At 40.6% G+C, this 132,768-nt stretch overlaps 4 protein-coding genes and 1 long non-coding RNA gene across 15 annotated transcripts; 3 read left to right on the top strand and 2 right to left on the bottom strand.

Moving 5' to 3' along the window:
• Nucleotides 1–15,273: 15,273 nt before the first annotated feature.
• Nucleotides 15,274–31,645, bottom strand: LOC124270812 (ankyrin repeat domain-containing protein 10-like). 10 transcript variants are annotated; one of them, XM_046705863.1, is made up of 7 exons: nucleotides 31,313–31,645; nucleotides 28,346–28,498; nucleotides 23,548–23,639; nucleotides 22,126–22,517; nucleotides 20,325–20,441; nucleotides 16,987–17,120; nucleotides 15,274–15,943 (listed from the first exon to the last, which is right to left on the bottom strand). In XM_046705863.1, the coding sequence occupies exons 1-7, from the start codon at nucleotides 31,511–31,513 to the stop codon at nucleotides 15,905–15,907; spliced, it is 1,128 nt and encodes a 375-aa protein (XP_046561819.1). In that variant the 5' UTR covers nucleotides 31,514–31,645; the 3' UTR covers nucleotides 15,274–15,904. The 10 variants fall into 10 exon arrangements, with proteins under 10 accessions (XP_046561819.1, XP_046561817.1, XP_046561816.1 ...); XM_046705861.1 differs by lacking the exon at nucleotides 28,346–28,498 and adding an exon at nucleotides 28,144–28,302 and having other exon boundaries at nucleotides 16,937–17,120; XM_046705860.1 differs by lacking the exon at nucleotides 28,346–28,498 and adding an exon at nucleotides 28,144–28,302.
• Nucleotides 31,646–31,929: 284 nt separating this feature from the next.
• Nucleotides 31,930–75,489, top strand: LOC124270790 (sorting nexin-25-like). The gene is given in 27 exon segments (XM_046705830.1): nucleotides 31,930–32,024; nucleotides 32,735–32,989; nucleotides 34,752–34,912; nucleotides 35,514–35,645; nucleotides 36,859–37,043; nucleotides 38,110–38,302; nucleotides 38,455–38,528; nucleotides 40,502–40,516; nucleotides 42,993–43,069; nucleotides 44,194–44,316; nucleotides 44,831–44,922; nucleotides 45,907–45,946; nucleotides 46,376–46,495; nucleotides 47,643–47,723; nucleotides 47,725–47,797; nucleotides 48,977–49,146; nucleotides 50,752–50,892; nucleotides 51,724–51,858; nucleotides 51,860–51,886; nucleotides 70,584–70,697; nucleotides 71,485–71,500; nucleotides 71,503–71,614; nucleotides 72,108–72,172; nucleotides 72,850–72,925; nucleotides 73,385–73,569; nucleotides 74,137–74,234; nucleotides 74,838–75,489. Coding segments are annotated over 26 exon segments (2,934 nt in total). The 5' UTR covers nucleotides 31,930–32,024; nucleotides 32,735–32,767; the 3' UTR covers nucleotides 75,045–75,489.
• Nucleotides 75,490–78,967: 3,478 nt separating this feature from the next.
• On the top strand, nucleotides 78,968–100,226 carry LOC124270811. The gene is made up of 3 exons (XR_006896877.1): nucleotides 78,968–78,980; nucleotides 82,685–82,688; nucleotides 100,112–100,226. It is a non-coding gene; the product is annotated as an uncharacterized LOC124270811 (long non-coding RNA).
• LOC124270809 (zinc finger protein 271-like) lies at nucleotides 90,781–94,525 on the bottom strand. 2 transcript variants are annotated; one of them, XM_046705857.1, is made up of 3 exons: nucleotides 94,095–94,525; nucleotides 93,758–93,811; nucleotides 90,781–93,703 (listed from the first exon to the last, which is right to left on the bottom strand). In XM_046705857.1, the coding sequence occupies exons 1-3, from the start codon at nucleotides 94,422–94,424 to the stop codon at nucleotides 90,908–90,910; spliced, it is 3,180 nt and encodes a 1,059-aa protein (XP_046561813.1). In that variant the 5' UTR covers nucleotides 94,425–94,525; the 3' UTR covers nucleotides 90,781–90,907. The 2 variants fall into 2 exon arrangements, with proteins under 2 accessions (XP_046561813.1, XP_046561812.1); XM_046705856.1 differs by having other exon boundaries at nucleotides 90,781–93,811.
• Nucleotides 100,227–101,459: 1,233 nt separating the features above from the next.
• LOC124270810 (nucleoside diphosphate kinase A-like) lies at nucleotides 101,460–108,191 on the top strand. Its single transcript, XM_046705858.1, is given in 5 exon segments — nucleotides 101,460–101,525; nucleotides 101,528–101,664; nucleotides 105,174–105,275; nucleotides 106,610–106,722; nucleotides 107,841–108,191. Coding segments are annotated over 5 exon segments (504 nt in total). The 5' UTR covers nucleotides 101,460–101,491; the 3' UTR covers nucleotides 107,959–108,191.
• The last annotated feature ends 24,577 nt before the right edge of the window (nucleotides 108,192–132,768 follow it).

Genomic DNA, 132,768 nt, shown 5'->3' with positions numbered 1-132,768 from the left:
TTGATCCTATGTGCATAGGGAATCGAACTCGGGTCTTCGGCGTGCGAGCGTACACTTTAACCACCAAATTACCTCGCCGCCCCATACGTGGACAGAATCACTATAGCTTGGTGCGAGCTATCTTGTGAGGTGTTACCAGAACATCAAATGATGGTTTTCTGCCCCTCAGTATGATCTGACGGCTGTTCCCGGTTAGTACACATATGTGCAATATTTAATCACTGATAAATGTTTGAAAACACGGCATAGCGTCTTCACCGACCTTCTGGTCAGATACCTGTTTGTAAACACGGCATAACGTCTTCACTGACCCACTGTTCGGATGCCTGTTTGTAACCACGACAATAAGGTCTTCACCGACCCACTGTTCAGATACCTGTTTGTAAACACGCCATAACGTCTTCACCGACCCACTGTTCAGATGCCTGTTTGTAAACACGGCATAACCTTTTCACTGACCCACCGTTCAGATGCCTGTTTGTAAACACGCCATAACGTCTTCACTGACCCACTGTTCAGATGCCTATTTGTAAACATGGCATAGCGTCTTCACCGATCTCCTGTTCAGATACCTGTTTGTAAACATGGCATAACGTCTTCACTGGCCTTCTGTTCAGATGCCTGTTTGTAAACACAACATAACGTCTCCACTGTCCTATTCAGATAGCTGTTTGTAATAGCGACATAACATCTTCACCGACCTACTATTCAGAAACATGTTTGTTAACACAGTCGTAATGTCTTCACTGCCCTACTGTTCAGATGCCTGTTTGTAAACACGGCTATAACGTCTTCACTGACGTACTGTTAAGATACCTGTTTGCAAACACAACATTACGTCTTCACCGACTGCGACCCACTGTTCAGATACCCGTTTTATCACCAGCCCACTGTTCAGATGCCTGTTTGTAACCACGACAATAAGGTCTCCACCGACTCACTGGTCAGACTCCTGTTTTTAAACACGACATAAAGTCTTCAGTGACCAACTGTTCAGATCCCTATTTGTAACCACGGCTATAACGTCTTCACCGGCCCGCTGTTCAGATGCCTGTCTGTAATCACGACTACGTCTTCAGCGACTGCGACCCACTGTTCAGATACCTGTTTCATCACCAGCCCACTGTTCAGATACCTGTTTGTAAACACGGCTATAACGTCTTCACCGACCCACTGTTCAGATGCCTGTTTGTAACCACGACAATAAGGTCTTCACTGACCCACTGTTCAGATGCCTGTTTGTAACCACCACAATAAGGTCTTCACCGACCTACTGTTCAGATACCTGTTTGTAACCACGGTATAACGTCTTCACCGACCTACTGTTCAGACACCTGTTTGTAACCACCACAATAAGGTCTTCACCGACCCACTGTTCAGATGCCTGTTTGTAACCACCACAATAAGGTCTTCACCGACCTACTGTTCAGATACCTGTTTGTAACCACGGTATAACGTCTTCACCGACCTACTGTTCAGACACCTGTTTGTAACCACCACAATAAGGTCTTCACCGACCTACTGTTCAGATGCCTGTTTGTAACCACCACAATAAGGTCTTCACCGACCTACTGTTCAGATGCCTGTTTGTAACCACCACAATAAGGTCTTCACCGACCTACTGTTCAGACACCTGTTTGTAACCAATACAATAAGGTCTTCACCGACCTACTGTTCAGACACCTGTTTGTAACCACCACAATAACGTCTTCACCGACCTACTGTTCAGATGCCTGTTTGTAACCACCACAATAAGGTCTTCACCGACCCACTGTTCAGATGCCTGTTTGTAACCACCACAATAAGGTCTTCACCGACCCACTGTTCAGATGCCTGTTTGTAACCACGGCTATAACGTCTTCACCGACTCACTGGTCAGATGCCTGTTTGTAACCACGACAATAAGGTCTTCACCGACCCACTGGTCAGATGCCTGTTTGTAACCACGGTATAACGTCTTCACCGACCTACTGTTCAGACACCTGTTTGTAACCACCACAATAAGGTCTTCACCGACCTACTGTTCAGATGCCTGTTTGTAACCACCACAATAAGGTCTTTACCGACCTACTGTTCAGATGCCTGTTTGTAACCACCACAATAAGGTCTTCACCGACCTACTGTTCAGATGCCTGTTTGTAACCACTACAATAAGGTCTTCACCGACCTACTGTTCAGACACCTGTTTGTAACCACCACAATAACGTCTTCACCGACCTACTGTTCAGATGCCTGTTTGTAACCACCACAATAAGGTCTTCACCGACCCACTGTTCAGATGCCTGTTTGTAACCACCACAATAAGGTCTTCACCGACCCACTGTTCAGATGCCTGTTTGTAACCACGGCTATAACGTCTTCACCGACTCACTGGTCAGATGCCTGTTTGTAACCACGACAATAAGGTCTTCACCGACCCACTGGTCAGATGCCTGTTTGTAACCACCACAATAAGGTCTTCACCGACCTACTGTTCAGATACCTGTTTGTAACCACGGTATAACGTCTTCACCGACCTACTGTTCAGACACCTGTTTGTAACCACCACAATAAGGTCTTCACCGACCTACTGTTCAGATGCCTGTTTGTAACCACCACAATAAGGTCTTCACCGACCTACTGTTCAGATGCCTGTTTGTAACCACCACAATAAGGTCTTCACCGACCTACTGTTCAGACACCTGTTTGTAACCAATACAATAAGGTCTTCACCGACCTACTGTTCAGACACCTGTTTGTAACCACCACAATAACGTCTTCACCGACCTACTGTTCAGATGCCTGTTTGTAACCACCACAATAAGGTCTTCACCGACCCACTGTTCAGATGCCTGTTGGTAACCACCACAATAAGGTCTTCACCGACCCACTGTTCAGATGCCTGTTTGTAACCACGGCTATAAGGTCTTCACCGACCCACTGGTCAGATGCCTGTTTGTAACCACGACAATAAGGTCTTCACCGACCCACTGTTCAGATGCCTGTTTGTAACCACGACAATAAGGTATTCACCGACCCACTGGTCAGATGCCTGTTTGTAAACACGCCATAACGTCTTCACCGACCCACTTCAGATACCTGTTTGTAACCACGGCTATAACGTCTTCACCGACCCACTGTTCAGATGCCTGTTTGTAACCACCACAATAAGGTCTTCACCGACCTACTGTTCAGATGCCTGTTTGTAACCACCACAATAAGGTCTTCACCGACCACTGTTCAGATGCCTGTTTGTAACCACGGCATAACGTCTTCACCGACCTACTGTTCAGATGCCTGTTTGTAACCACCACAATAAGGTCTTCACCGACCTACTGTTCAGATGCCTGTTTGTAACCATGACAATAAGGTCTTCACCGATCCACTGTTCAGATGCCTGTTTGTAGCCACGGCTATAACGTCTTCACCGACCCACTGGTCAGATGCCTGTTTGTAACCACCACAATAAGGTCTTCACCGGCCCACTGTTCAGATGCATGTTTGTAACCACGTCAATAAGGTCTTCACCGACCCACTGTTCAGATGCCTGTTTGTAACCACCACAATAAGGTCTTCACTGACCCACTGTTCAGATGCCTGTTTATAACCACGGCTGTAATGTCTTCACCGACCTACTGTTCAGATACCTGTTTGTAACCACGGTATAACGTCTTCACCGACCTACTGTTCAGACACCTGTTTGTAACCACGACAATAAGGTCTTCACCGACCCACTGTTCAGATGCCTGTTTGTAACCACCACAATAAGGTCTTCACCGACCTACTGTTCAGACACCGATCATACCTGTTTGTAACCACGGTATAACGTCTTCACCGACCTACTGTTCAGACACCTGTTTGTAACCACCACAATAAGGTCTTCACCGACCTACTGTTCAGATGCCTGTTTGTAACCACCACAATAAGGTCTTTACCGACCTACTGTTCAGATGCCTGTTTGTAACCACCACAATAAGGTCTTCACCGACCTACTGTTCAGATGCCTGTTTGTAACCACCACAATAAGGTCTTCACTGACCCACTGTTCAGACACCTGTTTGTAAACACGGCATAACGTCTTCACCGACCTACTGTTCAGATGCCTGTTTGTAACCACCACAATAAGGTCTTCACCGACCCACTGTTCAGATGCCTGTTTGTAACCACCACAATAAGGTCTTCACCGACCCACTGTTCAGATGCCTGTTTGTAACCACGGCTATAACGTCTTCACCGACCCACTGGTCAGATGCCTGTTTGTAACCACGACAATAAGGTCTTCACCGACCCACTGTTCAGATGCCTGTTTGTAACCACGACAATAAGGTATTCACCGACCCACTGGTCAGATGCCTGTTTGTAAACACGCCATAACGTCTTCACCGACCCACTTCAGATACCTGTTTGTAACCAGGGCTATAACGTCTTCACCGACCCACTGTTCAGATGCCTGTTTGTAACCACCACACTAAGGTCTTCACCGACCTACTGTTCAGATGCCTGTTTGTAACCACCACAATAAGGTCTTCACCGACCCACTGTTCAGATGCCTGTTTGTAACCACGGCAATAACGTCTTCACCGACCTACTGTTCAGATGCCTGTTTGTAACCACCACAATAAGGTCTTCACCGACCCACTGTTCAGATGCCTGTTTGTAACCACGACAATAAGGTCTTCACCGACCCACTGTTCAGATGCCTGTTTGTAACCACGGCTATAACGTCTTCACCGACCCACTGGTCAGATGCCTGTTTGTAACCACGACAATAAGGTCTTCACCGGCCCACTGTTCAGATGCATGTTTGTAACCACGTCAATAAGGTCTTCACCGACCCACTGTTCAGATGCCTGTTTGTAACCACGACAATAAGGTCTTCACTGACCCACTGTTCAGATGCCTGTTTATAACCACGGCTGTAATGTCTTCACCGACCTACTGTTCAGATACCTGTTTGTAAACACGGCATAACGTCTTCACCGACCCACTATTCAGATACCTGTTTGTAACCACGGCTATAACGTCTTCACCGACCTACTGTTCAGATACTGGCTTGTAAATACGACCATAGCATGTTCGTAAAGCCACTGTTCCGGAAACTGTTCGCTAAAGAAACGCCGACCTACGGTTATCCTAACTTATATTGCATAGAATAGATAGGAGTTTATGGATCATCTCCTGTAATTGTGCTGGGCCTCAGGCTCAAACCACAGTAACTGCTTTAGTCTGTCATACAGACCCTGAAACAAATATATCCAAGAAAGCCCATGCAAGTCTAGAATATGTGGCAAGTCTAAATTACTGTAGTTTAAAGTCTGTGGGCTCCTTTTCAGTATATTTTTGTGAGTATATTTTAGGAACTGTTTTTTCCTGTAAAATATGTTCATTTCAGAGACTAGATGTTAGTCTATAACTGCTTATACATACCAAACCGAGCAAAATACAATATGTATATCTCGAAGTTGCTTTTTGATAAATGATACAAAAGTAGAGATCGTATTATTGAAAGAAGATCTGAGTGAAAAGTGGATCTAAATAAGCTGCATTTATACGATTGTTTGTGACAAATGACAGCACGAACTCCCCGGAAATAGGTGACGGTGTGTGGTCTTGTGCGTAGAGCGCATGTCTCAGATCAGGATAAAGTAAGCAACGTTGGTCACGGAGAGTCATTGGATGGGTGACCTTGTTTGGCAGCGTGCCTCTTGAGAGTACTTCTATACTACTCTATACTTCTTTTTCTGATTAAGGATGTTTAATAATTAACTTAAAACTGAAGTCAAAACACCCTTTTCTATCTTTCAGAATACCGATACAAATATATGTGTATATTTTATTCAAGGACAATTGCTCTTCCTAAAGCCTAAACCTAGTACAATGGAATCTGTCAACTCTGTGTAATTCGGTTTTCTCCATAATCCGGACTACTCTCTGAGTCCCGGCAAAATTGTTCTTAATTTATCATTAAAGCTTGCTTTATAATCCGGACTCTCTCAATTACGGAGTACGGAATTGCTATGAGAACAATGCTTTGTAATCCGGACTTAGCCGACTAAAATAACAGTCCGTTGAATAAACATCTCCGTTACTTTGTTCCATACATAAAAACTATCCAGCAATACACTAAAGTGCTGTCACATAACCTTACATATAATCATAATTATCTTACATTTATAGAGCAAAACCTGCAATTGAAATGATGCAATGCTAGAATGTATTTCCCTTAATAAAATAATAGCTTTACAATCCGGACAAATGAGTCGGTCCCAGGCCAGTCCGTAATAGACTGATACCACTGTGAATAGTGGATTTGCTAGTCTGTCTCACAGTCCCAGAACCCCATTATTTCAATTCAGCCCATCCCTTTCTGTAATGCCAAAGCCTTAAATGAAGCAAGTCTAGATTTCCCTATGTTCTGAATCTCCCATGTCCCTGGGTCTCCTAAACATAACTATTTGTTTCTATCAAAATTATATACTCAGAGACAAAGCGTTAGTCTATGGAATTGCGACCTCCCACAGCTGGTACTCAGTAAGTTCAGACTGACTGACTGACTGAGTTTGGTTTTACGCCGCTTTTAGCAATATTCCAGCAACATCACGGCGGGGGACACCAGAAATGGGCTTCACACATTGTGCCCATGTGGGGATTCGAACCCGGGTCTTCGGCGTGACGAGCCAACGCTTTAACCATTAGGCTACCCCACCGCCAAGTAAGTTCAGACAAAGGAGAGAGGGTCCTAGTAGTGTAAGCGGGGGTCACCCATATCAGCTGTAAACACAAGTCGTCAGAACAGGATTAACTGATAAAAACAAGCCAGAATGTCGCTGGTTAAATATGGGCAGACCCAAGAGCTGAGGCAATCTGAACTTGACCATTTATTTTAGACTTGAGTTGTACTCTTTTTATAAGTTATTGTCAAAGGCCTTGACGACAGACTAAGCGAGTGCTTACATTCGCCTATTATATTTGGTATTGTGATCTGAAACAGATGGATCTTAATGTCTGGAATACCAGTGACGATCTGGGTTAGAATTGATCTTCAGCTGACCATTCTTGCCGTAAGAGGGGTCGTGGTGGACGAGCTGTCTTAGGCGCCAGGCTGGTGATCCAGCGAGCTTAAAATGCGGGGATCGAGCCCACCTGTGACCGGGTGTAAAAAACATTGAAGTCAACTTTGTGTGCAGTCTAAGTGAACTTAGGCTCAGTATTATTCGTTACACTGCTATACTGACGCGACCTTCTATAAGGTTTTGTTAGACTCAGTATAGCAGTGTAACGAATAATACTGAGCCTAAGTTTACTTAGACTGCTTTGTGTGCGGCTCTTTCAGTGTTGTCACAACATCTAGTGTACAGTACACAACCCTGTGTACTAAAAAGAACCCACGAATCCGTTGATAAATGACCACATGGTGGTACCTTGAAAATGTGTAAACACCTACTTGCGGGTACAGCAACGTGCAGTTAACTTGGACAAAGTTCTCTGACTATGTGTCCCAGTCCACCCAGTTGTGAATATGGGCACCTCGTAAGGATTGGAAATCCGCATTAACTTGGTGTGCCTAATTGCTGCTAGTCTGTCTCACAGTCCCTGAACCACATTATTTTCCCTAATGCCAAGCTTTCTTTGCAGTGCTAAAGCCCTAAATAAAGCAAGTCTAGATTTCCTCAAGGTTTCCTGAATCACTGGTCTCCCTGGGGCTCCTTTTCAATTTAAATTAGCTTGTTTGTCACTATCAAAATTATATATATTCAGAGACTAATGCATTAGTCTAAATTGCTGCAAGAGATGTATGATGCCCAGGGAGTTGAGATTGAAAATACGATGCGCCGTTGAGATTGACATCCAATGATCGAGGGAAAACAAAGCGCCTTTGAGCAGCTGTACTGGCTATTGGCGCTATACAAACATTAGTGTGAAAGTATGTAACTAGCGGGATCGTGCATGTGGTCAGGTTTGCCGACTTCATTGATGCATCGTGTCCGAATGCATAGGCCCATGCTCTTGATCTCAATCACTGTATTGTTTGGTCCAGATTCGATTATTGACCAACCGCTGCCATATAGAATAGCGTTGAGTGTGACGTTCAACAACAAACATGTAACATCTGGAGAAAGTACTGACAATGAATCATTACGAATGCTTGTTGAAGGCTAAACAAAGGCCTCACCGCATTGTGGAAACAATACCTTCTTTACATATAATACCCATCTGAATTTATAATACCACGGAAATACATCATTATTACACGGAAATAGTTGATTAAAGATTGCACTTTCCTGGTGGGTAAACAAGTGTATTTACCTGTATACCGTACACTAAATCCCCTTAAAGTTTCATTATTCAAACTGGCAGCACACGCCTGAAGACCCCTTAAACCTACTGTGGGCTTAAATTTACTGAAAGTCATGAGTGGGCGAAGCTCATGTGACCATGGACTTTCCACATTAGTCGGATTCGCCGTATAACGTAAATACTGTGAGTTGGAACTGTATTTCTTAAGTCCGATAATCGTTGTTTGCCACACTACGCCAACTTCAGGGCTGATTAAAAGTAAGTGAAAGTTTCATGATCTGACTCAAATCTCGAATTTCAATTAAAATCGAGGAGTGTTTTAGAATTATAGAAAACACATTAAAAGCTGTTTATAACGTACAAGTCGTCCACAAATCTTTAAGCAGGCATCACTTAGAAGTATAGTACCGCTCACGTTACTAAGAGATAGCCAGACACCTACAATGCCATAGACAGTGGCAGGTTTGTACATCTGGAGTAAGCCTGCCCGAACACAACATAGGAGAGACACGGATATGCCAGATATTGACAGGTATAGGTGTTAGTGTAGCAATATCACCATATGGAGAAAGGGCTATTGTAAAATGTATATCGACAGTCGTGACTATCATTGGATGCTTAAAGTACATAAGAATGCAAATTTGACATTTAGTGACAAAGTAGTTTTCTCGTTCGTTCCCCGAAGCGATACCATGTCGTTTTTCTACCACCAGAAAAAAGTTTGAGGAAAGTGTAGCCTTTGGACTGCTTTCATCAGAATGGGGTTTTTTGTCCCTAAAATCGTCTTTTCTGCGGTCATATAATGTCACGCTAGGAATACTCATCACACACCTTTGTTCAAGAGAACTCACACTCTCACTCTTGCTACAAAATTGTCGTCTCTCATGCTGCACGTGTATGTACTTCAGCCACTTGCACCACAAAAATACAGTTGTTTCCTTTCAGTCCGCTTTATACAACTACAACAGCTTTTAGTTTCACTGCAGATCGATTGATGTATTTCACATTTGTTGGCATCACACAACTAAGATATAATACTTACATGCAATGAATTCCCTCCCTTCGTCAAGCAATCAAACGTATTTGTGCGACAGTAAAATTAGTATAGCCAAATAACTTGGTTAACTTTCGGAAAGCACGTTACTATTTTTCATGTCCAAAATAATGGTCTTGCCCAGTGGCTTGAACACATACTGATGGGGTGGAAATAACCCATTGCCCGACGTCCGAGTCCAGTGTTTTTTTCCTGTCGGGCAAGCAAATTTGTATATCACACTGTACCGGTGTCCAGTTGACTTTCCAATGTTAATTATGTTGTTTATTTAAAAAATCAGCAAGAAAACGGTATAGTGGGAAAATTATCAGGGGAAGTGACTTTACATGTGCCACTGTACCCGGTACACTATCAATTTTTAAAGTTATTTCCACCCCTGATACTCATGGAAACGAATAAGGGAACAAGTACTTGTTCCTTTATTCTTTTCCAGGTTTAATTACAAGGTATGTATTGCACTGTGGGTGAAATTCTGGAAATAAAGGAACACTTGTACTTTCATGTGTTCCCTTATTCGTCTCCATGAGTATACTAACATGATGGAGATAAAGTGGAATGGTAAAACAGAAAACCTTACAGATTTTATGAATTTCCTGTTGAATACATTGACATGTACCACCATGATGAAACTAGGACCCAAAAGGTTCCCACAAACCATGGGTCGCAAAAACTTTAAGCAGATCCTGGCACTAATGGGTGACAACTCTGTATAGCAAAGGTTTCTTCACCTCCCCTTTACAACCTGTAGTTTCACACTGAACATATTGCTAGTAAGATTGTTTTACACCAAACACATTCAACATCAGCATTTTCCTCTCCTTACCTTAAATCTATACATTGAATGGGATCATTTTCTCCGATGGTAACTTCCTGTATGAAGTTGCATGAGGAGATTATTGAGCAGCCTTCAGCAGCTGTCTAAATGACGGACGTGTGAATGCTTGAACTCTAAAAGGATTCCACCTAATTTAGTTACCAATTTGATTGGATGGTACTTCCAAATGCACATAGATGCCATGGTGGTCAGAAAATAGCCTCGTGCAGCTGGTATATTTTAAAATTAGAGTGAGTGAGTGAGTTTAGTTTTACGCCGCACTCAGCAATATTCCAGCTATATGACGGTCTGTATATAATCGAGTCTGGACCTGACAAGCCAGTGATCAACAGCATGAACATCGATCTGCGCAATTGGGAACCGATGACATGTGGCAACCAAGTCAGCGAGCCAGACCACCCGATCCCTTTAGTCACCTCTTACAACAAGCATAGTCGCCTTTTAAAATTAGAAAAAATTGAAAATTGTTTTTGAGAAACAGATGTCAGATATGCCAGTCTTTGTCAGAATTACAATGTACAATACTCGTGTCTATTGTAAATTTGCATTTAAAAATCACTTTGTATTTGCAGTGTCTGGTGAAACTCTTGCTGTGAAAGTCAAACATACCTTGGTAAAGAACAACAAATAGTCAAGGAGAGAAAACTGATTTTAATTAATTGCAAAAATGTACAATCATATACTGGCAAGTGGGACCATACTAGTGTCTTTGTAGCACAAGCTAGTAGAAAATGAAACAATGACCAACATAGGGCAGATTGATACACAATATCATACAGCTCAATAGATCTGAGAGTAATATATTACTTATTTCACTCAATTTTAATTTCCCTGATCAAGTACTCCGCACCACAACATAAAACCTAAGACAACCACGAACAAGCACACATGGTAGATAACTAAAACAATGGTGCATATTTTGTACCTAAAAACTGAAATGAAAAGTGCTAAAACAAAACCTTAAATACTGAATCTAAAAGAGCATTTGATATGTACTAGCAGACAACAAACATGATAAAACAATTGAACACGTCTACACACAAGCATGAGATTACTATCTCCTACCATTTTGGGGGTTGGGGGAGAGAGGATGGTATGCAGTGCATTCCTGTTTCCTGTCTCAGATTATCTCAAATCTGATGATTCATTTGGGGACATGTTTCAGTATACAGGGACTCACATGCATCTTATAGGATAAACAAGATCTTTTTTAAAAATAATATCACAATCTTCAAGAAAATAGAATTATACAGACCAAAATGACAAACTGTTCAAGACACTTGTGGTCATAAACAAAAGAAATTTGTTTCAACATGACACTGAAAAAGTTTCATAATATGCAGGGACCACCACCTATTGATAATCATATTTTTAAGATAACAGGTTCTGAGGTAAATGAGAGTATACTAAAACAACTACTCTTATAAAACATCATCTGGTAACCAAATCTAACAATAAGGAAAGAAATTGTAACATTTTGACACTGCAAAATCAAAGAACAATTATTCAAAACAAGGGTTTGTTTTCCTAATACTTACTAGTATTCACAGAACCAAAAAATGTTTCAATAAGTTCAAATGCACAAATGTTTGAAAGAACTCCTGAAACTTATCACTACGAAAGGCAACAGTTAAACATGTATGAAAGCACAAAACTGTTGATGGCAAATTGTTAAAACATCATGCTCTTTAACAAGCATGAAGTCGTAGCACTGTCAATCCAAATATGATGTAATATATGAGACAGAGGTGCTATAATCATAGCAAAATTATTCTAATGTGAATGGAAAGAACAATACATAACAACAGAAGGGTCATCCTTGATACATCATATCATATCTCCATTCAACATACTGTTTACCCACAAAATCTTTCATTTCCTCAAATAAATGACAAGACCAGAAGTAATCAGCACCAGCTCATAATAAAACTCACATACATTGTATATTGGTCATTTTTTAACTCAAGTTTGTGAGGGGTTTGTCATGTAACTTTCTAAACCTAATCAATGTTTTTAACCAAAGAGTATTTACATATTTCCTCACAGCTTGTGAAAAAAAGACATCATATAATAAAAAAAAGTTACCTTCATCAAGATCCTGCTAAAACAATGAACACTTAATAGAGATCTGTAAACACATTTACAATTTTTAAACAATTTTTAAAAAGAAATCTGATTATACCTCAAGGCTGATGCAATATCAGATGTAGGTGGTTTATGAAACAAGTATTGAACAAAATGCATCTTAGTATTTGGCAAGTAAGGGTGTTGGTTCAAACCCCGGATGGGACTCAACTCACAATCTGTACTTTACTGAGAAAGTGTAATCTCAAATATAACATGTTACATTTGACCACTTTCTAAATGCCATTGTGTATTCATAAAAATTGTTGATGACCACCTGGTAAGTCAATGGACAGAATTATGGTGTAAGTACATCAATATCTGCTTATGTCTACTGTTCCAGTGATGAAGTTAAGGACTTGGGGGTATCACTGAGGTTTACTCTTATAAGAATCAATGGACCCTTAAATATTACTTTCTTAACATTTGGGATATGAATAGGCCCCTTTCAGTCCTTCATTGCTTACTACAACACACCCTGTTTACCATACAAACATTTCAAGCAGTTGTTCAAATGCATAACCTATTCCAACAAACCCTGATGATTTTGCAATATGCATGCAGTGTTCACGAATAGTGTCTGACCCTCTGACAAATCCGGCAGATTTGCCAACGGTCAGATAGAAGTCTACAACCCACCAGCCCCAGTGTCTGACTGTATATTTCACAATGACTAAGTTGTTATATCTGACATGTGACACTTGTTTGCTGTTTATATATCTTGTGTTTGTTAATAATTTCAGTGCCAGTTATAAGAAATGTTAAATCTGAAATGTATGTGTAATATTATTCTATGGGTCCTGTGAATTTTCAGTGGGTCAGACAGACATCTGAAACTTGCAGGACCTAATGTCCTGTTACCTTGAAACACAATTCGTGAACACTGTATGCATGCACAACAGAACCAAAGACTGTTGACTGTAAACGTATGCATATTCTGAAAAGTCTTACTGTGATCATTTATCTGTGTTAGCTGAGACTTAACATTGATTACTGCCAAAGACAAGACATGGTAAAATTAATTTTCAAGCATGAAAAAACATAATAAACAGTACATATCAAATTCAACAACATATAAAAAATAGAGCACTTCAATATTACATTAACTTACATACAACAAATACATAACACAATCAATTAGATCTCTTTTGAAAAATTCAAAATAATTCCAGAAAAATTCAACACGGCTACCTTATATGGTCATACAACATCAACAGCAATGCCAGTGTTATGCAAAAAATATATGTATATTTTGGGCAATGTAATGGTCAGTATGGTTGGGCAAGTACACTAACAAAAAACAATTTATATGTGACATGAAACAAATAAAAATATCAAATGCATGGGTTTGCTCCCCTTATCCATTAAATGCATGTCCGTGAAAATATTGCTTCAATGTGGCACAGGCATTCTTTCTATTTCTTCCTCTGAAAAGCTACACTGACATGTTCTAAAAGGTAAACACCACGCCACACAAAGTGATACCATGCCCTCAGAATAGTTGTGTAACATATATTGTCAGTTCTGTTTTGGCAATTACAAACAATCTTAACACATGGCACAACAAGTCACATTGAGTTTCGTGAAACACTAACTCTCCCAAAACACATATCAGTGAAAACTATAATTCGAGGTTCACTATGATATGCATGTTATTGTTTGCATAATATGTTCAAATGAAAGAATCACCTTCCAGTTTCAGGGTTACAAGGAGACCTCACATCTAAAGCCTTATAACAACACAAATAATCTATCACAACGTTTATCAATGTAATATTATGTCACCTTGCTGGACATACATAAAATCATATGTCAGCTCATTGTAGTTTTATCAACAATTACAGAATAAACACACACCAACTAGTGAATAACCATAAAGTAATATACCAAACAAAACTAACCCTACTTCTGGTATCTATTAACATAAAAGCTAGAAACCTAACTGCAAGGCATCATTCTCCGAGACTCCTTCTACGTATATGAGGAATCTCATATAAGACACAATCTCCAAGTTGTCTATTGTCATGTCCGCCGAGGATGAGGACTTACTACTAAAGAAACTCAGTGTTTGCCATGACGCAGAAAACCTGCGTATTTGAAGCACAAATAATCTCAAATACTAGCGCTGTGACGATATATCGTAGTATCGATAATCGTGATACTTTATCTGACGATAAATATATTGATACTTTTTTTCGTATCGTGATACGTATCGTTGACCTTAAAATTATTAATTTTCACCAGAAATTGGCGGTTATGTCACAATTTACAGTTACTTCCTATCAAAATATACATTTTGAAAGAAAATAACTAAAGATAGCATATCGTGATATGCACCGAATCGAATCGTATCGTTCCAAGATATCGCAATACGTATCGTATCGTGATATTTCTGTATCGTCACACCTCTATCAAATACGCAGTGAATTTTGAAGCTTCCATCATTGTTGACACAATGCTACTGGGCCCTTAGTTCAGATAACCGAAACTTCGTTTTCCGTTTTAGTTTGCCAGTTAACCGCTCAGTGCTGATAGATACCTGACCTGCCTTACCTTGTTTTTTGTCGTTATAAAACAATCACAGTTGATGTCTTGATGAAAGTTCCAAACTGAAGTTAACTCCCAAAAATATGTCCATGACTCCCTCTCATGACACAAGGGAGTCATGATGACTCCTCAATTTATATGCCTAGGGCAAACACTGGCAACTTCAGACAATTGACACTTGCACCTGTGGATCTGCATTATCTATGCAGTTGATATTAGCCACGGTGAAATGTTTGCCAGTGGGACAGTCAATGTGAGTGAGTGAGTTTAGCTTTACGCCGCACTCAGCAATATTCCAGCTATATGGCGGATATATTTCTGTAAATAATCAAGTCTGGACCAGAAAATCCAGTGATCAACAGCATGATCATCGATCTGCGCAATTGGGAACCGATGACATGTGTCAATCAAGTCAGCGAGCCTGACCACCTGATACCGTTAGTCACCTCTTACGACAAGCATGGGTAATGAAGATCAATATTCTAACCCGGACCTTGACAGTCAATGTGATGCTCAACAAATACACATACACAGTAAACTCAACCAGTCACTTTTGTAATTGAAATGGACTCTGATCATGGCATACTGATCACATCAACTTTTCCTCAAGTTTGCTCAGCAGTATCGTCCTCTCCTCAGTGACAATAAGGTAAACGGCACTACTTTTTATATTTGTGCTTAATTTCAAATTGAACAGGTTAAGCAGTGAGACCAGCTGCAAAAGTTAACACTTCTACAAGTAAGAATAAATTAACATGAATCTAAACATGTTTATAATATCAAACAGCAAAACTTTATGCTAATCCAATGACAGGGATGACACTGAACAATAAGTTCTCCTTGGATCTGTAACATAGCTGGCTGTCAAATCCAGAGAACACTGTCTTCTAAAATGACCGCACGGAAGCAAATATTTGTGGAGACCTTGCGTTGTGTTATAAAATAAATATTTAATATTGACTTGCTAATGAGTTGACTAGGAGACTGTCATAACCTTCCTGCATCACCACAGTATTGTGGTGTTCAATCATGCTGCTGGGGACTGGCATACATGGACGATTCAGCTATCACATAAGCTTGCTTGGGTGGCTGGCTTGGGTGGGAATCTGGAAACAATTAGACTTGTATTAATATTTGGAAACTACCTTCATTAAAATCACATTGAAAGAAATATTACTTTAGATAAGAATCTAAGTTCTATATCAAGTGGACATCTTACCATGTACAAAGTAACTGGGATATATCTATTCAGTAGTTCAGGTTTTGATTTACTGTATATAAATAGATATTGTTCTTGCTTCTTTACATTTGTTTTCATGTCATATATTCAACCTATCTATGGTTTAGTGAACGGAGTGAATATGAGTGTGAATGAGTGTATGTGTCAATTTTAATGTTCTATTCAATATTCCATACCCATAGCTTTAATGTCAACCTAACTATTGATATCACCATGCATCAAAATAGCTCCTGAAACTAATAACCTTGCTTATGTTTTCTGAAATTGTCTATGTATCAGAAGGCCAGGCAATACCCTGAGTCTTTGATCTTATCTGTAAGAGTGAGTGAGTTTAGTTTTAAGTCAGCCAAGTCAGCGAGTCTGACCAACCAATCCCGTTAGTCGCCTCTTACGACAAGCATGGGTTACTGAAGATCAATATTCTGACCCGGACCTTCACCGGTATTATCTGCTATGATAAATCTACAAATTCAAACTTTTGTGACAAGCATGAGATACTGGGGACCCATACCATCAAGAAATTGCCAAAGGGATCATACCACGTAGATTTCATATTAGATAAACACTTCTTGTGTTACAAATTTATGGGGTATCCTTGATCAAATTATGGTCCTTGTCTTGTCTTAATCATCCAGGGATCCCCTACAGACAGGGAACCACTGGCTTTCATACTAAATTTCAAACAAATATGAGTAAAATACATTAAGGTCCTATATATATATATATAGTGATGGATTCAAGAAACTGTTATACATTCCATACAAACTTGACTGATGTAGGTATTTTTTTGCACAAACTAAACAACATCAAGTACTAATAACAATAATGCAGACAGGCAATTAAACAAGATTTGCCATACTTTTAGACAAAAGCTCATATCATATGAGAGTGCAGGGCTAAACATTTAACTGGAATGTCTTGATTCTGGCTGATCACATGACAGGTAGAGGATCCACTCGAAGGCATGGGATTGGTAGGGTGGGAAGGTTCATCCGGATCCATGGAGCAAGGGGGGATAACTGTTGCTTCTGTGTGGAAAAAATCTAGGAGTAAGCCAAAGAAATCCTGAGGGTGCCATGAAGGTCATCATGGCAGAAGATGGGTAACAAGAAATAATTCATCACATATGGCAGATTTCATGCATCATGTGAATACTGACTAGAAAAATCCCTCTATTTGTCAGAAAGTATTCAGTGTGGGGGTTTGAAAGTGTCTATTTATGGGAAACTAAAAACCATGTTTCCCTCTTCAAAGGAGCACTATAAATTAGCCAAACGACTCTATAACCTACCTGGCCCACAGCAACAATCACACAAAAGAAACACTCTCTTAGTCAAACTCATTTTTGATAACATTTCAGACTTTGTTGAGACTACAAGTTCAGATTACGGTAGTCGTCATTACTATGCATAAGTGAACCAATAAACAGACAAATAGACTTTTTCATCCAGTTAAGATGGGAAACATTTCACACACAGCACATTATGCTTCTGGATATATATAAATATGAATACATTTTAAAATGATTTACCAAGCACACTGTCAGACAGAATTTTATCTGTCAATTCTGATACAAGGTTATTGATATGTCAATCAGAACTTTGAGTCTTCAAACATGTGCGGACAATATATCAATGTAAATCACATCTTAAATCACATTTCAAAAAGATTTCGGGGGCAGAACCAATGAAGGCAATAACTCATACAGACCCTTTGAGTCAAATGCGCTACGATTGCAAATATCCTAGTGTTAAAACTTCATGAAACCACTTTCATATCATTTATCAGAATTGTGCACACTCTAAAACTTGAATGTAAGACATTTGGGTACTGATAAGGACTTCTTGATTGTTGTGCTCTTTTTCAAAGACTACTTGAATGCATAATAAACCACCACCATAAGCAGCTAGACAAAAGGCGTGAGTGTACATATATATACAGTATGTACATGCGTACTGCTGACATTCAGGATAGGCTTTACACTATATGTTACATGCAGAGTGAGTGAGTGGGATTTTCATGACACTTTGAGTATTACTCCAGCAGTATCAAGTCTGGGACAGAAGTGATGGAGTTTATAGGGGGGTCCTGTTTTGCCGGACGCTTTTGTTATAGATAAAGATTCACTGATGTGCAATAATCCCTTAAACAATAGGGTATTAACTTATAGTCTGTTTCGGCCTAAGAAAGTACACACTGTTTATATTTCACCAATTCAACATTTTTGGTACATTTTATCTTTATGATAAAATTCATAAATACATATTTTGTACATTTTCAGAAAACGAGAAAATGGTAACTGAAGACATAAATAAATATGCATAAATATTTTCTGAACTGAACTTGATCTTGATGGTGGTTGTGTATGTTCCTGGAACTGCTGAGAACAACACTGACGGTGTTGGCCGTTGCAGGACAACCTGTCTTACCACATTTCCAATAAACTCGTCCCTTTTGTGCTCTTAACCCTAAACTTGTGATCTAGATAGATTAAGTGTTTACATACCTCCCCTCGAATTTGGAATGAACTGAATGTTAACTTGAGCATTTGCCATTTTGCAATAAAACATGTCTACATTCTTAATATGCAGGCACAACTTCAGAAATAATCATTGGAATATAATTTGAGTTCACTCAAATTAGTTACTAGAAATCGAGTTCACTCAAAACAAATTGATGCCTTGTAATTAATGAGTTCGAACTCAGTCTGCCAAACGCTCATGTCCCCCAAATGACTATGGGTGACAAATACTCACTGAAAACAGACTATAGCCGGCAAACTAGCAGCCCGTTACTCTTAATTCGTTATCATCACATCAGCTGTCCGGCAAAGTGGGGTATGACCATTTTATATACTGTACAAGGGCCTTCAGTGAATACACGTTATATTATAGTGATAGAGCTACAGATAACTTTTTGGATGAATGAGTTATGTACTCTCTTATGTTCATCTCAATTGGGTATCCTAATTTTCCTTTAAGTAACCACACAAATTGTACTCGCCTCACTCAAACTGAATTGGGTATTTGCCATTTTCCATTGACCGTAAAAATGTAATAAAGTTTAAATGTTAGTGTTTATGATTTACGTTTGATCTGTAATATGAGAAACGATCAGAAAGACTGCAAGTTGTCAAGTTCATGTCCTGAAATAGAACCTCTCAATATACTTCAGCTATTTTATCTATCCACCAGTACATAAGCTAAGATTTGACATTTTTGTGTGTACACAAGAAAGATCACATTTATTGGGTATTTGCAAAAATTCATGCGTACTTGTATGCAATGGACTTAATAGGAATTGAGTTTTCACATAAATATTTGCGTAATTTACGCAGATACGGCAGCTTATCTGTACCTCTGATTGAACATGTTATATTTGGGATTACACTTTATTAGAAAAGTACAGATTCTAGTACTTTGGGGGTGGGGGTTTGAGTCATATTAAGGATACAAACAGAATATGTTTTAACCATTAGATTACCTGACCTACGCAATGTAACACCAATCAAACCAACTTGTGGGAAATTAGACCTTGAGTCTTGTCATCACTCCTTAACACTATACTGATGTGTGTAGAGAGTAGTGTTGGGAATTGGTTAAAATCCCATAATTGATGATTGGTTCATTACCACCGATCAACCATCGAAAATAATTGGTTAGCATCATTTATGAAATTTGTTAATGCACAAAAATAAGGAAAAAACATGTAGTTATTTTGGGGGTTTTTTGTGTGCAAAATTTCACATCTTTAAAGGATGACTAGTATGTTAGGAACATAAATTTCTTGGTGTCTTTAAGATAAATTAAATCATGACTTGGAACGCTTGTAGTGCTTATGAAATGTAACAGACAAAACCAACCTTGTGAAAAATATTGTTGATGAAAACAAGTGTTCCTGAATTGTTTGTTTTTGATTATGAGAAAACATTATCGATTGCTTGGTCGTTTAGTCACTGTGACCAATCTTTGATTATTTCAATTAATCGGATCACCACTAGTAGAGAGTCATTCATTTTTTAATGAAATTAATAAAATGTCTTGCATGTAAGTCCTGTGAACCACTTTACCAACATGTAGCCCTGCACAAAGCAAATATTTACACCATACACATTTCAAGATAAGAAAACATTATAATAATGATGTAATAATAACAAGTTACTATGGTAACAAGTGTTACAGCTAAACCAGCTCACCTCACAAGAAAGAGACAGACAAGTCAGCAGAAGAAAAGTGTAGACTGTGTACCTGGCGAATGACTGTCTGACGTAGTGCTTGGATTGGCGGAGATGGCCAGAATAGCATTGTATGAACTCAGTATATTGTTATTGTGAGACGTGGCCTCAACACGGTGTGAAGGCTGCTCTGTGAAAAAGAAGGAGTCACCTGTGACCATTCTAGTATCACAGTGAAACAATTTGGGGACACAATTCACTGTTATTAGGAAGCATAACATCTCAACTGACAGTTTGTGCAAGAAATGGAAAGCGAAAGCAGTAAGTCGTGATATTAGTGAAGGGAAGTGGCAACTAACAGCATCAGCATTTCAGTGCTAGATATACTGTGAGTGAACATGATTCTGCCCGAGGCTCAGCTACTGCTGGAAATTGAAGGAGATTATGACGGCTTTTTGATACTGTTCATTCAAACAATCTACTATGATGATGTTAATGAGTTAAGGTCTCAAGGCCCCACAACCTGTCTCTTGTCCCTAAGTCAGATGTTATTTGCAAAAATGTGCTAGTGCAATGTGCAATGTGCAAAAAGGAAAGTCTACATTTTAAAAACAACCCTCGCATTTTCTGGTTGAATTATTTTGAAAAAGCATGATTTATAATATTCAGGTTAAAGAAAACAAGATATGGAGTATGTATAAATATAAATTTGTTCACTGACTGCACACTATGCACAAGAATTCTGACATGGTCTGAAAATGACTCCTGTGTGTCTGGACTTACTTCCTTTAGTGTATGAAGTTAATTGTGACTGTATTGGGAGGAAAGCCTTAGGTGATGTAGGAATGAAAACATTATCACTTTTGTGAATACCACAAGCACAGGTCTGGTGCAGATATAACCAACCAGGGCGAATCTTCAATATAAATCCATTATCATTAGGGCATCAGATTATGTTTAAGTCCTATAAAAAGTACCTTAATTTTCAAGTTAACTCTTCATTCCTGCAACTACTCAACACCCAAATACTGATATCAAACACACATTGCCTGTCAAAATATTCATGGAACATGCACAGATGCAGCTACTAGCAAACACACAGAGAATGTTAGTAAGGTCATACTCTCATGATATGGGTGTCAGTATTCTTTCTTACAGTGTTTCAGACTGATGGACTCATTATAGATTAACACACTGATTACCTGTGAAAACGACGGGCCAGTCAAGCAGGTATCACAAATGGAGGTAAAAAGATCCTTATAGCTAAGGCTCGATTTAAAACATGTTAACCTACTTGCACCAGGTGCAACCTAAGATAAAAACCTAGTTGCACCAGACAAATTCCATTTGCACTGCTTTTATTGCAATATGTAATGAAATAGATATGCTGTTGAATTATTTAGATGTTTTATTCAGAAGTTTACTCACTCAAAAATTCAAGTTAGGATAATAACTAGGTTGCACTTTGTAATATTGGGTTGCACCAATGCAAGTAACAAAGTACAAAATCGAGCCCTGTTAAAGGATAGGTCTTTAATAGTGTTAAGAATACAAAAAACCCTGGTTGGGACAGACTGTCTTTACTTTAAGACCAGTGAAAATTTAAAGGCTACAGTTAATTTCTCTGCAACTCAAGTAACTTTACACAAACAACGTGTCCAGAATAAGCTTTGGGCTAGTTAGCAAAAACAATTATGTCTATCCTGTCAGACAATCTGAAACACTGCATTTACAAACCCAACCAGAATATATAAACTACAATACCTAAGTCTACATGTTTGAAAATTTTCCTGAACAAACTCTTTGTTGGTGAATCCCTAAAAAATATGTTGACCAATTTGCTACTTTAATTTTCTAGCATCACAGATACCAACCATCACACCGCCTTCTTTTGAAGACCTCTTCTTCCAAATCATCTCTTCCTCGTTTCATGCCAGAGAAACCATTCTCACCCACATCAACGCCATTGGTAACTTGGTAACAATTCACATGTGTCTTGTGCATAGATTCTTCAGAATGAGTGTCCATATCTATGTCTCCATTTCCATGATGATCCCCATCAAGACGGTCCTTCTCAACATTTTCATCGTTCATGTGATGAGATAACATTTCAGTGTTATTATTATTGCAGATGTGAGTCTGGACGATGTTGGCTGCCATGGACTGCTGTTGAAACTGCAGTGATTTCTCCAGACTGATAGCACACTCTGAATAACCTCCTAAAGAGGCTACCTGCGAGGCAGTATGACCACTGTGATTCCTCAATCTGAAAAATAAACTGTACGTGTTCAGAAAATTGTAGATGTAATCTATGCAGGAATTCAGTGGCTGCAAAATACCCACATGCATACAAATTGTGAATTAATGCAAACATTTTACATTGTCAGTCCTGAGGTAACAAAAATTATAATAATATGGCTGTTGGAAATATAACTGATCCACAGACTGCATGTGACATACGACTGATATACCTTATGTCAATTTATACAACGTAAGACCCATTCAAGGTGTGTATCTCAGCCTTAAGAAGTTTTTGTCACATAGACCGACCCATGAGGCTTGTGTAGAAATAGTCACTAGTTTTGTCACAATGAGTTTGTAGTGGGTCTTTCAAGAATGACTTGATCTTGTAAACTGGTAAAGCTTGCAGCATTACAGCCTTCAAATACTCCGAGTCAGTAAGGGATCACCATGATTCAGTTTCTACTTGTCATCAGCACAATTTAGCACCCTCAGGCCACATAACTAGCGTGCATTCTGAGTGTACGACCCATTGATTTAATTGCAAAACGTACAAAATGCAATTTGAAATTGTTTTCCGATTGAATTACATGATCCTCACTTTCCACTCAAATCTGTTAAAATAAAAATTATTACCTAAAAGTTTTCAGAGCTATGAAATGTCTCAAAAATCACTAGTTATCAATGAGTGATCACAAGTCTTTAAGTCTAGTTCAAGAAACACATAGCTGTCTTGCACTGAACTTAATGTAGGAGTGATAAATATTTACGGGACTCCTGCCAGACAGTGAGTGAGTTTAGTTGTAAGCCTCACTCAGCAATATTCCAGCTATATGGCGGCGGTCTGTAAATAATCGAGTCTGGACCAGACAATCCAGTGATCAACAGCATGAGCATCGATATAAGCAACTGGGATACGATGACATGTGTCAACCAAGTCAGCTAGCCTGACCACCCGATCACGTTAGTCGCCTCTTACGACAAGCATGGGTTACTGAAGATCAATTCTAACCCGGATCTTCACGGGTATGCTGCCAGACAGAATGAGTACATACCCTATAGCAGCTCCCTGTGCCACCAGTAAACTGACACATTCCATACTGCCTGCTCTAGCTGCTTTATGTAGCGGTGTCTCCCCACAGTAATCCTGAAGAAACATTATCAATTGAAACTTTGTTACCTTCCACCATTTGAAAACAAAAGTTAATGACTATTTGGGACATTTAATGCAAAATACCTTTTGAAAACATCCAATACTAAAGCTGATCAAAATTACATGTATATTCCATGTTAATTTGCCATGCATTGCTTGCTTGCTTATCTAGACTGAACATAAAAGATATGTATTAGAGAAAGCTCTCAATAGAAATATATATGTCAGGGTAGAGATTGTGATCTGGTAGAATCTCCGATTCTAGACAGTAGAGAATGCAATCGGAGATTCTACCAGTACCATTTCCAATTCAAATGGCAGAAACTCTGATTGATCTGTGGCAAACAACAAAGATGACAACAATTGTACAAATTTATGGAGTGATGGAGAAGTGTAATAATACTTTGGGAGCAGGGCCTGACGAAGATTATTATAAAAATTACATTCTAAGCAGAAGTGATATTCAGAACTCAATAATGGGTACAATGCAAAAAGGGCATAATCTTTCGATCCGTGCTAGGCCGATCTTTCGTCTTTCCTCGATTAGCAGTTGATGATTAGAGCATCGGAACTTACAGAGTGAAATACGGTAAACTGGTACACTAATTAGCAATTAATAATCCTCACATTTAATTTCACTTTTAACAGATTTATATAATGGAAGTTTGGAATAACTTGATATACTATCAATAGCAATACACCTTTCCTTAAAACTTGAAATAAAACTGTTAATACAACCTACATCTTGATTAACCCATACATAGCCGAATACCTTAGTTTTTTCTATATTTACCTTTAGCTGCCATTTATCACAATAATTACTTTACTTATCGAATGTTTTTTGTAATCCTATAACTGTACTATACACTGCCATGTCGTCAGCAACCAATAACATAAATAACACAGATGGTGATTATCAAGACCAGTGGTGATTTCAAGCTCTGTCATAATGGATACATGAAAACAAAATGCTATACCAAGAACTTTGTCAGATGGGACCTGAAAAATAAAGAATGAAATGTATTTTACACAACTTCTTGTTTATTCACTCTTCTTGTTCATTTATTCTTATATTTGAGTGAAATAACAAAAAAAAAACCCAGGAAGGTGGAGAAATGACCGGCCAGATATATATTTGGGTTAGAGTTATATTTATTTACAATAACAATCACAAATGAAAACAAAGTAACAATGTTTTATTTTCACTTTGTTTGTAAGAATCAAGTTGGACAAACTGTGCACTTTTCAGTGGAAGATGTCATTCTACAATATACGAAAATAAACTTTGTTTTTCTAAATATTCACTTAGATTGCAATCTTTACTAGTAGGATCAGATTTGAGCTTCTACTGGTAGAGATTGCGATTGTATAGGTTTTTCTATTTAATCAGAGACTTCCGCAATCTCTACTGGTAGAATCTCGCAATCGCAATCTCTACCCTGACATATACATAATCTGAATGCATATAAACATATAGAGTCATAGTTATTTTCCTATATACTGAAGTACAAAGCAGATGTTTTAAAAGGCTATCAATTGTTATCCTCTTGCAAGTTCATGTAGTTCAGTTGAGCCCAGCTATTGGTGAGTTAATGTGTCGTAGATGTACTGCCACGATTAATGGTATTGAGCATTGTTGAGAAGCTGACTACTGCAATGTATAGAAAGCAAATCATTATCATGATTATTGCATGTTGCCTGACAGAGGATAGTGATTACCACTATGAGTACCAGCATCCACTGTATTTGCCTTAAAGTTGGGTCCATTTGGTCCAAAACTGAAATGTGGGACCACATTAACAAGTGTAGAAGTGAGCACAACTCACATACCCCCGCTTCCCACTTTGGGACATGGAAATGACTGATATTGATATATATAATGTGACAAGGATCAGCAGCTCACTAGACTTTCTCCTTGACTCTACTAAACTTTATATACATGTTAGATAATAGTTTTGCCATGTACTGATTACAGTAATAATTTATGGAAACATTATTTTTTGTGTATTTTCTGTGGAAACCTGACATACAATTGAACTTGACTGTCTCATGTTGCACACAATGAAGTGGATGTAGATGACGATTGTTATTTTTTAGTACATGGCATATCTGTGGGTCATGATTAACTTTCGTATTAAGTGTGGTGAACCTAGCATGTATAGTTTCCATGATATGCTGTGGCCAGGTAACCATCAAACACATTTTGCACCAAGTCATGTTTCTGTGGAAACAACAACAAAACAAATTCTGAAAAAACTTTAAAATAGCAAAATGCACATCAATGGGTAATGATTAACATATGTGTGAAGTTTGGTGAACCTAGCATGTAAACTTTAAGAGATATGCTCCGGACAAAACCATCAAACACATTTGGCACTAAGTCATGTTTCCATGGAAACAGCAAAAAAAACCCCAAAATTCTGAAAAAACTTTAAAATAGCAAAAGGCACATCAATGGGTAATGATTAACATAGCATGTAAACTTTAAGAGATATGCTACGGACAAAGTTTTGGGACGGAAGGACAGAATGAACGCTAGTGGGAGTATAAATATACTGAAGACAACAAAATTTCTTGCCACAAATGGCAGGGATCTAATGGATATGAATTGCTATATCCTATACTCATAAAATGTGTATGCATACTTGGGAAATAATTTTAAAATATTTGTTTCTTAATTTGTTACCAATTCACAATTTCAAAATTCTTTACTAATATATTAAATAATTAGAACAAATGCTTCATGATCTTGCACTAAAATCTTTTACATTTTACATATTTAATAGTATAAAAGGAGAAAGTAAAAATCAAGCAAGGAATACTTGAGTGCCAGTCATTAGACAATCATTGTCAGGTCACTATGCAATATCTGAAGAACATACAAATATCCCCTCTGTCGGCAGGGGTGTTGGGGTAGCCTAGTGGTTAAAGCGTTTGCTCATCACACCGAAGACCAAGGTTCAATTCCCTTCATAGGTACAATGGTTGAAGCCCATTTCTGGTGTTCCCTCAGTGATATTGCTGGAATATTGCTAAAAGCGGCGTAAAACCATACTTGCTCACTCACTCACCCTCTGTCAACAAAGCCCATTTCTGGTGTGCCTCGCAGTGATATTGCGGAAATATTGCTAAAAGAGGCGTAAAAACCATACTCACTAACTCACAAGCCCATTTTTGATGAATCACTGTAAAGCCATGACTGTTCAATGTCTGATTTTGGACAAAAACTAATTTAAACCCCATGCAATTCCAGTTATTACAGAAGATTTGAAGCCAACCTCACCAACAACAATCCGATAAAATGGCTGAGAGCCAACCAAATAAGTGTTTGCCAGTGATATGGCAATGTCCCCCGCCACTAAAGAATGGAATATCTATATTTACTACTTTTTATTTTTTTGGTCACATACAAGATGCCTGAAATGACTGGTGTCTGCCATAATCACCCAATGTAGGCTGTCAACATAATTGAAAACATTGGATACAACAGTGCGTCAGATATCACTTTAACAAGAGTTTGACAAGTGTTCAAAGTGTCGTGGTGACCTTGAAGATAAGGTCAAGGTCACCAAAGTCGACTGGTGTCTGGGTAATACCCGTATGTAGACTGTCACCAAATTTGAAGACATTGGGTACAACAGTTCATGAGATATCACGTTAACAAGCATCGGGATGTATGGACGGGCGCCGCTGAATACATAGTACCCCGTTCCGCCGGGGGACAACAACCGTCACTGGTACTGCAATCTGTATATTACTTTTACAATAAATCGGTCAGTGCTTTTGTTCAGGAAATTCCAGTCTCACACAATATGATATAGCTTGCTCCATAACATACAAGTATCATATATACAAACTGCTCATTTCTAATGTCAAAATGTGCAGCGTGTTGACAAAGGTTTATGTGTATGAGATGTGATACTTACAATATGAGATTCTAATGTTTGCAGCCTTACATAGGTGAAAAACCTGGCAGCATAGCTGAAATTGCTATGCCCTAAAATAGAACTGCTGAGTCACTTTTGCTGACCATGCCTGCATTGCCAAAATGTTTATGAAAATATCTATTCCATACAATATGAACAGATTACTTCAAACCAGTTATATGACATGGATTCAATTCAAAGGATATTACAGTTCACTAGCACCAAATAGGCTTTATGAACAGATTTTACTCTTAAACACTGACCCTTCATGGATACATGTACTAATATGATAGCATATCTATTAGTCTGGCTCACTGTGCTAAATTTCAGAAGGCAAGGCTTGTCTACAGCTAGCCTATCTCACAGTCCATGAACCATATTATTTTCCCTACTGCCTTGCCCTCCCTGCAATGCTAAAGCCCCAGCTGAAGAAAGTCTTTGATTTCCTCAGGTTCTGAATTTCCAATCTCACAGGGGCGCCTTTTCAATTCAAATGGGTTTATTTGAAAGTATCAAAATTATTTTTATTCAGAGACTAAACATCAGTCTAGTCTACAGCATGCACTATTTACCTGAATACAGGGGTCAGTCCCAGCTTGAAGTACCCACTGCAAGCAGTGGGGGTGCCCTGACATTGCAGCCAGATGAGCTGGAGTTACCTGGGATCGATTCGATCTCACAACTGGGGAGCCATCTTTCGACATTGACACAAGCTTTCTCAGGATATCAAGCTACAAACCAAAGTTAACATTTCAGTTACTATTTGTGATTTACCTGTCTGTTGACGGAAGCACCACAATGTAACAACCATTTTAGGCAGTATATATTGTCATCTAAAGCAGCAATGTGGACAGGGGTTTGGTTGAAGCGAAGAGTAGCGGCATCGCAGCTGGCACCATGCTGGAGTAACTGCATAAGGCACGTCAACTAAAATCACAATGCACACACAACACTTAACTACAAGAAATGAACAGTACTACATACATTAACACAGAGACAGAAAACTTGGACCTTTTCTTCTACATGTTCTCTGCAAAACCTAAACTACATATAAACAAACAGAAATTTTGCAAAGCAAGTCTAAAATTACTTGTTTTATAAAATGAAAAAATAGGTTGCCATTAAAGTACTATGTGCATGTCTAACAGTCTGTAGTGATTTAGCAATATCCACAAATATCCAGATCACCCATTTACAGTGACTTTGGTGGCAAGAAGTAACACAAAGACACATTCCAGATGAGTTATTGATTATTAATGAGGGCAAAGTTATAAACTTTAACCAGCATGATCAGATCAAAAGGTTAAAAAGTATAAGATAAAACCAATGTCTCAAATAGATACCAAACTGAAACTGCTGTGTTATCCAAAAACATTTTCATCTGACATTTTCAAATGTATTACCCCAATATATATTTTGGAATCTTTTTCAATTGATTTTAGAGTTTAACATATTATCTATCTTAATAAAAAGTTATCTGCTGAGACAGAAACATATATAACTATACCAGGGTTTTGGACTAAATAAAAATGTTAAGACTATTTGTTATGAAGAGTCAATATCATGGCAATATATAAGAGTGAGTGAGTATGGTTTTATGCCGCTTTTAGCAATATTCCAGCAATATCATGGCAGGGGACACCAGAAATGGGCTTCAGCAATATATAAGAAAAAGACCTGGTAAATGCTTGAGGTTATGGAAAGCTTGTTTTGCCTAAAACACAAATGGAAAGAAGGATTTGGAAAACCACAACTGTGATCACAGCAAATATGTTGAAGGAAAATCATGAAAAAAGAAAAAGGTAAATTAGAATGAAAGGATATAGTGTGTCAAGTCCTGGACTAGTCAAGTATCGATGGACTAGTACCATTCACCCCAAATCTACTTATTTTACTAGACGCATGTTGAGAATAAGCTGTAGACAAGTTTCATATCACCAATGGTGTATGTTGCTCGTCAGGAAGGTTTTAAATAGTGATCTTTCTTCTCTCACCTTACTCTTCAGAAATTCACACAATGCATGTTATCATGCTTGTCATTACCATTGAAAGAAAAATCAGTTAGGCTGGATCGATTAGCAGTTACAGTGATTTGAAGAAACTCAATATGATCAATTTCAGTAGAATAAGTACTATACTATATGCTTTTGTACAATTAGCCAAGCTTACTAACCTAATGTCTGCATATCTATGCAGTTTATTTACTAAAAAGAAAATATATTGCCCAGGTATTTCCTGGGATACATTTTTGTATATAAAATATAAAGTGGTTATATATAATAAATATACTCATACAACACCTATATATATCTGCCTGCTTATCTCAAATTTGAGATGAGCCTTGGACTGGATCCCAAACTGGAGGGTTTTTGCAGAATTTTTTACCTTTTACATAAAGCATGTCTAAGTTGACATTTGTAAGTATTATCAGTTGTTTATCTCATACCTCTAGTAATAGTATCAAATACATCCATAGTCTCCCATATTATATGAATATTAGGAAACAATTGTGCGGAAATAACATTTTTGAGTGGTTTAACCATGTTTATGTGCTATTCATTATGCTTTCATATGAGGCAACCATGTAACAGTTCTAATATATTGCAAGGGATATTTGGAAATAGAGAAAACATGTATCGATGATAATAACAAATGAAACATTTGGCATAATTGGGCACCATAATTGCACATATAAATTGAAACTCCACATTCCATGTATCTCTCAATGTCATCTGTGATGACAATTAATAAATACCTATTGTCAAAACAAAGTTGGATGATTGATGTTCAACAGGTGTGTATCAATAAATCTTGACAGTTGACAGCAACACATGATGACCAAAGCCTACAGCATTGTTCAACATGTAACATGTTTGGAACAGCACAGATTGTCACAGCCTGAATGTGACAATACAAGAAACAATATCATAAACAATAAACATGGAAAGGTAACCAAACATAACCACGTTCTAAAAAATCTAACAAATAGGGTTCACTGTGCGTGACTTCAACATTTGTTCTACCACTGAAACCTGAATCCATTTCTTTCATGCCTGTAAAGTTGGATAATAAAAGTTGATGCAGTAACCATGTCAGCCAGACAGATAGGTTTTGGCTAGGTGACTATAGCTTTTTGCACCAGCTGGACTGATACACAGATTCTGAGGCATGCGTCCGTCTTTCGAAAATTCAACTCAAAATTGTGTCAAATCTAAAATTCTGTTAAACGAAATATATCAGGTAAAAATACACTTTGCACTTACCAGAGGTTTAACTGACCTTAGTGTTAAATGTAAGAGTAGTAGTATGGCAATTAAATGAAATAAATTAAAAACCTTGGAGAGATTTAAAAGGCTTATCATGGCTTGTACATCTACAAGACAATGCTAGCCGACATCATAACTCTCTCAAGTTGGCTAAATCAAAATTATTCCACCCATGTCTTAAATATACAAGGGTATATGTGTTTTAACACTACCATTGCATTGAGACGTACGCACTAACATTGAGTTGCCAGTTACAATTCACATGTATACATGAAAGTTGCCTCTTCACGTAGACATACTGTTCGACAGCCTCATTTTCTTTCCGGGTTGTATTATTTTCCACTGTTCTAAAAATAGACCGAACGGCCTTGTCAACAATATGCCTACACACTTATCAGCAAAATGTTTTGCCCGGGGTTGAATATAGCCTTCAGTTAAAACTGACAAAAAGTTTGACAATAGCTGAAGTTATTACTTTTCCAAAGTGTGCTGCCCAGTGAACAGGTGTCCATCCGTAAAACCCGTCCTCTTCGTACAGATCAAACCGCCCTGTTTTCAACAAAGACACAGTTCTTTCCATATCGCCATCACGAATAGCAGTGTGCAGTGGATATTGACTTTCCAGCAAAGCCTCGTTCGGCTTGCTCAACCAACTGCTGTCATTTGATTCATCCATGGTTATGAACTGTAACTTCACTGCCCCTAATTTAAATCATGTCCTTATTCCAGCCCGTGAGATTAATTTTGAATGAGTTATCACCCGCCAAACAATCATCAGGGCAGACGACGGGTCATGCTGTGATCCGGGCACCTGTCGGCACAATGAACATATTTTCCTGACTGTATATTCTGAGCTGGTTATTCGTTAATCGCTGTGTACAAGACTTAACTATGCTCCCATAGTACATAAATCTTATAATACATTTGATATTAAAGGCATAATCTGATATACGGAAATTATAAGATGTATGTACATATCAGCCCGCGGACACCCATGTATAATCACATAAATAACTAGTTGTACGTAGGTAGTATACATTAATGTGCGAGAAAGCGCGAGGTTTAAAAACAAGGAAGTGACCTTTGATTTGACCCTTTGTAATAAACATACACACAGTTTCCATCATGTGAAGAGTGTTGACGTTACGTGTGGTGTCACTCGAGTTACGCCTCTCTGTGCAGGCGAGGTAAAGCTACATGTATATGCGCTTCACACATACACTGGTGTTCCATTACGATTTATGTATACAGTACGTATATATTAGATCCAAAGTCAATCTGCACCTGACTTCACCTCGGGCACCTGTCAGATTTGGCTTGGCATAAACAGCGCCTCCATCTGGGAAAAATGTTCGTGACTTGATACTTTTGTAAGACTGTTTTGAATGAATTAATCACAATGAAGATTCCGTAGGCTCAGATGAAAGATGAATGCTTACACGATTGCAAAAGAACTTTCTAGCTGCAGTTTGATCACGCCTGTCATGGCACATATTATTACTACAGTTCTTTTGTATCCACATAAGAATGACGAATTGCAAATTGACAAAATCGTAAATCACAACAGGGGCAGAGAACAGACTTCGGAAAGATTTCCGCCCGTAACACCCATATTTTCTTTAATCACCCTATGCCTAAGAATATAGGACTTTGTTGTTGTTTTTTTATATAAAAAGCCTAGCCTATGCCTACATGCCTACATGCCTGCCTATGCCTATGCCTATGCCTAACCCTATACCCAACCCTAAAACCTAACCCCAAACCTAACCCTAACCCTAAACCCTCGAAATAATCCTAATGAATAGAATACATTTCAAGCAGGGGTTACGGGCGAATTCTTACCCTGACTTCCAGAAATTATAAATCTATAAAATAATTATAATCATTGGTGTTTCAGATACTTAGGATATGAGTGAGATCTAGAGACAGTATGGATTACAAATTGCTGGGTGCTCTAGGAGCTGTGTTTCTGTCCATTCTGTATATTTACAACTGGCTGTCACCATTCCTCTACGTTGGCATCCATGTTGCTGCTGCTGGTGCTGCCTTCTACTACTCCATACAATGGCATCTTGTACAGGGAAAGCTTTACAAGCCCGTCACAACACCCAGACAGGTCAACCTGGCTTCCATTCTGCTACAGAAGATGATGGTATGTGCTTGATGGTCTATCCTTCATCAGTGTTCAAAATTAAGTGTCGATATTAACTGTTACTGTTTTGTTGGAATCATTGTGATTATTTGTAACATATTTGCCAATAGGATCTTTGCTTCAGTCTTGATGTTGTAATTGAGATGGTAATGAGGGTAAATGCTACCGATAGGTTCATTTGCCATGCTTCCTCTGTAAATAAGTCCATCATTGGATGAAATTAATGAATGCCCATGATAACAGTTTCCTACTGTTTAGTTATGGAAGTGGTTTATTATGACCAATTGACCATTGCCTGCAGAAATACCTTTGTATGACTAAAGATTCAAATACAGTAAGAGCAGATCCCTTAGACCCCATGATCTCCTTGAAATAAATATGTTGAATACAAACTTTTTATTACAAATTAATGGTCAAACAAAGTAAATATATATACACAAAATAAAGTCATAAGTGATTTTATCGTTATCTAAAAAGCATCGAACACCTTCCTTAGTCCCACAACCAGCTCATATGCATATTGAAACCCCTGCTTCATTGAGATCTTTGCTGTGATGTCATAGAGGAGGGGAGTCTGCCATTTTCTCTTGTTTGCAGTGCATTTATCAACATGACAATTAGGTTTTTTCTGTTATTGTGTGGCAAAAAGCTGTTTGAGGGAGTGCCAACTATAATGAGGCATTAATTTTTTATAAATTGTAATGTGACAGGTAGAATTGAGTATAATATTGTCATTTGGTTTTCATTTATTTGTTGTAAAATCTGTTCACAAACCTGAACACTCAAAGAAATTATTTCTATGTAATCATTCGTAATGTATGTAACACCACTGAACATCCCTTGTCGGTGAAGGGGACCTATCCTAGAATAGTCACTATCTCATGGAGTAGTGACCACAGCATCTATCCAGAGAGCTAAAGCTTGATGGTTGACCCAGACTGTGTCATACCAAAAGATGTTAAAATTAGTGCTGGAATTGGCATACAACCTGCGATACGATACATCACGATACTAAAATTTTAGTCAAGAAAAGTATTTAGATCTGAATCCCCACACTTGTATGCATTTTGATATAAGGGTGGCAATCGATAATATCATGATACTAAAATCTTTAATTCTAACACGAACTATAAAAACACCTTAGGATCAATACAAAACCATTTTAAATTATTTTGTCAAATTCTGCCAGCGTTTTTCAATGTTCATTCGGAAACGAGAAAATTAAGTTTATACACGAATGTTGTGAATGTAAATAACATGCGAGCGCTATGTCTTACAAAGTTCTTGACGCAAGAATTTCCGAGAAAACGTTTACTTATGAAGGGAAAATAAGTAAGCAAATATTTTAATCATCAAACCAAAGTAAGTCTTTTTTTCTTGACAGATATCGCGATTCGACAATATTCAAAGTTAAACATTGATGTATCGTGGCTCATTTGAAGTTTCGTATCGGGATATACGACAATGTAAAATTTTGTATCGATTCACTGTATCGGTGGCCCATGGATCGATGTATCGATGTGTATCGATGAATCGTCACACCACTAGTTAAAATACATGATGTTACCTACAAGGAGATAAGCCAACACTGGCGAGTGGCAGTTCAGTATCCACGTTAAACCAGCCATCTTGGTTGGCAAACACTGTTAGTCTGGTATAGTACATGGCGCCAGATGTGAAGACTGTTGCTGTAAGATTGAAATAATCCTGAACATGATGGTAAACACCATTTTAACTCCTCTGTGCCTTTGTCTTTAACCAGGAGAAGCAGGCTAAAGTGGAAGAGGCGTCGAGGAAAGTGGTCATCAGCCGGAGTCTGGACAATGCCATCCAAGACATCATGGACCTCGCTATCAATGACTTCATCCTTTCCTGGTACACCAAGCTTGGACAGAACCAGCAGAGATTTGTAAACTCTGTACAGTAAGTTAAACGTTTGTGACATAAAACAGTTCTTTATTGAGACGAAGACATGACAATAGCGAGCCTATGTGTGGGTGAGTTGAGAGAGAGAGAGAGAGTGTGTGATTAATTGTATGGGTGGGTGAGTTGAGAGAAAGTGGGTGGGTGAGTTGAGAGAAAGTGGATGGGTGAGTTGAATGAGAGTGTGTGTGTGTGTGAGTGAGTGAAAGGTGAATGAGTGAGTGGGAGGGAGGGAGCCAATGATCTAAGACTCTAGGCAATCTAAAGAAACTATTTAGTTTCTTATGAAACTAAGATTATGTTGTCGTGTTTTTGTCTCCATTTGATAACCATATTTGTGGGATATTATCATTGTCATATAAAAAACCTGAATTAATAATCTGATCCTAATCGGGCCGGGGGTAGCCTCTTGGTTCAGGTGTCCACTTGTCACGCCGAAGACCCGGGTTCGATTCCCCACATGGGCTCAATGTGTGAATATTTGTATGTTAGCCTTGAGAAAATATAAGAAATAATTGTATAAGAAGCAATTTAGTTGATATAAGTCTGTTCTCGAGGTATAACAGTATACATGAAGTTTTCTGGAATGTTATTTCACCAGATGTGACATGTGGCTAATGGTGGAGGAGCTTGGATCCCGCCTCTCCCGGGTCGACTTTGTGAAGGTCATCACACAGGAGGTCATTGACCTGCTCCACAATCACTACAGGGACATTAGATTAGCATGCAGAAAGTAAGATCACTGTCATAATCATCATGTGTCCGATGTCCAGTAAAATGTTTGTGCAATCTTATTTAATAATATGTGTTTACTCCAAAAAGGCTTGTTTATGTTCAAGTCAATGATAGGGGTGACATTGATTGGAAAATTTAGTTTAAATGTATTAACCCAAGCATATCATGATTTATTGATGTATCAATTTATTGTAAGATGAATTTTTCTGTGCATGTATGGATTAAAAACACCCCATGTAGACATGCAGTTGTTAGTTTAATGCTGAGGGATGAGTGAAAGGCTTGTTTCTTGTGTTGTTGTTTCTTGTAGGAAATGGAAGTACATTTCCTTTGAAATATAATTATGATTATCATGGCATGTAACAAGCTGCAAGTCCCCTCCATCTACAGTGAAACCTGTCTAAACCGGCACCCCCATGGGACCGAAATTAAAATACAGTTTAGACAGGGTGCCGGATTAGACACTGACGATGATTTTCCAACATGGCTGCCATTTACACTTGTCAATGCTTAGAGCATTTGATTCACCGCGCAATCACTACTTCCTGATTATCTAGCGTGCCAAGAGGATTAATTAGTGTATTGGATTATGGGTCTTGATTGGACTGCTCAAACCCATGCCGGTTTAGACAGTGTTAATTACAGTTAAAATTGCTTGTTGGGTCCGGAAAGTCGTGCTGGAATACGGAATAGACAGGTGCCGGATTAGACAATGTTTTAATCATCATAATGTCGTTGTAAAATGGCGGGACCAAAATTTTATGCCGGTTTTGACAGTGTGCCGGATGAGAGAGGGCCGTTGTTGGCAGGTTTCACTGTAGTTACATATTTGAGATGTTTTGAACATGACAGGGTGGTCTCCAATGTCACATGTGCAGGACCTATTTTTACTCTGATCATTATGTCAGTGTGTATTTAAATTGAAAGTCCTGAAACATGGCATCTTCAAGCGATGGTTAACTGTGTAGATGCACCCCTTGGCTTGCCAGAAACGTATGACTGTGGGTTCGAATCCCGGTTTACTCTGAATATGTTTCTGAGCAAATACTTGTTTTCATGGGTTTCTCCAAAGTGGAACACAAGGAGACCTGCATCACTTTGGTCTTTGTCTAACATTCAGAGATATGACTGGGATACTTTTAGAATGAAATTCCTGAAATGGTTCAAGCAATATGGCAACTCTAAGTTGTGGAATTGTTTTACTGTTCCAGGGATGTTGTTGACAAGACAGAGAAAGCGCCGACATTTGTACTGCACCCTTGGTTACGAGATGAGGAGTCTGAGAGGAACTACTTACGGAAGTTGTGTGATGTCCTGCTGATCTGTCTCCTGCCGCCATGTTATAACCGCTGCCACAGTATCAGGCATCTACTGAGGGAAATAGTCACTGCTACCGGTAATGTTGCCATGGTTACATCTCTATAATATAACATGGGTAGCCAGTTGTCTAAGGCATCATGATTTATAATGGAGTTGCTTCCCTTGCCTTGCCAGAAACCTGTGATTGTGGGTTCAAATCCCGGTTTGCTCTGAACATGTTTCTGAGCACCATACTTATGCTCATGGGTTTCTCCGAAGTGGAAAAAACTGAGAGCTGCATCACTTTGGCCTTTCGTTCAACATTGTTTTTTGTTTGTTATTTAACGCTGCACTCAGTAATATGCCAGCTATGTGGCGGAGGTCTGTAAATAATCGAGTCTGGACCAGACAATCAGTGATCAACATCATGATCATCGATCTATACAACTGGGCTACGATGACATGAGACCAAAGGCAGCACTCAGCACGCAGCATTTTCTACTTCCGTTTAATAGTTTAATAGGTGACACCCTGTGATATGACTGGAATAACTTTGTGATAAACTTGGAATACTTTTGTGATATGACTGGAATACTTTTGTGGTTTGACTGGAATACTTTTGTGGTATGACTGGAATACTTTTGTGGAATACTTTTGTGGTATGACTGGAATACTTTTGTGGAATACTTTTGTGGTATGACTGGAATACATTTGTGATGTAACTGGAATACTTTCAAAAGTGGCATTGAACTCAGCTCAACTCAGCGATGCTCTGCACTCACTCACACTCGTTCACTCAGCTCAACTCGGCGACGCTCTGTACTTCACTCACTCAGGTCAACCACTCGGTGACACTCTGCATTCACTCACTCACTCAACCACTCACTCAGCTCACTCGCTCAACTCACTCACTCATTCAGCTTAACTTGGCGAAGCTCTGCACTCACTCACTCACTCACTCACTGTATATCGTAATGTGATCGTAAGACGGGACAGGGGCTACAGATGAGTGGATAAAGTCCCGACTGCCCTCTCCATGCTACTACAGCTGCTGCGACAGAATCAAACATTTATTGAAGGTGATAGTCATCACTGACAAAAAATGCATTTTCATGACGATATCTGATGCCAAGTCCTGTATTGAGCTCCCTGCTTCATTTCAGCGCTGAAGCCAATGGTGGACTTGATATGTGATCCAGACTACATCAACCTGAAACTACTGAGCTACCTGGAGTACCGAGAGAAGCTGTCCGAGGACACGCGCCGCACGCCGCAATACACCTACGCCGCGACATACGAGGATTTCGTGAAGAAGATAGAGATGTGTGTAGACATTGAACACCTGAAACAAATGAGGTGGGTGGAGATACCAGTGTTCAATTAAAACAAGAATTTAAAGTATTTTAACCATTAAAATTTTCTGAACTGCTGCTAATTTGAAGATCTCACAAATGCTTTGCAAGAATCATTTTGAGAATCTTTCAGAAACATGTTTGCTTCTGTTGCAGATACAACATAATTTCTGAGATAATGCATTCCACTACTATCAACAATTTGAAGAAAGCTCAAGGAATCAAGACAGGTGGGTTTAATAAGTAATAGCTGAGATATAATGAACACAAAATGTATATGTAGGAAACCTCTTTATGTGATTGAGGTACAGAAGATGAATATATCTCGTGTGTTCTACTTTTGATGCATTTTCATAGAATATTTACCAAAGACATGTACATGCATCACTAATGTAGGTATGCATACATTTTATGTAATAAGTTTGAGAAATGATCCTCAGCAAATCTTAAAGTATTTGTTAAACAGTGTTTAATATTATGTATATTGCCTCTACTAAAGTGTTACTTGTATGTGAGCCAAACCATTGTGGTAGGGGTAGCCTAGTGGTTAAAGCATTCGCTCGTCACGCCTAAGGCCCGAGTTCGACTCCCCACATGGGTACAGTGTGTGAAGCCCATGTCTGGTGTCCCCCCCGTAATATTGCTGAATATTGCTAAAAGCGGCGTAAAACCCAACTCACTCACAAAGTTACGTCTTTATTCATGGGCTGCTTTTAAATTATGTTGAGGATGTTGTTTTGTTAGTACATTTGTATTTCACACAAAGATGTATTGCTACTCAAAGTGATGTGAAATATGTTGAATTCTTTCGAATATAATTTTTCAGTTTTGTTTGTAGTTACTTCTTCAAAATTTATCTATAATCGATGGATGTTTAGTTAAGTAATATTGATCTCTATAATCTCTTTTGATGGCCCTCTAATCCCAGTAACAGGCTGAGCTATAAACTCAGTCAATCTATTTTCACAATGTCATATATTACTCTCTGTGATGTCACAAACAATGGAGGGCGACTTAAATTACTTGCAGCAGTTTGTTGATATCACTGTGTTTCTGTACGACACTTTACACACAACAAACTACAATCTAATGACTGTCATAAACTGCATGAAGCACATTGACAAATATTTGCACCAATATCCTCCTTACCCCTTTGATTAATTTTATTTCAACATTAGAAGTTTTGTAGTTTATCATGCTGATTCAATTTCATTCAGTGTCTGTCATTTTATTTACACTGCACCTGTCCTAAACAGAACTCACAGTAACTGTAGCAGTACAGAGGAATGGAGAGGCTGTGTGTGACAGTTCAATCAAAAACAGATATATGCTAGTGACAGGCCTGTAGAGATGTTACCTTGACTTTAATGACACGCCTGTTTGTTAAATTGTCCAGTTCGAGAAGTATGATGGCTGAAGATATATGGAAATGAGAAAATAATTGTGATTTAGATTACATCGACCTTGAAATTATTTTATTGTTGTTGACAATTATGTTTCATACATAAGAGACTTATAGAAAGAAAGTGTATTGATAGAAATGGGTTGGCTTCCAAGTTAGTGACTTTCTGATAATCTGCTGATTCACGTAAAATACACAAAATAAATAACTGGTTACCTATTTGGTTGAATTGTTTGTGTACAAATAGGATGAAAACTTTTAAAAACAATTTTATAACAACACTGTAATTACTAAATGTATCCATTTCAGCTTGTGTGTAAGGATTTATTTGTGGATCTTTGTTTACTGATAGAGTGCAAACCTTATTTAAACATAAACTCTTCTAAAGTAAGTAAAGCGTTAAATATGTCACTATGCCAGATACCTGATACCTCTTGGAAGATGAAGGGAGGTAATCCTGCATACTTCATTTACTGTATACTGCTAAGTGGCAGGCTTGGTAACATTAAGTACCATCTTTAACAGTGTTTTGCTATGACATGTCTGAGTATTGAACTTTTGACCCTGTGCCCCTGGGCACATGCTGTTTAGACAATATCATGAAGGCAGTCTGATTAATTTAGAGATATGAGAAAGCCTTGTTGGTTTCACATTTCCTAGAAACAGAGACATGTAGTTAGGCTTGTGCACAATGGTAAAGGGTACACATAGCATGGCATCCTTACGTTACTTGTTTGTGTGCTGTGATGTTACTTCAGGTTGCTATTGTTGTTACTGTGCATGCATTGTTACTTGTTTTAGCAGCCAAGGTGCATGGTAAGTGAGGTAGAAACGCTTGCAGTCATATCTAACATGGCAGTAGATAATGCAGTCCTATGGTGGTTGTCTCTATCATGTCTTTATAACCTTTATAACATCTCAGGGTCATGTTCCACCAAGCAATCTTAGCGCTGTGATCGTGGTGGGGTAGCCTGGTGGTTAAAGCGTTCGCTCATCACGCCGAAAAACCTGGATTCGATTCCCCACATGGGTACAATGTTTGAAGCCCATTTCTGGTGTCCCATGTCGTGATATTGCTGGAATATTGCTAAAAGTGGCGTAAAACCTCACTCACTCACTGTGTTAAAGTTAGTTATGATCACCTTAGTGTTAAGATAGCTTTGCAGAACCCCCCCTGCTTGAGGAGATATGGCTTTTATCATGTTCATTGTCTCAAGCTGGTGTCAGTATAGTCAAAGAAACTGAATTTTTTTGATTGTTGCCTTAATATTTTGCTTTGCACAATAACCTTACATGCTTTTTCAGATCTTCATGTTGTAAAACCAAACGATGAAATACTTGTGTCAAAAGTAACATGTCCCTTTGTTTGTTGTTGAATGTATATGTGTGCGTCATGAGATATTTCAAGTTGGGGTTGCGAGTTCACATAGCCAAATGATAACACCTTGAACCATGTGTGCAAATGTAAATTCATTCAAGAACTGACCTGTAAGATTGGCAGGAACCCATTTCAGAAAGCTATTGTAGCGCTACGACTGTTGTAAGTCTATGTTCCAGTATAGGAGGTATGGCAGTTGTAGTCAATAGCTTTGTGAACCACAGCCCAGGTCAGTCAAAATTCAAGTTTCATGCAAACATGACTTGACACATAGTTTTATTGTATGATTGACATCAAAGGGAATGTCCTACACCCATGCTACAAATATTGTGAATGTCTTCAGGACAACTAGTTACAACTGTAATCCGAATTCAGGGTCTCAAGTGTACGACAACGTCTTTCGGATTGTTGGATACACAAATATTTTATTTTTATTAATTTTAACCTCTGTTTAAATCTATAATGGTGTTTTTCTGATGTATTAATGACCTTCATAGCGATGGGTCACCTGCTCAGTGTATAGCTGTTTATATAGTCGGGTATGGTTGGTTCTCTTACCAGAGCTCCAGATAAGATTTAGCTCATGTGGGTACTGTACCCACTGTATTGTTTTGGAGTGGGTATTATGAATGTTGAGTGGGTATTTCATTTTCCGTTACCCACTGCTTTCAAATATGTGCGTATTTCAGTCATTTTACTCACCTAAGTATTATGTCATTGAGTAAGTTTACTAAGCAGGTATGTTCTGCCTTATGTCATACCTAATCAAAACCAACTTAAATATAATGGAAATGATTTCATAAAAAATCACTCATCCTATACTGACAGTACAACACTTGTCCTATACTAACAGTACAACTTGATAGCAATCGATGATTTTTATAAATATATTCCGTACGCATTTGTTTTAAACTTTTTGCGTATCTAACATTTTAAATGCGTAATTGATACGCAAGAATTATTTTTCAATGCGTAATTGGAAATTTTCTATGCGTTTTTTACCCGGATACGCAGTTTATCTGGGCCTCTGTCTTACAGTAGTTATTTATGTGTCCATGAAAGATTCTGCTTGCATGTACTGTATTATTCATCTTTGTATATCTTTGTACATCTTCCATTTACTCTGAAACATATGTCAAAGGAAATTATTTGTTTTTCCAGCAAATAGCTGTAAAATAAGCAACATTTACTCAATTACTTGCTGAAAAATATTAAGCAGATAAAGAAATACACTTTTCAAGAGCTGTAACAGGAAATTTTGCAAACATGAAATCAAACAGTTGTCTTCTCATTATCTTTATGAAACAATGAATACACAATGCCATTTTATAAAGTTTAGCATATGTTATATTTGGGATTACACTTTCTCAGTAAAGTACAGATTCTAGTACTTTTGTTAGGCTGAGTCCAGGATTTGAACCCCGACGTAATAGCCAGCACACAGAGTTGGCCATCTAACCCACTCAGCCAGCGCAATTAGTTGCCTGACTCTGAGAGCGTGGGTTCAAATCCTGGATGGGCCTCAACCTAAGAAAAGTACTAGAATTTGTTCTTTACTGAAGTCATATTCTAGCCTGATTCAAGACTGACGGTCATATTCTTGGTGTGAAACCCAATTCACTCACTCATTCACACAACTACATATGACAATAGAGAGGCAGTGTCAGACATCTAATTACTGCATTGGGACGTCAGTCATGTATCATGCAGGACAATATGTGTGTTTCATGATCCAGTGAAGTATCAGTAAAGAGGGAGGTTATGAAAGTCTTCCATGAAATATTATACCGATCAGTACCAGTTTGGGAAAGAAGGATTGGAATGATGTCTTGTAGTATTTCTTTGTGATCCTTATGAAGAAAATGGAAGGGAAGGATTTGTGGTAAAGCTCATTTCAGCTCTTCTACCTCACAGAGAAAGAGAGTTCCCCTAAAAGCACAACAAAAGGAGAGCTCCTGAAGGCCCGAAACCTCAAGAGATACATCAATCAGGTATGTCGTACTTGTACAGTGAGGTAGTATGGTTAAAGTATAGGAGAAACCACGACTACGAGGGTTTACTAGAGATTGTGAACCCAGAGAGGAGGGATGTTCCCGACTCTCTGGGTTCACAATCTCTCGTAAACCCGAGTAGGAGTGGTTTCTCCGTCTTATCAACCGTTTTTGCGTAAAATATCTTTAAAAATAATATATAACGATCGACATCAATACGCTCCAAGCGGAACAACATTGATGGGACAGCCCGCAAATGATGGAACAGCCGGTGTCATCTGGGATGCGACTGGCAGCCAACATCTTGCCTTGCACGCGCAATGCACATGCTACCTGTGTCCTGCACGTGCGCTGCCCGCAGTACCCGTCTTGTGAGGAACACACGTTTCATACTGACAAACAATCTCATTCATCACAGCGATCCTATGTAGCCTAGTGGATAAAACCGCCAAGTTAGAGAGCGAAGGGTTGCAGGTTGGAAACTAGTTATCGCTACTGTATCTTGGAAGTTTTCAATAATGTGATAATTTACGATCAGTGATGGCAAGACAAAGTTGTATCAATCGTGAATAATATCCTAGGTTAAGAAATGATCAGTGCTGGGAACCCACTTTACAATTCACGTCCTGGGGATTTACAATACACATCTCTGATAATATAGTCTAACCATATTACATACGATTTTGTAAAGACTGTCTGAGATGACCCGTTTTACGTGAGGTAGGTTGATAATACTGCTGATAGCAAGATGCCAACATTGTGACAACATTGTGACAACAGGTGACACTTGAAATGGGTTTACCACTTTGTACCCATGTGGGGAATCAAATCCTATGCCATTGGTTTAATGGATGAATGCTTCAGTCGGTCCCCAGAAACCTATGCTTGTTGTAAGACAAATTTAAAATGGAATGGTTTGTCAGTCTTTGTGCCTGTCAATCATACCCAGAAGGACTGATCTTGAGTCTGATCTTTTATTTACAGGTTGCCACCAATTATATTGTCACATTGTTAACATTCTTACATGATCTTTTGCAGTTAATTTATCCAATACATTTATGATAATGATAATTTGAAGATAGTTCTGAGATTCATATCTATCATGTGAGTTTAAATATTGACAGCTGACTGTGGCCAAGTCCCGATGTGAGAAGCGTATACAGGCCTTGGGGGGGCCAGACTACAAGTACTACAGTGGGGGAAATGGAGGAGAGAGTCTCGCTACTTCCCCCCTCCCTGGTCAGAAGGTCAGTGGCCAATTGCAGTCATCATGCTTGTTACAAGTCATTGGTCATCGTAATGATGAAACCTGATATTTCCTTATTGATGGGTACACATATTGGACATTTTCTTCAAATGGAATGGTCTTCTTTAATGTTGCAAGTGTTTCTAATTTAGTGTGTTTTTGTAAATATTTTGAATAGGTAGTGGTATTTGTGACTATACTGTACCCACTACAAGTGCCAGATTATTTGATGGACATATCAAGGGCAGCAGAGTAGGCATCAGTGCAGTGTCCAGAAAACATTTCATTTCTTCAGTCTAAATTTGGAAGCACAGAAGGTGCAGTGTTACAACTGCTAAACCCAGCACTCACCTTCAGCATATATCCCAGGATATACATATCAGGGTCTCTCAGGCAGTATTTTGTTAGTGCAGATATATTGAGACCAGTTAGAGAACAAAAACTCTAAACTTGCTCACCCAGAGATCTCCTCCATATGAAATTCATTTGACCCTTTGTGTATTTGTCTTCACAAGGTGCTGTCATTCAGTGTGATCATGGATCTGCCCCAAGCCCGGGACTACTTTATGAAGTACCTCAAGAAAGAGAGCCAGGAGTCTCTGCTTGGGTAGGTAGGTTTTGTCTGGAAGCTGTCAAGCCCTCAGGACTACTTTATGAAGTACTGTCTCTGCTGGGGTAGATGTTTGTCTGGAAGCTGTCAACTCAGGGGTAGATGTTTGTCTGGAAGCTGTCATCTCAGGGGTAGGAAGCTCAGAGGTGTTTGTCTGGAAGCTGTCTCTGCTGGGGTAGGTGTTTGTCTGAAGCCAGCTGGGGTAGGTGTTTGTCTGGAAGCTGTCTGCTGGGGTAGGTGTTTGTCTGGAAGCTGTCTCTGCTGGGGTAGGTGTTGGCTGTGTCTGGGAAGCTGTCTCTGCTGGGGTAGGTGTTTGTCTGGAAGCTGTCTCTGCTGGGGTAGGTGTTTGTCTGGAAGCTGTCAACTCAGGGGTAGATGTTTGTCTGGAAGCTGTCTCTGCTGGGGTAGGTGTTTGTCTGGAAGCTGTCTCTGCTGGGGTAGGTGTTTGTCTGGAAGCTGTCTCTGCTGGGGTAGGTGTTTGTCTGGAAGCTGTCAACTCAGGGGTAGGTGTGAGAAGCTGTCAACATTAGGGATTGGTGTTTGTCTGGAAGCTGTCTCTGCTGGGGTAGGTGTTTGTCTGGAAGCTGTCTCTGCTTGGGTAGGTGTTTGTCTGGAAGCTGTCAACTCAGGGGTAGATGTTTGTCTGGAAGCTGTCTCTGCTGGGGTAGGTGTTTGTCTGGAAGCTGTCAACTCAGGGGTAGGTGTGAGAAGCTGTCAACATTAGGGATTGGTGTTTGTCTGGAAGCTGTCTCTGCTGGGGTAGGTGTTTGTCTGGAAGCTGTCTCTGCTGGGGTAGGTGTTTGTCTGGAAGCTGTCTCTGCTGGGGTAGGTGTTTCTGGTTATATGATAGTTTCAGCTTAAAATCAAGATCATCATGATACCTTTCACCAGATTCACAGTTAAGTTTCTAATAGTTCACTCTGTGATTTAATGATACTGTTTGAATTCCAACATTATTATAATCTTAAAATGATGTTTCAGGTTTTGGAATGCAGTAGAGAAGTTGCGAGTGGCAAGTAAGGTGAGAATTATGTCCATATGTAATTATTGATCTTCACAGTAGTACACATATAGCTTCTGAAGTCCAGTGACAGGGAAAATGCACAGAAATTGTTCATGACATTTAACAATGTTTAAGTGATTAATATGCTATGTTCCAATCCAGATTCTACATGAATCCAATTAGGTTGTATTTGGACACCTTTCCCATTATTCAAGCCAACTGATGGTGAAAGTGAATAAACATTTCACCTTTTTTTGAACACATTGTCAAGGAAAAGTGAGGCAAGCAGACAATGCAAAGGGACATAACTCCATTTACTTAGCATCAGGGCTACTGTCACCATTCTAAATGCATTGAAAAGCTATATTAGGATGCAGGGTTTTTACGCCCTCAGTCTCTTGGTTGGCTCCATCACACACAGAAAATGCCTCATATCTTGTGTTACAGGACAAGCGCCACCATGTGGCCAGTGAGATCTACCAGCAGTATGTGTCCAGTAGCTCTACAGCAGTCAAGCTGGACAAGGCCACCATCAAGGGCATGGAGATATTTCTGATTGGGGACAAGGTGAGGAAATCACTGTCCATGTAGTCATGAACTGTATGTGCATTCAGGGAGCGGAAATACGTTTTCAGAGGAAATATAGGCTGCAGCATGCATCATATGTGCAGCGTATATCATAGACATATCTCTTTTATCTGTAATGGAAAATCTGATATGTAAGAGTCTGTTCTTAATTTATGGATTGGGGGGGATTTTTATGGAGAAGCATGTACAATGTGAATGACCCCCTCTAAGTGTTGGGTATTTGTTGAAATCTCACAACTGATGATTGCTTCATTACCAACGAACAATCATCGAAAAAAGATTGTTTGCGTCATTTTTCAGATTTTCCTATCCAGATTGTTATTGCAGATACCTATAACATGACGCAACTTGCCATTGTATAATGATGAATAATATATCATGAACATAATCTTCCTGGAGTCTTCAAGAAATATTCAGTCATGACTTTTCAGTTAGTGAAGTGAGTTTTCTAAGAATTAAACAAGTTTTCAGGCCCTGACAACTTCGAAGATGGGTTCCATCGTCTAGTGTTTCAAAGACTAAAACAGCAGTTCCAAAATCGTTTGTGTTCGATTATGAAAAAATGTGATCGATTGCTTGGTCGTTTGGTCACACTGACCAATCTTCAATTAATTCAATTAAACGGAACACCACTAACTCCCTCTAAAATTTATGTACAGAGTAAGTGCCCCCTCCTGCAAGTCATGTACAAAATCAATGCCCCCCCACGTCATAATTTTTAAGCATGATTTTTAAAAATGACGTATGTACAGAATTGCTTATCCCCGCCCTGCCCCTAATACATGTGTACAAAATTGATGACCCTACCTCCAAGAACAAAATGGGTGCCAAAAGCCCCACACCCCCACACCCACACCCATCACACCGACACCACAAACCCAACCCTTAAAATCATCGTCACCCCCTGCCATACATTATGAAAGGTCCCTAATCGAAAGTAGCATTAAACCCAACTCACTTATTCACTCTCACTCACTCACTCACTCACTCACTCACTCACTCACTCACTCACTCACTCACTCACTCACTCACTCACTCACTCACTCACTCACTCACTCACTCACTCACTCACTCACTCACTCACTCACTCACTCACTCACTCACTGTTTGTGTCACCACTCTACAGGGTCCGGAGTCATTCTACGAAGCGCAGAAGCAGCTGTATGGTATCATGGAGGAGAAGTACTACCCCTCCTTCATCGTCAGCTGACATCTACCACCAATGTATCTCCTCGCTGGAGGAGGAGGACAACCTCGATCCACTCGCTATGTCCTCCAAAGGTCAGCCTTGTGTATGGATGGTTACACTAGATCATTAGGATACCTGTGATGGTATATTTTTCAGATTCTCCTATCCAGGTAGTATTACAGGTTAGATAACATGATGCAACTTGCTACTTTAAAGTGATGACTTATATATCAGAACATAAACTGAGTCTTCAAAAATATTCAGTCATGGCTTTTCAGTTAACATTTTCATACAACTGAGCAATTGTCAAATATCATCTAAAAATGAGGTAAAAATGATTATGTGAATGATCACCGATTGTTTGGTCGCTTTGGTCACTTCAATCTTCTCGATAATTTCAATTAATTAAGACCACTAATGGTTACACTAGATCATTAGAGATGGTACATCTTCCTGGTGTAGTGTTTTAGACACATATCAACAATATTCCAGAAGTATGAAAACAGATTGAAATAGATTTGTAACATTATATAATGACAACTATCCACATTCAGGTTGATTATGTGAACATCCACTTCATTGTGTTACTTGAACATTTTTACATTATGTACTGAAAAAGTCTGATATTGACTATATTTGGTGAGCCCCTTCCTCTTATCCCCATGAGCCCTCTGACACCTCCACCCTGCACCTCTTTCCAGTAATATATTTATTTCTGTGATTAAAATTCTAGGGCAGAATCAGTACTCACCTTCTAATGCTGGTCAGAACTAACTAATGGCAATAACTGACCTGGCCATGTACAGTGAGTGAGTGAGTTTAGTTTTATGCCGCACTCAGCAATATTCCAGCTATATGGCGGCGGTCTGTAAATAATCGAGTCTGGACCAGACAATCCAGGGATCAACAGCATGAACATCAATCTACGCAATTGGGATACGATGACATGTGTCAACCCAGTCAGCGAGCCTGACCACATGATCCCATTAGTCGCCTCTTACGACAAGCATGGGCTACTGAAGATCAATTCTAACCTGAATCTTCACGGGTCCATGTACAGTGAGTTACCTGGCCATCATTATACCCACTGTTGCTCATGCAGTCAGTCACTGGTTTGCCTGGTTCAGACCTGATCTGTTACAGGATACAGTCATACAGTTGGGATATGTCTGACTATGGTGAGGAGGAATATGGTTTGCTATTATAAAGGTCTGATTAAACATTGGATAGGTGCCATAGTGAACCTGACTTTCAATACTGGTTTGTGCCAGATGAGCTGTTTCTGGAGTCGAAGGATGACATCGATCCTAGTGAAGGTCCCGCCATGTTTGCTGATGAATCTTACCATGCTCAGCAGAAGATGCAGCAGTTGGATGAAAAACTGGCCAATAAAACACAGGCTCTGCAGGCGATCAAGAGTTCCCAGAAGCCTGATGAGAAAGTGAGTATTGGTCAATAAAACACAGGCTCTGCAGGTGATCAAGAGCTTTCAGAATACCAGTGTGAAATAAGCACTGGCCAATAAAAGATTCAGTGTCCAGGCTCTCCAGAGCTCTCAGAAGCCATATAAAACACATGTTCTTCAATATCAAGAACTGTCAGAACATGAAACATATGGTCTATAAATCATTTTTGGTATGATGATCCTTGACAGTGAGACAAACATATGCTGCTGGTGCAACTACACCTTCGCCCAATTTCTTAATTGAATAACTGTGTTATCTGCCACAGTTCAATATACACAGCAATGACAAGTGATTGGTCAAGTGGTCATACAGTGTAGTTATTAGACATCCTCTCTGATGTCTGTGTGATCAAGTGGTCATACAGTGTAGTTATTAGATATCCTCTCCGATGACTGTGTGATCAAGTGGTCATACAGTGTAGTTATTAGACATCCTCTCCGATGACTGTGTGATCAAGTGGTCATACAGTGTAGTTATTAGACATCCTCTCCGATGACTGTGTGATCATGTGGTCATACAGTGTAGTTATTGAGACATCCTCTCCGATGTCTGTGTGATCATGTGGTCATACAGTGTAGTTATGAGACATCCTCTCCGATGTCTGTGTGATCAAGTGGTCATACAGTGTAGTTATTAGACATCCTCTCCGATGACTGTGTGATCAAGTGGTCATACAGTGTAGTTATTAGACATCCTCTCCGATGTCTGTGTGATCAAGTGGTCATACAGTGTAGTTATTAGACATCCTCTCCGATGTCTGTGTGATCAAGTGGTCATACAGTGTAGTTATTAGACATCCTCTCCGATGACTGTGTGATCATGTGGTCATACAGTGTAGTTATTAGACATCCTCTCCGATGACTGTGTGATCAAGTGGTCATACAGTGTAGTTATTAGACATCCTCTCCGATGTGTGTGTCATGTGGTCATACAGTGATAACATCCTCTCCGATGACTGTGTGATCAAGTGGTCATACAGTGTAGTTATTAGACATCCTCTCCGATGACTGTGTGATCAAGTGGTCATACAGTGTAGTTATTAGACATCCTCTCCGATGACTGTGTGATAAAGTGGTCATACAGTGTAGTTATTAGACATCCTCTCCGTTGACTGTGTGATCAAGTGGTCATACAGTGTAGTTATTAGATATCCTCTCCGATGACTGTGTGATCATAATAATAATAATAATGTGTCCATTTATATAGCGCCAAACTCCACACTAGGTATGCTCATAGTGCTAACAATCAAGGCCATTATTACCCTGGATAACCCAAGCTGCCTGTTAGGCGCTAGAAGGTTATAGTCATATGACTTTTTTCCACCGGGTACCCATTTTCCTGCTGGGTGAACAGAGGCAATTTTGAACAAACTCACTTGCCTAAGGTGAGACCACATGTATCACATGTGCTTCGTTGTGGGGCAGGACTCAAGTCCTAGAAACTCTCAGGAGTCAAGCTGCCAAACACGGTCACCCATCCAAGATCTCTCCGAGCTCGACGCTGCTTAACTTCACCGTTTTGTGACCTGAGCTTTAAGCACAGGACCACGCGCCACCACAATCATGACCTGTATGTTCCAGACGAAGAAGGTGGAGGATGAAATGGACCAGGAGATCGTGAAGATCCAGGAGGAGAAACGCAAGCTGGAGGCTCACATCTCCCGCACAGAGCTGTGGATCAACCACCAGGGAACCTGGATGGCACAGGTCCACGACGCTGAGGTACGCCACCCATGTATTGCTTTAATTTGTTGTTTGTAACTGACAGTGAGTATCTTTTGTCCTTTAATCAGGTCTTGATGTCAGTATCATTAGATCTTAGTGCAACAACTAAAGAATCTTTGGACATGCCATTACAGGTTGCTTCAGAACAACATGTCATTAATCAATCAGAGTGTCGCTGACTTGATTGATAAAGTGACAGTCAGTATGTGAAAAGGTTAACACAATGTATTCATTGACAGTTACTTCCATGGGAATTACTGTTATACTATCCATAGGTTTCTTTAGTTCTGTCATGAGTCATGAAACTAGAGCCATGAAACTCATGAAAGCTTCTTTCCGACTGGCTAGAGTAAACTTCTTGTTTATCATTTCAGGTGTCTGTCAACATTCATGAAATGTCATTCTGATGTGATGTCAAATGGGATGTCCTCAGATATTTACGTTAATATTTATAGGAAAATATTTGAAGACTAACATGGATATTATGTGAATACATATCCTTCATAATATCACCTCATTTCTGACATATCAGCCACCTGGCCAAGACTCAGTTTATTTGCATTGTGGGTTTAGAATAGGTTAGAATAGGTTCCAAGCAACCAATGCCAACAAGAGGTGTCCAAATCAATCTGTGACTTGGTCGATCATGTAACATGGTACCAAAGTAGTACATATACCTGTTTTTTCTGTACCCGACTCGAATATTTACAAGACACTATTTACTAGCTGGAATATTGCTGCATGTGGCACTAAACTATTGTACGGTCTAGCTGTGATATTGCTGAATGCGTTGTGAAGCTACTTCCACTTTCGCTCCCTCTTTCTCAGGCATCTCAGTCAGGTACAGATCGCCTGGCTCCGTCATTCATCCTCGTCATCTACCTACGGGGGTCACTGCCAGGGGCCCAGGAGCTGCAGAACAGCTCACAAGGCTGGGTGGTATCTCGGAGTCTGGATGACTTCTAACCCCCTGCATGAGAAGCTGGTTCAGGTAGGAGGGCTTTACCTGACAGTAATATGTATGATGTACTGAGGTCTACGCCCTGCATGAGAAGCTGGTTCAGGTAGGAGGGCTTTACCTGACAGAAATATGTATGATGTACTGAGGTCTATGCCTGCATGAGAAGCTGGTTCAGGTAGGAGGGCTTTACCTGACAGAAATATGTATGATGTACTGAGGCCTATGCCTGCATGATAAGCTGGTTCAGGTAGGAGGGCTTTACCTGACAGAAATATGTATGATGTACTGAGGTCTATGCCTTCATGATAAGCTGGTTCAGGTAGGAGGGCTTTACCTGACAGAAATATGTATGATGTACTGAGGTCTACGCCCTGCATGAGAAGCTGGTTCAGGTAGGAGGGCTTTACCTGACAGAAATATGTATGATGTACTGAGGTCTACGCCCTGCATGAGAAGCTGGTTCAGGTAGGAGGGCTTTACCTGACAGAAATATGTATGATGTACCGAGGTCTACGCCCTGCATGATAAGCTGGTTCAGGTAGGAGGGCTTTACCTGACAGAAATATGTATGATGTACTGAGGTCTATGCCTGCATGATAAGCTGGTTCAGGTAGGAGGGCTTTACCTGACAGAAATATGTATGATGTACTGAGGTCTACGCCTGCATGAGAAGCTGGTTCAGGTAGCAGGGCTTTACCTGACAGAAATATGTATGATGTACTGAGGTCTACGCCCTGCATGAGAAGCTGGTTCAGGTAGGAGGGCTTTACCTGACAGAAATATGTATGATGTACTGAGGTCTATGCCTGCATGATAAGCTGGTTGAGGTTGGAGGGCTTTACCTGACAGAAATATGTATGATGTACTGAGGTCTACGCCCTGCATGAGAAGCTGGTTCAGGTAGGAGGGCTTTACCTGACAGAAATATGTATGATGTACTGAGGTCTATGCCTGCATGATAAGCTGGTTGAGGTAGGAGGGCTTTACCTGACAGAAATATGTATGACGTACTGAGGTCTATGCCTGCATGATAAGCTGGTTCAGGTAGGAGGGCTTTACCTGACAGAAATATGTATGATGTACTGAGGTCTATGCCTGCATGAGAAGCTGGTTCAGGTAGGAGGGCTTTACCTGACAGAAATATGTATGATGTACTGAGGTCTACGCCCTGCATGATAAGCTGGTTCAGGTAGGAGGGCTTTACCTGACAGAAATATGTATGATGTACTGAGGTCTATGCCTGCATGATAAGCTGGTTCAGGTAGGAGGGCTTTACCTGACAGAAATATGTATGACGCACTGAGGTCTATGCCTGCATGAGAAGCTGGTTCAGGTAGGAGGGGCTTTACCTGACAGAAATATGTATGATGTACTTGAGGTCTATGCCTGCATGATAAGCTGGTTCAGGTAGGAGGGCTTTACCTGACAGAAATATGTATGATGTACTGAGGTCTATGCCTGCATGATAAGCTGGTTGAGGTAGCAGGGCTTTACCTGACAGAAATATGTATGATGTACTGAGGCTCTATGCCTGCATGATAAGCTGGTTGAGGTAGGGAGGGCTTTACCTGACAGAAATATGTATGATGTACTGAGGTCTACGCATGATAAGCTGGTTCAGGTAGGAGGGCTTTACCTGACAGAAATATGTATGATGTACTGAGGTCTATGCCTGCATGATAAGCTGGTTCAGGTAGGAGGGCTTTACCTGACAGAAATATGTATGATGTACTGAGGTCTACGCCCTGCATGAGAAGCTGGTTCAGGTAGGAGGGCTTTACCTGACAGAAATATGTATGATGTACTGAGGTCTATGCCTGCATGATAAGCTGGTTGAGGTTGGAGGGCTTTACCTGACAGAAATATGTATGATGTACTGAGGTCTACGCCCTGCATGAGAAGCTGGTTCAGGTAGGAGGGCTTTACCTGACAGAAATATGTATGATGTACTGAGGTCTATGCCTGCATGATAAGCTGGTTGAGGTAGGAGGGCTTTACCTGACAGAAATATGTATGACGTACTGAGGTCTATGCCTGCATGATAAGCTGGTTCAGGTAGGAGGGCTTTACCTGACAGAAATATGTATGATGTACTGAGGTCTATGCCTGCATGAGAAGCTGGTTCAGGTAGGAGGGCTTTACCTGACAGAAATATGTATGATGTACTGAGGTCTACGCCCTGCATGATAAGCTGGTTCAGGTAGGAGGGCTTTACCTGACAGAAATATGTATGATGTACTGAGGTCTATGCCTGCATGATAAGCTGGTTCAGGTAGGAGGGCTTTACCTGACAGAAATATGTATGACGTACTGAGGTCTATGCCTGCATGAGAAGCTGGTTCAGGTAGGAGGGCTTTACCTGACAGAAATATGTATGATGTACTGAGGTCTATGCCTGCATGATAAGCTGGTTCAGGTAGGAGGGCTTTACCTGACAGAAATATGTATGATGTACTGAGGTCTATGCCTGCATGATAAGCTGGTTGAGGTAGCAGGGCTTTACCTGACAGAAATATGTATGATGTACTGAGGTCTATGCCTGCATGATAAGCTGGTTGAGGTAGGAGGGCTTTACCTGACAGAAATATGTATGATGTACTGAGGTCTACGCCTGCATGATAAGCTGGTTCAGGTAGGAGGGCTTTACCTGACAGAAATATGTATGATGTACTGAGGTCTATGCCTGCATGATAAGCTGGTTCAGGTAGGAGGGCTTTACCTGACAGAAATATGTATGATGTACTGAGGTCTACGCCTGCATGATAAGCTGGTTCAGGTAGGAGGGCTTTACCTGACAGAAATATGTATGATGTACTGAGGTCTACGCCTGCATGAGAAGCTGGTTCATGTAGGATAGCTTCATCTTACAGAAGTATGTATTCAATGACAGGCAGAGGCAGGCTGTGCTTAAGGGTTTATGGAAATCCTCTCTCTGGGGTTAAATAAATGAGTAATATCTGTTGATGTTGAAAAGAATTTCCTGGAAAGCATTTTGAGGACAATGCTCAGTGGAAATTCCAGAAGCTCATGAGTGTTGGTATTATGTGAGTTATGGCACGTTGAAAATCTTTGTATCATTTTGAAAACATTCATTTGCACATGTCTTTAAGAGTACTTTTATTCTAACTTTGATCATTTGATCAGGTATTAAAAATACTTAAAAATATTATTTTTCCTTATCCTGACTCATGCTACTTGCTTGTCTTCTTCTTCTTGCGAACACAGTGGAACACTTGTATCTCCCAATTGAAGTTCCCTTCAATGTAAAATCACTAATTAGTACTCACCACGAGTTATCTGTCCCCTCAAAAGCGCGGGAACGAGGGCGCCACCTCCTGCCATGTGCCTTACTCTCTCGTTCTTCAGCCAGTGAGCAGGACCTGAGAGCGCCTGTGTCTCCCTACACATTATGTCCTTTATTTATATTTAGTTGTTTACCTCTTATAATCATCTATAGAGATGTAACTAGTATCCTTCTACATGATACATTGATATTTATTCGTGTTTCTACTGTTTATTCCACGGTTCGCCCGTGTTTTGCTCTCTGGAGTGCGTTAATGAAAATCTGCACTGTTTGTAAATTCACGTTTCTCTGCTGCTGATCCGCATTTAATATGCCCTAGTTGTACTACTGCCATGCTCTACTGTTTGACGTTGCAATTATTGTATTAAATTATCAAATTCTGCCTTTGATAAATATTTATTTTGCGTCTTGAGACTCGCAGCAGATAGATCACGGAAACAGACTTCAGTCATGGCTAATAGATCAGAGTCTGATATACCCTGTCAACTGTTGGCGGACGACCCCCTACCATCTGGTGTTCCGCTTGAGTTACCCTCGGGGCAGAAGCGTGGGACGCAGTCCGCTATCTCAAGAAGCCACCTGCATCCCAGGACATCCCGTCGTCCCAGTCTAAGACCAGGAGAGCTTCCACGCACGTCGTCTGGCGTCGCTCCGCGCACCCCCAGGGCTACATCTTTGTCGAATGTGAAACCCTACGAAGACTACTAAAATTTTCATCTGACATTCTTCCTGTTTCAGAATTAGGCTTATATGATGGCGATCTACCGATCATCATTCCAGATGTGCGGCATAAGAAGCTGACCAGTATCGCCACCGTCACCCTCAGCGCGATATCAACACGCGCAGCTAGAGAAGCCTACACTGGCGGCAGAGAATCTACCTGAGGGTCCCGTGGCTACCATAGAGAGGGCAGCGTCTACATCAGCATGAACCGTCCCAGACGACCTGGTCAACAGATTATGATGCTGATGGAAGATCGATACGGTTTACAGAGACCTCAGAGCCGCGGGGCCCAGAGCCCACCCCACTTACAGTCTTGTAGGGCCCCAGAGCCCGTTTGCTTGACTTCACGTAGGGCCCCAGAGCCCACAGACGCGCCTCCACGAAGGGCAACCCAGCCCGTGTCGAAGCCTTCGCGAAGGGCGTCCCAGTCGCCTCCCACGGACCTAGATCCTCACCAGTTGCGAAGGCTTCCGGGAGGAGGAGTGCTTCACCAAGCTCAGACCCTGAAGAACACAGGGGGTGGATCTCACAAGCAAGCTCCTATCTAATGATTCAGACTCTGACTCAGACTCGATACCTTCACGAAGGCCTTCACGAAGGTTAAGTGGCTCAAGTCATCTTCATCCAGAAGATCTATAAAGGATTCACCAGAGCTTCACTGGAAGCCACCAGCGTTTGCCAAGGAAGTCTCCACAAAGGTCTCCCTATACAAGCCCTTTCGTCAGTCCGGTTCACCACATTCTTCTGCGTCGATCCTCATATAGATCTAGGACTCCACCTCACTCTATTATCTGTGATCCGGCGTCAGAAGAGGAAGAGGGTATCGTATTCTCGGATGCAGAAATATGTATGATGTACTGAGGTCTATGCCTGCATGATAAGCTGGTTGAGGTAGGAGGGCTTTACCTGACAGAAATATGTATGATGTACTGAGGTCTATGCCTGCATGATAAGCTGGTTCAGGTAGGAGGGCTTTACCTGACAGAAATATGTATGATGTACTGAGGTCTATGCCTGCATGATAAGCTGGTTCAGGTAGGAGGGCTTTACCTGACAGAAATATGTATGATGTACTGAGGTCTACTGCATGATAAGCTGGTTCAGGTAGGAGGGCTTTACCCGACAGAAATATGTATGATGTACTGAGGTTCACGCCTGCATGAGAAGCTGGTTCATGTAGGATAGCTTCATCTACAGAAGTATGTATTCAATGACAGGCAGAGGCAGGCTGTGCTTAAGGGTTTATGGAAATCCTCTCTCTGGGGTTAAATAAATGAGTAATATCTGTTGATGTTGAAAAGAATTTCCTGGAAAGCATTTTGAGGACAATGCTCAGTGGAAATTCCAGAAGCTCATGAGTGTTGGTATTATGTGAGTTATGGCACGTTGAAAATCTTTGTATCATTTTGAAAACATTCATTTGCACATGTCTTTAAGAGTACTTTTATTCTAACTTTGATCATTTGATCAGGTATTAAAAATACTTAAAAATATTATTTTTCCTTATCCTGACTCATGCTACTTGCTTGTCTTCTTCTTCTTGCGAACACAGTGGAACACTTGTATCTCCCAATTGAAGTTCCCTTCAATGTAAAATCACTAATTAGTACTCACCACGAGTTATCTGTCCCTCAAAAGCTGGGGGAGGGAGGCCACCTCCCTGCCATGTGCCTTACTCTCTCTTCTTCAGCCAGTGAGCAGGACGTGAGAGCGCCTGTGTCTCCCTACACATTATGTCCTTTATTTATATTTAGTTGTTTACCTCTTATAATCATCTATAGAGATGTAACTAGTATCCTTCTACATGATACATTGATATTTATTCGTGTTTCTACTGTTTTATTCACGGTTCGCCGTGTTTGCTCTGTAGATTGCGTTAATGAAAATCTGCACTGTTTGTAAATTACGTTTCTCTGCTGCTGATCCGCATTTAATATGCCCTAGTTGTACTACGCCATGCTCTACTGTTTGACGTTGCAATTATTGTATTAAATTATCAAATTCTGCCTTTGATAAATATTTATTTTGCGTCTTGAGACTCGCAGCAGATAGATCACGGAAACAGACTTCAGTCATGGCTAATAGATCAGAGTCTGATATACCCTGTCAACTGTTGGCGGACGACCCCCTACCATCTGGTGTTCCGCTTGAGTTACCCTCGGGGCAGAAGCGTGGGACGCAGTCCGCTATCTCCAAGAAGCGACCTGCATCCCAGGACATCCCGTCGTCCCAGTCTAAGACCAGGAGAGCTTCCACGTCGTCACAACGTACGCTCCGCACCCCCAGGGCTACATCTTTGTCGAATGTGAAACCTACGAAGACTACTAAAAAATTTTCATCTGACATTCTTCCTGTTTCAGAATTAGGCTTATATGATGACGATCTACCGATCATCATTCCAGATGTACGGCATAAGAAGCGACCAGTATCGGCTACCGTCACCTCAGCGCATATCAACACGCAGCTAGAGAAGCCTACACTGACGGCAGAGAATCTACCTGAGGGTCCCGTCGCTACCATAGAGAGGGCAGCGTCTACATCAGCGCAGACCGTCCCAGACGACCTGGTCAACCAGATTATGATGCTGATGGAAGATCGATACGGTTTACAGAGACCTCAGAGCCGCGGGGCCCAGAGCCCACCCCACTTACAGTCTTGTAGGGCCCCAGAGCCCGTTTGCTTGACTTCGCGTAGGCCCCAGAGCCCACAGAGCGCCGCCTCCACGAAGGGGCAACCCAGCCCGTGATCGAAGCCTTCGAAGGACGCCCCAGTCCGCCTCCGAAGGACCTAGATCCTCACCAGTTCGAAAGGCTTCACGGAGGAGTGAGTATGCTTCACCAAGCTCAGACCCTGAAGAACACAGGGGTCGCTTCACAAGCAAGCTCCTATCTAATGATTCAGACTCTGACTCAGACTCGATACCTTCGAAGGCCTTCACGGTTAAGGTTAAAGGGCTCCAAGTCATCTTCATCCAGAAGATCTATAAAGGATTCACCGAGAGCTTCAATGAAGCCACCAGCTGTTGCAAGGAAGTCTCCACAAAGGTCTCCTATACAAGCCACTCGGTCAGTCCGCTCACCACATTCTTCTCGCCGATCCTCATATAGATCTAGGACTCCACCTCACTCTATTATCTGTGATCCGACGTCAGAAGAGGAAGAGGGTATCGTATTCTCGGATGCAGAAATTAGATACTGGATGGTGAATGGTTTGGAACTTTCCTCCCCGTCTAAGAACGAGAACTCAGCCCATACTTATTTGATGAAGGAAGATGATGCTGACACTATCTCCTTACCTCCTATTGACCCGATAGCAGCGGTTCCAGCTAATCTGGATGCAGCTTTTACCAAATCTACGAAGTTTCAGACAGCACATTTCCCGGTTTTCAACTGTAAGAAGTTTGCAGGCCACAATATGGACTCCTTTTTCAAGGCTCAAGATATTGATGAGAACTTTAAGTTAATCAGTGATGCCAAGTCCAGGAATTACAGAATAGACGACCGCAAGCTAGCCCAGTTGGATACCATTTCTAGGAGAATGTTTTTTGGACTGAATAGATCTAGAACTGTCAATGAAACTCTCCTCACCAAGTTCAAAGACTCGACAGATGAAGAAGATAGGATGATTTACTCGGCTCTACTCATGCAGAAAAGAGACCAACAGTTCCTAACAGATCACTTGTCAGCGCTTTCTGCAGCTACTACTATGGCTCGTCGTCAGGGTCTCCTAACCTCCTGTAATTGGGGTAATCATTCTTTTTTATATATTCCTCCGTGGGGTACTTATAAGCATTTAAATGTCCATTTAAATTCCCTACGACAGTTGTAACAATATTTGAATAAAATATTTACAAAACAAAAACTACGTTTTGTCTTGTGAGACCACCCTTACAGGGCCTTCCGGCCCCCTACAGCCAAGAGGAGGTAACTCTAGACCGTAACCTCGTACCTCACTTTCCATGCTGTCGCTTGTACCGACAAGACGTGGAGTCCATACCAGAAGGTTTTTCCTTTGCGACTAAGAGAGAGTTATGAGTGTTTCAGAAACTGCAACTGTATGTATGGTTCTCTTTTTCCCTGCATGGGCTTAATTGGAGGTTTTTTCTGAATTTTTCATTCATAATTTCTCGTTGTAACTTGGTACCTGTCAGCGATCGGCTCGCAGCTAGTGCGTGTCAAGATGGCGGACAGGTCCCTTGGCATAGCCTTCCTGTTCATTGGTTTCCCATGTGGTTTTCAATGTTACAGGTGGTTTTAGTGGTTTTTATTTGTATCTTTGTACGCAGTAGGGGATGTCTACTGCTCGCATTTTCTATATTACTAAAAACCGGTGAATTGTTAGTTATGCTACAGTATGTACTAGGTTGTCAACTGCATGCTACGTTTGTCGCGTGATTAGTTGTGTCAGCCCATGCGTCTTTTACATGTATTTGTATGTGGGTATAGGGTAGATTGCTGCACAGGTTTTTACTTGTTGCAGTTTAAACCTCTGCACTTCGCGGCCTTGCTGCAATTCCGATGCGGGATACCCACGAGGTCTGCTTACGCTTGTTTAGTGCAGAAGGAACATGAGGAAGAGGGGTGTGCGGCATGTGCCATGTTCGCCCCAAACCATTCGGCCCGCAGGCGGATAGACACGCTGTTTCACGACAACCTGCTTGGTGGGGGTGATCTCTGGGCACAGGATCCCCGTCCCAAGCCTCCCCAAAGTAAGGTCCACGGGGCCGCTTCCCACGAGCCGGCTCCCAAGAAAGCTAAGGCGACCAAGGCGGCCGTCTTCACGCACTCATGCCCCTTCTGCATCTCCTACTGCTTCGTCTCTGTACCGCCACCCCCTCTTGATTCAGCACCTGTAAAAGTGTTCCTGTTGATTCGCTTAACCGTTTTTCCAGGAGCAGATGTCGTCAGTCAAGTCCCTGATTGATACCGCGTTAGCGGGGTTCCGTAAGGAGCTCAGCCGCCGGGTCGTCGGCGGGGCTGACACCTCTGGGGGTTGGCTCGCGGCCGAGCCGACTCGGAGAACGCAGCGCCCCCCGGCGCTTGATCCTGGCTTCGGCCCTGGTGATGGCATGCCCTCGGCGTCTGGTGGCGACCTGGTTTTATGCGCTGGTCTGTCACAGGTGCCTGGTGCCGGCGATACAGGTTTGCCCCTGTCATTGCCTGGTGTCCCGACTGGCGGTCGCCCAGGCGCCGACCAGTTCGGGATACCTCGGCGCCTGGCAGCCAGTCTGGGTTGCCCGGAAGCCTGTTGCGCAGGTTCCTCTCGGCGACTTCGGCGACCTGGCGCGGGTTCCTCCGGGAGTGGCTTATGTTTTTCCCCTGGCTCCTCTTGACCTTTAATGAGTTTTCTGGTCTCTGCCTCTGGCGCCTCTCCTCGTTCTCTCAGGAGTCTGAGATTATGGCGGCCGAGGATTCTGCCAAGGTCGATATGGAGGAGGAGGAAGGGGCGGTGGAATCGGAGGCAGGTGTGCCGTACTCCTTTGCCTCGTCACTGCGGCAGGTTCGGGATAAGATCGCCGTCCTGCCGCAGGTGGCCCGTTCCCGGCCCCGCACCCGCGGAGTTTCGGCTCCGGGGGCGTTTCGACCTAACCGGTCGCAGAAGCACGCCTATGCATTCTCCCATCACTGGTCAGTGAGGTGGTGAATCCGGCTCCTGGCTGGTACTTTCCTTCTGCGTTTTGATTTGCCTGACGTCGGGCAGGCGGTACCAGTTAGGTGAGGAGGCGCTCTTGAACCACCAGTGGTGGACGAGTCGTCTTTGCCTCAGTCACGTTAGGAGGTCGTCGTCTTAAGTCCTCCTGGCCTCGACCAGGCAGGGCAGGCGCCTCCCCCTTCCGGTTAGTACGTCACTGCCGCTGAAGTCTGCCTACCGGTCATTCGAAGAATGTTACGGTGTTGCGCCCAGCAACTTAAAGTAGCCATCCATTCAGCCTACCTGTCTCGCGCTGCAGGGACAGCTGGTGGCCCACAGTGCTTGGCGGTGCCGATTCATCGGAGTCGGTGCTGTCAACAGCGGCAGTTAACAGACGTGCACACTCGCATCTGGCTCGGGAAAGCATTCGGTGCTGTGCCAGCCAGATGATGGGTGCCGCCATGGAGCTAACGCCCGCCTGTGGCTGTCTGTGGCGCTGGTATTCGCCCGCCACACAGCAAGCTCTACTGTCATTGCCCTATACCATGGGATCTTCCCTGTTCCCTGGGGCCTTGCAGGTGGTAAGGGAGGCCGGAGGCTGTCTCTACCTTTAAGGACTCAAAGCCTTTGTTAGAGCAGCCCTCCGCCCTCGCCATCGGTCCTCCCCGCTTCGCCCGCTAATTCTTCTGCCTCGGGCCCGAAGGATGTTGTTAAGTGGGCTGCCCCTTTGCAGTCCAAGCGAGCAGGCGCCGAGGGCAGGGGCAAGCCTGCTCCAGCGCCAGCAGTCTTTTAGCAAGGGGAAGCCAGCCCTGGCTTCCCACTGATTCATTCCCCAGAGCTCTTGTTGCCCCCCACTCACGCAAGCCGGAGACTTGCCGACGGTGGGGTGCACTGCCTCTTACCACCGCGTCCCTGTCGGCGTCGGCTGTCCCTATTCCTCCGGAGTGGGAGGCAGCCACCTCAAATCCCTGGGTCCTGTCCACGCTCAGGGATGGCCATTTGCCACAGTGGAAGCGATCCTCCGTCCTTCTCGGGTTCGCTGCACGCCTGTGCCGACTTCGACCAGGTTGGAAGCGGATGTCCTCCGATGCCGGTGTTCAGTCTTTACTGACCAAGGCGACCATCGAGGTGGTTCCTGTGAGTCAGCGAGAAGAGGGGTTTATTCCACCTACTTCTTCGCGGACCAAAAGGACGGAGGGTTCAGACCCATTCTGAATCTCAGAGGGCTGAACAAATTACTGGAGGTGCCGTCTTTCAGGATGGAGACACTCAGGTCAGTGATCTCCTCCGTCGGAGACAGGGATTGGCTTCGTCGCCAATCGATCTCAAAGACGATACCTCCATGTTCCAATGCACCCAATTCAAGAAGTACCTCCGTTCTCCTTCGACGGGACGTATACCAGTTTCACAGGCTCCCCTTCGGCATCTCCACGGGCCCAAGAGGTGTTCACCAAACTTATGCTAATCCCAGCTCAGTTAGCCAGGTCTCAGGGCAGGTGTTGTCACCCGCATCTGGGCGATTGGCTTCTACTGGACTTAGGGCCTCAGTTAAGCAGAGCCTCCACACTGTGCGTGCTGGATACTCTGGTGTCACTGGGCTGGATTATCAATCTCAAGAAATCAGACCTCGTTCGACGCAGGATCTGGATATTCTTGGGAGCCAGATTCAACACGGCGCTTAGGATTGTTTCCCTTGCTCGGACCGCATCGCCAGTTCCTCCAGTCCCCGTTCGTCCGTCTCAACATGGCTTCGGTTGCTCGGCAACATGGCGGCGACAGTGGACGCGGGTTTGGCGGCGCTGCTTGAGGATGTGACCAATTCAGCAAGCATTAGCTCAGCTGTGGTCCCACTCGCGGGGCTACGAGATTATGCTCATAACGCCAGAGTGGTTAATCCCTCACTTGCGATGGTGGGACGGACGCCGGAATTTGTCCAGGGGATCCCCCGACACCCTCACACCTTCCTCTCAGTTCAGACGGACGCCTCCCTCTCACCGGGTTGGGGGTCCTGGGCGAAGCACTCAGCCTCCGGCCTCTGGTCGGAGTGGAGGTCAGCCTACACATCAATGTGTTAGAACTGAGAGCAGTCCGCAAGGTGTTCGAGTGCTTCCGGTGTTGGTGCAGGGCCGTGTGGTTCGCCTAGAAATGGACAATCAAACGCCATGTCTTACATTCTCAAGCAAGGCGGCACAGTGTCTCCGCCGCCCCTTCAGGAGGCGTGCAGTTTCTACTGTGGTGCGATCAGTTCAACATTCGGTTTTGCCTGTTTATCTCCCGGGGTAGACAACGTCCGTGCAGATGCTCTCACGGCGATACTAGCCCCACACGAGTGGGATGCCGGGAGATATTCGGGATTATCTCCCAGTTGTTCGGTCGCTTCCAGGTGGATCTGTTTGCGTCTGGGGTGACGAACCAGATTCCTGTGTTTTGCTCCCGGATTCCGGATCCGGGTGCGTTAGCCAACGACGCCTTTCAGCTAGATTGGACGGACAGGGTACTGTGGGCATTCCCCCCGATACCACTGATTTCCAGGGTCCTGTCGCAGCTGACCGCACAACCAGCTCGGCTACTTGTGCTTCTGGCACCCCTTTGGTCGGCACAAAGCTGGTTTCCGGTAATTCTCAGGTTTCTGGCTCAGCCTCCTGTTCTATTACCTTTTCGACCGGACCTCCTATCCCAGAACGGGCGCCCCCCGAATCCCAGGATTCAGTGGGTGGCTTGGCCGCTATCAGGGATCGCCTCCATGCGAAATGAATTCCTGCACCAGTTGCAGACACAATTCTGGCTTCAGCGGAGGATTCGACAAACGTTCAATATGAGGATAGATGGGCCTGTTATTCGCTGGTGTGTCAACAACAGGGGATTCTTGATCCCTTTTCTACAGATTTAGTCTGTGTGTTAGAATTCCTCCAGTTCTCGGTTGCTGAAGCCGGTCTAGCGGCTTCCACTGTTCGGGATATTCCCACGGCTATTTCTGCGCGTTCATATACCTGTTGACGGTGCTCTCTTGGGGCAGCACCCTCTTGTACAGCTTTTAGCAGTGTGTGACCAGAATCCGTCCGGTTGTCCGACGGATTAGTCCCCGTGGGACTTGTCAATCGCTCTTGATTGGCTGTCCGGGTCCACTGTTTCACAATCTGTCGGCTCTTTCCTCCAGCTGTTGACGTGGAAGACGGCGTTTCTTGTGGCGGTGACTTCTGGCATGGTTGGCGATATTCACGCAATGTCGGCCGATCCCGCGCTTACTGTTTTTCACAAAGACAGAGTTAGCATTCGGCTGCCTGAGACTTACCGTATTAGAAGGATAGTCCCTTCCATGTGACGGCGCCTATTGAGCTCCCAGCTTTCACACAGCCTTCCCTGTCCGGTACCTCTCTAAGACGTGCTCACGTCTTAGATGTCCGTAAGACACTTCAGGCTTATATCAAACGAACAAGGGGTACCCATAAGGGTAACCAATTGTTTTGTTGTTATGGCGGGGTTCAGGCTGGTCTTCCGGCGACCAAGCAGACCATTTCTCGGTGGCTTGTCTCTGCCATACATATGAGTTATACTCAAACAGGGCGTATCCCGCCTGTTGGGTTGAAAGCTCATTCGGTTAGGGCAGTAGCTACATCGACAGCTTACGCTGCAGCCCTGCCCATTGAGGAGATCTGCTCCGCGGCTATTTGGAGCCGTCCGAGTACGTTCATCCGTCATTACCAACTTGACAGACTCTCCAGTGAGCGTGCTCGGTTCGGTCAGTCAGTTCTCTCCAGTGGGCATGGTTCCACCTCTCTAGCCGATTGAGCTTTCGAGGTTTTAAAAAATTATTGTGTGAACCATTATCTGCCAATTTTTAACACTGGTGTTGGGTTTTACAAATCTTGTTACATTTTTCCCTTGGTGATGGGTTTTATGTGGTGCTGGTTTTTTATTCCCATGTCTCTTGCTTTCTAACCGAGAAGCTCTAGACTAAACTGCCCTTGGAAACTTTGCTGTTCATATTCCGGCATTTCGTTTCTGGGTTTATTGCGGGACCCTTATCTTCACTTCCGAGTAGATTACGGGAAGGAGGGAGGGTGTGTCTCGTTCGTTGCATTAGCGAGGTTTCGCTGGACAAATTTGCATACGTTTAACCCTGACCCTGGCTCATGCCCCCGCCTGATTGGCTTTGGTGGACACGTGACCGGGTAAGTGTGCCTTTTCTGCTATAATTAGCTTGGGAAATTCCACTTCTTGTCGGGGGTGTTTAAGCAGACAGAATGCCGCTCCTGAGATCCGTCTTTAGGAGTCTGTCTTATGCTGCTTATAACTACCCCAAGGAGGAATATATAAAAAAGAATCGAACTAACCTGTAGAGGTTTAAGATTCTTTGAATATATTCCTCCTTGGGGTACGCCCGCCCACCTCCCCGCATTCTGTCTGACTTCGTTCAGCATGGAAAGTGAGGTACGAGGTTACGGTCTAGAGTTACCTGCTCTTGGCTGTAGGGGGCCGGAAGGCCCTGTAAGGGTGGTCTCACAAGACAAAACGTAGTTTTTGTTTTGTAAATATTTTATTCAAATATTGTTACAACTGTCGTAGGGAATTTAAATGGACATTTAAATGCTTATAAGTACCCCAAGGAGGAATATATTCAAAGAATCTTAAACCTCTACAGGTTAGTTCGAATTTACTGAATCCCTCTATGTTGCCCCGTGGTCATCTCCATATCTCTTTGGTGGTAACATAGACAATGTCTCCAAAGAAGTGTCTAAGGACTCTAGAGAGGTACTTATGATTAAGTCCATGGATATGTTAGCTAATGTCATTAAGCAAACATCTATGAGATACTCTGGCAAGTCAAAATTCTCTGGACTACAGAAAGCACGGGACAAGAAATTGGCTACAGCAAAAGGTTCTAAGGAGTCTTTTCGTCGCCCATACAGCAATTTCAGAGGAGGATCAGCAAGAGGCAGGTCATCCAGAGGTTCCCGCACTTATAAACGATGAAGGACAGGTTCGGAACGACTGGAGTCTTCCACCCCCAGCCGTTCCAGTACAACCATCTCAAGTGGGTGGACGCCTTCATCTGCACTGGGAAAACTGGGGATTCCTACAAGATCCATATGTATCCAACATCCTACAGCACGGATATCAAATACAACTAAAGGCCAGGCCTCCGCTGACAGTCATCCCTCCAAGGTTCGACTTCCATCCCTTACAACTACCAAAGTTAAGAGAAGCAGTATCAACACTTTTAACCAAGCAGGCCTTAGAAGTTCTGGATCAAGTAAACATCGAACCAGGTTTCTACTCCCCAGTTTTCCTAGTGCCCAAGAAAAATTCCAGGGAAAAAGTTTCGTCTCATATACAATATGAGCATCTTCAACAGAGACTATCTAAGCAAACCGCCAGCGTTTCGCATGATACACCTACCGCAACTACGGCACTTAATTCGTCCCAGAGACTACATGGCCAGCATAGATCTGCAAGACGCATATCTACACATTCCGATTCATCCAGATTCAAGGAAATATCTCAGATTTATCCTAGACGGAATTCATTACCAATGGAAAGTGCTTCCTTTTGGAATCTCATCGGCCCCCTGGTTATTCACAAGAGTGACGAAACCTATCATCTCATACCTACATCGTCAAGGTCTTCGCAGCGCGTTTTACCTAGACGACGGGATACAAGTGGATCCAGATCCACAGCGTCTCAGACTACAGCTGAACTTTATAATCAAACTACTAACTCAACTAGGATGGTTAGTAAATCTACTCAAGTCAGACCTAGAGCCAACGCAAGATCTGCAATTTCTAGGTATACGATTTCTAACAGCACAGAATCCTATAGTTGTACCGGAGGACCGATGGATCAAGATCCAACAGTCAATCCCACAAGCCTTACTCTCTCCGCTACCACTACGACAGTGGCAGAGCCTATTGGGATTACTCACATCAGCTCAAGACATGACAGTCAGAGGCAGACTACAATTACGCCCGTTGCAAGTCCTCATCAATTCGCATCTCGACGACCCTCTACCGTTCAGTCTACCGGATCACGTCAAACCTCACCTACTATGGTGGACCAAGAGATCGAATGTTGCGAAGGCGTCTCCCTTAATAGAGCCGGAATTGAAAACACATCTCTACGTAGACGCGTCACTACAAGGTTTGGGAGCCCATCTCGCCAACAGGACGGTATCAGGGTTATGGAGCCAACAAGAGAGCAAATTACACATAAATCTGCTAGAGATGCAAGCAGTTGTAAACGCCATAATGCACTGGAGCAACTTACTGAAGAATGCTCAGTTGATGATTCACACAGACAATTCGACAGTGGCGTTTTATGTGAACAAACAAGGCTCAACAAGGTCCCCGAACCTATTGACTCTATGTTTTCAATTGTTCGATTTAATCGACAATCTCAACATACATGTCAGAGCATGTCACATTCCAGGAGCAAAGAATGTAATAGCAGACGCTCTCTCTCGGCCACACCTACCATCGCCGACAGAATGGATGCTCCATACAGAGATATTCGCACAAATTATCAAGGAAATAGGAACTCCACTAATAGACCTATTTGCCACTCGCTTCAACAATCAACTGACAACATTCGTATCGCCAGTTCCAGACCCACTAGCATGGGCAACGGACGCACTAAGCATATCGTGGGAAGGACTCAACGCGTACGCGTTCCCGCCACCAGCGTTAATCCCACAAGTGTTACTCAAAATCAAACAAACTCAGAGCCTCCAAATGATTTTGGTCGCGCCCTACTGGCCAGCGAGAACGTGGTTTCCAACTCTTATTCAAGAAATCGGACAACCAATACTACAACTTCCAAAGTGCCCGAATATGTTAATACATCCGCACACCAAACAAGCGCACGGAAAGCCAGAAACATTCCAACTTCACGTATGGACTGTATTAAGGCGTGTCTAAATAAGAGAGGTTATTCAGCCAGAGCGGCAAAAGCAGTCACGCTTGCCTTGCGTAACTCCACTCGCAACTTATACAATGACAAATGGCACAGTTTTGTCAATTATGCTGCAAAGAAAGGATTTACAGCTAGATATGCTACTCATCCTCAAGTGGCTGACTACTTATGTTATCTACGTCAGACTAAAAATCTAAAAGGCTGAACCTTATCCACTTATCTTGCAGCAATAAGCTCTGTCATAACTATGAGAACGGGTGTCAAGCTAACCAAGACCCCAGAGTTACTCGCCTTACTACGAGCATTCCGATTGGAGGATCAGAAACGCAGATTTCACGCTCCAGCTTGGGATCTAAATATAGTGCTTCGACACCTCACAAGTGAGGCATATGAACCATTAGAATCAACATCGTTCAAATTTCTGACTCAGAAAAACTTTGTTCCTGTTATCTCTAGCTACGGCTGCCAGGATGTCAGAGATTCACGCACTGGATTACGAGAGAACACGCTTTGATGACGTTCATAACATCGTGCATATGGGACTACGTTTGGATTTCATCGCCAAGAACCAGTTACCAGGCCAACCAGACAGGTTATTCCACGTCCCAGCTCTCTCATCTATACTTGGACCTCATGATACGATGGATCTATCACTATGCCCAGTAAGAGCACTGAAAATATATCTCCACCGATCCAAACAGAGGAGACAAAAATTCAAGAGATTATTTATTCCTCTATCAACAGCTACGCAGACTGAAGTCTCACGTACTACTATCTCCATTTGGATCAGAACTGTCATACTACGTGCCTACAAGGCTGCAGGACTCGACCCTCCAAGAGCATCTAATCCACATGAAATTAGAGCGCTAGCATCTACACTTGCTCTTCACGGCAACTGCTCTTTGAATACCATAATGGAGGGCTGTTTTTGGAGATCTGATATGGTGTTTGCCAACCATTATCTGAGAGATATCACCACCGAGGACGTCTCAGGTATTCACCATTTCGGTCCCATGGTCCTCGCACAACAGTTGACAGTTCCTCGGAGAAGATAAGTCAATCTTACAGATTTTACTACTTATCTTAAGCACAGTACTATGGTTGTTATATCATAACAGTATATTAGCTAACAAACTCTACGGAGTTTTTGCTATTATATATTTAGCTTAAGTTTAATCATAATCTTAAGCTCAGTACTATGGTTGTTATATATAACAGTATATTAGCTAACAAACTCTATGAAGTTTATGCTATCATAAGTTGTCAAGCTTAAGTCTAAAAGTTTTAGTCTTAAGCATAGTATTGTCATGTTGTATATACTTTTATTTTATCATAATATGTATATTGTAATAACCCATATATGGCAGCTGATAAGTTAACAGCAGGAATTCATCAATTCAGTGCCTTTATGAAGTTCCCATAAGGGTTATTACAGTCATTACAGTACAAAATCACTAATTATCTAAATCCAAAGTATTCTGTATTCCCACCTCCGTATCCGTAGGATTCTACAAGCAAATAGCATGAGTCAGGATAAGGAAAAATATGTAATTTTCTGAATAAAATTGATATTTTATACTTATCCTGACTCATGAGGTAAGCCCTCCCATCCTCCCCACATAACACTTTGGATTTCCCTGAAAATTCAAGTGTTGGGCTCGCTATATAAGGAGAGAGTGAGGCACATGGCAGGAGGTGGCGCCCTCGTTCCCGCGCTTTTGAGGGGACAGATAACTCGTGGTGAGTACTAATTAGTGATTTTACATTGAAGGGAACTTCAATTGGGAGATACAAGTGTTCCACTGTGTTCGCAAGAAGAAGAAGACAAGCAAGTAGCATGAGTCAGGATAAGTATAAAATATCAATTTTATTCAGAAAATTACATATTTTGACACTGAAAAATATTTACGTACATCAGACAATAATAAGGAAAGTCTTTAATCCTCAACTTAGTAGATACTTCTCTTGCCTTTACTCAACCCTTATACTTGTTTTTAAACACTATCACAAACCGAAGCCCTACTGTATGTACTTCCACCCCTAACCACCAATCCACAAGGTATAATTTGAGACTGTAGTTATTACAGTGAAAACTATGATCTATAATAGACAGAACACAAGAGAACTCATGTTAGCTGTTCTTGTCATTATCGTCCCCAGATTGGGCCATGGCTGAAGAAGAAGGAGCTGCCCAGCGTAGGGATGACCTTCTTCAAATCTATTGATGATGCATTCCGGGAGAAGGCCAAAAAAAGTCTTAATGAGTATCTCGTCGTGAGTACAAATAGCTCTTCTGATCAATTCTGGTTATCTCATAATGATGCTGACAGAATGTCTATTGGCCAGGAACCAAATATTTGTGCCTTTTGAGGACCATATCCAACTTAAAACAAAGTCCTATTCAAAGTACCTGGTAAACCAATGTCCAGCCAAAATGCACATGCACAGATACTTGATGGTTGTTTTTGATTTTGTGTACGAAACGTGAGGAGACATGAGAGCTTGTTTCTATTGAATCATGCACATTCAAAGTTACATCCATAAATAGAATGTGTACATCATTGTGTCTCTTCTCTAAAAAGACGCATTCCTGCGTATGAATACGAACGATAATAAACAATTATGACATCAGCTTGATTATCTGTCGTAGGACAATCAAACTATTGGAGGATGAACTTCAGTTGATAATTGTTGGATGGTGAACTTAAATTGAAAACTGTTGAAGTGATTCAACTGATACTTAGACTTTGTTTAAAGACTGTTTATACCAGTGTAGGAAATAAGGCCTGTCCGACCGCCCTGTCCGATTTCTGACGGACGGTCTTAATTTACAGCTCGCCAGCCCAATTGTCTGGTAAAATTTTTTAGATGTTCCATACATCTGAGTAAATTCACCATATATGGTCTGGTTAAATCCATTTTGACCTGGTAACATTTTGAAGTTACCAGCCCTGATGTCTGGCTGGATTTTTGGCTTATATCATACACTGTTTATACTTATACAAATGCTGTTGAAATATTAAACTCCAATGTCTGCAACAGTTATCTCCCCTGCTTACAGGAAGTGATGAAGGATGAGCGATGACCCAGAGCGAGGCTCTGTACGCCTTCCTCACTCCTTCACCCGAGTGTCTGCTCATACCCTCCACACAGAAGAAGAGCAAGTTCAAGCTAGCCAATCTTATTAAAAGGTCTCATATGTATAATTTATCATTAAAGGTCTTAGATTGTTATTTTGTGGATTGATATTGTAACCAAAGTGACTTTCAATCTGTGTATTTGAAGTAATGTAGCTAAAACCATCATACATCCTTCACCTTGAAGTAATTCCTAAAACTGTCATGAATGGATGATGTTAATACTTTGCCAACAATTATTACAAATGCATTCATTTGAAATTGTTCATTGTTCTATAATGGAGGCGATGGGGTAGCCTAGTGGTTAAAGCGCCTGCTCGCCGCTGAAGACCTGGGTTCAATTACCCACATGAGTACAATAAGCTTGCCCATTTCTGGTGTCCCCGACGTGATATTGCTGGAATATTGCTAAAAGTGGTGTAAAAATGATTTCTCACTCACTCATTTTCTGTAATGATATTAGTTTGTCTCACATTGATGTGTTTATTTGTATGTTTATACATGATGCTTTCTTTTGATATCACTGACACAATGCTTCTACTTCCAGCCTGCCAAACATCCGTCATCAGATGCCCACAGTAGTGATGATGAGTTTCTGTTTCGGGATGAGAGGTATCTATTCCACAAAGTAGAGCAGTTTATTCACACACTAATTTTAAATATTGCAAATCTGCAGAGAAGCAAGTGATCTTCTGAACATCCTGGATGCTGAAATACATAATCTCATTGACTTTTTCAGCAGTGTTATCTCCCTTTTTCTGCTTGTGTCTTGCATCTGAAACTAGAGTCTATGAAACTTCTGTTCAGTCTAGTAATCTCAGCTGAAAATTATTTTCCAAAAACCCCCACCAAATTCTACTGAAAATTATGCTAAGCGCTATGTTGGGCTAGTTGTCTGAACGTTTTTGACAGTGTCCTGTTAGTTTGCCAGATATTTCCATTTCTTTAACAATTCTTTCTCTTAAAAAATGTGCAGAGTTGTATCCCTTGTCCATTCCTGGATCTGATGATCATAGGTGTGAAACCCAGATTTCTCCTGATAACTTCCTTTGTCAGCACCTTTCCCTAACCTTTTGCAGTTTCCAGCACACACTGGTAAATTTCTGATCTGTATAACTTAGTACTGCACCACCCATAAAAATATCAACAATTGACTGTTCCAAACTGTTAATTCAAGTTGTGTGGTAACTGACATGTTGGAGTGTTTCTGCTTTTGCAGCACCAAAGAGGACCACGGTCGCCGGACTCTATCGCCAAGCCTATCTACCTCCTCCATGAATGAGGTGTTTGAGCTGAGGGGACGCTCAAATGGCTGAGGAAGTCCTTCATTTCATTTAGTGAAAATATCTTTGGTAGATCCATTAACAGTAGTAAAAACACGGAACATATTCTAAGACCACCTTGAGTTGATATTCCAGCCTTGGTTCATGGGATTCTCTTTATTAATGGTAGCATGTGAGTGAATGCGGTTTTATGCTGTTTTATCATATTTATTATATTCCTGCAATGTGATGGTGAAGGATTACAAGAAATGGACTTCATACAGTATACCCATTTGAGAAATCTTACCCAGGACTTTGGAGTGATGACAAACACTTTTACCACTGGGCCACCCACCACCCTTTTCTATTAAAGATATATGAGTCACAAGCTGGGAGTAAAAACTTAAATGCTCAGCTGACATGAGGTGAAATATAGAGTAGCCTTGTAGTTATTTTGTTTTGTTTTGCTTAGTTTGATTATATGAAGGATATAATCTAAACATGTTTACAAGTGGAAGTCATGAAGATGTTCTTATATATCCTGACAAGGGTCTGTGTGTTGCAGGCAGCTGCGAGAGACTGTCGACTGGGTGTTCTCCGAGTCCATGGTGATCTACTACTTGAACACGTTCAAGGACTCCATGTGGCCAGAGGGAGAACTTGCGGAGGCTTCTGCACCACGTACTGATGACGAGAAACTCACAACACGGGTAGAGGCCAAACAGAAGATACTGGAGAACATCCCAGGTGAGGAAGGATGCAAAAATCTGTGCATGTTGTGCAACAATACTAATGGTCCAAGTTTGCAATGCTTGTGGTCAAGTGGTCATGTGACTTGGCTTGTCATATCATGGTCCAAGATGGTGTGGATTGGTACTCATGCTCATATCACTGGTTACCTGGCCAGGACTAAATACAGAGCTTATTCCTAATAATGCAATATGTTCTATGCCCAAACATCCATGTGATAACCCCTTATATGAATCTTGATACCAAATTAGTGATTCTCTGCAACAATAATGTTTACAGATGTTGCTTATCATGGTTAAGGAGACTATTGGGTAAAGTCATTTAATAGATCAAACAGTTCATATTTAACTTTATATTTGTATCCAGTTGATGATAGTATTTGTTTAACCAAGACTCAGCAACATTCCAGCTATATGGTGTATCCAGTTGGGGCTGGTTTGGGATGATAATGATAGATGGTGATATGCTTGAGTTTATGATTCCAGTAATATATCCAATCAATGACTCCCATAGCCTAAGATAATTTGTGTTCTGCTAAGTTTTCCTCGAACAAATTGTTGGCAGACTCTGGAAGAACCTGGTGGGTGAGGACAATGCAAGACGGCACCATCAAGATGTTTGAAGCTCTCCAGGATGTCCGCCTCAACAAGCAGCTCTTCTATGTGAGTCATTAATAGGGTTGCTAATATAACCGTTTACCGGTGATTTACCGTTCAGACATGAAAAAACGATCGCATTATGACACGCTGATCGAAAACCGGTATTTTGACATGCATTCGAAAACTCGTAACACTCGGAAATCTTCGGATATTTCCGCTTTTTAAATTGTTCCTTTCCTTTGTTTCCAATTGTCGCAAACATTATTTTACATTTTTTTATTTTGTCATGATTAAAAGTTTTTATTAACTTCAATCAAGCATTGTGATTTTTGTTGTGTTTTTACTTTATAAATTAAGCATTAACTCGACATAATGCATTTTTGTTACAGAAAACTCTTGCAATATATTGCAATACATATCGCGAATACATGCTTTGCATCGCACTTATCGCAATATGAAAATTCCTTTGTAATACCCACCCCTAGTCATTAAGCCTTCTTTCATTGTTCCATGCAATGCAGGACCAGAAATCTATCACATCATTCTCATACCCTGGGATCCAGAACACCAGCAATGATGAAGTTGTGGTGTTAATGCGAAGCGAATGTTTGAAGAACACCAGCAATGATTGAGGTGTGGTGGTTATTATGTATGTTCTGTTTGCAGAACATCATTGAAGTGTTTATGATGGAACTATGCCCGAGGTTGAGAAAATCCGGATCTCGTGTCGACTTCCCTTCAGACGCTTCCAACAGTCAGCACAACCAGTACAGCAGTGTAGACGGAAGCTGCCATCACACTGCTGTCCAGATTCTTCCACCCAGCAAATGTCAAGTCAGCCATATGGGCATTATTCATGATTGTTTTATTTGACCTTCATTGGCAGAGTGGCTTGTCTCCATCTAAATGCCAGTGACTTTCAGTGCAGCTCAAATAATAACTTGTTTCATTGTTCAGTCTGGCTGAAATGAGTGATCCTAGTTACAAAAAGAACCAACAACTCACTGCAACGTTGGCTATTTCTTGCAATATTCATTTATCAAGGTGATTTTAAACTCCACTTGCATCTGTTGATTTTCATTAGCCTTGACCCAGTTCTGTCAGCAATTTCTTTTTGAATTTTAAGCATTTTGTCACAGACTGATGTTCTGATGAACAGCTACTGAGTCATTGTTAGCCATTCACAGGTTGGGATACGCTGTGCTCTTGTGTCATGCATAGATATTAGCTGTGGTCCTAATAGTTGAAATAATTCCTAAGATTGGTCTAACGACTACACGACTGCAATCGATCATGTTTTTTCATAATCAAACACAAACAATTTTGGAACACCTGTTTTCATCAACAATATTTTTCACAAGGTTGGTTTTGTCTGTTACATTTCATAAGCACTACAAGATCGCTCCTTGTCATGATTGAATTTATCTTAAAGACCTACCTGCAAATTTATGTTCCTAACATACTAGTCACCCTTTAAGATGTGAAATTTGTAATGCATTTTAGGCAATTTGCAAAAACTGGAAAAAAATTACATGTTTTTCTATATATTTTTGCATTAACAAACATAACCATGAGATTTTGATAAATGATGCTAACCAATTATTTTCGATGATTGATCCGGTTGTAATGAGCCAATCATCAATATGTGAGATTTTAACCAATTCCCAACACTAAGAGATATGACTGAAATGTTGGTAGTACTGACACATGGTTGTCAGTCAGATATTGAAACGGGCAGTATATAAACTAGTGAGGTCTACATGAATTCTGTGTGGATCATACAGATGATGGAGATGATGATGTAGATGGTGAAGTCATGTTATGGACAATTGTTGTTTACTAACATATTCATGGTGCTAAACCACACAGTAATCAACATTGCTGGATTTGTTGGTTAAAACTAATGACGATGTCCATATGCTGATATTTTGTGCATATGACTGGATTTTGACGATGCCTCTGGTATGACTGTCCAGCAACATCAGTGAATTATTTGATAATTGCTCTATGGAGACAAGCCCACCTTGACATTGTATGACGATATTGGCTGTGTTTAGCTTGATATGCCATTACTGAAACATTCCTATGTCGCTGAGTGTTGTGAATTTAATGTTTTCTGCAACACAGGATATTCATCTGTTAATCTAAAATTTGAATCAGTGATATTTAACTTTTCTGTGATATGTAGTGCTTCGTACATTTGAAGAACTTATTTGAATTCATGAATGTGTGTAAGTCTGTTTTTGTTGACATTGCAAATTACATTGTGATTTAGTTGGTATTCATATGTACAGTAATGTGCCATAATTACCGGTATGTCATAAAATGGCTGCCATGTATGGGCATGTTCTCTTCATTATTCTCCACTTCAACTCTCTTTAAAAACTTTGGAAATGGTGCTTTGACCCCTCAATGTAAGCCTGTATAAATCCAGCTAAATTAATCTCAAGAATGATTTTCCTGACCTCCTCTGAAAACCTTTTCCTTCTCGCCCCTATTTTGTGATGTTGACCATGAACTTGTGTACATGAAACAGATGACGAGAGTTACTCCCCCTACATTACCTGTGACCCCTGAAAATGTACCCTGTGAAATTTGATCCCCCATCATTTTGTACATTGAGATGGGAAAGCCAGGCAGGGAGGGATGGGAAAGCCAGGAGGGGAGGGATGGGAAAGCCAGGCAGGGCGGGGGATCGGAAAGCCAGGGGATGGGAAAGCCAGGCGGGAGGGATGGGAAAGCCAGGCGGGAGGGATGGGAAAGCCAGGCGGGAGGAATGGGAAAGCCAGGCGGGAGGGATGGTGCTTGTATGGGAGGAATGGGAAAGCCAGGCGGGAGGGATGGGTAGGCCAGGCGGGAGGGATGGAAGCCAGGCGGGAGGGATGGGTAAGCTAGGCGCAGGAGGAATGGGAAAGCCAGGCGGGAGGGATGGGTAGGCCAGGGCGGGAGGGATGGAAAGCCAGGCGGGAGGGATGGGTGCCAGGCGGGAGGATGGGTAAGCTTGGGCGGGGAGGAATGGGAAGCCAGGCGGGAGGATGGGTAAGCCAGGCGGGAGGGATGGGAAAGCCAGGCAGGCAGGGATGGAAAGCCAGGCGGGAGGGATGGGTGCCAGGTGGGAGGGATGGGAAAGCCAGGCGGGAGGGATGGGAAAGCGGGAGGAGGATGGGAAAGCCAGGCGGGAGGGATGGGTGCCAGGGCGGGAGGAAATGGGAAAGCCAGGCGGGAGGGATGGGAAAGCCAGTATGGGAGGGATGGGAAAGCCAGGCGGCAGGGATTGGTAGAGATAGAGATGTTACAGCAAAGGTTGCTGAGGACCATTCAGCATTTCAGCATTGTAGATGAATGCACACATGCTCTGAAGTACAGGACCAACTTAAACAAAAACATCAGGCTTATACATTTAGAATTACCACACTTCCACTTGCCCAAACTCAAATTAGAATGATTGAAAGATGGCTTTCATTTATTTGGATTTAAGATTGAAATCTACTGTGAAGGTAAAGATATCATAATACATGCTTTGGTGATACTTTCAGTTTATTCTTTGTGGCTCATTGTAGTAATAATTTGTATAACCAAAAGAAATTCTGAAGAAGCAATTTCTCTGACCATAGTGAGAGTGAAAGTATGGTTCTATGCTGCTTTTAGCAATATTACTCCAGTAAACTTACAGCAGAGGACACCAGAAATGGCTTCACATATTGTATCCATGGGAATCGAACTGGGTCTTTCGCTAGAGAAGCAAAACACTTTAACCATTAAGGCTACACCGCCACCCTGTTAGTTCTCAGGACAGCTAAAGAAACTTGACAAATATATTTGCAATGAATGACATACCGTGAAAATGCTTTTAAAAACATTCAGCAATTATATGTTCATAAACACATGAAAAATGTATGATTTTATGGCCTTAGTTGTGAAAAAGTTTAATTCTTTAAAGAACCACTAAACTTTGTTTTTGTTACTCTTTAACCATTACATATGAAAGATTTGTGGTTAGTCTTATGCGGAACACCAAATTTATTCTTTAAAACTTGTGGTTAATTAATACCGAGCGATTAAAGTGGCCTGTAAAGTCGCCTTGCTTCCCCTCGCCCGCCAACGAAACCACAGACAGGTTACGTAACTCTGTCGCCAGAGCACCGCAGTGACGCTATATGAGGAACGATTTTCAGTTAGTTGTATAGAAAGTGTGTAGCACGCTTCATCATTTTGATGATTTTCGACATGAACGGTGACGCGACATGTCAATCGCTGTTTTGTCGCCAATTGTTCTTAGGGTCGGATGATGGTGTCACCTATGCACAGATTTCCACAGGACCCGCAGTTCGTACAAATGAGTTGGTGTTTGTGAGCGCGGTTTAAGCTGTAGGTAGCCTGAAACGATATCTTACTTGTGTTCAGATCGCTTCACGGAAGTCAAAGAATCAAACTACTTACTAGTTATAGTAAAATATGTATATGATTGATAACCATAAAGATTTTCCATAACACAACTTGTAACATAACGATTTTTCCCGAAGCCGAGGTTGTGGTCTAAGTTAACAATAATATTGTAAGTAGTATTATTATTGACACCCACCGCTGCCTAATGAGAAATTGTTATGTTATATCGCTATGTCAGCGATGCAAACTCCTATTGGCATTAAAATATATATTTTCATTACTGTAGAAAGTAGTTTTGATTTTTGTAACCGCGTGAAAACAAAACCTAAATAGCATTTATCCACAGACTTATGTTCCTATAGGGCTACATTTTTGAAAACGAAGTCTGTTAGAATTAATGAGATTATAGTTTGTTTTCATCAAGTTAGAAAATCAAAACTACTTTCTACTCGAAGTTAAATATGTATTGGAATCATAACCAAAAGGATTTTGCATGACACAACTTATAACATAACGATTTCTTCCTCGAAGCGAGGTGGGTCAAGTCACAATACTGCGCGCGATAAATTTCTTGCTACATTCCCATGGTTAATGTCCACTCACCAGTATGTAGATACTAGTCAATGTGCGTCTTTATATTTGGTCTTATAATCCTAATTAGTTTATTATCATACTCTTTATGCATATTGAAACTAAATAAAAATCTGACGATCTGCTGATACTTATAGTGAATTTATAACAGAACTGTAATATCTAGACATTTTATAGTTTGCCAATGTGAATCATAATTCGCACACACACCCTAGTGTATGTTGTCTGTCTCATTACACTTCACGGCGAAAACAATGATTCTGTTGAATGCTACGACAAATGAATAAAAACAAAATGCAAATATTAAAATTGAAACAGATTAAAGTTATAGGAACAATATCAGGCCATTACCTTGTTCGAGGAATGTATCCATCAATATCCACAAAACTGTTCCAAATGATGTGTCTTTAACAGTTTAATATACGAAAAAGTGATAAATCTTTTCAGGTATTGGTGTATAGTCTCATTGGTCACCCAAGATAGCACACCTGGCAACTAATTGCATAATGTCCGCCTTTCATTAAAAACAGTAATTTAGTTAGCCAATAATGGGCAATCAATCAATGTATTGCCGGTTAATCCTTTGAAAGAAGGACGTTGTTTTTACGCGAGACACCGACACGGCAGAGTGTATTCAGTATAGATTAGTAAATCTACATACATAAACACTACCTTTGACAAATCCGGCTGTGTAAGATAAAAGTAATTAATCAATCAGCGTGTTATCGGTTAATCCTTTGATCGATGTTTATAATGTTGAATATTTACTCCAGACACCAGAAATGCCAAATGGGAACCTTTGTCGGGTAATCTAAGTGTGTTACCACTAATTATACCTGTTATAAATTCATTAACTGACCATCAAGTGAATGATGACAAATAACATGTGTAGGTTTATACCACCTAACACGGGTTACAACAAGGAGAGTATTAATTGCTGTATTGCATGTGAAAACTTATGGGCCGACACTGTTTTGAGAATACAAACAGATTTTTACATGACATGATTAAATATCGAGGTAAAAAAACACAGAAATGGGATCAATTTAGATTAGTCATTATACAAATAGGGCCTAACGACACCAATCAATTGTGACAGAAGCGTCTATGAAAACAAGTTGTAACTCAGAAACTAGGCAAAGCAGGAGACAAAATTAAATGCCAGTAGATTGTGAGAACATATAGCTTTCATTTTCCACAACAACTGTCACGATTTCAGGTTTATACAAGCCTGTAAACAAGATAATTTAGCCCCTAAAATGTAGATGAATTCTGCATCGGCCCTCAAAGCTATTCCTCATATGACGTCACAGAGTCGCGCCGCTCTGATTGGTTGAAATTTCGTTCGCGGGTGAGAATTGTGCACTGTTGTCATAAAGGTCGATTTAAGTCAATTAAAGGTCGAAATGAGTAGTTTTAATGACGGGGTTTCATTTATAACGATGCCTGTTAGTGATTTATGTATTTTTCACCCCCTAGGGTTTATGTGACCTTTAACCTCTAGCCTAGCCCACCGGCTTCCAGTGACCGTACCGAACTGTGCAACCAGATAAGTCGACAACCAGTAATGATGGAGTAGTTATATGTACAAGTGACCCAAGTGATTAAAATACTGATTTGAGAGAAATAGTTATTTTCTGAGGACCAGCCATGTTTTATTTACTCTTTCTCCTTAGTAGTTTTCAGCGATGATTTGTGATGACAAGGTTGCACCCATTGAGCTTTACCTCAACTTGTGTGACTGTGCAATATTAACTAAGCCTTGTTGCTTGTCCGTCTCATGTGTGCAATAAAGTTGTTCTGAAGAAACATTTCAGTTTTCTTTATTATTATGCTTTGAAGGACATTGAAGACCAAGTATATAAGTGGATCCATTAAAGAGCAAGTGTTAGTATTTCTAATTGATCCATCAATATTTGTTGTTTAACATAGCAATCAGCAAAGTTCCTGCTATGTAACGGCAGTCTGTAATAGTGGTGATCCGATTAATTGAAATAATCGAAGATTGGTCGCAGTGACTAAACGACCAAGCAATCGATCGTGTTTTCTCATAATCGAACACAAACAATTCTGGAACACTTGTTTTCATCAACAATATTTTTCACAAGGTTGGTTTTGTCTGTTACATTTCATAAGCTCTACAAGCTCGTTCCAAGTCATAAAATTGAATTTATCTTAAAGACACCAAGAAAGTTATGTTCCTAACATACTAGTCATCCTTTAAAGATGTGATATTTTGCCAAAAAACCCAAAAATAACTACATAGTTTTTTTTCCCTTATATTTTGTGCATTAACAAATTTCATAAATGATGCTAACCAATTATTTTCGATGATTGATCGGTGGTTATGAACCAATCATCAATAATGAGATTTTAACCAATTCCCAACACTAGTCTGTAATTGATCAAGTCTGAGCCAGACAACGCAACTGGGATACAATGACATGTGTCACCAAGTCGGCAAGCCTGATCACCCCATCCCATTAGTCACCTCTTACGACAAGCATGGGTTCCTGAAGATCAATTCTAACCCAGATGGGTCTATCAAATGATGATTGCTTCAGAATGGAAATTGTGAAACAAATTCTTTAGGATACATTTTTGGCATTACAAGTCCTTGTCCTAATATGCATAGCTTTTGGAAAATTGAGATGAAATAATATCCAAAGGAGGGTTCAGCAACTAGTGTTGGGCAGTGCACATTGAAAGTGAAACAGTTTTCTTGTAGCTGTGGTATTGCCATATTACAGCATAAACAACTGGTACTACTGTGAGTGAGCGAGTTTAGTTTTACGCCACACTCCGCAATATTCCAGCTATATGGCGGCGGTCTCTAAATATTTGAGTCTGGACTAGACAATCCAGTAATCGATCTACGCAATTAGGAGCCGATGACGTGTCAACCAAGTCAGCCAGCCTAACCAGTGCTTACAACAAGCATGGGTTACTAAAGATCAACTCTAACCCGGATCTTCACGGGTGGTACTACTAGGAGTATGTACTAGCTCTTGTCTACAGTAAATATGTGTAGCTCTTGTTTACAGCAAATATGTGTAGCTCTTGTCTCGGCAAATATGTGTAGCTCTTGTCTACAGCAAATATGTGTAGCTCTTGTCTACAGCAAATACGTGTAGCTCTTGTCTACAGTAAATGTGTAGCTGATGTCTCTCCATCAACAGGTATGTGTAGTGTAGCTTGTATTGCAAATGCAGCTGTGTGCAGCATATATCTGTCCCTGCAGTCTGTTGACCTTACTTCTTCACCTGCATCTGTGTAGCTTCTGTCCACTAAAGCTTTTTTGTAGCTGATGTCTGCACCAGAAATATGTGTAGCATTTGCTATTTGTGATGCTGAACTATTCAGAGAATTCTATTACCCAATGAAAATTTCTTCTAGAAGTTGAGGGGATGAAGAAAGAGGAATTTTTGTTTTGATCTACAACTTCTTTATTCTGTATAGGCGACGTATCAACATAGATTCTAATGTCGTTGTCAAGCAGCCACTTGATTTGCTTGACAATGACATTACTGACTGAGTTTGGTTTTTACGCAGCTTTTAGCAATATTCTAGCAACATCACGGCGGGGGACACCAGAAATGGGCTTCACACATTGTGCCCATGTTGGGATTCGAACCCGGGTCTTCGGCGCGTGACGAGCCAACGCTTTAACCATTAGGCTACCCCACCGCCCGACAATGACATTAGAATCTATGTTGAAATGTTGCCTGTACAGAACAAAGAAGTTGTATATCCATAAAAATTGTCCTCATTCTTCAGTGAAAATTTGTGTAACCTCCACAAGTACTGAGGGGCTGCTGCAGCATATATGTTTCAATATAGACAACAAAATCTTGTGTAAAAGTATTATAAAGTTTATTCCTCTGAATATAGGACTACCGCCTACACCATATCATACAGTCATCATACACAAAAATACCTCTGATGTAGTCTGGGCAATGATTGGCGATGATAAATGAGTCTTGGATGATAGCATGAACGTCAACTCTTCTAACCCTGAGCTTGCAACTCAACAATGACTCAAGAGATGTTGATGCTTACAGCCTGTGCAACACCCCTCCGACTGGACCTATGTAATTTCTGAACACATACTTACATGTTCAAGCAGTGTTCATAGCTTGTATTAAATCTTGTAACATCTTGAATTAAATTTTGAACATTTAAAATTTTTTTAAACTAATGAAAGAATTATGAATGTCAAACGCCAGAAATCTGAAACGTATCAAAGGTCGTAATCTCAAACACTTAAAACAACGTAACTTCGTAACCAAGTTTACAAAGACAGACCAACAATTATCTTGACATGTAGACAAAACTCTCAAAATCTGCATAGGAAAGAAGACAAAACAATGTACAGTTGAAATTATGCTTGTTTGTACATTATCTATTAAGAAATTTAACCTAGAAATAACAAACATGCATTTTGTCTCCTGGGATTTGACACACTTAGCATATTGAATTGGGCGCTGTTCCACAAAGCAATCAAACAGCTACGACTGCTGTAAGTGTAGAATAAAGTCTTAGTGCTAAGATTGATTTGTGTAAAGGTTGTCTTAGCCCAGTTCCACAAAGTATTAGTATCATAGTCCAGCTATGTCTAAGATAAAGTCTTGCAGTTATGAACATCTTAGGATCACTTTGAAGAATGCGTCAGTGTTCAATCTGCAAACCAAGACACTAACTGGTCTTGCTATACACACAAATGGTCCCCAAAAATGATAAAATGTTGACAATCAGGAGCTGTGTTTCAAGAATCCAATGACTGAGGTTGCACAGGTAATACATTAGAACATCTGGATAATAACAAAAGTGATTGGTAGAACCTGCTAGATATGTACATCGACTATAAAATGGATTATGAGAGATGTATATCATGTACATACTGGGTATCACTTCTTCAGATACAAGGTAACAATATGCAATGCTGGCTAAAAATAGGCACATGACAATTCAACACAAAATTCCTGCTTATGTGGTTACAAATATATGCTTCTCAACTCGGTCCCCATTCCACAAACTGATCTTAGTGCTACATATACCAGTCTTTACGATGGTCTAAAGAGCTAAAATTAATTTGTGAAATTGGGCCCTTAATATTTGTTTATTTTAACATCACCAAAGATTGGACACTTTTAGCTTCAAGTCCAGATAACACATCCATCAGTTGTTTAGTACGAAATATCTCCAAGAAAATTAAGTAGTATAAACACCTAATACACATTATTATGAACACTTTATCTAAATTAAAAATATTCTACAGCATATCATTCAGAAAATGATATTGTAAACAAAATCATTTGAGATAATGTTTGAATTATGCAACATATCCAAGAAATCTTGAATAAATGAAAGTTTTATTTAATTTCAAACATTTAAAATTATAATACCAATAAGAACAGGCAAATAGGAATGTTGGGTCAATGATGAACACAATTAATGCTGTTGAAGGATGATAAGCAATGATACAAAAGTCAGTTCCTTATCTTCTAAACACAAATGCCATTTTTGACTTAAGGAATGGTGATTACTGGATGTTGAAGTTCTTGGATAAATGAACAAACAAGCACTTGGCTGTCTACATCCAGAGATATTTTCACATACTTTTGACTTGTTCAGAGAACATGTCTTACACAACTGTGACAATACTAGCGACATTTAATACCTTTAGGACGCAACAGTTCTCAACTTGTCTGTGTGGATCCAAGATGACACTCTTTTTATCATTTGGTTTAGTGATTTGATCAAATATTAATTGTTTACTCACTAAACTCCACTTTCGATAGATTGGAAGAATCATGGATCTCCAACTCTCTGAATGACTGCTTAAAAAAGTGCAACAGAAACAAGCCTTTTCAGAAGTACATATATACACATTACTTTTGAAATTCTTACAACTTACACTTTATACACAATTCACATTTATCTTATCCCCCGCCTATGTAATCTTAGGCTCAGTATTATTCATAACACTGCTATACTGAGTCTAACAAACCCCAGTAGAAGATCGTGTTAGCTAACCTTTTGAATTGACCAATCAGAACACAGCTTACCAAATTGCGAAAGTTAACATTCGCACATACCGTTCGAACTTTTACCTCGAAAATGTTTGTATTCGAATGATTCCAAATGCTATTTTCCGCACAATCACTTCCGAGTGATACACCTGGAGGACGCCATTATTCACAACAGTGAGTAAACAGTCGCTGAAAATAGCGAATATTCAAGGATGTCATCTTGTGGAATATAAGCTAATAGTAACCATGTCATCAGAAACCCCTAAGTGTATATACTGCAGGTCAAATCTCTGTGTTTAAATACGGATTTTTGTTTGTTGAGAGATCGGTGTCAGCGACCCGGGAAGAGAAAATCCATTTTGTAATTCCTGCCGAACCCTAAAAAGTAGCCGTTGTCTGACTGGTTAAATCCATTTGTCCGTCTTGATTGGACGGTCACAGGTCGCTCAGAGGTTAGCCGACGCGACCTTCTACTAGGGTTTGTTAGACTCAGTATAGCAGTGTAACGAATAATACTGAGCCTAAGTTTATTTAGACTGCCCACTATACTGACTGACGAAAATAGCTTGAGGAATGATGAAATATTACAAATGTGTTGTATAAGAAAATATGTTTCAACCTACCCAAGCTATTGGTCAGCAGAAATCTGTTAACTGTAAAATATAGTGTGGCTCGACAAAGGTCAACGATACCCTTCCACTTGTGACCGAGTGTTGCTGTTAGCACTGTTGAGACAAAGCAGCTCCACATTGCATAGAATTACAGAGTGAGCAGTCCATCCCATAATAACCAGGACATTTCACACGTGTTTCTGTCAGTCTTTGACGAAGACCAGCACAACAGTCAGAATACCTTCATACATGGCACAGCCGTGAATAGTGTAAGGGAGACAACTCAGAGAATTTGTCAGTCTCTTTGCTTCAATTCAGTGATGTATACCACTCAACATTTAACAAGGATATTCAGTGTCCAAATGTAACAACAGTGCCTGATATTATTGTGGAACTAAATCATGCTTGGCTTCATGTTTGGTAATTCACAAAAGTACAGGACCCAGGAATATTTTGTCCACTTGTGTTATCACATGATACAACAATTCCAGTACCCTTTTCAATAGTTGGGTAGTATATATCAATTTAGTAGTTACTGTTTACCCTACTCACACAGAGATAATGTCACATTTAAACTCACGACACTAACTACATTATCTACAGAGACTGTAAACAGGCGCCACACTGTTCAGAATTGCCCCTCTAGAATATGTACACAATCGGCTATCCAATACAAAAAGATCTATTGCCACAACTCTAGACACTCGTCAATCTTGAACTACACACATGCCCGAGGTAAATGGTCTGGATATTTGAGGGGGATGCACGCTGGTACCAGTTTGTGTCTGTACATGAGGTATATCGGTTGTTTACATACATCAGTTAAACTCACTTAGACTTGGTATAAAAAGAGGAAAACAAATGGATTGCCTTCACATACAGGACTTTTTGGTCAATGTTATGCATAGAGATGTGATATATACACACACAAACACTGAAACTCACTGCTCTCTGCAAGATGAGAGGGTGAAAAATGAGTTTGGTCTAATGCTGCTTAGAACAGTAATCACGTCAGCTCTGTTGGGAGATTGACCAAAGTTATGCAAGGCTAAGATGTTTACCACTTCATTTTAAATCCAATTATAGGTTGGCATGAAATGCATGTGGACCCGGTTTTTTGTAAATCTCTCTTCATCCAATGATCCAATCGATTTCAAACTGTGCAAGTGGATGTTTTGTCAGACAACCTAATCACATTGTAAATCATCGATTTTATGCATTTGTATTAAAGACAGCAGACCGCAGACTGCTTGCAGAGGGAGGGAGCCAATGACCTGTAATAACGGCAGTGTTGGGTCATAAAGGTAAATGCACGTGCAGTTCATGATAGTTACCTGTGCACTGCACAGTGATAGACCGTTTGGATCATTCAGATTGACTACTTCTAGCTGTCATCATGAAAGCTTATTCAGATGATGCTAAACGTTTAATTAGAAATGTGTTGAATTTTTTTTAAAAAGAGAGCAAACGTAGAAAACCGATTTATAAGGTGTCGGATTACATGAAACGTACATAGCTGACCTACATTGACGAACGTTGACCTTTATGACCCAACACTGCCGCTGTTACAGGTCATTGGCTCCCTCCCTCTGCAAGCAGTCTGCGGTCTGCTGTTTATTTTGTTGACAGTTACATAGACAGATTCTTTAATACAAATGCATAAAATCGGTGATTTAAAATGTGATTAGGTTGTCTGACAAAACATCCACTTGCACAGTTTGAGATCGATTGGGTCATTGGATGAAGAGATATTTACAAAAAACCGGGTCCACATGCATTTCATGCCAAACTATACATAGGTATGGTGTAAACGATCATTGAAACACATTTGGGGTAAATCTTTGATTTGAACTCATGAGCATAATTATCCATCAAGCCTAAAGGACTCAACACAGTTAAGCAAGTTGCAGCACCTCGGGCACCACCCGTGCCCCTCTTACACATGATGGAGTGGTTGAACACATTGATATACACAGAACCCACTCAGCATCATCAACACAAACATCAATGTCTAAAATAAGGGACTGGAGTTAAACTCTGACTTTGGATAATACAACATGTACATCATAACAAGCCAGCTCAATGAGGCAGGAGTGAGTTCAGTTTTAAGCCGCTTTTAGCAATATTCCAGCAATATCACAGCAGGGGACACCAGAAATGAGCTTTACACATTGTGCCCATGTGGGGAATCAAGGCCGGGTTTTCAGCATGTTGGGCGAAAGCTTTAACCACTATGCTACCCAACCGCCCCTAGTGAGGGATGAGAAGCCCAAATGGGGCAGGATCATAGACAATTACCATTTCCCAGAAGTATGCGAGCACAGGTTGGGTTCCAACAGACGAAGGCCATATTTGGGATGAATCTGGGATCATGTCAAACGCATGACTCAGGGACGGAACTTTGTACAGCACGAAGCAAGGCCTTAGACTGCTGAGCCAACCATGTGCTCAGATTTGCTCAGTAAAAAGAAGTGAGTTTCAGTGTAACATTTACAAATGTAATTTCATGGAAGTTGCATATACAGAAACATAGTACACAGAATAACAAGCTACATTATATATACAATAAAAAAGGAGTTACAGAGTTACCATGGCATCATTATTGCATGTGTACCAACAGGTGCAAGATCAGAGTTGCACAAGGAACAACATTTCTGAAGTTATATTCTGCAGACTATTTCTCAATATAACTAATAACAAAACAACATATGTGAGACATAATAGAACACATAAATTTCTTTATATTCTGTTCCTATGCAGTAAGAGTGACTGAGTCTAGTTTTACGCCTCTTTTCACAATATTCAGGCAATATCACAATGGGGCCATTAGAAATGGGCTGCACACATCATACCCAGGTGGGGAATCAAACCTGGGTCTTCAGTGTGATGAGCAATGCTTTAACCACGAGGCTACCCCACTGCCCCTTATGCAGTAAGAAATGAAAGCTCTCATTTTCTGCTATATATTCCAAAATTTAAAGGGAATTCAGATGTAAAACTTAAAAAAACTTTTACAAAGCTGATCTTGCACCTCACACCTTCAGACCTTCACTGCCATGGGCTCCTGCTTCTATAAAGTTTTAACGACCAGTTGGGAACTTCAAGAGTTAACCTGAGTTAAGACAAAGTGTAATATAAACAGATTATGGTTGCTTGGATGTCAGGTTCCTCCTATTGAACATGTTCTGACTGTGCCAGTTGTACAAGTGCATTTTTCACAAAGATCAACTGAATCAAACAAGTATTTTTACTAGAAAGATACCAGTATTTGCTTTGCAGGCAAGAACAGAAGACCTTTTCCTGAATGGGGCAATGCATCTCCATCAGAGATGTGTTACCAAACTTCTTGACTACCCAATCAGGCCACAGATGACCACACTAACATCTAAATATATCCATCTTTGATCCCTAATGTTGATACTTAAAATAACCACTACTGGTTTAACTTACATCAACTACAGTTTGTGAAAAAAAAATTCCATTGCAAAACTAACAAAGGGTTTGGTTCAATACAAAAAGAAATACCTTCCCTACCTATTCCGGGTGTTACATCTCCAGTGTTGAAAACAGACGCCATAACCATACCTATCTATCCAAATACATAATTGTGAAAATGTTCATATTCCAAATGAGATAGAGGAGATCTTTTGGGAAGGAACTCCCTACTTTGCAATCATTCATGAAGCTGTAGATGTGGCAGACCTTTCATGAATGTCAAGGTCACAGCTACGTCCCAATGTTTTAACTTATGAGATGACATTTAGTTTCAGAGTAGAAATATAACGATGAGACACAATGTTAGAACCAAACCCAAACATGGGGAATAAGGATCCACTAACAGGTACTTCTATATAGATATCACCTCATACAAACAAGCAAACTTTCTGTTACAGTGGACCAGAATATTGTTATATCACAATATTGTAGACACAGTCCCTGCATTTTGAAAAAGGTAACACAATTTACGAAAGGTCACTAAAGGCCTTGAGACAGATCTAACTGGGAGCAAACTGACCAAACTTTGAATGACATTCCATCAGCCAATTCTTCCTAACACTAAATCTCACGCTGTGTGAAAATGTATTGCTTACAGAACAATATCAACCAACAATTTTGTGGTGAACAAGTACTCTGAAGTAACATATCATACACGGCTACAAAGCACAACCTCAATAATTTACTTGGATCACATCTGCACTAAGTCAACTTTCTTCAGAAAATCACAAAAAGGCATAATTTCAGTTTTCTTGCATTTCCTGTGAGCATAGTTCTTTCTAACCTAAGGAGCAGATTTTATCCTTTTATTTTAAGGTTCCTTTGTGTTTGTTTGTTTGATTATGACAAAATGGAAAAGATTGAAATTCTTTGTTTGAAGGGATACGGTTTGAGATTGTCCTGTAAACAAAATTAAACAGCTGCTATAGTAGCAATGTTATTTCTATTTTCTGTCATCCTCCAACAACAAGTTTCAAATTAAAGGCTCTGCTTGAACAACTCCCACCAGCACGTCTGTGATCCAAGTAATGAAAGAAATTGGCATATTCCTGTTAAAACTGTCACATCTTGCATGCTTTCTATATCATGTACACACTTAAGAACACATTTATGCTTGTCTTTGATCACAAAGTAATCAAAAACCAAATAGATCCTACAGCGACAAATAAAAGTTTTAAAACAAACTCATGCTGATATGCTAATGTTTGTGCAGTTACAAAGTAAATACCTCAAAATTAATATCAGTCCATTATGTACAAAACAACGCTAGGTCCAGTGTATCACAAATATTCACCTTCAACTGTCATATTATGTGTACTAATGTGCTCCATGAGGTGTTCCGAGCCACCAAACTCCTCCCCACAAAGACCACACTCAAACTGCTTCTCGCCCACCCCATGGATTTTCTTATGCTTTGTTAAGGTTCCTGACTCGGAGAAAGTCTTATTGCAGATATCACATGAGAAGGGTTTCTCCCCAGTATGTGTGCGGATGTGTCTGATGAGTGTGGAATTCTCCGTGAACTGTTTGTTGCAGATGTGACAGTGGTAGGGCTTGACTCCGGTGTGGGTCAGTTCATGTCGGCGCAATGTGCTGGCTTCCAGGAACCGTTTCCCACAAGTCAGGCATTCGTGCGTTTGTCACCCGTGTGGATTTTCCTGTGACGCCTCATCGCGCCTGTGTCCACAAAAGCTTTACCACAGATGTCACATTTCTCTTCCCGGATGTTCAAGTGTATCCTTCGATGTCGAGATAGTGCACTTGAATCAACAAATCCTTTTAGGCAAATGTCACACTTGTGTGGCTTTTCTCCTGTGTGTATTCGCCGATGTCTAACCAAAGCTCCGGATTCTGCGAACGACTTGCCACAAAGTTCACACCCAAAAGGCTTTTCACCCGTATGAACACGCATGTGCCGCTCAAGTGAGCTCATCAGTGAAAATTCCTTGTCACATGTCGTACACTTAAACACTTTGTCCCCAGAATGGAGCTTGAGATGATCTTTCAATGCTGATAAGACAGTGAATAACTTTCCACATATACCACAAGCCAGTTTCTCAAAATGGACCTCTGCATGCTGGACGAGCTCCTCGTAGGACTTGAACTCCTCCTGACACACTCCACAGTTGTACGTGCGGTCTTCATGAGTCCGTTCATGGCGACTCAGGGAACTGGAATCGGTGAATGCTTTATTGCAGGACTTGCATTTATAGGGTCTCTCTCCTGTGTGTGTCCGGATGTGCCGGATCAACCCAGGACTGTCCGGGAACTCCTTGTCACACGTGTTGCACTTGTAAGGACGCTCACCAGTGTGAATACGCTTATGGCGGGTCAGACCTGTTGTGTCCGAAAAACATTTCCCACATTCATCACATTTGTACGACTTTTCACCAGTGTGGGTGGTCATGTGACGTTTGAGAGCACTGCTGTCTATAAACCTCTTCCCACATATGAAGCAGGCATAATCTTTTTGGCCGCTGTGTATACGAGAGTGTCTTGTCAGTGCGCACGACTCCACAAACCTTTTCCCACACTCTTTGCACTTGTAAGGTTTCTCTCCGGAGTGTATACGTTTGTGCCGAGCAAGAGAACAGTTCTCGGAGAAAGCCTTACCACACACATTGCATATAAATGGACGTTCCTGAGTGTGTGAACGTGTGTGGCGTATCAAGTCTCTGTGCTCGAAGAATGACTTTCTACAAAAACTGCACTTGTAAGGCCTCTCTCCTGTGTGGATGGTGTAGTGTTTGATGAGGGCTGGCATCTTGTTGAATCCCTTGCCGCACAGCTCACACCGAATGTTGCTTCTGTCGGTGTGGACAAGCATGTGGCGACGGAGCGAGCCTGATTCAATGAACTGTTTATGGCAGACTTGACACGTGAATGGCTTCTCGCCAGTATGGATACGAATGTGACGAGCAAGGGATCCTTTCTCGGAGAAACATTTCCCACATGTTGAACAACTGTAGGGCTTTTCGCCAGTGTGACAGCGATTATGTCTGGTCAGTGATGAAGTGTCATTAAACCCTTTACCGCACAGATCACAGAATACTTTGAACAGTTTCTCCAGACTGTTCTGGTGCGTGAACTCATGGCGCCTGAGGGCCCCGACTTCAGTAAAGCATTTGTCACAGTGTTCGCACATGTACGGCTTCTCGCCCGTGTGGGTCCGCATGTGACGTGTCAGACCTCCAGACTCGGAAAATCCCTTTCCACACATTGTGCATTCATGTGGCTTCTCACCGGTGTGTGTCCTAAGATGCCGTCTCAAACCACTAGATTCTGTAAACTGCTTGGGACACTCTGTGCATTTGAAAGGCCTTTCTCCAGTGTGAACACGCATATGCCTGACCAATGCACTATTGTATGAAAACACCATGTCACACAAGTTACACTTTACCAGGTTCTCATTCTTCGGCTCCCACACATCATCCATGGGCTCCTTCTTGATTGAGTTTAATCCAGTCATAGAAAAGTTCCACTCATCGTCATCCATGGGCTCAGATTTTACCTTCACATGGTTGCCGTTCACCATAGTAGGCGTCCAGTCATAGTCCAGTGGCTCGGTCTTAATCTTTTTGTATTTACCATTCAACAGGGATTTCTTCCTTCTTTTCCCTGGACTACTGCTTGGGAAGCTCTCAAGACCTGGTTCGGTTTTGATCTGTAGCCGATAACCATTCCTGTTCCCAGTCTCATCCAATCCATCCTCCTCGTTCGTATCATAATCTGCCATTTTGCCCTCATCCAACCATGATGCCATAACCTCCTGGTCTTCTGCATCATTTACATACTCATCATCTTCGTTGTAGCCTGCCCCATTGAACTGATGGTACTTGGTGATGCTCTCGATATTGATACTGTCGTCTAGCATCTCACTGCAGCCATTCTCAGTGATCTCCTGCAGGTCAATGGGCGATACCCTACCCTCATTGTCACTAGATGGCGCCTCTAAAGAGTCCTCATTGGTTCCACCTGTGCCCTCATATTCAGCAATAGCTGCAGCAATCTGCTTGCTCTTAAGTCGCATAAAAACATTTTCCAGCTTCTTATGAACAGATGATCTCTTTCTGCTTGCTATCTCATCAACGAGAGATACAGCGCTTTCATCTTCAGTCTTTCCACACTGGCTGTCTGTGGTGGTCTTCTGACTGTAGTCTGTATCGTTGCTCACTGAGTCACTACATACCTCTACACTGTTAGCCATGTTGCCAAAATGAACTGGGAGATTGTCCTCCTCCTCCTCATCTTCATTAGCCATGTCTTCGCCACTCTCATCGGGATTGTCGGTCATATTGCCATGTTCAGAGTTATCATCACCTTCATCAGCAGAGTTATCATCGCCTTCATCGGCAGAGTCATCTATAGTTTCTGCTGAAGAATTTCTATCTGCAGATTGATTTGATGCATCCTCCACCTGACAAGGATGTGAGTCATCTCCCATGGATGGACTGGGCCCCTCATCCTCCACCTGACAAGGATGTGAGTCATCTCCCATGGATGGACTGGGCCCCTCATCCTCCACCTGACAAGGATGATGAGTCATCTCCCATGGATGGACTGGGCCCCTCATCCTCCACCTGACAAGGATGTGAGTCATCTCCCATGGATGGACTGGGCCCCTCATCCTCCACCAGACAAGGATGTGAGTCATCTCCCATGGATGGACTGGGCCCCTCATCCTCCACAGATGGATTGGACCCCTCATCCTCCACAGATGGATTGGATCCCTCATCCTCCACCTGGACAAGATGGAGTCATCTCCCATGGATGGATCCTCATCAAGGATTGGATCCCTCATCCTCCACAGATGGATTGGACCCCTCATCCTCCACAGATGGATTGGATCCCTCATCCTCCACAGATGGATTGGATCCCTCATCCTCCACAGATGGATTGGACCCCTCATCCTCCACAGATGATGGATTGGATCCCTCATCCTCCACAGATGGATTGGATCCCTCATCCTCCACAGATGGATTGGACCCCTCATCCTCCACAGATGATGGATTGGATCCCTCATCCTCCACAGATGGATTGGATCCCTCATCCTCTATTGATGGATTGGATCCCTCATCCTCCACAGATGGATTGGATCCATCATCCTCCACAGATGGATTTGACTCCTCATTTACCATAGATGGATTTGACCCCTCGTCTCCCACAGATGGATCTGACACCTTTTCATCTGCAGATACATTTGGGCATTCTTCCTCATCCAGTTCTGATTCTTCATCCTGCTTGCCTTCTTTTCCTTGACCAACAGGGTTGCTTATACTCCATCCATCCCCACCCTCACTGAAGAGGCGCATTTTGATTTTACCAGCTCTTGGATTCTCATGCTCTTCGTTTGATTCACTGTTGCCATTTTCAGGAAGGCCATGACTACTTTCCGCAATGTCTTCCATTGCAGCCTCCTCTTCACACAGAGTTTCTTCCCTCTTCTTCTGCATGGTCACAAACTGAGGGGAGACAACTCAGAGTGGCATGTAGGCTTCATCCTGCTGAAGCTTGCCATCAGAATATCCTGCAACAACAAAACAAACACAAATAGTTTCAACACATAAAGATCACATGAATAAAAAATGCTGTCTTGTACAGTCGACATTACTAACTGGTCAGTCTGCAGGGATTTATCTTGACTTCAAATTGAGACATTATTTAATGTCAGTAAACATTCCTAAATTGGAACTAAAAAACATTGTTATATAACTGAAGGTAAAGCTTTGTAGAGTGTGTATTTCACTTTCAACAGGACTAGTAAATAGGAAATAAATTATGTGTTACAATATGTTACTTGCTCCCAAATTTTGAATTTAAATAATCCTGATACCAGATAATGAACAAAAATAATGTTTATTTTACCAATTTGTCAAGATAAATCCCTGTCATATCATGATAGTCTGTCATTAGTATCAATACATTTTCTAAAAAATAAAACTAATCCCAATACTTAGCAACATAATTGGAACTTGTAAATAATCAGGTCTGAACCAGACATTCCTGTGATTGATATTATGGGTGAAAATGATACACACCATCGGGTTGTAATGACATGTAATCATCCAGATCACTGCGTGATCATGGATTCATTACTTAGTTGCCTCTCATGACATGCTTATGTAAAGTACGCTAACCTTAGAAAAAGTATCAGGAATTACCCAAACTTTCTTCTTAACACAAAACCAATGTTAATTTTCGTGCCATGTGGAATAAGGCATGAATGACGTTGATACCATTGCGACAATCTGCATCAAACACTTTTGGGTCTCCTGATCTTGATATCTTAGGTGTGCTGCACAGTGTTGCTGAGACGTCGGTATACTGCTATACAATTTTCAAACAATACATATTCCAATGTTTTGTCTTTTTTCAGGTGTTTTGGGTAAAAAATACAAAACAGGTTTCATTGTTTTTCGTATCATTTAAACTAAAGTCTCCACAGAAATTCATTCTCCGATAATGTTTCCCTTCAACTTTAATTGACAAACGGAAGAAACATTAAACTGACTTCTTTCTCACCTTGTCATTTCCCCAGTATTAGGACTACAAAATGAGAGATCTATATTTACTTTAGTAGAAATCAGAATCTGCATGTAGAATCAGTGTCAATCAGTGACAAACACTTTAGTTCATAATAAACAACAATACTTAAAGCAATACAAATAGCTGTTCTGGGTTTGATTCCCCACACGGACGTGTACAATATGTAAAAAAACATTTTATATATAGTGAAAGAGGTGATTTCATATAGTTTCAACAAGGACACCTCTATTCCAATGAATCCTAATGGTATAGTTTCCTTGATTTCCTTGATTATTAAAGTTTCAGTCATCTCTTCAGTAGCTCCACCTAATGACCACAATATGTCTTACCTACCCCAATCTCCTTATTCTCAAATGCAACCTCTATGCCTGTGTCATCAAATGTCTGAAGTCTTTTCCTTTCTCTTATGCAAATATTATATACACAAGGTTGAAATAAATAATAATGCTGAAAAAGGTTGATAGTTTTTTTGTACATGACAAGAAGGAACATAATCAAATGAGAAGACTAACTTTCATCTTGGTTACACCTAAAGCAGCACTAATGCGATACATCAAAATCATTCCAGGATAATTCCACATTTGGTATGTCATCAGTTTTAAAACCTGACTTTGTTTTAACGATATTAACATAATACATTTACAAAAATTATGATTCTTCATTTGTTTACAGGTTCCACACAATGCAGCAGCAAAGCAATTCATTGGCCCTCTTAAAAATATTTCTGAGTTTTGTGCCCGAGGCTGGCTACTTAAAAAGGATTCACAAGTGCATAAAAAACAATGGGAAACATAGCCATTTGGGAACTATAAAGTTCTCTTACTCCGAGTATTTTTTTTCAAGACACGCATGCCTCTGCAAGCGTCGTTACCCCTCTTTGCTGGGCGACCGTAATCCGCACCCTGCCACACACGCTCGGCGACCTGTCATTCACGGCGTTAACAATACAATGAAGAAGTTTCAAAGTTTGTCTTACTGAAGCTGAATAAAATCTTTCAAAACAATGACATAATACTAAGAAACTTGTGCTATCATAAACACTATCCCTATTGGGAGTAACATTCCGTGGTGACACGCATGCATGGTGCGACCTCCCGTCTCACCCTGAAGTGGTCGGGCCGAATAATGAGGTCGCACTCCACCGAGGTGTGCGCCCGTGTCACATCCCTCAACTTCAACCGAAAACAGCATGTCGCTGCGAGAATTTAGGGATTCAGTTTGATTATACAGGACCTAAACATGCGCGTGAAACAGTTATGTTGATATAACAAGATAATGCTGTCGAGGGGACGCTCAACTCAAATTACCTCCATACCGAGACCACGTCTGAGGCTGCGACTTCACCGACCGCCATCTTGAGCCAAGGGAGGTAATTTGCCTGGTATGTGACTGTCCTCTTGGTTACCCAGAGGAGAGATTTCGTCAAGAGGATTATCCATGCTTATCGGCTTGGCCATGAACAGGTTTCATATACTTGTGCGCTGGCAACAGATAAGGAACATATGTTGTGGCTAATATTTTGCAAGTAGCTGTAAGATGCCTTCACTAATTATGGTTTTAATTATTTTTTTATACATAACTAAGATATTACCGCCAATATTGTGATACGGTGTTTCTAAACTTTACTGCCGAGTTTCTACTGCCTAAACTAGTCTTAAAAAATTGTTTATCAAATCTAACCGCCTCCGTCGCCTTCAGATCATAGGGGTGACAGTAGTTTACCATTGTGTAACCAACAGTAAACAGACCATGAAATGTTGTTTTAAAACTGTATAGGCGAATTGGGATGTAGGCGAAAAGAGAACATCCCTCTCAGTTGGGTGTCTGGCACTATAAAACCTGCACAAGTCCAGACTATAGTATATGCAAACAGCCACAAACGCGCATACACGTGCAAAATATATTGAACGCTGCGTTAACATACTAACAAAATATATGTTAGGACAATACCTGTTCATTGTACTTGTCTTCATTCGTTTATTATTATCCTTCCTCGGGCGCTTTGGCGTATTTTTAAAACACGGACCCTAAGCTGTTTTGTCGGTCTTATCAAGTCACGTGACCTTCGTATAGCCGTGTTTAATTACACCTTTGTTAATGACTACACAATTCAACAAACACACCAAGAAGTAATTAGATGAGCCGCTTTACAACCAAATCACGCTAATCCCTTTGCTGCTTCATTAGCCCATGGGCGAATCGTAAGATTTTGTATAACGAGGACATTGATCAACCAGTCCTTCATCTTATAAAACGAAATACGGGAGTTTCTTTTAATTTCTACGTGCGGGGCTGGCCTTTTAATTATAGCAGCTATGGTTCACGGTGGGGTAGGGGTTGGGGGTCTTGATTAGGACGATTATATTTTATTATGCTGACTATGTTGGAGCGATAGATATCTATACACGTATACCGTTATCAAAACTATACTTTTAAACCCCAAGTGTCCGGCCACTATCACTGAAAGTTTGTATATTTTAAAAAAAAGAACGCTGGCGTGACGTCATTTTGTTGTTCTGAAGAATATGCCGTAACACAGGGATTTTCACGCACGCACGCACGCACGCACGCACACACACAAATACAGCCCATTTTATGTAATGTTTGTTTTTATGCCACCCATCCCCAAAATATGTTCCATTTTACCTTAACTCTTGCCCTTATAGTAATAACCAGTCACTGATTAAGGTTCAAATTTAAAACTTTGTTTTAAAAACAACAACAACTACATGTCATCCCCTCCCCATCCACGTCTGCAACGAACTGAGTATTTGTTTCTTGTTTAATGCTACGGTCAGCAATTTTCCTGCCATATGACGGCGGCCTCTAATAATCAAGTCTTGACCAGACAACTACACCGAAACGTAGCATCATGATATAATAAAGATGTTGTCATCCATAAAGTAGCCCATCTTTCTCATAAAGTATCCTATCTTTCTCATAAAGTAACCTATCTTTCTCATAAAGTAGCTTTCTCAATAGTATCCTACCTTTCTCACTACGTGTTACCTTTCTCATTAGTATCCTACCTTTCTCACTACGTATTTTAACTTTGTCATTAGTATCCTTCCCTTCTTAACCAGACAATGTAGTGCTTGGCATCATAAGTATTGATTTACGCAATAAGGACACGGTGACTGGCATTAACAAGGTCAGCGAGCCTGATCTCCCGATCCCGTTAGTCGCTTACATTCTTAAGACAGGCATGAGTTGCTGAAGCATTTCTAGTGAGTGAGTGTTTGGTTTTACGCCGCACTCAGCACTATTCCATCCATATGGCGGCGGTCTGTAAATAATCGAGTCTGGACCACACAATCCAGTGATCAACATCATGAGCATCGATCTGCGCAACAGTGGGATACGATGACATGTGTCAACCAAGTCAGCGAGCCTGACCACCCGATCCCGTTAGTCGCTTACATTCCAGTTAGGACAAGCATGAGTTACTGAAGCAATTCTAACCCGGGTGGGTCTATCAAAATGGTGCAGGAATGCTTCAGAATGGAAATTGTCATCGGTTCCCAAATGCGTACTTAGATGTTCATGGATTGTCTGGTTCAGACTCGATTATTTGGAATATTGCTGAGTGCGGCGTAAAACTAAACTCACTCACTCACTCAGAATGGCCTGATTGTGAAAAACTATTTCTTTAGGATACATTCTGGACATTGCAAGTCCTTGTTCTATTATGCACAGCTTGTGGAAAACTGAGATGAAATTGGCCAAATAATATCTAATGAGGCTCCAGCAACTTTTTGCCAGTGCACACTGAAAGTAAAATGTTTTCTCGCAGCTGTGCTATTGCTGTAGGTCAGTAAGCCCGACAGCCCGATCCAAATAGTCGCCTTTTAGCATAGTGGTCTGTTACGACAAGGGAAGTCGCATCTTACCACATCATGACCTGCTGAAGACCTGTTCTAACCAGCATCCTCACGGGTGACTGGTTCAGTTAAACTCGACTATGTAGCCAACAAAGCACCGTGTTGTAACCACTAACCCTTTCAACTGACTCGCAAAGTAGGAACAAACTTCGCATTTGTTTAGTAGCATGCATACATGTATATGCGAGCGTCTATATAACTGAAATAATGACCAGCTCTACTGTGACAATGTATTTTTCAGTCATGTGCCACCAACGTCCCAAACAATTTAATGCTGACCCTGTTATAATTTCAGGTCATTACATAATATAATGTTGAGGTTCCTCATTACCTTTATTCCCCCAGATAACTAAGAACTCCCTCCCATCCCTATCGACAGTTGGTATATTACACCATAGAGATGAAGAGTGAGTTAGTTCGTATGGTTTTACGCCGCTTTTAGCAATATTCCAGCAATATCATGGCGGGGGACACCAGAAATGAGCTTCACATATTGATCCCTTGTGGAAATCGAACCCGTGTCTTCGGCGTGACGAGCGGACGCTTTAACCACTAGGCTACCCCACCGCCCTAGAAATGAAGAATGGCTCCGTTTTCTGTCATGAAGTCTTTGAGAATCATTTAGAAGTTGTATAGTAACACGAATACTTGACAGTTTTATGGGTACCGACTTTTGTTATTCTTTGTCATGTGATAAAGAAATAATTTGAAATATTCTGACATGTGTTGCATCAATTTACAGCTTTATATGACCCATATAGTTCGATCAATATACATATATATTGAACCGTGAAGATCAGGGTAAGAACTGGCTTGGCTTCTACAGCAACACATGCTTGTCGTAAGACGCGACTAACGGGATTAGGTGGTCAGGCTCGCTGAACTGGTTGAGACTTGTCATCGTATCGCATTTGCGTAGATCGATGCTCATGCTGTTGATCACTGGATTATCTGGTCCAGACCCGCATATATTTACAGACCGTATAGCTGAAATATTGCTAAATGCGGCGTTAAACAACAAACTGTGATCCTTTCCACCGATGCGATACCACTCCTAATGCCCAGAAGAGAAACCAACAGAAGTGAATTCACATTACAGAATAGCAACGGCCGCTACTAATGAATGAAAAACAAACAAATAATTTGACTTTTTAGGTTAGAATTCATGTTATTTAATACATAAATACATTTTGACACTATTTCTTAAAATGAAATTGTTTCCGGAAACAATCGTATATTTCACAGGATATAAAGTATATCACACCAAACTTATATATAAAGTACAATTTCAAAATTGGTCAGTAAATTTCAAAATGCACGGATGTACCAAAATTTAATATGATAAATTCATCTTTGGAATCAGATGTCATATAATTCCATGAAAACATCTGATTGAGACTGTTGTATGACACTGGGTCCCCTTTGTCTGAAACTCTTGATTTTGTTCACTTAGGCTGTCGTCTATGCTCTACTTCAGTAAAATCAGAAGACAACCCCATTTCGGCAGTAAAATTGGGTTGTGCTAACTTTACAACATATTATATTTATGTTGTAAAATAAGTATATGAAATACTTCAATACAATTATTCTCAACTAAAGCTACAAAAATTTATTATGATTAATAAATGCTTATATTTTTCAAACAAAATAATCATAAATCGCAAAACATATGATTTTTCTTTCTTTTCTACACTATTTATTGAATATTAGTTGTCAAGAATTAGGATCCGGTGCTTCCATCAACTTTTCCGGCCACGTGACCTTTCCTTTTCGTGCCTATGGTCGCCACGCTCCTGTCTATATTTGCAGCCTTCTCAAAACCAAAAATATGGCATCAGAACGCACATTTATTGCAGTCAAACCCGATGGAGTCCAACGCGGAATCGTCGGAGAAATCATGAAGAGGTTTGAAAGTCGTGGCTACAAACTGGTTGCCTGCAAAATGATGCAGGTAAGCTCAGTCGGCCGTGATGCCGCAAATACACGTGGTCTTTCGCGACTGTCACACAAGTGATTTAGTTTTCCACCGAATGCCATGGGATTTTGTTGACGTGTCTATGTCCACATGCTGAAATATTTGTCAACGTCTGTGGGGTCATGAAACCGAATATCGATTTTCATTAGACCTGGTATACAAAAAAGAGAAAAATCGTATTTCAAGTATTATTTTTCTCGGTCTCAGTAAAATATGCGAAGTATTTCTTTGGAATTAACCATGTTAACCTTGTTTTGATTCAACACTGTTGAACTTCAGTCTAAAATATCCGTCTCCAAGGTAGGGTTAACATGGCTGAGACTGACAAGTCTGGTATTGATCATGTTGCATTATCACAGTAATAAACTGTAGGTGTACTGAGTGCAAGAAATAATTGATTGAAGTAGACTTTCATTTTGTCATAGTTACATCTTTGATTCCAGAGTTTGAAACACTTTATTAGTAGAACTGGTATTCATTAACTCGTGGCTATCCCCAAGTGCTAATGATGGGATGGAGTGGTCATTATCGCTTGCTCAGTTGATACATGTATCATTTTTTTATTTAACAGATGGATCCATCTATTTTTGTATAATAGGATAAAACGTTTAAAATTCTCACCTTTTCATATTTTACTTTGGAAATGCAGGCATCAAAGTTTAATTTGCCATATGATAAAGTTGCCATATGCCTTTAATTACTTAATTGATTTTGAGGCGTACATTACGCCTGTACGCCCCTTATCTGTAGCCCTGTCATATACTTTGACACATCACTGTCTATGGAAACACAGGTGAACAATATCTGTAAGACCTGCTATTTTCATCTCTGTTCCATCAGCAGCATTCGTCAATACCTTACAGCTGAAGCCGCCCATGCCTTAGTCCGGGCGCTTGTGATTTCAAGGCTTGACTACTGCAACAGCTTGTTGTTTGGTATCAGTCAGAAGCTATTAGAACAGCTACAGAAGGAGCAGAACATGGCCATGCGTATCATCAGTCGGATTCCCAAACATCCCCACATCACACCTGTTCTTAAACAGCTACAATGGCTCCCCATCAAGGCAAGAAGTGACTACAAAATCTTCTGCTTGACATACATGGCCCGTCACGGTCTTGCTCCCCCATATCTCTCTGACCTGCTTAGTCCTTACTAGAACAAACGCTGCCTTCGATCATCTAATTAAGAGCTTCTGTTTGTGCCACACTTCAGGCTTAAAACGTTTGGAAACCGGACTTCTTGATATGCAGCCCCAACCTTGTGGAAGTTGGTGTCGTGCCGGAAAGGCTAAAATTTATTTTTCAGATGTCCCGGGAAGGCTAAAATGTATATTTCGGATTTCCCTGGAGAGCTAATTTACAAGGGAGTAGGGGAGTACCCAAAGCTAAAGATACGGTGCCGAGAAGCGTAATCCATGTTGGGAGTAGATTTGGGAGGGGGTTTAACGTCGGTTTCTGGCTAAGCCAATTTCGCTTTTTATTTTAGAAACGTTAGAACTTTATATAAGTGGCGGTTGTATTTCAGATGTATTTAGTTATAAAAACCCATTAGAATAATAGTCACTAGGCATAATCCATGAGTAGATAGATTTCTTTTCAAGACATTGTTTTAATCTTGTTTACTGTTCGGGCTTCCGAAAGGGGTACTCTACTTTAGATAATTTTTTTGTTTTAAATAGATTCATTGATATACTTATATCTAAGAAGAAGAGGTTATATAGTGTGTTTTTTATAGACTTTCAAAAAGCCTTTGATAATGTCTGGCGTGTGGGACTTTGGCAAAAATTGTTAAACACAGGATTACAGGGAAAGTTTTAAAGGTTATTTATAATATGTATGATAATACCAAGTCTTGTGTTTCAATAGGTGGAAATGACTCCACCTATTATGAGTGTTGTAAAGGCGTAAGACAGGGAGAATTTATCACCTCTCCTTTTTTTCACTGTGTACTAATGACGCTGAATTGTGCAAAGTGGAAGTTAAAATTAAATATCGATAATACTAAAGTAGTTGTATTTGCCTCTGGAACTGCAAGAGTTAATTTTCAATTTTTATCTTGGTGATGTACATTTGAACATGTCTGATACTTATACTTACTTTGGAATAAAGTTTCATAAGAATTTATTTTCAAAGCATTGCTATAATGTTATTTTTAAGTTGCACTTAAGTAGATTGACAGAAATGTGTTTAACTATGGAAAAATGATAATTTAATATCGAATTAAAGACGATATATAATGAAGAATAGACATGAAGATGTGTAAATAGCTCTATTTACATTTGTATATGTGCCCAAATTAAAGAGTGTCCACGTTAATCCTCTTTTCTTTGTAATTTGTCAGAGCCTCTGGGTGAGGCGCGCCATGTTCATTCAGCCATAACATTGCATTGCAAGTACCGCTAAGGCTACGCTCATTGAACCGAGAATCTTTACAATTTTAGCCATCCCGGCCATGAACCTGGAATTCACTCCCATATAATTTTGGAGAATATTGCCACATTCAAGTCAGGACTCAAAATATACCTGTTTTCAATGTATTATTAGGACCTCTATTTGCCACATATTCCTGTATAAATGTCAGAGACTCTTTTAATATGTCCATAGGCCCTGTTTTCAAAATTTTCAGTATTATTATATTGGATATGTGTTTGGGCAATATATTGTGAAAGTAACACATGGTTTGTAATGAAATTATTGTTTCCTTTCTTTTGAAACAATCTTGTAATATGTGGTACAAGAGAAGTTAAAATGTTTCCAAATTGAAGACAAAAGTTGTCTCAAAATTCTTTTTAATCTTTAATCCTTGCAAAGACACAAGGGCCTGTGGCTTAGACTTGAACACATACCTGAAAACTGAGCATCATTTAATGATTTCAAAACGCAAATTTTGGTAACTTACAATACGTTTGGATACAAGTACAACAAGATAGGCAGTAGGCTTGTGTTGTGTGAACATTTTCTCTGAAATCATTATCTTCAAACCTTCAAGCAGAATTGTGAAGAATGAGCGAGTTCACCTTTTAGAGACGTTAATATCCAGTAAGGACTAAAGGTCTAGGAGAAAGCTACCAATAGTAAAGACATCATTCTCAGTTGGTTATAGGGTACTGGGTATTCATTGCTGTCTTATATTGATATTTAATAGAGTATTCACAATTCTGAGTTATTGTGCAATTCATTGTTGTCAGTTGAAGACAGACTCAGTGTTTGACCAAGGCATAATAATTTAGGAGTCATAATGACTCCCTTGTGTCATGAGATAGTCATGGACATGTTTTTGGGAGTCAAATAAGCAGGTGTTCTGCATCCATGCATAAAAGTTTAGGACTCCATGACTCCTTGTGTCATGAGAGGGAGTCATGGTCATGTTGTTTTTGAGTCAGATATATGCAGGTTTTCTGTATACTGGTCAAACACTGAGACTGTAGGTAAGTGCATAGTTATTGTCCTCATTGTCCAGCTGCTATTGTTGAATTGCTGTTTCAGGCTTCCAAGGAACACCTTGAAAAACATTATGCAGATCTGTCAAGCAAGCCATTCTTCGCTGGCCTTGTCAAGTACATGGCATCTGGACCTGTTGTTGCTATGGTAATACATTTTTATTTGATAATTATATGTTCATTTATTTCATCTAGTGAAGGCTTTTGGTGCAATGTTATTATTGAGCAGCCTTTGGATAGGTGTGCACTCGTTTTTCATTCCTTTTTAGTTGCCTTGGGTAGTATATAAGCATCCAAGGTCGAATGTGAGATGCTAGTAGTCACATTACCATCTCATCCCACCTGGTACCCATTCACTGCAGGGTGGTACAATGCATATTTCCATGTCAGTGTCCTGCTTAATAGGGGTGGTGGGGTAGCCTAGTGGTTAAAGCATTGGTTTGTCACGCCAAAGACCAGGGTTCGATTCCACACATGGGTACAATGTGTGAAAGCCATTTCTGGTGTCCCCTGACATCATATTGCTGGAATATTGCTTAAAACGGTGTTAAACCAAATTCACTCACTCTTGCTTATTGAGACACCACAACCTGTGTTTCATTATGGAGAAGGTTCAAAAGCCTAGAAAAGCTCAGGTGCCATGCTGTCGCACATAGTCATCCTTCCCTAAGCACAGGAAATGGGGAGCCATGGGTACAGGTAGACCAGACATCTAAGGAAACGTGTGATCGTGGGTTCATATCTTGGTTCTCCCGTTTCTTTGTTTTTCAGCAGTGTACTCATGCTGGTTTCATGAAATATCTGAGCCTTTAATCACTCTTGATTTTCCTCCCTGGCTTGGCTGACATTCTGTGATATGATTGGTGTACTGTCCAAAGCGGTGTTAAACCTCACAAACTCGCCCACAAATATTCACTACTTAACCTAAGGGGAGAGTGGGGTAGAGTTGTGGTTTAAGCGTTTGCTGGTCATGCCAAAGACAGGTTCGATTCCCCACATGGGATATTGTTACACATCCATTTCTGGCGTGTTACTAAAAGCTGTGTACATCTTACATAAACTGTTATTATTTTGATTGTCATGGTTTTCGACTTTCTTTTTCAATAAAAGTGATGTATTATTTTGTCAGCCTAGTAGGCAAGTTAAATGAAATGATATCATTGTCTCAATTGTATCTTTGATATTTAAGCAAAAGCCTGTTTTGACTGGTGGTCAGATGTGTTTTCTGGCTGCTTTATGTCAACATCAATGCTTTTGACATCATTCACTGGATGGCCTGATATTCCAAATACACATGTACCCAGGTGTGAATTGGAACCTGGGCATCAGGGGTGAAGAGCGAACACTCAAACCACTGAGCTGCGCTACCACCCCAGATATACCCAGTCAACCTTCCTCACAGAACACTGTTCACGTTCATAAAGAAAATGACACATTGCAGATGATATTGCAGGGGTTACATGTATATGCTGTGTGTTTCAGGTTTGGGAAGGCAAGCATGTAGTAAAGATGGGCCGTAAGATGCTTGGCGCCACCAACCCAATCGACTCGGAACCAGGCACCATCAGAGGAGACTTCTGTATTGACGTTGGCAGGTAGGGTTCCAGGGAACAAACCCAACTCACTGACTCTGGGGAACAAGTCTTTCAGGGGTAAAATAGGACCAAACACCAGCAGTCTAAGTAAACTTAGGCTCAGTATTATTCGTTACACTGCTATACTGAGTCTAACAAAACCTAGTAGAAGGTCGCATCAGCTAACCTTTGGACTGACCAATCAGAACACAGCTTACTGAATCGCGAAAGTTAACATTCGCACATACCGTTTGAACCTTTACCTAAAAAACACGAACGATTCTATTTTCCGCTATTTTCCGAAAGGATAAACGGAGTGAGTAAACAGCATGATAGCGTTTTGTCAATATTCATGGATAAGATAAAGTTCGCCTGATGAAGGGAGTAAACAGAGAGAAATTAAAAAGCTGTTTAAAAAAAATATCTTGTGTTTTAAATGTCAATATTCAAGGATGTCATCTTGTGAAAATATAAGCAACTAGTAACCATGTCATTAGAAACCCATAAGCATATATACTGCAGGTTAAATATCTGTTTTATGCGGATTTTCGCTTGATAGATCAGAGTCGGCGACCAGGGAAGAGAAAATCCAAAAAACGTTTTGTAAGTCCCGCCGAACCCTAACAAGTAGTCGTTGTCTGATTGGATAAATCTGTTCGTCCGTCTCGCGTTTGATTGGACTGTCATAGGTTGCTCAAAGGCTAGCTGACGCGACCTCCTTCTAGGTTTTGTTAGACTCAGTATAGCAGTGTAATGAATAATACTGAGCCCAAGTTTACTTAGACTGGACCAAACTGACAATCATGTTCCAATTTAATAACTCTGATTTGAGCAACCCCTTTCGCCTGATTTGGTGAAGTTGTTGGATCACAGCTTTGATTTGTCAAAGTTGGAAAGTCAGAAGAGGAAGTATGAATTAAAACAAAAAAGGACATCAGCTTCTGTTTCTACTGGGATAGCAAAATGCTTTGACAAATATTACCCATTTCTGGAGTTCCCCGCTGGAATATTGCTAAAAGAGGTGTAAAACTGAACTCGCTTATTTACATATTATTTTGGTTGGCCGTAGAGTAAAATTTTATCAATGTTTCTGTCATGTTTTATCTCTCAATTGATGACAATCTATTATTTCTTCCCAGGAACATCTGTCACGGGAGCGATTCGGTAGAGAGTGCCATTAAGGAGATTGGGCTCTGGTTCAGCCCCAGCGAACTCTGCGATTACAACAGCTGTCAAGCTTCTTGGGTTTATGAGTAAATCTCAACTTTAATTTATTTAACCAAGGAGCAGGACAATTGTTGTCCTTAAAACAGTCAGCACAGCGAAACAGTTACATTTCCATCAATTCAAAATCAGTATACAAGGGAAGTAACTCTCCACTGTACCTTTGTTTGATCTTTATCATGACCTATTGGTCAGCTCCCTGTGATGTCAAGTGCTATACATTTACAGTCACGTCTATTGGTGTCAGAAATAAACAATGTCCAGTATTCCTCTAGTTATCTCATGTGTTTTAGAATGTGGGTGTCTTAGAATTGAAAAATCGAAGATTGGTCGCAGTGACTAAACACCAAGCAATTGATCATCAAACACAAACAATTTTGGAACGCTTGTTCGCATTAACAATATTTTTCACAAGGTTAGTTTTGTCTGTCATTTTAGTTACATTTAATAAGCACCACAAGCTCTTCCAAGTCATGACTGAACTTATCTTAAAGACTTCCAGGACAGTTATGTTCCTAACATACTAGTCAACATTAAAGATGTGAAATTTGCATACGAAAATTTGAATGACGCTTACTGATTATTTTCGATGATTGATCGGTTGTAATGAACCAATCACTGATCATAAGACTTCAACCAATCCCCAACGCTAGTCTCGAGTTATCAGCTGTTTGTACCCGTGAAGATCCCGGTTAGAATTGATCTTCAGCAACCCTCTTGCAAATCTGCACATTCTTTGTAAATTCGCTGGAATTTTTCTCTTCATCGACTGCTTAATGTAAGAATATTTTTCGGGCAATGACTTCTCAAAAGAGAGTATCAGTTGTAAATGTCTCCTTAACAAGCATCAACCAACCAGAGGGCTTGCTTCAACCACACACCCACTTTGTCCGGAAATATCCTCATCCATTTGTGTCATGATCATTTAGTTGAGGGTCAAAATCGGGTTTCAATCGACTTGCAGAAATAACAATAAAGAATTGGTAGGTGTCATGAGTGGTGATCGATAGGCCAATCATCCATGATTATGTTTACATTAAGTCTTAATTGATTGCATGCGATGGCAGCGTAGCGATCGGTAAAGCTGGCGGGTGGGGTACACCGAAGTGTCCAGCCTTGTCCTAATGTATTGTACTGTAAGGCGTTTCGAGTCGGGGGTCATCTCAAATTTTATATATTTAAGAATCTTTAATCCTCGCAAAGACACGAGGGCCTGTGGTGTATACATCCATTAGAGAGCCCAGAGCCGAGTATTTCATCCAACTTATATGCCTTAGAAATAACATCTCTGAGTGACATTTTATAAGCTGGAAGTACAATATTGAACAAACGTTATGGATAACAACTTTTATTTCGTGAGTGCGACGTTTCGATACAGATCATTGTACCTATGTCAAGCAGAAAGGGAAAATAAAGAGAATGGGATATATGCTTTAATTATGTGGTTTTTGTTATATTCAGTATATATACACCCCCTTCTCTTCATGTTCCATTCCTGCTTGACAACGGTACAAGAGTCTGTATCGAAACGTCGCACTCACGAAATAGAATAAGTTGTTATCCACAGTTTGTTCAATAAAGCCGTTGAAATGCCAGAAATACCTAAGTGATTGGAACACCATCCAAGACCATCATTTTACGTGGATTCAATCGCACAGCCGGTTAGGAAACAACCACGTGCAGCCAACGCTTACTCACGTGTCACCCTTTATAAATGAAACCTTACAACGACCGACCCAGAGTGAATATATTATTAACTAAATCCGAGGTAAAGTAATTTTATCTGTTCTTTGAACTGAATGAAAAGTTTGCGGCAAAACCAACAGTTTTGTCCCACTGTAACTTCCCTGTACCTTATGAAACGGCCGTAAAATATCATCGTTGCAGTATGGATATCCGGGAGCTTAAACGTCCCATGTCTCGATTATCACGTGGACATTTGTAAAACAGGTCACTAAGATATTACTGACAACTTTATTTGAAACACATGCAATCATCTAAGTGATTGTATGACGCTATACACCTCGATGTAGCGCGAATAAACACTGCCGTCCGGAAACGTATACAAACCTCGATGTAAAACGCGAATAAACACTGCCGTCCGGAAACGTGATGTAAACGTTTTGTAATACGCAAATTGTAATACAAAATTGTAATAAAAATTGACGGAAATTGTAAAAATTTCGTTGCGGTAAAATGTAATAAATATTTACGTAAATTGTAATAGCAGTTTTAATCACTCGTAAATACGCGGGTGTTTGTTTTTCGTTGCATTTCATACATCAAATAAGCTTGTTAGGGCGATAACTCAAGAAAGAAATGATGGATTTTGTTCAAATTTGGTACCAAGGTATATTGGCGAGATTCACCGACACCACTTGAATTTAGTGACCTTGAGGTCATTTTAAATGTCACAGCGAAGGTGTAACAGTTTTGCACATGCCAAGCTTGGTAGCCGCGAACTTAGGAAAGAATTAATAGATTTTGATCCAATTTTATATCAAGGTGTATTGGCGGGAATCCCCCTACACCAATTGAAACAAAATATGCAAAAACATGTTGCATGTTGGTAAAAGTCAAACATAGATATTAAACTGCACAAAAAAGCAATTTTAAACTATAATCGCTTGTTCAAGTGACTCCCCCTTCATGTTACTGAAAGGGCTTGTTTTGGAGACAGTACCCACCCCCTTTCAGTTGACGTCATCATAAGGATATAACTCATCCTAAAGTTTTCACTTATTCATACATGGTGTCAAGGGTTCAAACTAAATACTGAATGGTCACACAAGTGTCAGCTCTCATTATGTTGTATATCTGGACACAATGTTTTTGAAAATTTTAAATGAGGGTGTCCTAAAAAAAACAGTCCCCGTCTAAATGTAAATCAAGCAATCCAAATCTTTGATTGCTGATGATGACGGGAAGTCATCCAATACTATGCTGAACATATTTTATATGATACTATCTGAGGGTATACCATTATCCAAGAGATAGCGCAATAGTGCAGTTGTAAGGCGTCTGCCTATCACGCTGAAGGCCCTGTTTCGAGGAGGCACCGAGGTTCGGTTCCCGAGATGGGCACATTTGCGTAGTATCCTTGGACATGATACTTAGATCGACACTGTCTCAGTTCACCCAGCTGTAAAATGGGTACCCGTGAGTATGTGCTGGCAATGTGAGTGTTTAGTTTATTGCGCCTAACATGCAGCATGGCTGTACAGTCCCCAGGGAGTTGAAAAAGTATCGGAAACTACGATAGTGTCCTATGATCGGGGATAGTAATGTACGTAGCGCCGTGAGCAGGTAATGTGCCTGGATGTGAGCGCCATATAAGTGGACTATTACTATTACTAGATACCAAATGGGAGATCGTTTTCCATTTTCTGCAAATTTGCAAGAAACATAATACCCCAATGTTGTGATGACTAATATCTCGTTAACCACATTACCCACATGAAATTTTGGATATGACTTTGCTAATGATTCCTTCAAAATAAAATGGAAGCTTCTTTTCAAACATTTGACATCGAGAATATACTGTAGTTAGTTTGACTACTTTTTCAACTCCCCTCGTAACATACTTAAAAGAAATGAGAACGTCTAAGCAAAAAAGCATTTCGATCTCTGAATACTTCTGAGCTATTTAAAAAACAAAAAGCAAAGGAATAAAGTAAATAATCTGAAAAGAATAGCCAAGGGAAACTTTTATTCTAATTTTGATAACTATTTATCACCTCAGTCTACTCAATCAGGTGGTTAGTACTTCATCGGGGCCCACTCCCCTTCTTGTCACTGATGATTCTGGGATACCTTCAGTTTTTACAGATTTGGATAAAGCTTAAATGAATATTTTGTATCTGTTTCAAATGTTACTGATGGCGGCAAGACTTTGCAACCTGTTAGCCATGCTGTGTTAACAGTATAACAAATGTCATTAACACGTCACAATTTAATTCTGGACTCACAAAAGTCCAGAAACTCTCCGCACTGTGGGTACTTTCTGACAAGTGATTTGACCAAATTTATGCCAAGGATGAAAAATGAATTATTTTTTTTCGAAAACTTTAGATTTAAACTCGCTCGCGCATGGGCCGGCCCATGGGCGAGAATGTTTAAGTTTGCTCAGAATTCATGTTTTGGAGGTTGTAAATGAATGAGTGCATGTTTATAAGCATCAAGACACAAAATTCAACTCATTTTGACTTAATTCGACTAACTTAGGGCGATATTAAAAAATCTCGCCCATGGGCGAAAAAATATGTTGGCCCATGGGCGAGAATGTTTAATTTCGCTCAGAATTCATGTTTTGGAGGTTGTAAATGAATGAGTGTATGTTTATAAGCATCATGACACAAATTTCAGCTCATTTTGACTTAATTCGACTAAGTTAGATTTTTCGTAATGTTGCATTGCTGTACCTTTACCCGTCGGAGAAGTCCTTCTCAAAAGATATATATTCCGTTGTTTGGAGCAGGCCTATATGACTATTACGCCCCAGTGCTGCTAAACAACCCGTAGACCTTTAGTCTGACATAGACGCAGACCTTGCATGTTAATGTTCACATCTGATAGGCGCCGAAAAAATTGAATCCGACATGAATGCAATATCTCATTGGGTTATTGTTTTCCTAAGTAAGTGGAGTTTCTTCTACAACATTGGAGACAAGTGTATCGCTGTCCTGATGATATTCCCCCGAACGGAAGCTCTACCCATTTTAGGTACAATGTGCATGTTACAGAATAGTAGGGAATAGTCTTAAGACGTTTCAACTTTGACCAGGATTCTCCGAACTTGTAACAGTCGTTTGAGAGATCAAAAGAGAAAGGGGTAGTGCGCGATGTATCTGACGGAGGTATGTAGAGAACGTTTGAAGAATGTTACTGTATAAATACAATAATTGAAATACCAGTTATGTTTAAAAAGTACCCTCAATCTGATAGCCAGAGAGATTATTGTGAAAGATCGCAGTATTTATCTTCATAAACGGGCCAAGATAAAAGTACATGCCATTCATCCCCATATTATATCCCTTCTATAGACACGGGACATCGTTGTTGCAGGTAGGGCAAACACTTTCTTCTATAGGTATCTGCCGGTTTCACGCTACATACATGTATTCAGATTATTGAGAAAACTAGCGACGCAAGATCTCCTCCATCACACATATAATTGTATACATACCCAGTGATTAGTGATAGCGTTGAAGCAACTTATTAAAATTTACGACAGACACTATCAGCTGCAGTAGTACTGCCATACCTAGCATCGTATTTATTACTCTCTTACATAAGGTGAAATATCACAGGGTTGTCATGGTAACGATAATTTGGCATACTGTATATTGTCTTACTCTTTAATCAGCGATTAGAATTTAAATCAGTTTTGAGGTCAGCATGTTAAGAGAAAAGAAGTTGTAAAACGAAAAGTATTGTGATCGAATCTATTGGCCTTTGTAAAAGCAAGTTTCAAGCCACTTACATAAAAACCTGTTTTCATGATAAATATCTGCTAATCCGTGGCATGATTCCGACCATATCATGAGCATGTGTTTGTGAATCATAATCAAATAGTGATGTTACAAGGCGTCAGTGCCGCGTCAAAAACACATGCAAACGCACGAGAATTGCAATACGAGCCCCTACACCAATGATTCTCCGTGACCTGGAGACACTTGTGATTGAGCGTATGTATATTTTCCAGTTTCAACCAAATGTACATTCGAGGATATCGAAATCTAGGTTAAGCTATTTGAATCATATTTACAATTAAAAGACCCAAACAATGGTCTGTTGTCCAAATTGTTGGTTTTCCATACCTTGTCCCAGTCTGTATCACAGTCCCAGACCGATATTATTTGCCCTTCTGTCCAGCCCTTACTGTAATATGCATACTGCAATACTGTATATGTTGCACATATACTACACAACGTATTATGCATGTAGTCAATGCTATGCTAAGCAACGTCCACTCGTGTTCAAGATTACACCTGGTTAGAGATGCAAACAAATGTGTATTCGTATGTGCATTTTAATGAAATGAGGAACCAAGCAAGCAAAATAATAGTATGCATAAAAATCAAGTTGGTACACTGGGACTCGTTATCATCGGAGGAAGCTCACAGTTTACTTGTATGGACGATCTATTATAAGTACGTGTTGTCTGTCTGTAGTAGACAGAACCGTTACATAGCATGTAGAGCACGGATACACTGCTCGTGCATCCCACACACTCACGTGCACATGCTTCACAACATTCGCAGCGCGTTCATCGTTAACATCTGGCGGTGCGTGTCCCTGACTGAAGACGTGAAGGGAGGCATTGACAACTTCATGAGCACATATCATATTTATCTAAATCATATAAATTGTTCATTTACATCACATGTGAATCTCTGCAAAAGCACAATGTTACTGTAAACAACACAGTTTTATGCACAGTTATACTGATGTTAACATATGTAAAGCATGGAGTCATGATGACTATCGACAGTAACTGTTCATGAGATCGTGCAAGGGCATTATGGGTATTTCAAACAAGTTATCTCATGACTAATAGTATTCATTTGTCTTGACTCAGACTAATCACCGCATTGAGTTTAGTAGACTTGCACACTTCATCGAAGTACTGTTGGCCACCTTTCTCGCCGGCCCGGCCCCCATCTTAATGAGGATGCATGACCCCGCTGGTCACCCATGACGCCTCAACTTTCTTATACAAGACCAGTTGGCGGGCCCTTCGACCTTGCGCTGCTCGGGTCCGGTAAGATCTTCATTGATGATAAATCGTGTCAACTGACAAGTTATGCGTTCTCCTAAGGTCCTCATATAGCTTCCCGCCTCGATTACGATTTGTGAATCTTAAATCTGAATCCTATATGTGTTATTCAGAATGGTTGCATTGTATTCTCTCTTCAGAAACAGTTTTAAAAGGAAGTAATAAAACTATGCTTTTCAATGGCAATGCTAGAAAATAATTTTTTTATATACACATACTTCACTTTCCGAATGAAAGCATATATGAAATTATCTGCTGTGTCCATATATGAAAACAACCATAGGAATGTGCTTGATGTTTAACAAATTATGTTGTGGTCACGTGTCCTCGTTGATCATGGAGGGTCGGTTTGCTTGGCTAGTGGTTAAAGCGTTCGCTCGTGGATCCGGTTTCAATTTACCATATTTGCATAATGTGTGAGGCCACCCCCGAGATATTGCTGGAATATTACAAAAAGCGGCGCAAACCACACTCACTCGCTCACTCGTTGATTACAGAGTAACAGCATGCTACGAGATTCCTTCTTATCGTTTATTTGCATATCTCCTTAAAGGCATTGTAACTCTTTAATCTTGCATGAAAACGCATTTAGATGATATCAGCTTTTACTGACATTATTGTAACATGCAATTTGTATGTGTCTCTGTATGGTTCATACACGGACATGGGCGACGGCAAAATAGTCGGGGCTGCATGAAATACATGGACAGTGTCGGTTATAATGAAGTGAGTGGGTGAGTTTAGTTTTACCCGCTTTTAGCAATATTCCGGCAATATCACGGCGGGGGACACCTAAAATGGGCTTCACACATAGTAACCATTTGGGGAATCGAACCCGGGTCTTCGGCGTGACGAGTGAACGCTTTAACTACTTGGCTACCCCACAGCCCAAATAATGGCTGAACGTTTGTCAAGTTATATTTATCAATAATACCATTTGCAAGGCATTACATGTACTTGACTTCATACTCATAGGCATATATGGAGAGATTATTCATATTGGTCAACCCATTTCGATCGTTATTAAAAAGTCATTACTGCAAACTTTACACTAGTCTTTCATGTTAAATACCTGTCTTTGAAGCACAGCTTCTATTCCGAGCTGATTTGCTTTTCAGTCACTTCACGTCCCACGCCCAGCGATGACATTGGCATTATGTGATTTACACCAGCCATTAATGTTAAATAGCTGTCTTTGAAACACAGAAAGTATTCCGAGCTGATTTGCTTTTCAGTCACTTCCCGTCCCACGCCCAGCGATGACATTGGCATTATGTGATCTGACAACGGAAAACAAATGGAAGTTCTTGTGCTTATTTACTCTTTGAAGTGTAGCGTTTTTACAACTTAACACATGCTAAATTATACATAATAGTGGATAAAGTGAAACCTTGCTTTTTTAATTTAGTTTGTAAACTACTGACTGTTTTTTGCTATTGAAGGTTCACTGAGTACATGTTGTGACAACAACCATCTGTCGTCGTATATCTCATAAAGCGAGAGCGTGTTGTGAACGCCTGTGTTTGTTCGTGCTGGTCTTTCCTTTGGGAACATGAATCTAATCAATGCCCTGTATGGTGTTTATGCATAAATCCATGTTGAGTCACTCACTCAACAACGCTGGGAGTTTTAAAAACTCTTGTTACCTTTGATAGCTCAGTGAATATCGAAGATATTCAGTCGCAGATGATATTGTGAAGCTAATTCATAACGCCATTCGTGTTGAACACGTAACGGATATTACTTCATACGTTTACACGCGCACCACCTCCTGTACAAACTTGACAGAGAACGGTTCTCTATGAACGGTTCTATGTTCATGATAACTGTCTCTTACAGTAATATGTAGAGTTTCAAGTTAGGGTTTAGTACTACGGAAGCGTAGTAGGGCCACGGTGAAAAAAATGTTTGGTCTCACTATCTCCTACGTAGGACTTAATATCTCCTACGTAAGGCATATTTTCTCCTACGTAGGACAAATTATCCCCTACGTTGTACTTAATATCTCGTATATATATATATCATATATAGTTATATGATTTTTCTACTGGAGTATATCATCCGAGTATTCAATGTGCTGCACGTCCACGTGAACTCATTATTCTTATCACCAAAAGAGCCTGACAAAGAAAGAAGTATTACGCAAGGTAACACGCCTTATTAAGCTGCACTGGCTCTTGCTACCAGTATCAGTTACGTCTTGTCTGCGGTGTTGGCAGATCTTGAGGTGCTGGTTTCGAGGGATTAAAAGATTCAGTTGTGAACAAAGGGCGATGAGGTGTCTCTTTGTCCTCTCAAGTGTCCCTAGCTGTCCCAATAGAATAGTACTTTATCTCTCTTACATCCTCGATAATCTCCAGGGTATACGTCACTCTCCACTATACCCTGGATGCATCCACGGCTTAGGGCGATGATTTTATTACCTCAATTGGCTGCCTTTTTATCCAATCAGGTGCCTACGCTGGGAAGTTGAGCGTACCAATCACAACTCACTTTCGCTTCTTAAATTATCATACCGTTAAAACTTGGCAACACAATTGGTGCAGAGGTACTCTGAAAGAAGTAGAAGGAGTTCTGTCATATATTTTTTTAAGGTTCAGATCTGTCAATTTGTCTTTATTATTTCCCAAAAATCTGAGTGGCACTGCGAACAAACCTTCGCGACTGCGACCGCTATCCTTGTTGACACTGGCAAGCTCGGTTGTAACGGCGGCTTAGCTGATTGGCTACTGTGAGAATGCGGAGCCAGCCAAGGGAGGTAATAAAATGATCGCCCTAAGCCGTGGATGCATCCAGGGTATAGTGGAGAGTTATCGTAACGTATACCCTGGAGATTATCGAGGATGTCTCTCTTAGAGCACAGCCAAATATGCCACACGTACCAACTCGTAATTCTTAAGTCTATTCAGCTCACTACTGTAAAATATTTTTTGGCAGTACATAATTGAAATATTATTGCGCTGCATGTGACCTTTCTTAATAGTCTCACAATGCCGGAACCATGTTATTTCTCCTTCCGCTCAGCCTTTGCTGTAATAACGCCATACATCAGCTTTAAGTTGTCCACATTTCTTTCAATAACGGAAAAGTATGCGACAACAAAAAAGGAGGTATCTGATAAGACCTTACCAGCAAACAAATCTAGTGGACCTGATGGCATTAACATGAGAGGGGTAAAACGAATTTGTACATCTATAGCTGAACCTCTTTGTTTGTTGTATAATATATCACTGAGTGACTGTATTTCCTACATTGTGGAAAACGGATAATGTTACTCCTATTTTGAAAGAAGGAAATGCATCCCTCCCAACTAATTACAGACCTGTTAGTTTAATACCTATCCTTTGGAAAATCCTTGAAAGGATAATGGTAAAGCATGTGCACGACCATTTCCATGAACATAACATTTTAAGTAAATTCCAGTCAGGTTTTACTGCTAGTCATTCTACTACATCTCAACATAGACATTTATCATGATATATGCTCAGTCCTAGATAATCACCACCTTTACTGTATGCTGTTTTGTGATATTTCAAAAGCTTTTTACAGGGCAGGGCATAAAGCTTTATTGCACAAATTAGAAAATGATGGTGTTCGTGGAAACGTACTTAGTTGGTTAACTAACTAGACGACAGTGTGTCTCTGTTAATGGAACATTATGAAAACTAAATGTTACTGCAGGGGTTCCTCAAGGATCTGCCCTTGGTTATTTTGTGTTCCTTGTATATGTCAATGATTTAGCTGGAAATATACAAAATATCACAATAATGTTGGCCGATGACACATCAATCGGTGTTGCGGGAAAATATGTAAAATCCATAGCAGCAACTCTCAACTATGATTTAGCCCAATTGAATAAATGGGCAGAAACGTGGTGTGGTGTGTTCTAACGGTTATATCTAGCATACTTTAAGATATAGAGGGGGTGGTGGTGGTTCTAACGGTTATATCTCAAATACGTGTAGAGGCGGGAGGCCTAACGGGTATGAACAACAATAAAAACTTTCATGCATTTATGACCCACATTTTCGAACCTTTTATCAGTCTCTAAAAGGGAGCTGGCAATAGATTTTAATGAGCTTCGTCCTTCAAGCCTGGAAACCTTTTAATATGGTTGATTAATCCTTTGTCATTTATCAAAAAAAGTAGTGAGGTTGTGCTTTATTGTTATAGATTTCTAAAATATATGGACACTATTGGGACGTTGGTAACTGTCTTGGTATTTTCGGAACCAGAGAAGGGATATGCCGATATTTAGGTCGTTAACCTAGCATATTATGGTCACGAATATAATTTTCTATTTATTACCGAAGTCTTTAATTGCGGAAATTACGCGATAATCTACTTTCCAACAAAGGCAGGCTCCCCGTAATCGTTGTATTTAGAAGGCGGCTTTTTAGAAGCAACGTGACGTCATAACATTGTTCATGATGTCATGTCACCATGACAAAGTGATATTTCACCCGGTGCATATCGCATGAAAACAAATTATCCCCGATATGTTTGCCCTCGTATGTTATAAGCATTGTTATGATCATTCTTTGAGGTTAATAACACCCGTTGAATTCTTTGTTGTATTTTGAGCGGTGAAACTAAATAAATGATTTCTTTGGTCTACCCATAACAATTAAGGTGTCATCTTCCACTGTATACCTTACAGAAAGAAGTTTTGACTTTACTTTGATAACGAGCACATCTGATCGATTCCTTGAAGCAAATGATGCAATTCAATATCATTTCTACATTTTATTTTATATGCATCAATCAAATACAACAAATGAGTAGACAGATTGACTGCTATGTGACAAGGAATAACCAGGCGCCAGCGATTTATGATATCCTTAGCAAATGTAACTTAAAATTCCCTCTCATAAAAATACAATAATATGTAGTAATATGATGAAGAAAATAATACGAACCAGGTTAAACTATGACAACGCAATATATGAATGTATGATCGAAACATAAATCATAATAAATCACATATGATGAAAACATTAAATTAACTTCAAATATGTCATTGCGTCAACATTGAAAAAAAATCGAAAATGAAGAAAAAGAAACGTACATTTCAAAGCGTAAACAAACAATATCCTGTTATTTTGGGATATGCTATGAAGAACTTCAAAATGTAATAGAAATAACATTAAATTATTGAAAGCTATTGCTCGTAAAATATGTCCTTGCGTCAACATCGAAAATAACTCCATAATGAAAAACAGATGACGAATTTGACTAATACATCTGAGATGATTGAAAGGGCTCTTTCACAAATTGTCAACTTGAGAATCCATGGACAACTCGAAGTCAAAATAGACACCAAGGTCTTTTATCCGGGGGGAGAAATCGATAACAGAGTTACCTATCACAAGTTTTAAGTTCTTGTCAGTTGACATCTGAAGCTGTTGCCAAGAGCCTACCAACATAGCCTCAGTTTTCCTTTCTATTTCTAAGTTTCAATTTGCAATTGTCATCCTTGATTTTATATCTGATGCACATTCACTTGTTTTCTGAAGGGATTCAGCAACTTGTGTAAGTTCAAACTACCCAGGACTTGAGTATCAGAAGTATAAGATTGGCACAGCAAGATTGTTTGTCTCCTATGACAACATTCTGGCTTCGGCTGTTCAGATAGGATTGGATCCAGGTAAGAGGAACACCAAGAATGTTCATCTCGTTCTTAACTCGTTGAAGGAGCTGTTGATGATCCACCGTGTCAAACGCCGCTGAGAGATCCAAACGTAAGAGACGCCATATGGCCCTTGCCAACCTTGGTCCTCAGTTCGTTCCGTACCCGCAATAATTCTGTCTCGGTACTAGGGTCGGTGTGATAAGCAGACTGAGACTGAAAGTCATTTAACAGTTTGTTGTTCACCACGTGTTCTCTCAACCTTACATTTGCTGCCTTCTCCAAAATCTTTGAAAGAAAAGTAAGATTAGATACATATCTATAATTACTTAATGAACTTCGATCCAGGTTCTTCTTCTTTATAACAGGTCCGATAGCTGCCTACTTGAGGACGTCCGGGAAAAGACCTGAAGACAAGCTGGTGTTATTATGTTAGTAATGGCCGGCAGCAAGATGTCCAAATGATCAAAAAGCAGTTTGGTAGGAAGTGGGTCCAACAGGCATGTGGTCCTCTTGAAGACTTGAGCAGCTTCTCAACTTCCTCTTGGGTGAATGTTTGAAATTGCAGAAAGTCCTCAATTCTATCATTTGTTGCCTTAGGAGGCAGATCATCATATTTGAAACCATCGTTGATCTTTGCGATTTTATCCTCAAAATAGCCTGAGAAAGAGTCCGCAAGAGTCTTCTTGCAAGTATGATCCGGTAACTTAGGATCCTCTTCTTTGCCAGTAGTTGTTACATAAAATTTACCAGCATTCCGTTCCATTCCCTTTATCCTATTTGTAGTCATTTCCACTTTTGCTGTACGAATAATCCGGTTGAGATCATTCCCAGCACTCTTGTACATCTGTCGATGGACGTCAAGGCCAGACTTTAGCCACTGACGTTTAGCTATGCAGCATTTACGTTAAGCCTTCAGAACACGTTCATCATACCAGTATGAGCTGTCCCGACCACTCACTTTCTTTGTAACGACTGGAACATGTTTCCGTAGAACACTTGTTAGAGTTTCATTATACAGTTGAAACGGTTCGTTCACATCCTTCGGTGGATTATATAAAGGTTCAGACCGAGCGATATCTTCTAAACTCTTCAACGTTCATATTCCTTGCATTCCGACAGTAAATATTCCTTTTGGAGTTCCTTGGTTTCACCATATTCCAGGACATTGTTATCACAACATAGTCCGACAATTGGATATAAGTAACTGTTGTGTCCATTTTGATGTGACCATTTTCAGATGATATAACCTAATCCAGGGTATGACCAGATTTATGGGTAGCACTGTCCACAAACTGAGATAGGCCATGACTTGTCAATAACTTCATAAACGTCTTGTGTCGCAGCGGTTTTTGTCCTCAAAATGCTCTTTAAAATCGCCCAAGATGACAGTGTTTTTATTCAAAGTATGATCAAGTAGTATGTCAAAATCTTGACAAATGGATGGCGGGGGTCTGTAAACACAAATAATCTTGGCACATAATCTTGGACCTCACTCTGAATGTTAGCATCTCAAAAGAGCTGTACATTGAATGATCCTTACAAGCAGCAACAAGTTCAACATTCAATGAATTACGATATATGACTGCAATACCACCGCCTGTAGCATGTTTCCTAGGAGCATGAAAGAATCTGTAGTTCTGACGTACCAATTCCCTGATCTTAGCATCACCACCAACCTCTCTTAGCCAGGTTTCAGTGAGAAATGGTAAGTCAAAATTGTTTTCAAGTATCAGTTCACAAATTTCAAGAGTCTTATTTCTAGACGACTGTGTATTCCACAAACGTACCTTTAGAAAAGTTTGGCTCGGCTTTGGATGCACTTGAATCAGGTTTGCACTGTTTTTTGTGAACAACTATAAGAGTTACTAGTATTAGCAAGAGAGTCAAATGCACCATTTAATACTGTAATGTGTCTTTCCTGTGTAGCCTTAACAGCCATTATACATGTATTCATTAAAAAGGCCGAATGTAAGGCCATACTGGCCTTTGGACTGGGAACCAACCTAGTGGATAGTACGGCAGAGGGTCTTGAGGCTGTCTTGGTTCTTCTATGTAGGCACTGTGCATTTCATCTCTGAAGTGGGGCCTTGGGGGCAAGGGACTCATCAGTTTCTGATAATGCACTGTGTGCTCGTCACATTTCCGATCAGCACAGGAGACAGACTCCACTATAAGTCTGCTCAGAAGTTGGATACAACCACGTGCTAATGATTTCCGTCAGGAATGAGCACATCACTGATATGAGGTTTTGTCTTTTCTTTCAAATACCGGGTATGAGGTTTTACTTTTCCTCAGTAAGACCTGATTTGTCGAGTAGTAGATTATGTTTGCACACAGTTCTTCAAAGGGCCATTGTTGTAAAAACAGAAAACACAAATATGATCTAGTTTATTATGGCTGGCTGGAGAACCCACTGATCGCTGGACCGGAAGTACACCATGAGAAAACAAACTGGACTGAGGTAATTTGACAGAAGGTATGACGTTGTTTAGCGTGTTTTACCTGGTCAGATGTATTGTACGAGCGTTGTGGTGGCTGGTATCCTGGTTCAATGTTACATAAAATCAGCCTTGTGCGTGCGCGCACGCGGACTCTTGTGTGTGTGGTATTTTCTATAGAATATCTCTGGGTCACTATATTTTCTTGAGAACAACAGCATGACGTCACTCAGTCATTTCGTTGCAGATATTCTGATCTCCAGTGACATGACATCACTGGGGGCTAATAGATATAGGTTTCAGATCAGATTACTTTATTCAGAATTGAAGCCATGTGGGTAACAGGTAATACAACATTGTCATGGTGTGTAGAGTTGAAATATAATAAATGATAAATTAATACAATCATGTTAACGTAGGTTTTGCTTAAGGAATATACATATCCCTTGAGAACATTGATATTTTGTATCTTCATAAGGGCTCGAAATTTGACAAGTGAAGGTGGGCTGTAGAAAAATGCTGGAATACATTGGGACCTGCATCGGTTATAAAATGGACATATGAGCAACATGTGATATTCATCTTCAAGCAAGTTTAATTTACATTTGTTACAAACTAATTCATTATATGGAACCATTATCTTTGAAAAACGTTGTTTTTTTGTATATTCAGGTTATGTGATTGACATAGTTTTACGCTATATGGATAACGGTATGTGGTTTGATAGCTATCCCTCCAAAATATGGTAAAGTCAGAACAATGATGGGTCTCCTTTCGATGCATGTGGACGCCACAAGACAGTCAAGAGATTGAAAGTGCCAAACCTGAGGCACCGAGAACAATGGGGACATCTCTTTACTCGGTACTAAGCGAGGTCCACAAATTTGTCATGTGTCTCTTGAATCTTGTCAATCACATTATTGTTCAAACATACGAGTCTCCAATGATATAATTTCATTAGTTTTATGAACGAGGAGTAGGTCAAGTTTGTTGGCTTTTTGTACTCCTGGAGCTGAAGGTAAGGTAGGTAGGTAGGTGGGCACGTACGTACTGTACTTAAAGCAATTTTATGCCTGATACACATTTCTCTCTGTCAATATACTGCAATGCTGGGGGGAAAACAGAAAAGCAGATTAAAAAAAACAAACTTTTTAGCGGTTACTTTGAGGTGGAAATAGTATTCTTTAAAAGAACTGCAAAGAACGATATTCTAAACGTTCTATTATTGTTGCTACATGTAGTGTAATGTACACCTTAATGATATAAGCAACGCTCGTAAATTTCCATCATTGATTGTTGAGAACATTTAACATGTAACGCCTATTAAGATGTTCAGTCAGTTATAAATAACATATTACTATGAAAAGCATAATTAATTTCATAAAAGACATGCATATTTCAAATTCTTATGTCCTTATGATCCCGTGCAATGTGACAATACTGGAAAATACACCCATTACAGCAGATGTAGCCAACAGATGGGTTGGGAAAATACTTTGATGGTAAATATTAAATCAGTTGAAACAATTAAATTACGTGATTTAATAGGAACATGTCATTTTATGTAAAACAATGGTTGTAATTTATAAACATTGACAATTAAAATTTTACTATTCATCATTGAACCAATCTGGGTTCTGAAGACGTCGCTGTTATTTCTGATTGATCAAGTTTCATCTGTTTCCATTCGATAAAAGCATACTTTCTGATGCTCACTATAGCTCATTTGAAAGCAGGCACATTAAAGAATCTTTTGAACAGGGAACGTTAATAATTTACGGTCCTGGCGAGGATTTTAATAGATCTTGTACAATTTTAATGAGTGAGGGTTGTGTACGTTTCAGAGACTCCCACCACAATCAACTCTGCACAAAAATGAGTTAACATTCAACGTCACATCGGTAATATTTCAGCAATATTGTGACGAGAGAAAGTCGTGCATTAAAAATGAAAATATTCTAACCTTATAAAACCTGCCGTTAAAGGATGGTATAACAATTAGATTATAACAAAGTATTGTTAAAACTAGTTTGAAAACATTTAAATGAATACATTACTGTTAAAAAGACGACCTAAGGTCCAATAAAACGAGCTATCGACCGCCTGTTGGGCCACCATGCTAGTGATTGTTGGGTCTGATATACATCAGCTTTGTGAACGGTTCCCCAGCTTGATTTACATTAACCCATCGGTTGATAAGGATATAAGGATCCACAGAGTATGGTTACAAGTAGAATATGAAATTCGTAAAATGCTGATTCCTTGCAATCAGTACCTCGACGACCTGGACGGATTGAATATGCTTTTACGCCGCTTTTAGAAATATTCCATCCAAATCATAGAGGAGGACATCAGCAGTCTGTTTCACATATTGTGATCAAATGGAGGAATGAACAGGGGTTTTCAACCACTTGGCTACCCAATTACCCATGTTTAGATCCGGGTTAGAATTGATCTTCAGTAACCCATGCTTGTCGTAAGATGCGACTAACGGGATCACTTGGTCAGGCTCGCTGACTTAGTTGACACATGTCATAATATCCAAATTCCGGAGAACGAAGCTCATGATGTTGATCACTGGATTGTGTGGTCTAGACTCGATTATTTATAGACCGCAGCCATTTAGCTGGAATATTGCTGAGTGCGGCGTAACACAACAAAACCAACCAATCACCTGTGTACCTGTCTAAGAATCGCCATATATCAGATGGCTACAGTTTATTTTAACTGATAAGGTGGATACATATCCAATCGTAACACAATATTACTGACAGCGCCGTTAAACTTTGTCAAATCCATTCATGACATTTGAGGCGAGAACATGCCATTGCCATTATCATCCCAGTCACTGATCAATTTACTGCATCCTAAGTTTTGGAAGACAACAACATATCACTTACGATGACACGCCATTGACAAGTCATGTAACCTGATCATCCGATCGGGGCGGTGGGGTAGTATAAAAATTAAAGCCTCCACCCGTCACGCTGAAGATCCGGGTTCGATTGCCCACATGGGTACAATGTGTGAAGCCCATTTCTGGTGTCCCCCGCCGTGATATTGGTGGAATATTGCTAAAAGCGGCGTAAAACAATACTCACTCATTCATCATCCGATCCCGTTACTCACCGACGACTATGTAACTGAGTTGTTATATCCTGAATATATAACACGTAACACCCGTTAAACATATTGTGATTAACTTAGTCGATTTAATTAAATTAATGCGAATGTTACTTTATGAACATAGACAACATACACCATTCTGACGTCATACTGGATCGATACACCGCCGTGGCAGCATGTTAAGCAACTCTTGCTCGTCACACTCCAAAACTCTCCTCTCAGTTTCATGCATCCAAGATCGCAATCGCCTGGGAACAGATCTCAGAACCATAATTGTTTCTAACAATGCTAGGTCGCGTGTTAGTGTGCGGCTTCATGATGTTCACTGGTTCTGATGGCGGTCCAGAGTACCTGGACACATTGTTGGAGAAGTACAAAGCATCTGGCTACTTTCAAGGTCCGGTCATTCAGTCTGTCCGGCTGTCCGTGATGTTTCAGTGCTACGAACTGTGCGGGTACTTCCCCCAATGTGCCAGCATCAGCTACAACCCCGGGAGACGTCAGTGTCACCTTCACAACACCACGGGGAAGGTGGTACCCGACCAGAACTGGGTGCACATAAAGACCATATTACGGGTAAGTTACTTAAGCTGGTTCTGTTGTGGATACTATGGTTTCCACGTGTATATAAGGGCAAGAATTAATGGATGCCAACTTTATTTTGAGGAACGTGACGTTTCTGAGTATATTCTTAATACTTCATCGGGCGATTATAAACACCTGGGGCTCCTTTCGCGAAGCAACCTTTACTAATTTCTTTGAGAGGCATTTTAGAAGTTGTGAAGATGAAGGAACACTTTACTATTGCAATGAGTGCGACGTTTCGGTGTAGGTACTAACACCGTTATCAAGCACTTGCACTCATTGCAATAAAGAAGTTGACTATCCATACAAATAAGTTTTCCTTAACCTTTACTAAGGTTAACCTTAACTCCCATTCTTTAACATTGCACAAAGGTTACCTTAGAGACTTACGATCACCTTAGTGCTTTGTGAAAGGAGCCCCAGGGAAACAGATTGCTGACACAACAGTGTTGAGACAACAAGGTAAGCCAATATTTAACTGGCGCTGACTTGTAAGCGACCGTACATAAGTTCTGGTTAGGGCGGGTGATGATGATCTTTAAAGGTCACATGCAACCAAAAGATCAAACATGATTAAAACACAATTATCAATTATTCATGACATATAATATATATTGCTGGTTATGAAAAAACATAAAAACAAAATTATAATCGTACAATCGCAAATCAAAAGTGCAATATTTTGTACTTGGGTTTACTTCCCAAGAAACGAAGCAGCCGGGATACCGAGCCCAGTCAGAGCGGGTGGGTGTGCACTCAAGTGTAACGGCTGGTTCATTTGCAGATGCCCTCACGGCTCATTGTGTGTGTATATAAAGATATGTTGGGTTTTGTAAATAAATGCTCATTTTTGTGTATAACATTTTGCAATCAACAGACATCATAACATGTCATGTGTTCAAGTATCACACCTACCTGTCTGTGTAATTACATAATGTGACAGACCGAACTCGGGCCATAAATCAATGCGTTTTGTTTATGGTGTATAGCCTGATTGGTGTTAAGTTCAAATTGCATGTGGTCAGTGATCGCAGTTGTGTATTGAATATTGTCATGAGCAGACAGGCAGGCAGACACACAGGGGTCAATAAAACAAGACATTGAGTTTTGTCTGACAACGACATGACAACGACATATCTATATCACAGTTAGAAATTCTGTAGACGCTAAATAATGACATTGCTTTTAAGTATCGAATTGAGAAAGTGACTCGGTAAGAAGTACGTGTGGTGAAATAGACAAATGAAATTATATAAACAGTTTATTTACTGTCATAACATATAAAAAGCTCGCGCCTGTGAGATATCAACAAAATTTACAAAATAGCTCACGCCTGTATGAGATATCAACACAACATTATGAAAATAGCTCACACCAAAGCCTTCACCGAGTATTCACCGGACAGCCCGCTTCCAAGTTGCGCGAACCTATTTCACTGCACACGTGCAGCCCAGCTGTTGAAACCAGTTTTCCCCCGAAAAGTCGGGGGAAAATTAGTGAATCGTTTGAACTCCGATTTCGCGCGGGTTTTTTCATCGCGTTATTTTTCAACTTTATAAGTTGAATTGGCATTTTTGATGGTTTGTTTCGGTAAGTCCATACCGAAAGGTATCATAATCTGCAAAGTTGTGTTTTACGTTGCATGTGACCTTTAATTTCTTCCATGGCCGTCTTGTTCCCCGGATATGCCTCCCATTGAACATTCTGAGACGAAATTGGACGGAGGATTGCTGTAGGTAGACAGCCACTCACACTTGCACAGTTGGAACAGAGATTTGTGTTTGAGTGGAACCACTTGCCTCAGGCATTCTTTCAGACTCTAGTGAACTCAATGAAGCGACGTTGCACGGCCTTTGTACAAGCTCAAGGTGGCTATACGTGCTACTAAAGAGACTGTCACTTTTCGCGTTCAGAGGTATTTCCGTTTGACGGACTGTGATCAATTGGAACTTATTGCAATTCAATGTCAACAGCAACTTTCAGCTGTTAAATTGATAGTGTTTTCTATAGAATACATGATTAGACATAATTTTGGTTGTTTTCTATATAAAAACTTGACAAAAAGCCAGACTTGCGTTTCTTTTGCTGTTCAGTATATATCTAAACAATGCTGTAAGTCAATAGGATTCTTTGCAAATAAAACTGTATTATCTGCATAAAGAAATATATGCACTTTGAAAATATCAACAACATTATCTAATTCTATACCTTTACAGGTATTTTCATTCATAAAATTTTCAACATCATTCAAATAGAGGGAAAATAATAATGGCGTCAGATTTTCTTCCCGACGCACGCCATTACCCCAAGTAAAAAAAAAAGAAACAGAAATATTTTCACCATATTTATACATGATTTAATATATTTTGATATACATATTGAATAACATGTAGGAATTTTCCATTAATAACATATAGAAGTATTTTTTGCCAAAGACCTACACACCAAATGTTATCAAATGCTTTTGGAAGTCTACAAAAACACAATAAAGTTTCTTCTGTTCAGATCTTAAAATATCAATTAAAGAAGTTAGCACAAATATGTTTTCAATCATGGAATACTGAACATTACTGGAATACTGGGCAATACTAAGCGTGGTGGGCGAGCTGTCTAAGGCGCCAGGCTAGTGATCCAGCGACCTTGAGGTGTTGGGATCGAGCCCACCTGTGACCAGGTGTAAATACCTTGGAGTCAACTTTGTGTGCAGACTCTTTCAGTGTTGTCACAACCCCTAGTGTACAGTACACAACCCTGTGTGCGCTTCAAAGAACCCACAAATCCGTTGTTATATGACCAGATGGTGACCACATAAATGCGGATACAGCAACTTGCAGTAAACTTGGACAACGTACTGTCACTATGTGTCCCAGTCCACCCAGCTGTGAATGGGTACCTCGTAAGGATGGGAAAGCCACAATAACTCGGTGTGCCTAGTGGCTGCAAGAGTTTTATGATCCCCAGGGAGTTGAGATTGATAATACCAATTCGCCCACATCTTCAAAATAGGAGAGTCCATTCTTCAGTCATAGGTATGACACAAGTTGATCATTATGTAATCCCTAACCAATATGTTGTTTTAAAACTGTGGGCGAGATGGGATGTGGGCGAATAGAGAACATGCCCCGTTGACATTGACCTCCAATGATCGAGGGAAAAATACCACGGCCTTGAGCGTGTACTAGTTGCGTGGATATGTGCGCTATATATATATAAATCGAAAAAAAAATCCATTATCAGACAATAAAGGTATAGTTTTTTGATGACGTAACAATTGAATGACGTTATCCCGTCACTGCGCCATTCTAGTGTGCCCCCTCGTAATCGAACCATTTTACATTACGTCACAATGTAAGCGACGTCACGATGCATGTCAGCTGTCATCGCCTCGTACAGTTTCCTACAGTAAACTACTCCGTTGCATCCCGTTTCTTGGTTTGCAGTTGCTCACGCATCTAACATCACTGGTGGAAACAGTTCGTTTATGTTTTACGACGGCTAAAATGTGTCAATTCGACTTTTCAGCGACACGGTAACGTTCGCAATGTTTACATTCCCACAGTGCAATCGTTGAGTGTCGCTTGACTACTCAGTTTATGTACTGATCTAAACTTACGTTGGTAGTAGAAATGCGACGTTCATATTGTCCCATATGGTTTACGTTAATGACAGATGTATTTAAAATACTTCAGAGAAGATATTTAATCCGAACGTAAACCGTCATCAAACTGTTATCATTTGTTTTTTTCTGGTAACGTTCATCTTAACGTAGGGGGGCAGACACATCAATAGAACAGCGCACCAGTTAGCCCTGTGCGAGGATTCTTAATTTAGGTCACCGACACCGTCGTTTGTTTTCTGCCTTAAATTAATCGTAATTATCCTTAGAAAGTATTATATTTGGCATCTTAGAAAAGAAATACAGTTCGCTCTACCACCATGTATAGTGTAATAAAGCACACGCGAAAGTGTGCTTTATTACACTATACATGGTGGTAGAGCGAACTGTATTTCTTAAATAATAAATCCAGCTTGAATTTCGGAAATAACAGAATTATCATTAACAAAAGTAGTCAGGCGGTCATTAAAACCAAAGGGAATAATTTAACTAAACATGGCAATTTACCAGTTTTTAACTTATTGATAGCATTGAAGATTTCAGTTCTTGATATTTCCTCATTAAGCATATTATTACGGTCTAGTCTGTTCGTTCCCAGGTCCACATAACTGTTTTTAAAATATTCAAACAATTCATCTAAGGTTACACAGTTCTCTTCAGAGTTCTTGCTATTTTTGAAAACTTTCCAAAAATCAATTTTTAATCTGTGAGAATTCAATTCTGGTTTCTGACACATGCCTTGAATAGAATCTTTTAATTGTCCTTTTATATATCTTATTAGAATCTCGCTTCTTATTATGGGTATCTTCAGATCTGTTCTTTTAAAAACTGCGCTTTGCTCTTCTAAATTGTCTTTTAACAAATCGGCACTCTCTTCCATACCATGAATATTTGTTTGATGATGATGAGGAGGAAGAGGAGGAGGAGGAGGAGTCCAATTGTCTGTTTGGCGCTGTTGACAAACACTTCGGATAAGTCAGGGACAGCTGCGTTTATGTTCCATGCTGGTTCACCTTGACTTGCACGTGCAAGATGTAGCTTGCCTGCCATTGGTGCACAGGTAAACTGCACCCTCCTACCCAGAGTTCCATGCGGCAAGCCAGCATAGTACCTCTGCCACAGGCCAGAAAAATGTGACGATTCGTCACATCTTGCAATGTCCATTCAATATAATGTACAGATTTCTTTTACTCTTTTAATTTTGACGAGTCTACACATCTAACTTAACATCTTTAATAGAATGGTTTAGTTTCACTGAGAACATATCCAAAAACATGTAACACTATTTCGATTTGCGTAGCGATCCTTTGTTTACATAGGTTGTACGGCTCCACGTGCTGTCATCGAAGCTGATGGAGAGCAAACGATGCAGCCAGTTTGATATCTAAATATGTACTGTCATAGACCTTACTGTCGCAGTTGTGGAAGAATATATATGTAGCAATGTAAAACATTATGAAGAGAGCGCCGAAAAGCTTTCGTGGGTCCAGTGTCTTCTTCTTATGAATATGCGCGTTTGATTATAAACAAGAGAAAAGTCCGGTCACGTGATATGCAAATTAGCCTGTGGCAGTGATGTTATGTTAAGTCATCGATGTGTCGGAGTGTGAGGTAAACTGTAGCGCAAATATAGTTGCGTAACAGAGAGAAAATGACCAGTCTTCTTATATGCAAGCGGAGCGAGCAAACTTTGGCAACGTATACTTCCCTCGCTTCGGTTCGAAAATATTTTTAATGTCAAAATAAAATATCGCCACCATCAAAGGTAGACACCCATGTCCTCACAGGGTTGTGCTCTCAGATTTCCAACCAAATATTTGATAATTACTCACGTAAAAATACACTCAGGGGCAAAAGAAACGATACCAAACCTTTTAATTTGTGTTTGGACTTTGATATTTTGAGTATTTATGGTCAGAAACATTCAGTCGAACGCAACAAAACTGACTTAATGAAACATCGATGCACGTACAAAGCAAGAACCCAGAAAAGTGAAATTATTCACGAGTTTCGTGCACGTGCACACATGACACACGTGACAAATATTCAGTTTAAAAGCACGTGAAAATGTTTATGGACATCTATATTTTACGATTACATGTGCGACCATGCCGAGATTATCGAAAGAAAAGAGAGAAAGGGCAATCGGCATGATCCAGCTTGACGCTACCCACAATCACGTCGCCAGGATCTTCGGTTGTAGCCGACTTACAATAACCAGGCTGATGACCCGTTACAGACAGACAGGCACGACACAGGAGTGGCAGAGGAGTGGCAGACCTCGGGTCACGACCCCAGCTGAAGACCGGTACTTGCGTACCCTGCATTTGCGCAACCGATTTCTCACTGTGACGTCATCAGCATCGACTGCGCTGGGTCATCGTATCAGCAGAAGGACGGTGTCCAGGAGACTTCGTCAGCATGGTATCCGAGCCTACAGACCCTGCCGTGGTGTAGCACTGGGGCGCCTCCATCGACGTCGACGTGTGAGATGGACACATATCGTTCAAGGTTGGCAGCGCAGACAATAGGACAGAGTATTATTTACTTTACAGCATATACCTCCTCAACAGACCTGACGGCAGGACACGAGTGCATCGACACAGAGGAGAGCGGACGGCCGGTTGCTGCGTGCAGGAGGTTGAGCCGTTTGGCGGTGGTGGCGTTA

The sequence above is a fragment of the Haliotis rubra genome, unplaced genomic scaffold (genome assembly GCF_003918875.1).
Source record: "Haliotis rubra isolate DU_JTF1 unplaced genomic scaffold, ASM391887v1 Scf155, whole genome shotgun sequence".
Lineage (NCBI taxonomy): Eukaryota > Metazoa > Mollusca > Gastropoda > Lepetellida > Haliotidae > Haliotis > Haliotis rubra.
Note: the sequence above shows the minus strand (reverse complement) of the source record. Positions and strands in the feature narration are given on the sequence as shown.

Bases quoted from the DNA above. Each gene is read 5' to 3' on its own strand.
- LOC124270809 (XM_046705856.1), bottom strand. From the start codon at position 94,424: ATGGTAAATGAGGAGTCAAATCCATCTGTGGAGGATGATGGATCCAAT. The intron at 93,812-94,094 runs GTGGAGGATGAG...CATCCTTGTCAG, and splicing joins ATGAGGGGTCCAATCCATCT to GTGGAGGATGAGGGGCCCAG.
- LOC124270812 (XM_046705860.1), bottom strand. From the start codon at position 31,513: ATGGATGAATCAAATGACAGCAGTTGGTTGAGCAAGCCGAACGAGGCT. The intron at 22,518-23,547 runs GTATGTACTCAT...TTTATTTTTCAG, and splicing joins GCACAGGGAGCTGCTATAGG to ATTGAGGAATCACAGTGGTC. The intron at 20,442-22,125 runs GTTGGTATCTGT...TCTTTTTCACAG, and splicing joins CAAAAGAAGGCGGTGTGATG to AGCAGCCTTCACACCGTGTT.